Source organism: Nuphar pumila, chromosome 15 (genome assembly GCF_984573655.1).
Source record: "Nuphar pumila chromosome 15, dmNupPumi1.hap1.1, whole genome shotgun sequence".
In the NCBI taxonomy this organism is placed as follows: domain Eukaryota; kingdom Viridiplantae; phylum Streptophyta; class Magnoliopsida; order Nymphaeales; family Nymphaeaceae; genus Nuphar; species Nuphar pumila.
This window is the reverse complement of record NC_143263.1, coordinates 33,077,679-33,221,857: the sequence shown is the minus strand read 5'-3', so window position 1 is coordinate 33,221,857 and position 144,179 is coordinate 33,077,679. Positions and strand designations below refer to the sequence as shown.

At 36.0% G+C, this 144,179-nt stretch overlaps 2 protein-coding genes and 1 long non-coding RNA gene across 3 annotated transcripts in view; 1 reads left to right on the top strand and 2 right to left on the bottom strand.

The window, feature by feature from the left end:
* The window catches only part of LOC149815059 (uncharacterized), a 10,536-nt gene extending 6,871 nt beyond the window's left edge, over positions 1 to 3,665 (bottom strand). The window contains exons 1-2 of the long non-coding RNA XR_016427976.1: positions 3,551 to 3,665; positions 986 to 1,075 (exon numbers count right to left, since the gene is read on the bottom strand). This is a non-coding gene — a long non-coding RNA (uncharacterized LOC149815059). The remainder of the gene's footprint in view (positions 1 to 985; positions 1,076 to 3,550) is intronic.
* A 14,740-nt stretch (positions 3,666 to 18,405) lies between these two features.
* On the bottom strand, positions 18,406 to 43,754 carry LOC149815058 (thioredoxin H1-like). Its single transcript, XM_089990185.1, has 3 exons — positions 43,583 to 43,754; positions 18,959 to 19,081; positions 18,406 to 18,686 (listed from the first exon to the last, which is right to left on the bottom strand). The coding sequence occupies exons 1-3, from the start codon at positions 43,667 to 43,669 to the stop codon at positions 18,540 to 18,542; spliced, it is 357 nt and encodes a 118-aa protein (XP_089846311.1). The 5' UTR covers positions 43,670 to 43,754; the 3' UTR covers positions 18,406 to 18,539.
* A 34,651-nt stretch (positions 43,755 to 78,405) lies between these two features.
* On the top strand, positions 78,406 to 123,838 carry LOC149815057 (DEAD-box ATP-dependent RNA helicase 20-like). The gene is made up of 10 exons (XM_089988446.1): positions 78,406 to 78,684; positions 78,773 to 79,062; positions 103,696 to 103,875; positions 104,005 to 104,166; positions 104,249 to 104,403; positions 122,327 to 122,419; positions 122,499 to 122,584; positions 122,890 to 123,116; positions 123,197 to 123,430; positions 123,516 to 123,838. Exons 1-10 carry the CDS (start codon positions 78,629 to 78,631, stop codon positions 123,569 to 123,571), a joined length of 1,539 nt encoding a protein of 512 aa, XP_089844572.1. The 5' UTR covers positions 78,406 to 78,628; the 3' UTR covers positions 123,572 to 123,838.
* The last annotated feature ends 20,341 nt before the right edge of the window (positions 123,839 to 144,179 follow it).

Here is a 144,179-nt window from a genome sequence, read left to right as displayed (position 1 = left end):
GCGCTGTACCAAAAGAATCTGTATGTTACTAAAATTCCTAACCAAAAAGGTGAGATCAGTATCAATGTCTTTGATTTGATCTTGCTTTTTCAAAAACCTGTGGATCACCTTGAATAAGTCTCATCTTGACATTTTCATGATAATGTGCTGGCAGCAGGGGAAAGCTCAGGGTACTGTTACTATACCCGATTAACACATACATACAGATATAATGGGTAGGTGTGAAATGATAGGTGCTAAATGATACTTGTTAAATGAGTTTTTCAGGGCTTTTTCATTTTATTTTTAAATTTTGACAGGAGAGATGTGATCTACCTACTTGATTTTATAGGGATCAGCTATTGAAGTGTTCCATTCTTACACATGGGTTTTTATAAGGTTCAAAAAAATCAATGGTCCAAAATCTTTATCAATTTTGAGGCTCCAAATACCATTTTTTTTTATTGAACACACATGATGTAGGTGTGAATTCCTCGTAAATAGACTATGCCCAACACATTCATGGGGTCAGAACTGCAAAAAAAATACCAAAAGGGCAGAAAAAAACTCATTTTAGTACGTATCAATTTTACACCTACCCATCTCTCTCTCTCTCTCTCTCTCTCTCTCTCTATATATATATATATATATATATATAGAGAGAGAGAGAGAGAGATGGGGTAGTTGCCTACCCTTATCAGAGTAAACAAGAGCAGATACTCGTGCATCATCAAGAAGTCAGCTTTTGTGGCAGTTTTTAATACACCATAAGATTCTACTGTTGAGACAGTGAAAATCAACCACTCAGGATTCATGAAAATAAGGGTGGTTCAAAAATGACATAAACCATCATAATTGAGTCAACTTTAACACATGAAAATAATAAATAGGACAAGCTAAACATGATACAATGGCTAGGTTTTGCTTTGGGGGCTTAGATCTATCTGAATCAAGTGTATACCACTATTATATATATAGGGTTTGTATATTCTACAATCAATTGTACCTTCATAACCATTGATTTTTGGTTCGGCGAACAAACCTATATACAGGTCAGATTCTGGTGATCCAAAGGCCGATTCCCACTAAATAAAACCTGTAGAATGCATATACAGTGTTAGATGTGAGAAAAAAAATCAAACAAGGGGGTTCTGCCCCATTTGCCAGGTCATTTGCATATACAAATGACTAGAAAATTATATATATATATATATATATATATATATATATATTACTATATATATATAGTAATGCTCCGGTGCTCCGGGAGTACCTACTCCTGCATAATAGAAATCATAGTTCTAGGTTGTATCTTCTCAATCAAACTTTATAGATGTACTCAATGTAGTTTATTTGATGAGAATCATGCTTTGGATCATGTTTTTTTTACATAAAAATAAGATTTTTTAAGTCATGAAATTTTGATACATTGTGAACCGTTGATTTTTAAAGATCTTAAAAAACTACATGTATGCTATAATCCTATGATCCAAAACTTGTTTTTTACTAAATAATGTTTTTAAGCCCTAATAAAAAAAAGGTTCATTAAATTTGAAAATCTAAAGCTTTCATTAGGTGGGAGTAGGTGCTCAGGAGCACCCTGTATCATTCTTATATATAGGGAAATGAGAACCTACTAATACTAAACATAGATTTTTGGTGCTTATTTTTTCATAATTCTGATCACATAGATGTGTTTTGTGACACTTGGATCATGAATTTCGGATGAAAAAAATGATATTTGAAGTATCAAAAATTATGAAAATTGTAGGCCATTGCTTTTTTGAAACCCTATAAAAACCTATCCATGCATCAGAATCAAACTCTCCAAGAAGTGATTCATATAAAAACAAGCATAAAGATCACATCTTTATGGTCCAAAGCATCGAAAATCCAATAGCATGTTTTATTTAGTGTAGGACTCATTTTGTAAGTTTCTATTTCCCTATATATATATAGTTTATGTCCTAAACCAACCTAACACTTATAAAAAATATAGTTGCATGTGTTTTTTGCTTAATCCTAACCTTTAGATGCATTCATCGTTACTTATTCACCATGCATTGGATGAAACCTTTGATAAGAAACATTGATTTCTATTTCACCAAGGTTTCATGCAATATGAGCCATTGATTTTTTATCACACTAAAATACACATTTGAGCGCAAAAAATGCATAATTTAATACATATTTTCTACTAAATTCAAGTCTATGAGTTCAAAGTAATCATACACCTAAAATTTTGTCCTTTGAAGTTGTTAAAGATTATTTAGCAGATAAAATTGCTTAGGAGCTACTCATATATATATATATATATATATATATATATATATATATATATATATATAGAGAGAGAGAGAGAGAGAGAGTAATGATATGTTTAGATTTCCTTAGGCAATAAATATTTAAATAACATTTTTCTTTAAACTATGAAGTAGATTATACGCATGCGGAGTGAACATGAATCATTTAATACCTAACATGGCTAATAAGCATTGAATCAAGTGATTTTATAAATTAAGACCCTTCAAGAATAAAAAGATAACAATTTACAACTATGCAATGAAATGTAATATTTACTCTAAATAATATCAATAAAAAACATGTGGCCGGAGGATTCTTAGATGCTTACGGTATGCTGAAAATTAGACCCTAGAAGTTCGATGCATACTTAATAATGTATGATCACAATTAGATCCCAGGAGTTTGATGTAGTCTTTATATTCAAAATTAATGACATGTACAAAATATTTTGTACTTGATATATTGTGAAAGTCCAATTGCTCATTAGAATCATCATCAAAAACATTAACTGGAGTACGTTTGACTTGATTTATTAGAAAATTTCACATATATTTTCTGTCGCACACACACACACATATATGGTTTTGTATAGAACTAATCCCTTTGGGTTGATTAATGTTAGAATATTAATCCAACAAATACCCATAAAATTTTGGCATTGTATGCCTGCAACCTTCTGAATGAAGCTTACGACTAAAACGTTCTTCAAATTTTAGCTAAACTTGATGTAAAGAAGATGAAACTTCATCAGGATTTGAGTGCCAAGGGAGTGATTTGTCCCAAAAGGTTTATTATTTATCAAAAACCCGTTTAAGTGTTGGATATTTTCAGACATCCAAAAGAAATGAAATTGTGGAGCTCTAGTTGGAATTTCTTAACAATATCATTGCTTTACCAATAGCAAAAAAACCATTAAATTCACTATAACCACAACTCAAAAAAAATGGTGGAGGTATTGATGTTTGATTAAGCCACACACACACACACACACACATTTATATTCATATTTATGCCCACATAGAGAAAGTAGAAATCTTCATAGATACTTGAAAGGCTAAAAGTCTTTTGGATGGATCCCTCAGACACCCTATTGGAAATAACCTTTCTAAGTCATGTGGGAGATTGTTGCCCATAACATAAGGGAGAGGGTCCTCACTGAATTACTCCATAGGTGTTATGTGTTTGTTCCTTAGCAGGTGGACTTAAAACTAGATGGATCACAGCACATGTTGCACTATGCAGGTTTTGAGATGAAATTATCACTCACCAACCACCAGCCCCAGAGATGCATGTCCTTTACCTCTTGGATTGCTAGTTGATTGGTTGCAGGGCTGTAAAGGAAGATGAAAGCTGTTTGTGGCAGCCTTCAGATCTGATGGCCATGCCATATTGTGATATATAGTGGTCCAAGTTGGATGAAGTACTACTTCAGTGCTCCTTCCTCAAACATAAAGGATGGTTGCTCTTGCATCCCCACTTGACAAGGGTGGGACCTTTTAAGTTTTTTCCTTCATGCGTAATGATTGAAGCTTTTGATAAATAGGAGAGGATATGATTCCTACCTTGACTTGTTCAAAAGAAAAGAAGTTTGTGCATGCAATCGAGATATAATTAGTTTATGGCCTTTGGTTCATGGATCTCTTAATTTTGTGAAAGTTAAATGGTACTTTAATATTCAATGGCCCTCTGCCACTGCGACAAATATCAGCGATATTTTGAAAATATAGTAAACTAAATGGTATTCTAGGCTACCGTTTCAAACTCCAAAAATAGCCGATATTTTTAAGATATCATGATGTTTTATGTTAAAACGCAAATATTGTTATTTATTGTGATATTTACTTTTTTATCGGTTGTTTTCTTGTGAAAGTGGTGAATTTATTTTATATATTTTTGTTTTTTTATTCTTCTCAGAAGTATTTTTTAATTTTTTTTGCTGATATTTTTTCAATAAAAACACAAGAAATATAAAAAATTTCATATTCTCATGGAAATTTGGCTGCCGTTATTCACATGCTACGGAAGTAGGATTATCAATCATTTGGATTGGGAACAGGTTTGATCCAGTTGGATTCATTTTCTCAGATACACATATGGGATTTGTGTTATACCGGAGAAGTCGGGCCCGATAGGGTATGGATCCTGATCCTGTTTCTTGTACACTTGCACATTTGAATGGTTAGAATTATTAGATGTTCATGTAGCACGAATTTGCTCCAATTCGGCCATGTCTGGAACCATACAATCAGTCTATCATGTCCTTATGAACAAGGCTAAAGCTAGCACAATCAGGTCCATTTCATAAGCTGCCTGGATGGCCTGCATATACACAGCCCTATTGGGCGCATGCTACTTAGAGTCAGTATGGATTCATTGGATTGCACTTATATTTATTCCATAGGACAATTATCGCGTTAAGTTTTACCACATTAATTAAGATCCTAATATCCATTATATGAGTATGTCGCCCAAATAATCGACCATAAAATCACATCTAGATGTTGATTTTGATGAAGTTATGGAAACTTAATCGGAATCATCAATCAATAATGCAAATCTAAGCTTGGTACACAGTATTGTCAATGTCTGAATAGTTCTTTGATTCTCAACTTGAAATCATCATTGTAGTCATCATGGATCGTATCTTATACAACCTTCCTATCAAGGCTGAAAATTATGATTGTTAAATCAAAGATAGATCTTTGGTCTGTAATTACTTGGCTAATAATCTTAAATATTTTAAATATAAAAAAAAAAGCAAGCAAACGTCATGTTGTTTTAGGTGCTATCCTAGGGTCTTTTGTACACTTCAAATTTTGGTACTATGACACAGCTCTTTGCAAGATATAACTGGCATCTTGTGGACCTATGTTGCGTTTGTTTCTGTATTCTTAATCATAATTTTACTAGATATATAAACGCACATATTCTTAGGCAACATTCACTTTAACGTCAAAGTCAAGGATAAGTTGAAATTGTCTTTAAGCAAGGAGAAGATAAAAGTTAAAAATAGCAAAAACAAAAAAAAAGTAAGAAAGAAGGGGTTGCTTTGGATACTATGCCACAATCTTCTGCAAAATTTTGTCAATTATGGTGGCTATTTTTTACAGGTTTCTACCTTTAGTAAATGCACTACATAAAGAACTGATTATGGAATGGTCAGCGTGCTTGAATGGTAGCCTTTGTTTGCTTGTATTTTATTTGTTAGGTTTTGACTCTCACCATTTTCGTCACTAAGCCTTCTTCCTAAGGACAAACTATTGGTTTGATTCATCTAACTACTATAATTCAAAAGGTCACAATAACAGTGATCCAAGTTTCTCCAAATTCTTAGGTTGGTGATCATTAACTAGCATAGATGGTTAACACATAACAATCTGGATGGTAACCTGCATGGTTTACATTTTTTTTTTTTTTGCTAGGCCAAGCGAAAACCCGGTTCTCACCGTCCGCCACCAAGATAGGTGTCAACACAGCCGGCACTAGTGCAGGCCCCTGAAGGATCCACAATGCCTTCTAGCAGTACTCCCAGCTTCGGCTTTGCAGCAAAGGACACATGCATATCCAAAAGTATCGAACTTGCGATGTCCTTCAACTTGAACACTTTTAAGCCGGTCCACCTAGCCAGGGGTACGGCTCCCTTGGGGCTACTTTAAACAATTACTAACATCAACATATCCATCACCTCTCATATCATTGCTTCATACTTTTAGGCTGATGATGATGATGGCAGTGGTTGTGGTGCAATGGACGGCAAAGTGTGATAATTGTGAGATATTAATGCATACATAGGGGACCAATGTGAGGGGGAGGGCCCCACGGAGTTGGTTTAATTAGGGCAGTTGATCAAACTTGAAAGCCACAATATCCTAATTTCATTATGGGGATCAGAGGAGGCATAAAAGCTTTACGTGTTTGCAATATATTTATGATGTGTTTGTTAGAGGCAACATACAAAAATACACCTTTTCCTTGTCTTAGATTTCGGATGAGAAGGCCATGTAAGCAGCAGTCCATGCTGACTAGGCATTATCCGTGACGTGTGTTTCATGTCATCTTCACAAATTGTGTTAGGAAGATGGGAGGGTTTTTACAAGGTTAGAAAATTGGTGGTTTAAATTTTTTATAAATATTCAAGCTTAAAAGTTTACATTTTTTATTAAAAAAACTTGATCCATGTGTTGTGTTCTAGTAAATCAACCAATGTTGTCAGTATTTTTTTAATAAATATAAAAGTGCTTAAAATCATTTTTATATTATTTTAATGGCTTTAACACATGCCATTGACACATAATATTTTTTAATTATTTTTAGGCATTCACTTGAGTATCGGTATCAGCCCGATTCACCTGAATCGTTGGCCAAACGATACAGAGGGCCGACACCCATACTGACAACATTGAAATCAACTATGCTCAAACACATCATGCAGGGTCACACTGAAAACCACAGTTTGCTCACGGTAACCACCTGCACTCTACGATCTGATCATTTATATTTATTGCTCAAAAATCTCATAAAATAATGAGATGAGAGGAGTGGTTGTTAGGCATAGCGGTTAGAGTCCTTTTTTCTCATGTACATGCGTCGAGGATTATTGTCCTGGTTCCTTGGATGACCCTATCCTGGTGTGCTGGATTTTGTCTGTTATGTGCAAAGGATCAATAGAATGTCCTTTACTTTGGTTTTCTTTTTTTCTAAAGACATGGGGTTGGCAAGAAAAATTAAAGCAAAAACTTCAACTCCCAAATTTTTAATGTGTTGAGGTATCTCACTCTCAATTTTTAATGTGTGAAAGTCTCTCTCTCTCTCTCTCTCTCTCTCTCTCTCTCTCTCTCTCTCTCTATCTCTCTCAACGTCCAATCTTTAACGTGTGAATCTCTCTCTCAACCTCAACCTCAACCTCAACCTCAACCTCCAACGTTTAACGTGTGAGTCTCTCTCAACCCCCAATCTTTAACGTGTGAATCTCTCAACCCCCAATCTTTAACGTGTGAATCTCTCTCTCTCTCTCTCTCTCTCTCTCTCTCTCTCTCTCTCTCTCTCTCTCTCTCTCTCTCTCTCTCCATGTGGCTCCTTGGATACGGACGTGCACCTGTACATGGAGCTGTGTTACAAACATTCACTGATAAATCATACGAACGATAAAAAGGCTGAAATGATATGAAAACATGATATTTATAAAAAATATCGGATATTTTTTGACAACATTGCGTTTTTTATCATGATATTAATGAGACAGAGGCACTTTTTGTAGTTTTTTGTTTTATTCATGTCTTATATAAATTATACATATACTGATATTCTCTCGAGAAAAACTAGTTTTTTTGGTAATATCTCAGGACCTTTCCTCACTGATACTGTTCCTAAAATGAGACTTGTGACTTCGGATTGGAAAATATGATAAACGACTGAAATCCGAGTCTATCCAAGATAGGATAGGACTGGTAAACGAACTGAGCAGCTCGTGGTTCAGCTCTCCTGAAACTCGTTCATGATCGTTACTGAGCCATGAGCAGCTTGTATGGTGTAACCGCATTGAGCACAAACAACAGGTGTTCATTTCGGCTCAGCTCATCTAGGCTCGTTTAGATGGGCTTATGTAAGATTTATACATCATACATGTCGACAATGTTGTCAGTATCGGCCTGAATCCGATACATATCGGCAGAAAATCAATACGATACTAACTTGAATCGTCATTTATTAATAAATGTAAAAAATGCTTAAAATTATTTTGTAATATTATTTTTTATAGTTTTAACATGTGTCATGTTCTGATTGACATGAAATATTTTTTAATTATTTTTTTATCCGGATTCAGAACAATTCACTTGAGAATCGGGGGTAGGCCGAGTCACCTGAATTGTTGGCCAAACGATTCAGGGCCGGCTAGGATTGAATGTATGATGAAACCCATCCTAATTTCAAATGATGGGATCCCTGTTCCACGAGATGTGTATCCTTTACCACAAGAGTCTATATCTTTATTACTTCCTAACGAACAATTGAGGAAAGCATAGTGCTTAATTTCTATATGTTTAGAAAATGATAAAGGTGTTTGTGGGTGATTTTAACGGTCATTTTTTAAATTCTTGGCATTTTCAACACTCATGCACATCTCCTTTTAAGTAGTAAAAATTAAGGGGATCCTAACTCCTTAGGAATGTAAAATGTGTTATTATAGTCATGATTTTGAGGAATTAAAAAGAATAGGATTTTCTTTCCACTAGTTTATTACATAAATTCACTGTACATTTACAATAATAACTTTTTTGGGTTGAAAGGTGTTTTGTTTGCTTCTTTGATTTGAACCTTCCATTGAGAAGGTGGTTCTGGCTAGTTGTGCAGAGATTACGGATTAGATGGCCACGTAAGCATTCAATTTTTCCTTTTTTGACGACTAGGCATCTACAAAAAAAAGTGTCGTGTTCCATACAAATAGTGAGGGGAATTTTGTTTTTTCCGACGTTATAAAAAGAAAACACATGGTCCTACCCCTTTTTTTATTAGGTCTCACTATGACCTGAAAATCCTTCTTTCAAGTGTTTTTTTGCTCAATCAATGCCATTAACATTGTTTACTCGATAGATATCATCATGTATTTGATTAAGAGTTTTTATGCTGTAAAAAAATCAATGGTTGATATTATACTAAAATTTAATAATAAAATATTTACATTTTTACATCAAATCAACTTGAAAGAAAGTTTATTTCTTAGTAAATAAGCAAATAATATAAACATCAGTTCAAATAAAAAATACTTGAAAGTATAATTTATAGAGAGACCTAACCTGACCTAACAAAAAATGGGGGCAGTATATATATATATATATATATATATATATATATATACAGTAACTTATACACACTTGATTTACATAGTTCAAATCTCCAAATGCAAAATCTAACCATTGGATCATATTTAACATGTTATATTTACTATTTTCATGCATAAAAGTTGGCAGAAATATGATGTTTTATACCATTTTTAGACAGCCCTTATTTTTATGAATTGTGAGCTGTTGATTTTCACTGTCTTAAAAATAGAATCTTATAATGTATTAAACATGATAAAACCTTCTAATATAGTAAATAAACCATAATAAACAAATCTGTATGATTAAATTTACCATTTAGTGATTAGATTTATTTTTGAAAGGCATTTAGTGACTAGATTTATATGCAAAGAAGATAGTATCATCACGCACGGATCAGCAGTGAAAAAAAATCAAGTTAAAACAGGTATTAGCGATGATTGTGATCGCCCTTAATGCCCTTTTTCACCCAGGTCATTAGCGACGATCGTGACCGCCGCTAATGACCCCAAATCCACGAACAAGCGTCATTCAAAGTAGAGTCCATCCAACGTTATATACATACTCATGTATGGAGATATTCTAACCTATACTCTTACTAAGAAGGCGTCTAGAAATAATCCTGATATTCTATACTCTTAGGGATTGAATGAGATAGCCAGAGGGAAGAGGGATATATCAAACTATCAAATCCTGTTGTGGGGTGCATATGCCCCCATTAGAAACATCTAGACCCAACAAACAGAAGTGCAAATTGTTCTCTCCTAAACTTTGAGATTGCCAATAGTTGATTTCCCTTCCCTTAGAAAAAGAATGAGGGTTAAGAGGCCAACAACTGGGAATGGTACTTGTGCTCTTTTGGCTCATTAGTTGTTTGAATGCATAACTTTTACCACGTTTGGCATTCCATACCTGGTCTATGTCAAGTGATAATATGCGGTCCATGTTCAAAGTGATAGAAGGGTATTTTGCAAATAAAAAATGATTGTACTTTATGACAAAAATGATGTGATTTCTGAAAAACCTTATAAATTTCAAAAATCTGTTTGGTGTCCAAAACTATTCAACATTAAAATAATCATTTTAACCTTTGCATAATGATTTTTTTTCGTATATGCAAATTTTCTCTCAAATATGTACCTAAGTATTGCATCCAAGATTTGTGACATACTGCCACTGATTTTTTACAAAAAATATAAAGAATTTTGAAAAAAAAATAGTCAAAAATATTTTTCCAACGATACCTGATTCGCTGGAAAACAATGAAGAGGCATTGAGATATAACCTTGACAATGTTCCCAAAACAAGAAATAAACATGCACAACTATGCCAATCTCGATTATTCTATGTTATTTTTTGGCCACTTGTGCCAAAAATATAGAAAAATAATAAAAATGATAGAGACAGATCGGGCACTTTCCAATGCCACCAGGATCACTTTGATTTGATAAGCGGTTTGGAAGAAACGTCTTGGTTGTTCCAGTCTGTAGAACATGTTTCTATTCCAATTTTGAAATTAAAAAATGGAAACCCTAGAGTGATTTTCAATTCTAACTCAAAACATGAAAGTTACAGACTCATGTCTAAGCTTTCTAATGATTGTAAAAATGTAAGTTTTTGATTTGAGATAAGAGAGATACAAATATGTAGAAAATATGCAAATATGCAATTTTTTCCCCTAAATATATGTGTATTTCCTCCTATATATATGTATATATATATATATATATATATGAATTTCCTTCTAAATATGTAAATGTTCTCATTAATATATGAATTTTTACTTAAATATGTGAATTTCTTCTTAAACATAAATTTTTTTCCTAAATATATGCAAATTTCATCCTAAATATGCAAATTTATACATAAATATGTGATTTTTCTTTCAAATATTTAAGAGAAAATCACATATTTGGGAGAAAAATCTCATATTTATAAGAAAATTTTAATGTTTAAGAGGAAATTCACATATATTTAGAAGAAAATTTATATGTTTGGGAGAAAAATCATATATTTAAGAGAAAATTCATATATTTAGAAATAAAATTTCATATTTCGGGAGAAAATGCATATATAGAAGAAACTTTCCATGTTTAAGAGGAAATTTACATATTTTTTGTAGAACATTTTTTGTTCTCGGATATCTCTGATCTGACATAGAAAACCTATATTTTTATAGTCCTTGGAAAGTTGAAACATAGGCCTGTAACATTCCTATTTTGAGTCAGAATCGAAAATCATTCTAGGGTTTCTGTTTTTTAGTTCTAAATTTGTAATAGAAGCATGCTCTGCAAACTGAAACAACCGAACAGTATATCTTTTAAAGAACTTTTCTCTTCAATAGATTATCAGATCAAGATGGTCTGTGGCATTAAAAAGATAACGCCCCAATCTAACCATATTTTTTATTATTTTTTAAGATTTTCGATGTAAGTAACTAAAAAATAGCATAGAATCATCGGGATTAGAATAATCTGGATTGGAGCAATCACTTTCCTATTTTAGGAACGTTGTTAGGACTATATCTCGGTGCCCATTCATCAATTTATAACAAATCAGGTGTTATTAGAAAGGTATTTTTTCAGTTTCTTTGATCTTTTTTGTATTTTTTCGTAATCCTTCATTTTGTGGATCAAAAATCATTGACAAAATCTGTCAGAGTTGTTGGATGCAATACTTGGGCACATATTTGGGAGAAATTTTACTATGTATCATTTTTGCCGTAAAGTACAATCATTTTTCATTTCGCGAATAGGTTCCATTATGAAAGGATTCTTTTGCAAATTTTGGCTGTCCAGAATCCAAACCGATCCAACTCTCCAATATGCTAAATCTGAACTGTTTGTATCCCTAAATAAGATAGGCTCACCAACGTGGGCATGCCAAAATCCACAACAGTTTAATGCTGCCAATTGTAGATTGCTTTCACTAGCCTTCACACAAAATAATTACCACATGCACATTAGCTCTGATAAGTTGAAAAGAAAATACTTTAAAAATACCCCATTGTAAAATGGTTTTCATGTTGTAATATGTTGGTTATAATTAAGCTTTTGCATTATATATTCGTGGAGTTCGATTGTTTTCCATTTAACATTATTCTCTTACTTATTTTGTGAAGGAAAAGATGTATTTTCATTCTTCATTAATGTTGGTGGACTAATTTGGTTTTGCTTTCTCTTGTGTATATTTTTCCAAAAGAGTTTTGATATTGGATATCACCTTTTTTAAAATAATTTTGCTACGCCTAAAGTCAAGGTGTTCCAACTCCCATCTTCAAAAACCAACGTGAATTCATTCCGATCCCCTCCATTTTTTCTTGTTTTTTGGCTACAAAGGAACCCCACTTAGCACCGCCGCCCCCCCCCAATCACGAAACCACACATTGGCAAACCTTCAGTTGGTAAAACCCTTGAAGTCACCCCTGCCTACAGGGGTAAGCCTAGATTTCAACCTTGGCGGCAAAGAACCCCACTTATGTGTTTCAGACTCATGATGCCCTGTCCACCTCGTGGCGTTCACAAGTCGCCCATACCAGATGACTGGAACCCTTCTGGTCACCCCTCCCAATATTTCTTCTTCTTTTTTTGACAGAGAAAGCTGGGGTTAGGCAGACCCCTACCATTTATACAACCATTCGAACTTGCAACGTCCCAACACAAGGTGACGTGCACTAGCTGCTCCTGCCAGACAAGCTGAGCCCCCATTGGCCACCCCTTCCAATATTTCCTTAACCAACCACTTTGCCTTTATCTCATCACATATCAGACAATTTCTTTATGGATCAGATCATGGTGATGGTGGTGTTCTTGACAAATAAATGGTCAGCATGAGGGCCTTCATGCTCTGGCCTATGGCAATTTTGTGATGCTTGAGAGAAACAGGAGCCTAATCTCATTCTTTAATGCAATAATTGACCAATGGAGGAACAAGGATTCAGGAAAACTTCCAAGGCCGCATAAGGTCTAGCTTTTTCCTTGTCAAGCAATATGGGGCCCTTCTTATCCCTGTTGTGGATGAGGAGGCCATGCAAGCAACACCTGTTTCTGACTATGTATATCCAAGTCACACTTCAATTTGCTCCAAGCAAATTGTAGAGAACTGTTTTTTTTTCAAGCATGTAAGCATTATCAACAACATCTTGGAACAGACCATGTATGAAAAGTTATTGCATGTGGGATCAAGAAGCTGTTTTTTGCATCCTTCTGCATTAGGGAGACCACTCATTCTTTGAATGCCCTTATCCTTTTCTTTTCTTTTTTCTATTTTTTTTTTTATGATGAGAAACACACCTAGGATCGAGAGACATTTGGCCTCACTGTGATAAACTTCAAGAGTGAAACTGGATCCACAATCACACTCTTGGTAAAGTCACAAGCATGCCCTCTCTCAATTCGACCTCAAGACGTCCAGGGCCTCTAGACCCTTGAACCCTCTCCGCTAGCCGGAAAGACCTCAACCATGAGGGCTTGGACGCCCTTACATATACAAAGTGTGGGACTAAACTATCATGCCCACGCTTCCTGATCATGAAGTCAGAATCACAGGTCATGCAAGTTTATGGAGAGAACCCTCTTTTTGTCTAGTTCAAGTAATAACAGTTTCAACTATGCTTCTGGAGGAGAGTACGGTACAATCATTAGTACTTTTAGTGTTTTTTATTTTTTTGAAAGGTTAGTTTTAGTGTTTTTTGGACCATTGATTTATGAAACTTTTTAATCTGTACATATGCAACAGACACGGATGACCTAAATCATGTTTTTGACTAAACAAACCATTTAGATCATATTTGTATGGCTTGATACCCAAAAGAATAAGAAAAAAAAAAGGTGATTGATACTAGAGAGAACTGCAAAGTCTGGCCACACACACACACATATAGATAGATAGATAGAGATAAATGTTAACCAGCAAAACATGTTTGCTGGTTTTAACTAGGCATTTCTGATGTCTTTTTTGCATATCTAACCCTGCAGATGCAGTCAGCGTGGTCCATTTGCTAGGAATCTACTGTTGGATCATGTATTTTTTATCAAGAAATATGATTTTTTATGCTTAAATATTTACAAAAATTCAGAGCCATTGATTTTCAAGCCTTAAAAGATCATTTTTATACATTGTAATCAGATGATCCAAGAGTATGTTTCTATAAAACCAAGCATCTAGATCACATCCGTATCGTGAAATTTTAGAAAAAAAACACTGAAAATCTCAATTCATACATGTTTTGCTGGTAAACATATTCCAGTTACCAATATTGTTCAGGTCAACATGAAATTTAAAATAAGACTATATTTTTCAGATTTTTTTCATGGATCAAACACTACAGATGTGATATCCGTGATTTGTTTAGAAAGAACAAGCTTTCGATCATGTAATTTTAATGTGTAAGCAAGTTTTTGAAGAGCTTCAAAATCAGCAGTCCAATGTACTAAAATTTTATAAAGACATCTACGGTGAAATTCTTAGAAAATAGACCATATTCAACACATCCATATTGTATACAGCTCCCGTCCACCAGTTGGACAGGATAGATACATCAACATGACTAAATCAACTCAAGGATAGCATACTCTTACTGTATAATATCAATTTGTCATGGCTTCTTTTCAGTAAGAAACATGCTTTTGATCACTCATGTTCTAATGTAAAAAGTGGTTTTTTTCCAAGTTTGTATGCATTCTTGACTATGTCACAAAGACACGGGTAAAAGGACCCGAGACACGTCATTCTTGTGCAATTTTCTATTAAAAATACTATACAAAGAGACACGACACAAGGGCAAGTTGAAGAATCCCTGTGACAGATTATTAACAATTGAGTTTTAAATACCCTTAGGAACCAATTACTCTTCTGAAAGCCAAGTGTCTTAGAGAAGAAACAATAATGTGGTTTTTTGGATATATGTTTCTATTTTTTTATTAGAGAAATTTTCAAAAACTCACTAAAGTTTGGCCTTAACAAAAAACGCACCTAAGTTTTGATTTTTTTTAAAAAGAACCTTAAATTTTTGCAACGTTAATGAAAAAACAAACTTTCATCCATATAACCTAGGTTATCACTAACCCAAGATGAGTTAAGAGAGTTAATTTACTAGTTAACACTTCAAAGAATCCTTCCCTCTTTTTCAAATGTTTTTTTGAAAATATGATGGTGAGGGTAAAATGGTAATTCCATATCACATTTAACAGCAAACTTACCTTTTTATTAATGCCCAAATTTTATGTGCCTTTTTGAAAATTACCCTTTTATTAAACAAGATAATTGTTGTTTGGATGAACGGTTTAGCAATTCTATTTTTGAAATAAATAGATATACATATATAAATCTTAATTAGTTAATTTTTATCAACAACAAGGCAAGGCAAGGCATTTATTTATTTATTCAGTTTTGATTTTTTAAAAACGCACTATCATCATAAATTCAACTAAACCTGTTTCAACCACTAGCATGGGTTGCCACAAAACCACTTAGATTCACCACCAATATTACGATCCATTGGTATAACTGGATTCAACTCATGGATCTAATGGACTGTACATGGGTTCATTTAGCTTTTGATCCAAAAAACATTTTAGTCCAAACACGAATTTAAAAATGATCCACCAAAATTCTGCATAAGCTAAAATTGGGGTCAGTTGAACCGGAATAACATAAAACTTGAACCACCTGCTGTCAGCTTGAATCCTTATGGTTATGGCCAGTATCACGTTAATGGTGTCAATGTTTTGACCCATTAAACTTATTTGATCCAACTGGCTCCTGCTTAGATTCCATCCATGCGTATTCAAACACATTTATATAAAAAGTGTTCCAAATAGCTCGTCACTCGCTCACCTGATCAATATCCTAAGACTTTCATTTGATTGCTTCATGAAAAAATAAACAAATCATAGTGATAGTGATACTCTGGTCACATGGTAGTGGTGACTTGTGAATGCCACCAAGTTGACAGGACCTCACAAGTTCGAAACCCACAAAACCCACGGGTAGCCTCCCTTGCCGCAAGATCGAAGCTGTGTGCACTCCCCGGTGGGTAAGGAGGACCTCAATGTTTTACCAACAGGAGACCAACCCATCGGTGATGTGGGGATTTTCCCTTGGATTATTTTTAAAAACTGTCGTCAAGGAGAGCAAATATTTTGTACTAATGAAGATACAATCTACATCTAGTAAGGCAACTCCAAATTCAAGTCAAATTTCAACTCTGAAGATAAAGATGCTATACCCAATTATGCCATTTTTGTGAATACCAGTATCGGAAACATATTTGATCCATTGATATACCCAATGATTATGTTTTCTTCATTTTCTTTCTACTAATAAAATTCTCTTTTATCCACAAGAAAATCAGCATAATATGGTAGTATTTGTATAATTTGATATACTTTACTGTCCATAATGATTGTGTCAAGAAACATGTCATTCACACAAAAATTAGCACTTTACTAATAGAACAATCATAGGTAAGGTTTAGCATTGTATTTTTTCAATTAACAGCAGAATGAGACTCTGTAGCTATAGTTACTCTTATCTATAGAATATCTTAACCAACTCTATGTAACACAAAAAATATTTCTTCTGAAGGGTCAAGCTACCACATCAACTATACTAGAGGTGATTATTAGTTAAAACCTTAAATACAACCATAAGAACATTGAACTATAATTGTTGTTGGCTAAGATCCTATTATGACTGTGACCTCTCAACTGAAACTTACACTTGATTTGTGCTTATGATTAGAAAATTTAATTATAGGGGTCAATATATTGTTCAACACAAACATCTATGCACATTCACACACGTGCATATCCAGCCACTGATTAGATATAACTCATCATGCTATAGAATAAACAAATCTGTAGTCCCTAATGTGATAAATACGTACACCACTATTTGTCTATGTGCTTCATTGAGTTAAATCATTGTCAATTACAGTTTAAACTACACAAGTGTCTGCAACATAACAACACCTTGAGACATGTATAATACATCATAGCAGCTATGTAATTCATTAAAAGTTGAATCATTGTCCATTATAGTTTAAACTACACAAGTGTCTGCAATATATCAATGTTAAAATGTATTGGTATATATATAATATATATTTGATCATTTTTTATTGTAATAGGGTTTGCCCATGTAGCGCCATTTTTGTGTTTTTACCCATATGTAATAGGTACTGCCCATTAAGGGCAGATTTGCCTTTGTTTATATTTTTTTCTTTTTATTTTATTCTTTGTATTTTCATTCTTGTATGAGGACATATTGGTCAAAGACCAATATAGTCGTTGGGACCTCCCCATCGTTGGGAGCATCCCAATGACTCTTTTGAGCCTCATGTTGTCGATATAAAGGGGTTTAAGTCCCCTCTTGTATTATGCTTCTCTTAAGCATACACTAGTGAATAAAACCTTATATTTTTTATGTGTTGCACTCTCGTGGTTGCCCTTAGTGGCTATTGTGTGCACTTTTTGTACTTTTGTATTTGTCATTGATTGGCTTTTGTATTGTCCCTTGGTGGACTTGTGATTGTGCACATTGTTCTTTATCCTTGTATGCCCTTAGTGACTTCATTATTGTATTTCCTCTTGTTTCATTTCAATCAACACCTTGAGAGAAACCCTTACCATCATGTATGTATCAGCAGAATATGGTTGTTGATCACATGCTGAGCAGTCCAATTTATGCTAATTATAAAATTTAAAAAGAGGATGACTTTTATGGTACCTGTCAAGCACATGAGGCCTTTGATTGGTGAAGGAAGAGAAACCCTGTCCTCATATAGGGAGAGCTCTTCCTTCTTTCCACACATACAAGATATACAGGACAGATCAGGACGATTAAAATGACACTCGTGCTATTGTCTTAAAGTAAATACAATTGATGCAACTAAAATAGACATCCCAAAAATTCACCAACATGAGTTGTACACTGAAATTCAGAGAGCTGATTTTGGATTTCATGCAACCTCCCCCATCACGAAAATGAAGCAAAATACATGGAAGGAAAAAAGTCAAAAAAAAAATCATTGCAGATAAACAAATCAAATGGAACTCAAGGAAGAAAATTTACATAGACAATATCTGGTGATGCTTCTCAACTCCATGCTCTGAACCCAGCCATACATCTCACCAAGTTAGAACCTTTACTGTGCCTCAGGAAACTTATCTCCATAAGAACTGAAGGCATCACTTTTTTTTCTTCTTGAAGCTAGAGAACTGAAGGTATCTCTCTCGCAAGCAAATTTCCTCATAAAAAGTTAACACAATGGGAGTATGGTCTAAAGTAACGAGTGATAACATCCACCACAAAATATCCACATTTTTATTATTATGAAATTAAATCATCCATGACATGGTTTAACAGCCACGAGAGCACAATTTGAAAAGCAAATCAGTTGAAGCAAGTCAAATAAAGAACGTAGCAGTATCTCTCCTAGGCAGAAACAGGAAGTGCCAAATGTTCAGTGATTTTCTTGTTAATGTCATCCTTCCTTGCTCCCACAACCCTCTCTATTTCCTTCCCTTCCTTAAGAAACAAGAATGTTGGCATTGCTTCAATCCTCCATTCCTCAGCAACTTCCTAAAATTTGTATTTTTTGTTACTCAGATAAGATTCATATATTATCACATATTCAACCATAAACTTCAAATGAACCAACCCTCTAAATATGTAGAGAGAACTAAAAAACAAGCCAATCATATTCAAGATATCAACAATTAAGCTAGAACCACAAACTGTTGTCCAAATTAGGCCTTATAGCTTTTTCAAATGGTCAGGCCCATGAACAACTACCAGTTATATGTAGCTCCAGCATTAGGGGGAATAAAAACACAGCAGCTAGGGAATAATACCTTTAATTCATCAACATCGACCTTCAAAAAAATGGCATCCACAAACTTCCTAGCCCACTCGGCGAAAACAGGGGCCATGAATCGGCATGGTCCGCACCAAGATGCAGTAAAATCAACCACCACCTTAGAAATTACAAGGATGCAATAATTAATAAAATATTTTATTCTTTACATAATTAACCATTATCTCTAAAACATCAAAGCATGCAAGGGAAAAAGAAACAGAATGGGCCAACCAAGTTGATAACAAAATTCCAGTAAAGGACAAGAAACAATTTCCTAATTATCACCCAAAGAAATGTGGCAAAAAGAAATCTTCTCAACAATTGAAAAAATTCAGTACACACACACACACACACACACACACACATATATATATATAAATATATATATATATATTAGGAAAATCAGTATCTCCTAAATATCCTTAGCACTTCAAAACAACATGTTAAAGGTCGTTCACTTAATCTAAACTCTAGGTGCATTTATCATTGTTTATTTACTAAAAAACATGACTTGAATTGAACATTTAACCAATTTTAGTTTTCCATCATCAGGTTTTTGCATGATATAGAACTGTTGATTATTTATTGCAATAAACATGAAACATGCCTCATCTAAAGTATCAAATATGTTTCACACTAAGCAAATTATATAGAAATAGAGTACATCTATAAATTCAGATTAAGCAAACACCTATACATATGCTTTTTTAAGTCATATAGGAAGGTTTAGGAGATAAGACTGTTTATGACCTACACAGTACTGTTTGTATATATATTTACATATATAGGAATCTCCTAAATGTCCTAAACACTTCAAGAAAACAAGGTTACAAGTTTTTTTGTTTAATCTAATCTTATAGACTTATACGTGTTTCACATTGTTTATTTGGTAAAATTTTCTTTTTTGGTCATGAAGTTTTAGTGTGAGATGAGCCACTGATTTCTTATTGCTTTAAGAACACATCTAAACATGAATAGTGCATCATCCAAAACAACTTTTATAGTAAGCAATTATAAAGAATAGGAGATAATACTGCCTTTGACTCTCTCTCCCTCTCTCTCTCTCTGTTAGAGTTTCTACTTTTGATAAATAATAAGGATTCAAAAGGTATGATTTAGAGGATCCCCTTTTTTGGAGTTTTTCTTCCATTTATCATCTTTCCTTCTTTCTTTTTTATACTTTTTGTTGTTTCTCTCCTCTAGAAATTTGATAGTTTGTAGGAATGTTTAATTTGAGTTTAAATGATATTGATGTGGTAGACGACGAAAGTTTGGTGTTACAATTATAGAATGTCAATTTCTTCTTTTCTTTGTTGCATGTAGGGGTGCACAACTAGCACAGCCAGCTCGGGCTTGACTCGTTTAAGCTCGGCTCAAACTCATCTGAGTAGATAAATGAGCCGAGCTTGAGCAAGGGCTCAAGCTCAATACACATAGACCAGCTGAGCTTGATCAAGCAATCAAGCATGATTGAGCTCGATTAGCCCAATTAACTCAGTTCGTGCAGTTATAAAAGGCACCTAGCATTGGTATGTGGATGAATTATGTTGACACAATAAACACACAAGGTCTTGCTTAGACGGGTAAGATGCCAACCCTTTATAGAAGAGGTGGATAGTTCGATACCATCCTCACTATACATTAAAATATTTTTTAAAATAAAAATGTCCAGCTGGAGCTGGAGCTGAGCCAAGCCAAGCTCGAATTTGATTTAAGCCGAGTTTGGACAAAAGCTGCTCAAGCTCAGCTCAAGCTCAAGCTCAAGCTGAGTGCTTGAACAGCTCTTTTTTTTAATGAGCCGAGCCAAGCCAGCCTAATCTCAGCTCGAACTCGCTAATGTGCAGCCCTAATTGCATGCAGTTTGTGATATTTAGATAATTTTATATATTTGAGTTTAACTTTGAATGACTTCTTTTTTGGTAGATAGGTATTAGGATTTAGGAACCTTCACTCTAAGGATGGCGAGTATATAATCCTTGCTTCTATTTAAGGATTAATTTTTATCATGGTTTTTCACCTGCATTTCCTGTGGGTTGAGAGTTCAAATTCATATGCTGTATAACTAATTTGTTGATCATTGGATCAGTTCATGAAATCAAATTTTGACTGCTTTCCTTGTTTTCAATTAGTCAATTTGAGATAATCCAAGGGAACCCCCCCCCCAAAAAAAAAAAAAAAAACCCAGTGGGTTTCTTATGAAGCAGGAGTTTTTTTAACTTTATTTGTTTGGAACCAATTCACTTTATGATTTTTAATATGAATATTCTGAAATTTGCATTTAGAAGAAAGAGAAGATGAACACATCCATAAAGATGGACGTTGAGATGCCCAAACTGAATTCCCATCTGGGAAATAGGACCGGTATTGCTACAACCTGAGTATCATGTACAGCAGATTTCATTAACAATGGAGTCAACAAGAAACAGAAGGAATCCATGCAACAATGTGCAGGTGCAGTATTGTCTCAATGCTAAATCAGTAAATGCTTTCATATCTCATAGATAACATCTTAAGACTAGTTACAATATGGGCTGGCCACAAACAAGCTTGTGGCATGAAATCCAAAATATGGAGGGGTTGACATATGTTGGAAGAGATACAATGTTCATTTTAAGGTGCTCTCTCTAGGTATTCTTTCCATCCCATGTCATTTATCTTCTACACTCACAATTGAATTAAGTTACTCTTGCGATCATAAACTACTTAAAATTTTCTGATGGTGATGACCTCAATGGATCAAAATTTACAGTGCATTTTGTTTAAGGAATCAATTGCTTATTCCTTGCAAGCGGTGGATTTTGTTTTGGATTACATTAAATATGAAATCCTTGTTACCTAAAAAAAGAGGAAAAGGCAATTTAAGGTATTAATTAGTACTGACTATCATATATTTTTGTTCTATGCAGTGTGAAGATAAGTTTTTCATTCTATGGTATCTACTTTCAATTTCATGAAATCTTGTTCTTGACCATGCAGTGGTTGTTTATTTTAGAACCTATATTAACTAGGAATACCTAAGCTTGGCTTGTCAAGTTACTATGTTACATGGAAAGTTCACATAGCATGCATATTCTGTGTTGATACAACAAGACACTTGGACACTGCAAAACACTTCAAGGACACAGTCAAACCAGTTTTACACACAATCAAATATTGTGTCATTAACTTTATCCATTTCCTTTTATGGTCTTACTTATTTTGTGTCCGCTTGAGTTCTTTTTCTTTAAAATTTGTCATCAATTACACTATATTACAATTTCAACTTAGTTTCATCATTTGATGTTCCTAATTATAGTGATTTAGATTTTTTTTTCACACACGCATGCATGTATACATTTGTGTCTGTATGGTTGTTCCCATGTCCTAAGTGGTCAAAAGCGTTAGTCAGTGCCTAGGCGCCATCCCCCTAAAAGGCCTAGGCAGGACTAGTCAGCGTAGTTGGGACCAAAAAAGAAAAATATTTTAAAAATTAGAATAAGTTCCTAAAAGTAATAGAAAATACATATTCACCACAGTTTATGAAGCTAAACAAACAAAACTTTAAAGAAAAGAATAATTTATAAACCAATCTAAACAATTAAAATGTAATTATATTTCTAGCATTCAACTCCATCTAAACAAATATTTGTTTAGATCATCACTTAGGGTGCACAAAAGAACAAAATTATTTAAAATAAAATATAAAAATACTAAAAACAATTATTTCAAAATACAAAATCAAAACATGATTACAAATTTACAATATTTTAAGAATAATCAAAACAAATGTAAAATACCAACCTCAATGCCCCCACCCCCACTCTCAATCAAGGTACTTGCCTAGGCACCTAGGTGCTCCTAGGTGGTAGACTTGAGCCAAGGTAATATAGGCGGCCTAGGCAGGATCTTAACTACATAGACCAGATCTTAATTTTTTTGAAAATTATTGCATCATACCAAGTGTATTTGTATTGTTTCCCATTTCCGCATCTATATCCATGCGATATAGGTTACTATAAGATCATGCTTTCAAGAGAATTTCAGGAGTTGGGCATTGAATTGATGTCAAACATGGAACATTAGCATGATCTCTCTTTTGGGCATTAGATACCATCATTGCTACAAGCGTGGTGACTTTAGAAAAATGTCTGATATGTATGGATTTTTTGTCAAAATGAGTTGAACAAGTTTTGGTGGTGCATTTGGAGACGCTAACAAGAAATCAAAGAAAAAACAATTTTATAATCAGGCCTTACTGGGGATGTTGACCATTAAGATAGAAGCCACCATGCTCCCTGCCAGTCTGCACACAGGCATATTTTACTATCATATGAAAGTGAACAGCAACATCTCACTCGCTATGTTTATGTTTGCCTTTCTGGAACCTTAGTTATTGTTTCTGCCTGTGTTCTTGAAGGGTGATTCCCATCCATTTCATCCATATTCTGCACATTGCTGTCTACTTTTTAATGTAAGGAGCTCTGCTGTTTGCTAAATTAACAGGAAAAAGAAAAAGACTACCTAGATTACATACATATCGATGATCCAAGTAGATCTTTAGAGGAAAAATGGTGATCCAAGTAGATCTTTAGAGGGAATATGGAGGATGGCTAATGCTGGATCTCACCATAGTTTCCAGCTATTAGATGTCTGAACTGAAAATTGGCCAAACTAGGAAAACACCTGGCTTGGCTTGAAAGTTTGAAACAGTAATTCACAAAGTAGACTGATTGAAACATACTCTGCCTAATGGACCAAGCAGGATTCTTTTTATCTGTCTGTTCCCATGTATAACCTGACTTTGAGCGTACACATTGAGGTACTTCATGTCTGATGACCTTATTCAGTGTGATTTTCTCTCAGGAGTATGGGAGTTGTTTGTAATCATCTGTTACTTTGACACTGACAAGGTCTTGAAAAACTAGACACTTGGACACAGCTATATATATATATATATATATATATATATATATATATATATATATATATATATATATATATATATATATATATATATATATTGTACCATGATACCAAACTGTGGTACACTCTTGTTCACATAGATCTAGCCATCAAATGGTAATTCTAGCCGTACAGATGTGTTTAACATGATTTATTTACTATATTAGAAGGTTTTATCATGTGTAATACACTATAAGATTCCATTTTTGAGACAGTGAACATCATCTGCTCACAATTCATGAAAATAAGGATGGTTTAAAAATAAATAAATAATATAAAACATCACGTTTGAGTCAACTTTAACACGTGAAAATATTAAATAGAATATACTAAACATGATCCAGCTATTAGATTTTTCTTTTGGAGCTTAGATCTATGTAAATCAAGTGTGTACCAGTATATATATATATATAAAGAGAGAGAGAGAGTAGAGGGTAGCTGCCTACTCCGTTTCGTGCCTACCACAAGCGAACGGGTTTTCCAGGTTGTTTTTCGCAAATCTGACCTCACAGCTTTAATATTGGCTATTTCAAGGTAGTCGATAATATCGGGAATATCTCGCAATATGCTGAAAATATCGTCAAAAGTCGAAATATCGTGACAATATCATAATATTTTTGGGGAAAAAACTCTTTTTTATATTTTAAGTTTGCATTTCCTATTTTTTCTTTTATATTTTTAAAACCTTTTAAAACTTGTTCCTTTATATTTTTTGGAAGAAAAATCATGCAAAACTTATTAGCTTCTTATCTTTTTGGTTATTATTTGTATTTTTTCAATTTTTTAAACTTCCAAGATTTTTCTGATAAATACAAACTTTGGAAAATCTCTTCGAGAAAAACCCTCAACGAGAAATTACCTTGAACGATATAGGTGACTATGATATATGATATAAATATAATGAATCTAGATTGGATCAAAATTCATATCCAATAAAAATTATTTTCTATTTTTTATAAAATAAAAATAAACGAACTTTAAACCCGTCTTTTCCCCAATAAAGAGGGAGGGAGAGGGTGCTTCTCTTCTCCCCTCCCTCTCATTTTTTCAAAAATGAAGGGGCTCGCCTCCTCATCCTCATTAATGAAATGGATTCCCTCATTAATGACGGGTGTGCTTCTCATTAATGAAAAAGAAATGGGAATTTCTCTAGGCAACCTTTCTTCCCTCTCAATTTTAAAAGTTGAGAGAAGGAATCGCCCCTCATTAATTAGAGGGTTGCTCCTCATTAATGAGGGATGTACCTCATTAACAAAAAAGGAAAAAAAGGAGGGGTGGGGGAGTTTACAAATCTCTCTCTCTCTCTCTCTCTCTCTCTCTCTCTCTCTCTCTCTCTCTCTCTCTCTCTCTCTCTCTCTCTCTCTCTCTCTCACATTAATGAGAGGCTACTTCTCATTAATGAGGGGTATACCTCATTCATAAACAAAGGAAAATGGAGGGGGTGGGTTTTACCAAGCCCTCTCTCCCCTCATTAATGAGAGGGCTACGGCACTCTGACACAGCTGGGTGTGGGTCAAAAAGTGTTCGATGCAGTCAACCCAGCACTCAATGATTTTGGACTTGATCAACTTTGACCAAGTCTAAAATTGTCTAAATTTAAAAAACAAACTTAAAAACCTAAAGAAACTCATAATTGTGTATGCAGAATATAAATCTACTACAGTCGTTTGTACATGCCACACTTGTACAAAATTCTTCGTCAGCTCTTACAAATTATATATGCAAAATGGGTCAGAACACATTTTTTGGTACTTTGCAATTTTGACCCCATAAATGTGTTCGACATGGTCAATCTGCTAGGAACTAACACCTGGATGATGCTTTCTCGATGGAAAAGATGAACTTTTAAGCCTCAAAATTTTACAAAAAATTTTGGTCATTGATTTTTCAATCCTATAAAAACCTACCCACATGTAGATGTTAAGATATACATATATATGTATGTATATAATATATAATATATATAACGGATGTATATATATTATATATTATTGTAAAAGGTAAATACCTAATAGGGGTATTTTTGTCTTTTCACAGTCTTGTAATAGGTTGTGCCCATTAGGGGCACAACAGTCCTTTTTATTTTTATTGTATGAACTAGGAATTTAGTTTGACATGAAGGGCATTAAGGGAATCCTCCCATAGAGTCGTTGGGACCTCCCCAACGGCTCTACTTTTAGCTGTTGGGGAGTGTCCCAAGGGCTCTATGCTCCCTTGTGTATAAATAGGGGCATTCCCCCTCTTGTAATTCTAATACTTTTTCAAGCATTTTGTTATACAAAAAGCATATATTTTAAGAGTGTTCTTGGCACTTGTGTGGGTGCTTCTGTGTTGACCCATAAGAGGTCTTAGTGTTATTTCATATTGTGTTCTTGTAAGCCCATAAGAGGCATTCTCTTGCATTCTATTTCTCATTTCATTATATGGTATCAGAGCCATCGGTTAAGCAACTTGTTTGTGTGGACGTAAGAGTGTGGATCGTGTGATCGTGAGCTCGTGGCATTTAAAGAGTATTTCACTTCCATTCTACCTCCTCTCTTTCTATGCTTTTTTTCTCTCGCTATTCCTTATTTGTAAAAATGGAGGATGATAGAAAAGTTATCTTCATTCACGTGAGACTCAAGGATACAAACTATATGATGTGGGCATCCATAGTAAAACACAAAATATGGGAAAAAGGTCTATGGGGTTTGGTTGATGGCACCGAAAGATAACCAAAGCTCATGCTTACCAAGATCGAAAATGGCAAGAAAGTAGCGCTCCAAAGAGAAGAGATGTCTAAAGTCGTTGCTGAATACGAAAAAAAATGAAAAGAATAAAGGATGGGTCATTCCAAGATCATTGGATGGCCGATGGCTCATCAATAATGTTGACATCAAGAAGTGTTCGAGTTTGGAAAAATTTAATTTTGCTACTGATGCATGTAAATATCTCAAAGATATGTATTGTATAAAATACATAGCTCATGTATGTAATGTAAAAAATAAAATTAGAACCATGACCCAAGAAGAAATGAGCATTAGGGAATATTATAATGTTCTTTCTCTTCTTTTGGATGAATTGGCTTTTTTAGAGCATAAGTGGCATTACCCTCAAGACGTAAAACTCCGTGAAAATCAAATTAAAATGGAGCATTTCTACCAATTTGTTAATGGACTTAGTCCCGAATTTGAAGGGACCAAATCAGCCCTTATTCGTAGAGGAGGTGTAGGAGAATAAATTGAAGAAACTTCTTCTACTAAAGACGAAAAATTGATGCCTGTTATGTTAAGGACCGAAAACCGCACAAGAGCTTACAAGTCCCCTTACTTTCAGAGAAGCTCCAATGATTATGGGAGAAGCTCAAATGATCATGGAAGAAATGACTATAAATACAAGTGGTAAATTAATGTCACTTTTGCAATGAGTCAGGTCACATCAAACCTTTTTGCCCAAAAAAAAAAAAGAGAAGATAGAAGAGATGAAAAAAAGTGGCTTTTGTGGGACTATCTTTTGAAATGAATGGTGTAAATGAAAGCTCCAAAAGCGTTGGCTCAATGTCTCTAGCACAACTCATAGAGGCACTACAACCAATGTTCAAAAATCAAGTTTTTTCCCTCTCCGATGCGATCGTATCCACATATATTGATTCCCGGTAAGACTTCTTGGATTATTGATTCTAGAGTTTTTTTTCATATGACTACAAATGAGGCTATACTATCTAAATGTCATATTAACCCAAATGATTCTTATGTTTCAACCGCCGATGAAACTTCTTTCAAAATCAAAAGTTTTGGAACTTTGTAAAAACATCAAACTTTTTATGTACTAAATGTTGTAATAGTGTCAAAATCGAATTTAAATCTCCTATCTGTTTCTCAAATTGCAGACCATGGGTACAAGATTTTTTTCTTATCAAATAGTTGTTTAATACAGGATCTCCAGTTCGTAAAGCCGATTATGCGAGGCCATATAAGGGGAGATCTCTATGTTATGGACAATCTTGAATAATCAAAACATATTTTTGGTAATTTTATGAAAAAATGATATAGAAAATTGACACAAAAGACTAGGACATCCTAGTACGTCAAAATTACATTTGTTTTCATTTCTTACAAAGTATAAAGAAAAGGATTTAATTTGTGAAATATTGTATTCTTGGTAAAATGAAATCGTTGCCATTTGGACCTAGTCATTTTATATCTAAAATATCATTTGAGTTAGTGCATTCGGATATATGGGGACCGACTCAAGTTGTGTCCAAAAGAGGAGTATCGTACTATGTTATTTTTGTGGATGATTATAGTAGACATACTTGGATATATTTCCTTAAGTACAAATCTGAAGTATTTGATTGTTTTCAAAAAATCTATCACTATGCAAAAACTCAATTTAAAGCCAACATTAAAAATTTTTAAATTAGACTCTAGAGGAGAATTTTTAACAAATGACTTCAAAAATTATCTTGATTTACATAAAATTATTCATCAAAAATCTTGTTTTACTCCTCAACAAAATGGACTAGCTGAAAGAAAACATAGACATATTATTAAGACTACTAAGACTCTTCTTATATCCAAAAAATGTCCCTAAAAATTTTTGGGTTGAAGTCACCCTTACTGCGATTTATTTGATAAATAGAATACCTTCAAATACTATTGAATTTTTTTCCATATTAAAAAATTATTTAAAACTCCTGCAGATTATAAAAGGTTAAGAGTTTTTTATTGTAAATGCTTTGTCCTTACCAACAAGAATGACAAACTGTCCGCTAAAGTTATTGCTTGTATTTTCTTAGGATATGTCAAAAATTAAAAAGGGTATAAATGCTATAAAATTAGAAAAAACAAACTATATGTTTCAATAAATGCCACATTCCTTGAAAATGAAAATGGATTTGATAAAGATAAATCCAAAGAGCATTGTGAATATTTTTTTTTTATCTTGCTAATGAGCATGATAAAGTTTTTTTATTATAATAGTAACATTCATGATGTGCATAAGAGTGACAATGAGGACTCTCATGATGCATATGAGAATGGGAATGAAGGTCATGATGACATAGACCAACCACATAACGAAGTTTAAACTTATACTCGACATACCGAAGATCATTTTTCATGTGCCCTAAAAAGATATTCTCAAAATCAAGACAGATTACAACAACAACGCCTTCATCCCAAACAATTGGGGTCGGCGATATGAACCAAAAATAAAATCATTTTGGGTCCTCCACATGAATCCTTTTCCTCCAATCATTTCTATCCAATGTCATGTCCTCGGTGAGGTTCAAAGCATTCATAGCCTTTTTTATCATCTCCATCCAAGTCTTCTTAGGCCTACCCCGACCTCTTTTAGCTAATAGATTTTCCCATTTCTCCATCCTTCTAACCGGAGCATCATTAGGTGTAACGCCCAAAAAATCCAGGACTTGTAACTTTTAGAATAGTTTAAAAAGCTTTGAAATCATACAATTATCAGAGTCTAAATAGTACTTCAGCGGAAAATGATATTTTTAAAACAGGTCAATGGACCTTGAGCGCATTACAGCGTAAACTTTCCTTTACCGAATTCCGCACAACTATTAAAATCAAATGGTTTTAAAATGCAATTTCAATGATTGAGAATTTGTTTGTTGAAACCAAGAAGAAGTTTACTGAAACAGTTTTAGTAACTCAAGGTTTAATAAAAAGAGAAATTTTGAAATACACTTTATACTAAATTTACCAACATGTCCTCAGGAGCGAAACGTCAGGGAAAAAGCTCTATCTTGATCTCATCACGCCATCGTTCATCGCAGACTGTATTACCTATCCATTTTCTACCCATAAAATGGGTCAGTTTCACTAAAAACTGGTAGGTGCACATACAGAACGATATATAACATAGTTAAGCAAAAAAATTTAATGTCAAGTAGACAGGCAATTATATAGCAATTTAATTTCAACAGATTCATAGAGTAACTATCATGAGCAAAATGCTAAAACTATTACAAGCATTTCACTGGCACAAGTAGGCTAATTATTATAAGCAAAGCACTGCATAAGCAAGCAAAATACGATGCTACATCAACCACACACACAATTTCATAAGTATTGAAACTCGTTGCATGCTATAGCTTTCATACGTGCATAACTCAACAAATTGTTTGATCGGATTTAAATTATGTTTCGATATTAACTGGCCAAGTGGGTACGCACAAGGCACGACTCTAGAAACAGCCTAGACTAATCCAGGGGTTTATTATGCTATGTATTTTATGATAACCCGGATAGCTGATTGAGTCCGCACCTAAGGGAACGGTCAGCGACCAAGAGAGAAAAGCAGCATAGACAATGGATGCATCCCGAACATGGAGAGCTACCACCTAGGATAATTATGGTAGTCCCCTTCCCCTAACTCCGATGACTGGGGAAGCCGAGTCTTTTGCTCGTAACTGCCTTTAATGGCTTGTCCATCGAAGTTTTTGTACCTTCCCATCCTCTCTCCTGACAGGAGTCAGCGGTTCGAATGAGTACATCAGGGGTAGTTAACTGAAGACCCATTCTATATACTCTGGTCTTTCGACCCAACTTGAGTATCTTGCCGGTGAAGGCGGAAATCATCACTTATTTAGGTGATCTCAGCATTTTGTTATTTGCACTCATCAAGGTTGCCACAACCTACTCATCCAATCATCGCAACGTAAGAAGACGTACTTGTCAAAAAGTACGGACGTACTTGTCAAAAGTACGACTATGATAAAAGGGATATGGTTTCACCAAAGAAACCCCAACAGATATTATCCGCATAAGAAGTAACACAACACAATTTGACAAAATAAGTCTTGAATTCATTTCCACAATATTTTGTATATTTCATGATAAAAGGTCGTCTCGGATCTCTCGTCCGATCAACAAAGTACTTAACATGTCGTGCATGTCTAAAAGTACGCAACACTGAAAAAGGGAGGTGCGTAGGCTTCTCAAAAGGAACACCCAACACACAACTTCATAACGATCCAAAGAATATAGGAGTGCTCATTTGGCACGATTCATCCTTAAAAGCCACAATGCCACGTTAAGTCATTCACACAAGGCACAACACTATCAATCTTGCATCTAAAATTTATCTTAGTATCGACATGCGACACTAGATTGATAAATGAAGAATGGGTCCTTTAACAGAACCCCACTCATTCATAGGCTCATGCCCCTGATCGGGGTTATTCGAATTGGGTCGCAACTCGAATCGGGGTTATAAAATATTTCTCCCAAGTGTGTGGACCTGGGAGGGCCCAAATGTGACTTAGCAATCCGACAGGACTTAAAACTTAACTTTGCAAAAGTTGTGCATTTTGAAGAGCACTGGGTTTGCAGAAGGAAATCATCTTTAAAAGAACTATAGCACACAAGCGCAACTTCTAGTGTTTTGAAAACAACTGAAATCAGGTTAGGCACAAGACTACATTTATGTAAGTACATATTTACCATAAGTGTGAGCATATACAGATTATAACATGACAACAAGCAACTCTCGACTTGCAATGTCGCACATCGAGCGAAAAGCGCATAACACACGAGGTACCAAAATCATACCTTGACCACTTAGATAGGCAAACACATAAGGTCATAAGTAATACACGAGACACGAAGTCGTACCTCACTCAAAAGAAACGTGCAGGCAAAAATGGATGCAAGCAAACAAGGGCATATATATTTCAAGAAATACGAAACCACACCTCAACTCATAAGCAACTATGCAAAATAATGATCGAAGAATGAAATTGTACATCGACCCATAGGAACGTACAAGCAAGTATATATGCAAGCAATTAAGGGCATAAGTATTGCAAAAAGTACGAAACCACCTTCAACCACATAAGCAAATACGCAAATTAATACTCAAAGAGTAAAATCATACCTCGACTCATAAATGTGCAGACAAAAAAATATGCAATGCAGAAGCAATATAAATCTAAGCATATCTAGCATGAGCATCTTAATTATTTCAACTTAAATAGGTTCATTTATTGCCCTTTGTGCGACTTTACCCTACCTCGGAATATTGTGTAGTTGCGTACGCCTATGCGTGAGGATAATACGAGGGTCGGGCCGCGAAGCAAGAACGAGGCCTGTTGCGTAAGCTGCAAAGGTACGTTATTAGTATGCATTTAAATAAATAGGGAAAACGGCAACAAAGGACTGGGGTCTCGGCTTCTCTGCAAAAAAGGCAGGGATCAACGGAACCCTGCTGACCTGAAATGGAATGGGGTAGGGTCCAATGACCTATGCTGCCAAAGGAAACAGGTGCAGGGGCCATTGGCCCCTACCAGAAAGAGAAATGGCAGGGGCCAAAGGCCCCCTGCGGCTTCCAAAAGAGGAGGCAAGGGCCATCGACCCCTACTGGTCTTTAAAAAAAAAAGGGGGGCGGGGGGGGGGGGGGGGCAGGGGCCAAAGGCCCCTGTCGGGCTTGAGAAAAAGAAATGGCAGGGGCCATCGGCCCCTGCTGGGTTTTAAAAGAAGAGGGGCAGGGGCCGATGGCCCCTGCCGGAAGGTAAGCAGAGAGAGAGAGAGAGACGCAGGGGCCTTTGGCCCCTGCCTGCGGCTGTCGAGAGGGGAGAAGGGTATGAGCAGGGAGAGAGATCGGCTTACCTGAGGGTCGTCGGGAAGGCAGCGGTAACAATGATGAACGAGAGGGGATGGTAGTCACCGGTGGCCTGCCAGAGAAGGAACCAGCACGTGATGGGGGGTTGCCGGAAATCGCCACGAGAGAGAGACGAGGGTTGCAAGGTTGGCACGCCGGCGAAAGGGCTCGGGTTGGCTGCGGCGAGCTCTGACAGGAACCCGCCACCTGGAAGAGAATCGACGGCGATGGTGGCAGCGGCGGCGGCGGCGATTGGATCAGAGGCGAGGAGGTGTCGACGGTGTTGTCCTGCGCAGGGCACGGGGAGGGCTCGAGAGGGAGGTGCGGTCGAGGTTGCAGGCGAGGTTGTCGCCCGTAGGGAACGAGAAGAGGGGGCGGTGCATCAATCCTCCTCCCGCAACGCTCTTAAAGAGCTCGGGGAGGGGCGAGATCCAGGGAAACCCTCAAGGGGGTTCCTTATCTTGCCGAAAGGGTGGAGCGGCACGAGTGGGGGGGGGGGGGTGTTTTTTAAAAAAAACCTCCCCTGCGTCGGGTTTTAAAACCCTAACGAGGGCGGGCCTGGGTCGGGTCCCGACCCGACCCGGGTCCGGTAAATTTTTTTTTTTTACGTGGATTTTACATTAGGCCTTCGCCGAATATGCCCAAACCATCGTAAATGATTCTCACTCATCTTATTTTCAATGGATGCAACGCCTACCTTCTTACGTATTTCCTCGTTCTGAATCTTATCTTTTAGTGTATTTCCACACATCCATCGAAGCATGCGCATCTCAGTTACACTCATTTTTTGTAAATGATGTCTCTTGGCAGCCCAACATTCCGTACCATACAGTAAAGCGGGTCTAATTGTCGTCCTATAAAACTTTTCCTTCAACTACAATGGCATTCTACGATCGCACAACACTCCAGTTGCATTTTTCTATTCCATCCACCCAACCTTAATCCTATGATTTACATCACCATCAATTTCTCCATCCTTTTGAATGATAGATCCCAAATATTTGAACAGTCATCCACCGCTATTTGTTGCTCACCAAGCTTCACTACACTCTCATCACTACTTCGTTGTTTACTAAACCGGCATTCCATATATTTTGTCTTACTCTTACTCAACGTAAAACCTCTTGCTTCCAAAGTCTGTCTCCATAATTCTAACTTAGCATTAACCCCAGCTCTAGACTCATCAATCAAAACAATATCATCAGCAAACAACATACACCACGGCACATTTTCTTGAATTGATCTCGTAAGTTCATCTATCACTATAGCAAAAAAGAAAGGGCTTAATTGTCGTCCTACAAAATCAAGACAGATTCATCTAGTATTAAAAAATCCATGAGGATTTTCAAAGCTCCTAGTAGATTTGTGTCTTATAACTCCTTTGAACCCAAGTATAGAGCGTATGTGATGGCCATCCACTCATATGTTGAATCATCCTATTATAATGATGCTAAAAATCACTAAGAATGGATTAAAGCCATGAATGATGAACTAGAAGCTTTAGAAAAGGCAAAAACTTGAAAAATTCAAACATTATCAAAAGGAAAAAAAACCATAGGGTATAGATGGGTTTATAAAATTAAAATCAAAAGTGATAAGACATTGGAGAGATATAAAGCTAGAATTGTCACCAAAGGATATAATCAAGAGTACGAAATAGACTATGATGAAACATTTGTTTTAGTTGCTTGAATGACCACTTTTTGAACTCTTGTTTCTATAGCCTCGATTAGAAAATGATACATCCTTCAAATGGATGTTAAAAATATTTTTTTGAATGGTAATCTTAATGAGGAAGTTTAAATGGAACCTCCTTCAGGATTAGGGCTGGCACATAAAAAGGTACTTTGTTTACGGAAGGCTTTGTATGGTCTAAAACAAGCCCCTAAGGCTTGGTATGATCAATTTAGTAGTGTGATGACGCAACTTGGCTTTATATCTTGTTATACTAACACAATAATGTTTGTTAAGTCTTCGAATAAAGGTACGGTAGTATTACTTCTCTATATAGATGACATGATTATCACAGAAAGTGATAAACATAAAGTTAGTCATATCAAAGATGTACTCAAAGCTAACTTTGATATAACAGATCTTGGTTTTTTACAATATTTTCTTGGAATTAAAGTGACTTACCCACCTCGTGGTTATTATTTGTCACAGACTAAGTATGCAACAGAGATCATAGAACGATCAGGGCTTTCTGATGAAAAACGAGTTGATACTCCAGAGGTCATCAATGCCAAAATAAAGAAGGATGACAGAAAGTCTCTAAAAGATTCAACCCCATATAGACAAATGATTGAAATTCTAACTTATCTCTCTATTACTCACCCTAATATTGCTGATGCCATTCACTCTGCTAGTCAATTCCATCATGCTCTTACTATAGTACATATAAATATGGCATTATAAGTGTTGTAATGCCATATTTAGCACGATCTTGTATCCTATATATATCTATATATAGTGATGGAACCTTCAAAATGAAACATGCAAAATGGTTTTTTCAAAGTTTTTTTTTTCTTTTCTAAAATTTGGCGATATAGATGTGTCTACTATAATGAAATGAAAAACAGAATGCAAGAGAATGCCTCTTATGGGCTTACAAGAACACAATATAAAATAACACCAAGACCACTTATGGGTAACACAAAAGCACATACACATAGGTCACACAAGGGCCAATAACACTCTTAAAATATAGGATTTTTGTATAACAAAATGCTTGAGAAATCATTAGAATTACAAGAGGGAGAGTACCCTTATTTATACACAAGGGAGCATTGAGCCCTTGGGACACTCCTCAACGGCTAGAAATAGAGCCGTTGGGGAGGTCCCAACGACTTTATGGGAGGATTCCCTTAATGCCCTTCATGTCAAACTAAATTCTTAGTTCGTACAATAAAAATAAAAAGGATTATTGTGCCCACCCTTAATGTGCACAACCTATTACAAGACTGTGAAAAGATGAAAATACCCCTATTGGGTATTTACCTATTACAATAATATATAATATATGATTGGAGGAGAAGGATTCATGTGGAAGACCCAGAATGATTTTCTTTTTTGGTTCATATCGCCGACCCCAATTGTTTTGGGATGAAGGCGTAGTAGTTGTTGTTGTTGTATATATATTATATATTATATACATACATATATGTGTATCTTAATACCCACCTCAAACTCATGGTGCCACAATTGAGAGTTTGCCAAAGAGGAATTGAAATTTTGGTGATGGAAGTGCTTTGGTGAAGAAGTTCACCAATTGATGCTCGGATGGTACATATGACAATTTAATGTTCTTCTTTAAGAATTCTTCTTTAACATAATGACAATCCATTTTGATGTGATTGGTCCACTCATGAAATATGTGATTGCCGATGATGTAAACTGCACTTTTGTTGTTACAACATAATCTTGAGGGTTTTGCTACATGAACTCCCAAGTCTTTTAATAATTGTTTCAACTATACCAACTCAAAATTAGTGTTTTGTCATAGTTCGGTACTCTGTTTCTGTAGATGACAAGGACACCTTTTGTTGTTTCTTGCATTTCCACAAAATCAAAGAATCCCCTACAAAAACATTTCTAATGAGAAGATGACAAAAACAAACCATAACTAATAGTATTCTTTATATATGGTGCTAAATGAAACAATTTATTGAATTTCCTGTGTTTTTTCAAAATTTTGACCATACAGATGTAATCTATATGCTTGATTTTATAACAATCATTTCTTGGAGGATTTGATTTCAATGCATGGATAGGTTTTTATAAGGTTTCAAAAATCAATGGCTTACAATTTTCATAAATTTTTGAGGCTCCAAATACCATTTTTTCATCCAAAATGCATGATCCAATTGTCGATTTCTAGTAAATTAATCATGCTGAACACATCTGTGTGGTTAAAATTTTGAAAAAACATCGAAAATCCGCTAAAATGTTTCATTTAGCACTGTGCCATATTTAACACGGATCTTGTATCCTCTCTCTCTCTCTCTCTCTCTCTCTCTCTCTATATATATATATATATATATATATATATATTGTGAAAATCTCTACAAAAAGAGATTGTGTGTAACACCACAATACAAGAAATACAAAGAGTGCACAAAGGCACAAAGGAGAACACTCACAAGTGCACGAAGGCACGGATACACATGCACAACAGCATGAAACAAAATGAACTTTAATTCATAAGTTCCCAAGAGGGGCTTTACAATATTGCATATGCACTCACAAAAAAGAATATGTTTACAAGGGCCACTAAGGCCTATTTATAATGCAAAAAGAAGCCACAGGTGCAGCTCAATATGACTGTTGGAGCTGCACCCAACGGTCACATTTGTGACTGTTGGGGCAGCTCCAACTACGGAGTTGTCCCTTTCACAACCGTCAAAAAGAAAAAAAAAGTATAAAAAGCAAAAGTAAATAAAAAAAGAAAAAGTAAAAATGTTAGCTCATTAGGGTGGCTGACACCTATTGAGTAAAAGGACTGAAATACCCCTGATGGGTATTTCAGTTTACAGTTAAAAAAGACATAATATTTTAACACTCTCCCTCAAACTTAGGGTGTCATGACCGAAAGTTTGCCAAGAAGGAAGTTAAATCTTGGAGAACACAGCGTCTTAGTGAAGAAGTCTGCCAGTTGATATTCTGATGTAACATAAGGAAGGTCAATGGTTTTTCTTAAATATTCTTCACGAACATAGTGGCAGTTCATCTCGATATCCTTCGTGCGCTCATGAAATGTGTGATTTTTGGCAATGTAGATTGCACTTTTATTATCACAACATAATTTTGTGGACCCTTGAACTTGAATATTCATATCTTCCAACAAGTTGTGAATCCAAACAATCTCCATGGTAGTAGATGTCATGACTCTATACTCAGTTTCGGTGGATGAAAGCGATACTTTTTGCTGCTTCTTGCATCTCCAAGAGATTAATGATTCACCTAAAAAAATACAGAAACCAGTGGTGGAGTGACGGTTATTTGTGTCACCTCCCCAATCAGAGTCAGTATAAGCAATTAAACTTAATTCAGACGTAGAAGATAGAAATACTCCCTTGTTTACTGTACCCTTTATGTATCTGATGATGCGAAGGATGGCGCTCATATGGACTGTAGTAGGTGCATGTTGAAATTGACTAGCAACATGTATTGTATGAGAAATATCAGGCCTGGTAATGCTGAGATACGTTAGGGATCCAACCAGTTGCCGGTAAGGTGTGGGATCTTTTAAGAGAATCCCATCATCAATCTTCATCTTCGAACCTACTATTTCAGGAGTTTCGCAGACCTTGTCATCTGTGATTCCTGATCTATCAAGAATCTCACAAGCAAGTTTAGTTTGAGACAAAAAATAGCCTCTCTGAGAATAGGCAACCTCAATTCCCAAAAAATATGTCAGAAATCCTAAGTCTGACATTTCAAATTTAGAAGTCAAAATAGATTTAATGCTCTTGATTTCTTTGATATCATCACTTGTTATTAACATATCATCAACATATAACAATAATATAACAATCCCTGCATCAGATTTCTTAACAAACAATGCAGTGTCAGTATAGCATGAAGTGAAACCATTCTCAGTCATTACATTGTTAAACCTATCGTGTCAAGCCTTAGGTGCTTGTTTCAGTCCATAAAGAGCTTTACGAAGACGAAGAACTTTATTTTTAGGGATTTCCATACCAGGTGGAGCATCCATGTAAACTTCTTCATTAAGATCTCCATTTAAAAAGGCATTTTTGACATTCATTTGGTAAATATTCCATTTTTGAATTGAAGCAATGGTGATAAGACATCTGACAATAACCATACGAGCTACTGGAGCAAATGTCTCTTCATAGTCAATCCTATATTCTTGACTGTACCCTTTAGCTACAAGACGAGCCTTATACCTTTCAAGAGAACCATCACTCTTAGTCTTGACCTTGAACACCCATCGACATCCTATAGTTTTCTTGTCATTGGGAAGAGATTGAAATTCCCAAGTGTTAGCTTTCTTAAGAGCTTTGAGTTCACTCGCCATGGCTTCTCTCCATTCAGTACATTGTTTGGCTTCTCCAAAAATTTTTGGTTCAAAATAAGAGTGAATGCCACTCAAACAAGCTCGATATTTAGGAGAGAAAGAATCAAAAGATACGAATCTAGAGGGAGTCCTTCTAGTTCTTTCAGTTCTCCTAGGATGAGAATCATGAGTGGAAATAGTCTCACTAGGTTCACTATATAGTTCAATAGCACTCCTAAATGTGCTTCTATCTATATGTGAATAAGTGATGGATTCTCTAGATACATTTTCTTCTTGAGGGGTAGAAGGGCTAGAGTTATTGTTGATCACAACCATTTCATTTTCACTATTATATGTTGATTCATCATCACTAGAGATATCATCATCCTTAGATAAAAGGTCAAAAAGAAAGGAGTAATCGGCATTTTCTAAATGAGATTCATTTTTTTCAAAACCACTATCATTTTCCAAAAAAGTTACATTCCTTGAAACATATAATTTATCATTCTTAGAGTCATAACATCGAAATCCTTTTTGAGTTTCCGAATAGCCAAGAAAAGCACAAGGAATGGCTTTTGGTGAGAGTTTATCATTTTTATCGGTAAGAACAAAGCACTTACAACCAAAAACTCTCAACCTATTATAATCAGGTTCTTTTTCATATAGAATCTCAAAGGGAGAAATTTTATCTAAATTTTTGGATGGAAGTCGGTTGATAAGATAGACGGAAGCAAGAGCCGCTTCGGCCCAAAAATTTTTAGGAATATTTTGGGAAATGAGAAGGGTTTTAGTGGTTTCAATGATATGCCTATGCTTTCTTTCAGCCAAACCATTTTGTTGTGGGGTCTTAGGACACGATCTTTGATGGACAATGCCACAATCCTCAAGATATTTCTTAAACTCATTAGAGAGATATTCACCTCCGGAATCGGTCCTAAATATCTTTAAATTACTATTAAATTGATTTTTAATCATCATATGATATGTTTTAAAACATGAAAAAACTTCATGCTTATGTTTGAGAAAATGTATTCAACAATATCGTGAGAAATCATCTACAAAAATCGCATAGTAAGCAAAACCACCTTTGGATATGACAGGTGTCGGCCCCAAACATCCGAGTGAATAATTTTAAAAGGTTTAGTATTAAACATAGTTCTTGGTTCAAAAGGTATAATTCTCATTTTTCCAAGAATACAATCATTACAAGATAAAATATTTTTACAAAGATCTTTAACAAAATGTAGATAGGATAACTTGGTAATGTTGGGATGACCAAGTCTCTTGTGCCAAACATTTATGTCTTTATGTTGGGCCACATTACAAAAGGTGTTTTTAGGAATTTGAAGAAAGTCCACAAAGTACAAGTCTCCTTTCCTAGAGCCTTCCCCAATCAATCTCCCGGACTGGTGATCCTGTATTAAACATTTATTAGATGAGAATTGAATGTTACACCCAAGGTCCGTAAGTTGAGAAACGGAAAGCAAGTTTAAATTTAATTTTGGTATAAGTCTAATTTTTGGAATAAAGAAGTTTTGGGTTTTAAAATTTCCAATTCCCTTAATTTCTAGAGAAGTACCATCCGCGGTCGAAACAAAAGAAGGTGACACATTTTTAGAATACTCGGAAAGAGATGAAATGTTTGGGGTCATATGAAAGGATGCACCCGAATCTAAGAGCCAAGAAGTTTTACCTGGAGGAGAAGAGGTGGATACGGCGGCACCGGAAATAGCTCCCTTTAGAAGAGGTTGAAGAGCCTCCACAATTTGATTGAGAGATAGAGCTTATTTTGAAGATTCCTCTTTGGATGGTTGAGATGTAGTTGTCATTGCTAGAAGTTTCTTCCATTTTGGGCAAACCGGTTTGATATGACCCGGTTCTTTGCAAAAGTGACACGAGATTTTGCTATAATCTCTTCTTCCTCCTTGATTTTGATTCTTAAAATGAGGAGATCTATATGTTCTTAAATTGTTACCGGGTCTAGAAACGGCATTAACACCATCACATTCTTCTTGATTTGTGGACATTGCAAGCACACTAGGATTTTGCTTGCTAATGCCCATACGGGTTTCCTCTCCACTTAATTTAGTTAAGACATCTTCAAGAAAAGGAGAGGTAAAAGAGGATAGGAGAGAAGATCTTATTTGCTCAAACTCGGGCCTTAGCCCATTCAAAAAATTGAAGAATCGGTCTTCTTCTAATTGCTTATGACAAAGCTCTATGGCTTCTCCACTCCACTTGGGTTCAAGCATGGCAAACTCATCCCAAATTGAAGAGAGTTCCGCAAAATACTCTCTTATAGACATATCACCTTGAACAAGAGTTAACTCTCTCTTTTGAAGATAATACTTATGGGACAAGTCCCTAGAAGTATACATCTTCTCAAGATACTCCCACGCTTGAGAAGCCTTTTTAAACTTTATAATGTTGGCATTAATCCTTGTCTCAACGGAAGAGAAAATCCAAGACAAGATCTTAAAATTCTTCATTTCCCATTGCTCATGTTTCCTACTATATTCCTCAAGAGCATTAGTTCTTTCATCTCCCTCAAGGATTTTGATTTCTCCTTCTTTAACCAAAGTAATTTTAGGCTCGGGTTCCGGAATCGAGCCTTGAATGTAACCCCAAAGCCCTTTCCCTTTGATGTGAGCTTCCATATTTCCGGCCCACACATGATAATTTGAGCCATTTAGCTTGAAACCAAGAGAAAAATGGGAGTCTTTTTCACCCATTAGAGAGGAAAGAAGAAAGAAAAGAATACGTACCACAATAAGATTTTAAATCTTTCTTGTTGTAGTAATCTTCTAAAATATTGAATGAAGAAGAGCCTCCACTCCAATCACCAAAAAGTTGAAGGCACGTTTTTCGAGGCACTTGATATTGAGAAGAATCACACCAATTTCTTTCTCCAAACAACCTTGCTCTGATACCATGTGAAAATCTCTACAAAAAGAGATTGTGTGTAACACCACAATACAAGAAATACAAAGAGTGCACAAAGGCACAAAGGAGAACACTCACAAGTGCACGAAGGCACGAATACACATGCACAACAGCATGAAACAAAATGAACTTCAATTCATAAGTTCCCAAGAGGGGCTTTACAATATTGCATATGCACTCACAAAAAAGAATATGTTTACAAGGGCCACTAAGGCCTATTTATAATGCAAAAAGAAGCCACAGGTGCAGCTCAATATGACTGTTGGAGCTGCACCCAACGGTCACATTTGTGACTGTTGGGGCAGCTCCAACAGCTATATGGAGTTGTCCCTTTCACAATAGTCAAAAAGAAAAAAAAAAGTATAAAAAGCAAAAGTAAATAAAAAAAGAAAAAGTAAAAAAGTTAGCTCATTAGGGTGGCTGACACCTATTGAGTAAAAGGACTGAAATACCCCTGATGGGTATTTCAGTTTACAGTTAAAAAAGACATAATATTTTAACATATATGTGTGTGTGTGTGTGTGTGTGTGTGTGGGGGGGGGGGGGGGGGGGGGAATATTTGCTACCCCTCTGGGTAAGAAACCCCCTAGTTGGAATTTATAGCAGGAGGTTGTTTTGATCAAATCTGACCCTATGGATGTGTTCAGCATGATCTAAGTAGTAGGAATCGACCGTTGGGTTGTATTTTTTCAACATAAAAATGACTTTTTTAGGGTTGAAAATTTTGTATATTGTAGGCTGTTGGTTTTTCAGTCCCTGAAAAATCTGATATACAGGTCAAAAAAAACATGATCCAAGGGCCAACTTCGACTAAGCCAAACATGTAGGCCAGACGCACAAAAAAATAGAAAAATAAAAATATTTCAGTCTTAGAGAACTTTATATTCTACAATTGAAAAAAGACATTGAGAAGGCTTTCATTAACTTCATAGAAGTTCAAACAAGTTATAAATCTGTTCAGGTATGAACTAGTTTGGGTTATTATTGTCCAACGTGTGAAACATGCCTGAACAAAGTTGGTCTGGGTGGGGTCAATTTAAACATGTAACTGGAACAACTACTTGGGTTTGATATAAAAGTGAGTAGTGTGTTCCTCAGTTCTTCAACGGATCAAATTGATGGACCCTATCATGCATCATGGACCTTTGGTTATGTGACTTTTTTAGCATTCATTAAATTTCATATCTTCCCATGGATTGTATGGGTTTTGTACTAGTCTATACATACATACATGGCATATATATAGATATGGTTCACCCACCCAACCTTGCAATAAAAATTTGTATGCATGTGTTTTTTGGCAATGTCAAAAACCTATGAACCAACTCTTGGGTCAAAAAAAAAATTATGTATAGATAGGATTTTACACGGATCTAAAAATCAACTCTTCTGAAATTTTTTAAAGTTTCTATGTTATAAACTCCTACCTACACACCAACAAAATTTGAACCAACAGCCTGTTTGTAGGTTTTCTTACATGGAGATCACATCGACGTGGTCAGATTTGTTGAAAATCGTCTCTAAATACAAATTTTGAAGGTGAGGACAAGCTCTCTCTCTCTCTTATACATATATATAGAGAGAGAGGATAAGTTGATTGGATTATCACCGTCCTGATTACAATACATATTTCCATTAATGTTTGCTACAATGGATTGAATTTACAATTGACTTAGCAAACAGAGTTTCTTTTTTCTGGCATCTAACACCATAGATGTGATCTAAATATTTTTATTAGTGGGAACCGGCTTTTGGATAGCCTGAATCCGACCTGTAAACAGTTTTTTTCGATAATCCAAAAATCAGATCCCGACTCATAAAAACGTGTTTTTTTCCAAAAAACATGATCCAAAGGTCAATTCCTACTAAATCGAGCATGCTGAATACAACTTTGAGGTTAGTTTGAGTCAAAACAACTAGCATCATGAGAGTCCAACTCGATCGCAGGTACATGTAATAGCCGACAAGAAATCATGTGCATCATTCTTGTGGATTAAACAACAAACTGCACCATCCAAAACGAAGCACACCGCAAGAAAAACAAAAAAGAAACCGCAGGGCCCAAAAAAGAGGGGCAAAGAGGGAAAAGGGAACGATGGAGAAGGGACAAACCAGCTTCTTAGATTCAATGGCGGATTCGAACTGATTCTTCCACTCCTCGATGGTGTGGCACGCGATCACTCCTTCGGAAGACGCCATCTAGCTAGAAAGCGCTAACCTCTCTCTCTCTCTCTCTCTCTCTCTCTCTCTCTCTCTCTCTCTCTCTCTCAAATAAGGAATCCTTGAAAAGGATGGAAGCAACCCGTTTCCTTCACGCAATGAGTTTTAAAAATAAGCCAGTGGGCAACTAGTTTTCAAAATAAGCGGCTTGACTTTGCAACCTCTCTAGAATTTTCATAAGTCCACTGTTGCAAAATTCTTCAAAATATATCGGAATATATAAATATTATATATATTAATGAGTTTTATAATCAGAGAGTTATATATATATATATATTAATGAGTTTATAATTGATGTTTTATATAAATAATAATAAGCTATATAATATTGGCCATCGCATAATCCCCAAAGCTTTTTTTCTTTAAGATTGTTTTTCATGCTCAACGCTCACATCATGTAATTTGTATCATTGAGCATGAAGAATGTAATTTGTATCATTGAGCATGAAGATGAGATCAATTTTGGTTTTCATCAAGTGAGCAAGATAAAAAAGAAGTAAAAAAAAAGAGGATGTTGTTACAAGCACAACCTTTGTCGGCAATCTTTCTCATCCAAGAACACTATGGCTCTGATACCATTTAAGAAAACATGTGAAAGCACCAAAACACTAGCTACTTAAAGAATTTATAAGATTACAATCATAAAGTGCACATAAAGTCTTTTATGGGATAATACAAAGATCAATAAGACAAATAAAATATGTACAAAAAGTAAAAAAATGTAAGCCTTTTATTAAGTGCTTGATGTAAGCATGGAATAACCCCCGTATTTATATACAAAAAGGAAAGGAGAGGACCACTCAAAGCTCCCAATGAAGTCGTTTGGAGCTCTCAACAGTTATATGAGAGCCCCCAACGACTCTATGATCATTTTGACCACAAAACCCTTAAGAGTCTTCTAAATTATTATTTAAAAAAAAAGAAATAAAAATTATTTGTTTTAATAAAATAATTTTATTACATAGGTGAAATAACAAAAATACCCTTATAGAGCATATACCTGTATAACTAAAAATAAACACACACACACACACATATATATATATGTGTGTGTGTGTGTGTGAGTATATACATTCTTAACAATTGGACCATTAGAAAATTGAATTACCACAAATACAATTAGTTAAAAAAATATACCACTAAATGCACAAGCCAACAGGTTTTTATAATTTATTGAAAAGTTATAATTATAATTTTATAGAATACAAATGCTAGGGCCAAAGACCAGAAAAGCTAGAGCTCAACACACACGCATATATACATTCTTAACAATCGGGCCATTAGAAAATTGAATTACCACAAATACAATTAGTTAAAAAAATATATCACTAAATACACAAGCCAAAAGGTTTTTATAATTTATTGAAAAGTTATAATTACAATTTTATAGAATACAATGCTAGGGCCAAAGACCACACAAGCTAGATCTCAACACACACACATATATATATATAAAGTCATCTCGGTATTAAACTTTAACTCAATGATTTTCTCCATTTATTGCAATATCCAATAGCCTCATGTAACAAGTCATCTTCATTTTCTGAATCACTAAGGACCTCTAGCACTTTTTCTCTAATAAATGTTGTATGTGCTCGCACCTTTCTTTTATCATCATCTATGAGGCTTACAGGAAGCTCAACATGAATATCAGTTGAAATAAGATGAGTACATAATCTTATGATGGAGTTGTTATGCCCCACTATATAGTATTTACATATATACAATCCACTATGCATTGCAAAACCACAAAATTCACACTTTACTATTCTTTCTTCTCGAACTCGTCCTCAAGTCCACCAATTTGTAATATTTTCACAGCCATCCCTTATCGACAATCCCCTTTTGAGCTGTAAAAATTGCTTCAAACCTCCATTTTTAAAAAAAATGACCAAAAGACTCCTTGATCTTTTCAAAAAAACCCACCTATTAAAAATTTTCTTTGCAAAAAACTTTCAAAATTTTATCAAAATGCATGGAAACTTTCATTTTTCCATGAAATTTAGAGTCTCTAAATCATGCAATCCCTTTTATTCATGGTTCTAAAACATGAATAAAAACAAAAAAAAAACATTAAAAATAAAAAAAAAATTAGAGAAAAATCATAAAAAACTTATTCGGGCTTCTGGCGAGCCATATCCCTTGCTCGATGAACCAGCAGAGTCTTTGTACCCAATTGCGAGCCAAAAATCTGGCAGAGCATCCTCTCTCTAACTAGATATCCTATGTGGGAGAGAGTGCCTCTTTGCTTCGTCTGTTTTGAGTGGGCTTTTCTTGTCTTTTAGCGATCATGTTCTTTGTTTGGTTGTTCTTTTAGATAGAACACTAGCGACAACCTAGCATAGATCGAGTTTTATCTGAATCGGATCTAGATCCACTAGATCATATCCAATGTTACCCACTAGCGCCAGCCCAGGGTGGATAGGGTCTAATTTTGATCTAGTTTTACCCAACTCAAATCTAGATCCATTGGATAGAATCCAGTGTTACCCACTTGTGCCAATCTATTGGATCTCAATAGGGTCTGAATCCAATCTAACCAAAGTGACCAAATGCTACACAGGATTGACCTAGTGAGGCCCACTAGCGCTTACCCGGGTTGGTGCCAGTGCCTCCCACTAGCACTAATTATATTGGTTCTGAATCTCACCTGGATCTAGTCTGATCTGACATGACCTGATTTAAGGGGGTTGATGCTAGTGGGAAGCACTAGGGTTGACCTGGGCCAGTGACTCCCATTGGCGCTAATGCCTTTGGGTCTAGAACTGAATTGGATATGACACGATCCAAATTTGACCCATTTATTTAGGCTTAGAGCCAATGTTATCCACTAGCACCAACCCAGGTTGGCAACAGTGAGGCCCAACGGTGCCAATCCTGGGCGGGATTGCTTGGTTGGCAGCCTATAGTTACCTTCCTTGAGCCTCATTTTCAGACATCTCAAGCTCTTTGAAAGCTTTCTACTTGAGTGTGTGTGTGCTTGGGTAGTGAATTGAGAGCCTCCACCTTCTTCATTTTTGGTAAATTTCCTAACTTTCTCTCTTTATGCTAGGTAGTTTTCCTATGTCTTAGTCTATACTCCTCAGTTGGTTGTTCATCAAGCTTGGAAAATGGGATAGAGTGATTGACACTTCTCTTACCTTACTTTTTCTGCTCCTCGCTTAGGATTTTCTCATGCTCTTCATGGGAAAATTCTAAATTACTACTCTAGGCTTAGTAATTAGTCTTCCTAGCTTTATAGAGTAGTTTTCCACTGACGACGGAGGTGGTAAAGGAAGTGGGAGTCGGTAATGGCGTCAAAGGGGCAGGCATCGAACGGTGACCCACTGCTTGCTGGTCGGCAGTAGACTTTGTCCAAGTCCTGACGAGGCTGGCGGTGGTCATCACCGGCATGCAGGAGCGTCGGGAGCCAGAACGTTGCCGATGTCCATCCCTTTCCCCTCCTTTTATTTTTTTCAGTTTTCTATTTGTTTTTTGCTGCAGTCATTGGCTAACGATCATGACCGATGGTGACTGGTTGTTGCCGATGACAGCCATGGTCGGCTGTTGATGGCGATTGCTGGCAGCGGAGGATGGTGGGAGGGGGCAAGCATAACAAAAAAAAATGGTTGATCGGGAGGTGGGGGTCAGGTTTCACTATAGCATTATAGCTATAGTGAATATCGGACCCGGACCCTGTACAGGGGTTTCGGGTGGACTAGGTTTGAGCCCAACCCAGTGGGATATGGTCTAGGACCTAAACCCTCTATAGGGTTTTGGGTGGGCCGGATCTGTGTCTGGTCTTGGACTCAGACCCAGTCGTCAACTCGGACCTGTTTCGAGGTCCTGGGTGGACCGAGTCTAACCATAACCCATTCGGACCCGGTCCTAAACCCAGACCCATTTCGAGAGTTTCGGGTGGATTATGTCAATCCTTGACCCAGTCAGACCTGCTCTTGGACCATATCCCATTTTTTGAGGTTTCGGGTGGACCGAGTATGTGCCCGACCTGGTAGGACCCGGTCTTGGACCTAAAGGTTACGATAGGATCGGGTCTGTTTTGAAATCAACCAAACTTTGTTTAGGACCCGGATCCAGTCCCAGTATTTAGGTTTCGGGTCTGTCCTCCACCTGATAAGACCTTAACCCATTACAAGGTTTTGGGTCTGTGTTTGACATGTCGAGGCCCCATTAAGGACTTATACCTGGGACCTGGTACACCATTGGAGTGTGTCTTGAATTCAAAGTATGTGTGTTGTGTCTTGCTTTGCAATATGAATATACTTATGGTAAAAGATCTCGATCAACTCACTATTGCAATCACTAAATTGATCTGAGTTATGTTGATTAAGAGTTCTTTGAACCATGTTGAGATTGAAATTCAGTATTGTAATTGTGTGTGGCTTTATGAAGCAATGATTCTACCCAAAGGCAGGTCATTGTGTTACAAATTCATACAGAGTATAATAGTAGGTGTGTACACTTGCCCATGAAGCATGTTCGTACCTAAAGGTACAATGTTGAATTGTCTTTGATTGCATGATCTACTAGTTTCACCAATTAAGTGTTAATTGCTTAAGAATTGAGGAGACAAAGCATCTTTCAGTATTATTGTTTTTACAAAGTGGAATGATAATGACCTTATTATGTCAGCCTTAGAAATTGTGAATAATAAAGGGTCTCATGTTTACCCTTTTTATATGGATCTTGTATGAACATTTATTTGGTTTTTTCTTTCGTTCTTACAATACCAGGTTCTATGATTATTAACGGTTCTAGCAATATCCCTATTTTAGACTGATCAAATTTTTTTGATTAAAAAGAAATTATGTTGTTCACTTTGAGATACATGGACCGAGATTTAGCTTTAAGAACTGACGAACCTCCTGCTCTTACATAACAAAGCATAGTCGATCAAAAAGTTGTCTATGAGAAGTAAGAGAACTCAAATAGGCTTAGCCCATTGCTTTTGTAATCATGAGTGGCTAAGAATATTCGAGGTGCAATCTCTTACTGCAGAACAGCGAAGAAATTTTTGAGTCATTAAGGCTCAATTTATCAGTTTTAATAAGGCTAGGCCAGTATGTAAACACCTTAAATTTTCCTCATTCATTCTCAGACACCCCTACTCTCGCAGATGCCAACCCCTGTAAGTTAGTACAGGAGTCTAACCCTAAGTCTGTTCCAGTGTATGTATCATTTCACCCCCATTTTGTCAAAAAAATACTATTTTACCCCGAGGTCACCTTAGATTCCTATCAGTTAGACCCGACCCAAGTCATTTTTTAGTTCATAACAGATAGAATGTCTGTCATTTCTAGCTCATCTGAGCTCATAATGAGCAAATCATATTTATTCATGACCATTTCAACTAAAATCAATTCATTTCCTGAGAAATGAGCTCATTTCTAGCTCGAATTGTAGCCAATTATCTTTGAGTCAGTTAATCTTGTCCCCCTGAGTCTAACTTGAACTCACCATAAGTTCAAGTGACTCGATTCCAGTTCAAATCCATTTTTCAGTGTCAGAGTCTATTTTGGCCCATTTCAGCTCATTTCAGCTGAAATTGAGTTAGATCCAGTCAGTTGAGCTAGTGTTTGAGCTCCAAAATTAGTTCATCTCAGTATTACTGACCTTTATTCTAGCTCAAACATAGTGCAGTCTTGTTACCCATTTTACCCCAGTGTGCAATGTTTGATGTGAATGATTTGAATGTATTGTAATGATTTGAATGTATTGCAATATTTGAATGTTATTTTCGATTTAATTATGTATCCATGAAGATATAGAGTTATGTAACTGATTGTTATCATCGCAAAATTTTTAACTTTTGTGAGTCAAACTGACATTTGAAAAAGATTTTTTGAAAATAACTCGCCTCCGTTTTTAAAATGCGGGAAAATTCCGTAGAATGGGACTCGCCTGTCGGTACGAGGTTCAACCGTTCCTGCCACCTTTAACAGGGGTAATTGAACCAAGGATCAATCTTATGCTCTACTCTATTCAACTTGTCTAAATCATATTCTAATTTTTAAATGCACATAGAATCAGGCATGTGCTATGAATTTTCAGAAAATGCACATTTGAAAACATGATGTTTGCTTTGAATGATTGAAATATTTAGAAAATGTAAATCTTGGAAAATCGTGAATGGGGATTTGAAATGTACTTCTGAGAAAAATAAAATCGATTTTGAGAAATCCTTGACATTTGGTGAAAATCGATTCCGAGAGACTTGGTTTCTCTGAATTCAAACTTTGAAATTGAAATTCTAACTTAGAAAATTTGAATTTGGAACTTGGGAAATACTTGAAATATTCTTTGAAATTCAATGCTTTTGGGAAAATCGATTTTGCTATAAGACTTAGGAGATTTTGAGAAAATCAACTTCTTTGAATTGAAATTTGAATTGGAATTGGCAAATGCATGAAATGAATGAATATGGATTTGAGGATTTGAGAAATACTTTTTATATTTTTGAGAAATGCAGTGCATTTTTGAAGTTAGCCTAAGAGTGTAGGCTGAATGTGGCTAATGTGAAGATTATAAATCTGAGTATCATTCGTATTCTGACTATGACCATAAATACAAATTCCACCAAGTTTATAAACTTCATAGAAGCTAGTGCATGTGCCATTCGTGTAGACCATGGTGAATTTATAAAAATATGCATGAATCATCATCCATCACACATTAAAATTATAAAAATAAACTATATGCAATGCAACCTAAGCTAAGCAGGAAATATAAATTCTTATTCCAAAGTTTAATTACAAATTACATCACTATTGAAATTTAAATACATGAAAAATAAAGTCTTCAATGTACCTGCAAAACTAGAAAACTTGTTAATGAATATATGTTGGCTTTTCTAGATTTATCCAATAATATATAGAAATTACTTGATTTTGCTAGATATAAGCCTTTTTGCCATGATTCCCTTAAATCAAAATGATAAAATATAAAGAAATAATAAAGGTAAAATATGAAATTTCGAAATTGGGGTCAAAATGACCAAAATACCCCTAATAACAAGACTATGGCCTTTAAATTAGGGTTTTTAAAAAGATATTTGGTAAATGCAAGTTTTGAAATAAAAAAAATAAATCAAACTAAATATGCTATGACATGATTAAAAATATGAAAATTAGGGTTAGGGATTTCAAAATTTAGGTCAAATGACCAAATTGCCCCCGATAGCAAGACTATGGCCTTGAAATCAGGGTTTTCTGAAATAGATTTTGGTAAAAACTTAGGTTTTATGCACTAAATGAAATCAAATGAGCATCAAATTAAACCTAAAGCATCCTAATATGATTATGAACATGATTAAACCCTAAAAATATATGCTTATGCACGAAAATCCAATAATATCACAAAAACTGTGATTTTAGCAGTGTTTTTGGATCTTTCAGGAACCCGGTTTTGCAATTTGCTTAATTCAGCCATCAAATGGATTCCAAAATCCATAAAAATTGGTATCTGCACTTGTTATAACCCTAATGTCGAATTGGAATTATAAAAATAATTTTTTTGACATTGAATTAATCCGAAAATTGCATTAAACCCTAAAAATATGCTATTTTTGACCTAATTCACCAACCAGTCTCAGTCCAAGACCTGAACCAGGGGTCAAATCTCCATGGAAATTTATAAAATTTTACAGATATTAACTAAGAATAAAAAAAAAGATTTCCCAATTTACAGATCGTAAAAATCATCTTCGGTTAGGGAGAAACCCTTCCGGCAATCTGAGCTAAAATATATCACTCTTAACAGGGATTAAAACGGCTATTCCAGATTGAAAATACAAACATAAATAGCAAACCTAAACACAAATCTCTGAAATTTTAGTTGTAAATAGTAGACATAAAAATAACAATACTCACTTTTTACAGATCTAAAATCGGATCTGTGGTTTGGGATTTATGACTAACACAAGTCTGATTAGGGTTTTGGTAAACCCTAACGAGTTTTAAATTTAAAAATAGATTCTCTAAAAGGGGAAAAATATAAACAGTGATAAAAAAATCCGAAAATTTCACAGAAGACAGATCTACTCAATGTGAATCCATAGCACTTTACAGATCTAAAATTGGATATAAGATGAGAGAAATATCATAACAGCAAGTTACCGTCCTCATTTTAGCCACGATTTTAAAGCTTTAAAAACCCGATTTGATGTCTGATTTTTTTGACAGGGTTCCTCAGATCCAAAACCTCTGATTTTTCTACAGTAACTCAATAACTCATGCATGCACCACATATAAAAAAATCAGAAATAAACAATGAGAACTTAAATCCAAAATAATATTATCTTTACTGTTCTAAACCTAAAACACACAGAAATTTAAGAAACTTGACAAACCATGCATTAACTAATGTAAATAAATAAAATAAACCATAAAACAGTAAATAAAACTTATTTCTATGCTATAAAACGTAAAAAAAACATAAATAAACCATGAAAATAAAATAAAAACAGGGAATCAATGGCTGGAATTTGATATCACCTTTAAAACATAGATTTAACCCATTAAAAGGGGTAAATCATATATTTTATTGGTTAATAATGTAAAGAATCATATTAAAATCAATTCTAATGGATTAAAATCTCTGTAAATCATCCAAAACAGGGTTAGATCACCTTCTTGGATCGTTCTTGCTGATTCTTGATGGTTCTTGAGGTTGAATCCATGGTTTAATCCATGAAGGGGATGACACCAATGGCTAAAATTGATTTAAAACATGAAAAAGTATTAAATAAAACTAAAAAATATTAAAAATATTACCTTGGTGCTTGCAGCTGCAATGGAGTAAGGTGGAGGTGCTGGAGAGGAGAGAGAGGCCACGAAAATTTGAGAGAAAAGAGCCTCCCTTTTGGCCCCCCTTAGGTCCCTTTTTATAGTTTTTCAAAAAGTCACTTAATTAGGGTTAATTAAGAGGTTTTTCATTTTTTTAGGACTCTTTCTAATAAATCCACTAAAGGCAACGATTTTTTGTGGTTTTCTAACCCTAAATGAACTCTAATTAAACCTTAATTAACACCTAATTAAACCCTAAAAAGTCCAAATGTGGTACCACCTAGTATGGACCCACATTTGGTTTTTAAAACCTGAATTTAAAACCTTTAAAAACCAATGGTTTAAAACTTAAATAAAATGGATTTTTAAAATTGATTTCGACTCCTCTAAACCTCTAACCTAACTAGGACAATGACTAACCCTAGTCTAGCCCTGACTTACTCGAATATGGCGCCACCCCGAGTGGGCCCTACTTGAGTTTTTTTTTTTTTAAATGATTTTAAAACTTGAAATTGAGAAAGTTTTCAAAAGATTTTCAAAAGTAAACTTTGAAATTAAAATTTTTGAAATGGCATAGGGTCCTAACTGGGTCAGGACTCCTCTGGATATGGTACCAACTGAGTGGGCCCACATCGAGTTTTGCAAATTTTGAAATAAACACTAAAAATACCTTTGAAAAGGGGTTAAAATTAATAATTAAAATTCAAGATCTTTGAAAATAGGGTCTCAAGCGAACTGGAACTCCGGGTTAGAGTCCTGAACTCTTAGGACTCTGAGATTTTAGATTTTAAAAGCCAAATGAAAGAATTTTCAAAAGATTTTATCAAAAAATGATGAAATAAGTCAGAAAACACAGTCAGGGTTAGACTCCTAACTCGACCGAACTCTAAAATAGAGTCCTGAACTAACTGGACTCTGTAAAATGACCTAAATTTTGAAAGCAAACGGAAAAAATTGAAAATGGAAGAAAAACTGACTTCAAAACAGACTCCTGACCGGATCAGGACTCTCAGACAGAGTCCTGATCGGACTGAAACTTTCAAAATTTTGAGAAATTTGATGAATAGAGGAATTCAGAAGCGACACCACCTCAATGGGTCTCATCTGTGAATTGAAATCGATTAAAATTTGAATTTGAAATGAATCCAGATTGTTTCCTTGAGAAAATATTTCGAAATATAAAGTCCTGGGGTCGGAAAATGACAGAGTGTTGAATAAAAACCCAGGTTTTGAAATTGATTTTGAAATAAAAGCTTTAAAATCCAAATCTGGATTGAATGTTTTGAAATAGGAGTGTTGGATCTCGAAAATGAGATGTAATGACATGCAATGTTATGCAATGCGATAAAATGATATGCAAAAATGTATGCAGTGATATGCAATTACATATGAAATGGACAAACACTGGATGAGGGTGAAAATTTGGGGTGTTTACACTGATCCAAATAAAATTTTTATTTGTTAGAATATGGTTCATGGAGGTCACAGCGGTCGAGCACCCAGTGGTAGCCAGTCTCAACCTTCATCTTCAAGGGATGCTTCGATAGGTATATCATTTAACTAATTGTATACTTGATTAGTTTAAATATGCATTGTATGAATTTTTAACTGATTTTTCTATAGATGATGTTTCGCCTACACATGACCCACCTACAGCAGCTATTCATACACGTCACGAGACAACGTCGGATGCAGGGTCTTCTCAGTGTAACACATGATGACTCATTCAAATAGTGTATATCGATAATCGACTGTAAGTATTTCATTTTCACTTATCCAATACTTATAAATAGTGTATATCGATAGTTAATGTGTACCAATTCATGTGCAGTGCGAGGTTCGAGTCACAATAAGTAATACGAGAAATTAGGCAGTCACTAGTTCAGCATCTTTCAGGACCGATCGCTCAATGAAAAGAGTACCTGAAGGAGGTGTTGGACAGATTGTGGTCTTCATTCATAGTATACAATTGTTTATCATAGCTAATGTGTTTAATATTTAATTTTTTGTTAGTCATGTCTACTAACTTTCTACAATTATTTGTAGGCTTTGAATCGCTTCGCGACTGCGATGGAGGAGCAGGACACGAGACAGGTATAGCAGAAGGTGGTTGTTAGTCAATTTGCAGACATGCTACACAATATAAATAGTGCAGCAATAAAAGCATCTAGTGGGATAGATGATTCGCTGCAGGGGAAAGGCCATGGCCCTCCTACTATCAGGTCAGATTTTTGGGATGTAATGTGCGACAAGTGGGCGGGGCATGAATTTCGAAACCGCTCAGCAAAGGCTGCACAAAACTGAGCGAAGATGTCTGATGTCCATATATACACATGTAGATCTAGGACTTTTGGGAGCTACTTGAAGAAAATGGTAACTCATCAATATATATTGTCAATTTTATAAGTATTGTTGCATACTTTTTAAATAATTTTTTCATCATTTAACCTCGTAGGAAGCAGAAAAAAGCGGCATTGTGCTTTACAAGGATGTGTTTGTTGAAACACATAAACGTAAGAGCATAAAAGAGTTTGTATCAGAGAAGGTGAGAGCGACAACGGTGTGTATTTATTGTATTAATAAACATTGTAATATACAAGTTACCATAAACATTGTAATTCTTAATTATTAATCCATATTGTAATCATTACTTTGTACGAGTCATACGAGCAGTAGATGTTAGAGTGATATGGAGATGACTCCACTCAACATATGCCTTTTGATCCTACAGCATGGGTGACTGCAACCGGTGAACCAAAAAAGGGTCGTGTGTTCAGGTTTGGGAGTAATATGAACATCACAACAGTCGTTGCCTCCTCCAGCCAGGGCTCTCAGAGTTCTCCCGCCAGCATCAACTCCAAGCATCTGATTGACCTGGCCAATTCTTGGGATGGTATCCGCCAGCTTGTTAAGGACACAATGCGTGACTATTTACATGAAGCAATTTTCGATGTTGTCCATAATGAGTTATGCAACTTTTTCAGGATAGGAGAACTTCGTCTGCAGGTGTCTGTCAAGTATGAAAGTTTCATGTCGTTAGATTTTAAGCTAGTATATGCATGATTTCATCACATATGAACATGATTTCATCACTATGAAAGTTTTTGACTGCCTTATAACACATATATGCATAATTGAATCACTATGAAAGTTTTTTGACAACATTAGAATACATATAAGCATGATTCCATCACTATGAAAGTTTTTGACAACCTTAGAACACATATATGCATGCTTAAATCACTATGAGAGTTTTTTGACAACCTTAGAACACATATATGCTCGATTGAAGCACTATGAGATGTTTTTGACAACATTAGAACACATATAAGCATGATTTCATCACTATGAAAGTTTTTGACAAACTTAGAACACATATATGCATGTTTGAATCACTATGAGAGTTTTTTGACAACCTTAGAACACATATATGCTTGATTGAAGTACTATGAGAGTTTTTTTACAATATTAGAACATGTATAAGCATGATTGAAGCACTATGAAAGATTTTGACAATCTTAGAACACATATATGCACGCTTGGATCACTATGAGAGTTTTTTGACAACCTTAGAACACATATATGCTTGATTGGAGTACTATAAGAGTTTTTTGACAACAATAGAACACATATAAGCATGATTTCATCACTATAAAAGTTTTTGACTATCTTATAATACATATATGCATGATTGAATCATTATGAAAGTTTTTTGACAACATTATAACACAAATAAGCATGATTCCATCACTATGAAAGTTTTTTTACTGCCTTATAACACATATATGCATAATTGAATCACTATGAAAGTTTTTTGACAACCTTTGAACACATATATGCATGATTGAATCACTATAAGAGTTTTTTGACAACATTAGAACACTTATAAGCATGATTTCATCACTATGTAAGTTTTTGACAACCTTAGAACATAAATATGCATGCTTGAAGCACTATGAGAGTTTTTTGACAACATTAGAACACATATAAGCATGATTTCATCACTATGAAAGTTTTTGACAACCTTAGAACACAAATATGCATGTTTGAAGTATTATGAGAGGTTTTTGACAACATTAGAACACATATAAGCATGATTTCATCACTATGGAAGTTTTTGACAACCTTAGAACACATATGCATGATTCAATCACTATAAAAGTTTTTTGACAACAATAGAACACATATAAGCATGATTTCATTACTATGAAAGTTTTTTGACTGCCTTATAACACATATATGCATGATTGAATCACTATGAAAGTTTTTTGACAACCTTAAAACACATATATATGCATGATTGAATCACTATGAAAGTTTTTTTACAACCTTAGAACACATATATAAGCATGATTTCATCACTATGACATTGTTTCACTGCCTTAGAACACATATATGCATGCTTGAATCACTATGAAAGTTTTTTGACAACGTTAGAACATATATATGCATAATTGAATCACTGTGAGAGTTTTTTGACAATATTAGAACACATATAAGCATGATTGTGATACATAGGACATTTATTTGAAAGCCTTATAACACATATATGCATGCTTGAATCACTATGATATTTTTTTTACAACCTTAGAACACATATTTGTATGATTGAATCACTATGAAATTTTTTCTGTCAGGCTTAGAACACATATCTGAATTTTTTTAATGTCCTTCACTTTATTGCTAGCTAGTCTATGTGTAATTCATTCATGTTACTTTGATTGCCTTAGATTAGGTGCACTGCATATAATTTATTTCATTATATTTTGTTTATCAATGCTAACATTTCTTTTCTCTTGTAGGATGATAGAGATAATCAACATAGAGGAGCTGATGGCAGCATGGATGAAGAGGCAGATCGAGACAATAAAGAAGATGATGCTTAGAATCTTGGTGATGATTAGATTCATGTGTTGAATTTGTTACACCTTGTTGTTTCAAAAGAAACTGTTTGTAAATGTTCACTTGTAAATAATTAGAACTTGGCGAGGATTATAGTGGATTGCTAAATTTTTTCACCTTGTATCTTATGTTAAATTTGTTTCAGCTGCTTTGTATATGTATTTTTTATGTGTACTTGGTTTTTTATACACAGGATATATAAATTATATAACGAGAAAATTTTTCTTGATATTTATATTTTAAATAATATTTTTTATTATTTTTATTTTTTGTGACAGATTAGCGATGAATATTATCCATCGCTAGTTAGTATCGGCCTTCAATTTAGCGACAGATTAGGGACGCATATTTATCCGTCGCAAAACTGAATCGGCTAGTGTTTTGCGACGAATTGTATCCGTCGTAATTATGTTGCTACAATAATGACAAAATTAGTGACAGATGTGTATCTGCCGCAAAACCAAATCTCTGCGGATTAACAACGGCCTTGCGATGAATCATGGCATTCGCTAATTCGTCACAAATTAGCGATAAAAGTAGCGGCAAATATTTTTCCTCGTTAATTAGCGACTAGGAAATTGCGATGAAAGTTATCCGTCGCTAAATTGTTCAGCGATGGATTATGACCATCGCTAATCCACAGATTTCTTGTAGTGACGTATGCATGCATAGAACTCATGGTTTATTTATGCATGCTTCCAGATTTAATTTACGAAACTACAATATTCCTTATGACAATGAATGACGTGTAGGATAATATTCTTTTGTATGATATGTTGTAAATGTCACGTGATATGAAATTATGAATGCGTACGATAAATGTTTAAGTTTAATAGTGAACTATGGTTCAAGGAACCTTATTGGTTAAATGTGTGATTTTATGATTTTAATGATGTATAAAGTAATGTATGATGTGATGCTTATAGATTGTATACATGTTTGTGTCTGTGTTACTGGATATCGACTCTGAAAGTGGTCAATTGTATTGATGCATGTAAGACAATAGTTTTTAATTGATATGTTACTTGTTGATGAACTGTTCTCAAGGGATTCTCTGTGAGGGTATTGTGATCGTTGCAAAAAAATTCCTTTTTCCTTTTTTAGGGGAAAGAGAAAAACTCTTGCAAGGTCCACTTGACCTTTTGAAAGATATTTTGAAAATTTACTCGCCTCCATTTTAAAAAAAAATGCAGAAAAACGGAGAGACGAGGCTCGCTCCTCTCACCTTTACCAGGCATAATTGAACCAATGATCGAATTCATGCCTTTGTATTGCCTAAATTTATCTAAAAAATTATTCTAACTCCTAAATGCACATTCAATCAGGCTTGTGTTATGAATTTGAACTTAAAAATATGTATGTTTTTGGAAATGCTTCAAAGATTTAGATTTTTTTAAGTGATTTTGAAATGGATTTGAAAATATCCTTTAAGAGATGACTTTGAAATTCATAAATCGATTTTACATTTGAAAAATTAGAATTTAAAATGAATTTGAATTGAAATCTTGAATTTGAAGATTTGGAATTGAATCCAAAGTTAGGCTTCGAGGTTTGAAATCTGAATTTATTTAAAATAGAAAAGCGAATTTGGAGTTTGATTTCTGAATTGGGAATTAAATTCAGAAATCAAACTTGGAATCTTGAAATTGACTTCTGAAATGTAAATCATAGTCTGAAATTGAATTTGTTTTCGAAATGGAATTCGAAGTTGAGTTTTGAATTGAAAATGACAAAATGGAATTAAAATTTTTGAAATTCAATTCAAAGTTAAATATTGAAATTTGAAATCTGAGTTGATTGAAATTGAAAAATCAAATTTGGAATTGGTTTTTGAATTTGGAATTCAATTCAGAAATCAGACTTGAAATTTTGAATTTGTATTTGGAATTTAAAATTAAAATTTGAAAATCGGAATTAGATTTGAAATTGGAAATTGAACTTTGATTTGAAATTGAAGAATTTGAAGTCTGAAAATGTAATTGGATTTGAAATTTAAACTAAAGAAATTGAAATTGAAGTTTTGGAAATGAAATTGGAATTTAGAATTGGAAATTCAAAAATGAGATTCGAAGTTTAATTTGAAATAAAACTTGAGAATTGAAAATGAATTTTAGAATTGAGAATTGAAATTTTAGAATTATATTTGAAATGAAAATAGAATTTGAAATTTGGAATTTTGAAAGAAATAAAGAATTGAATTTAATACTTAAAATTAAAATAAAAAACAAAGTTGGAATTTGAAATTCAAAAAAATAGAAATTTAGAAATAAAAATCAAAAATTAGAAATTGAAAATAAATATTTGAAATAATATTTAAATTGAAAATGAAATTAAAAAATAAATCTGAATTTATGAATAGAAAATGAAAAATGACTTTGAATTTAGAAATAAAAATTGTTTTTTTTTAATCATTTCAAAAATGGCTTAGAAATTTGAAAATATCCTGAATAATAAAAAAATGATGCAATTCTATCTTAAATGATGAATATGTTATTTTTTTTAAAATTCATTTGAATTTTAAAGAATACTTTATAGAATTAAAGCAAGATTAATTTTCATATATTCATGACTAGGGCCATAAATATACTTTAATTTAATCTTTATTTAAAATTCTAATAAAGAAAAGGATTTTGTGCCTTTATAGAATTAAAAAAAATTAAATTTTAACATACTCATGACTAGGGCCACAAATACATTTTGAATTAATTTTTATTTCAATTCAAATAAAGGAAAAAAAGGAATTATGAAAGAAATGATGATTTTCAAAAATGATCTAAAGTGTAGATCAAATTTTTATTTAATAAAGAATAATAACTTTAAGTATTACTCGTATTTCAACTAGGGCCAAAAATACAAACTTTACTTAGCGTTATTTACCCTTTATTAGGTGGTGCATGTGTCATTCATGTTTTCCATAGTGTATTTAAGAAATAACAGAAAAATAAAATACAACACATTAATATTGAATTAATCTATATGCTCATTCATTCTAAACTAAGCATAAAATGAAATTCTCATTAATGTAATTATTATAATCCTTGAATGAATTACATTATTTGAAAATAAAAGAAAAGGAAAATCCTTGGGCTGGAGAGCTTCTTTCTTCTCCAATGATGGTGTCAACCTCAAGGAGAAAGGGAGGAGAGAGAGAGAGAGGAAAAAACAAGAGAAGAGAAAGAGAGAATTCTTTAATTCTCTCAATTTCTCAAACTTCAACTTATGGAAAAGAGACACCCCAAAGGGGTCTATTTATAGTTCAGATTGGGGGTAGCTTAATAAAAAATGAGTGATGTGAGACTAAAATATCTTTAAAAAGGTGGTGCCAAGCCCATGTAGGCATTTTATTTTTTTTCAAATGGGTGAAATTGTCATTTCATAAAATCTTTGACACATGGCACTTTCTTGCACATGGGTGCCCATGTGGGTCTTTTCAAAAGTTCTCAAATGAGTAGAGAAGGCATTTTATTGAAAATTTGATACATGGCATCACTTGGCAAGTGATGCCATGTGTGATTTTTAAAAGTAAAAGGGTTTTTAAAGGCACCTTGAAAAACGATTTTGATTTAAAATGCCAAGTGGCGTCCCTATTTTGAAAATGCATTTTTATATTTGGTTTTTAAATTTAAGATAAAAAGGAAATGAAATATGAACAATGAAAAGAGGATTTTAGAAATAATTGAATTTCAAAAAAAATCCTCTTTGATTTATAAAATCTAAATTGGGCAAAAATTGGATCTAGATTGAATTTTGAAAGTTTTTACAAAAATACTATTTTTAGATTTTGAAATTCAAAGATTATTTTGAAATTGGGGATAAAAACTGGATTTTGATTTTGAATTTGAAATCTCGAAATTGATTTTTAAATAAAAATTGGATTTTGATACTGGATTTGGATCCATTTTGATATTTCAAAATCCAAACTGATTTTTGAACTTGATCCAGCGTATATTTTCAAAAGATTTTTGCAAAATGATGGATTTTGATTTTAAAATTCAAGAATTGATTTTGAAATTGGAATAAAAATTAAATTTTGAAAAGGATCTGGATACGAGGTTTTAAAATAGATTGGATCAGGATCTTGATTTGAAGGAAATTGGTTCAAAATGAGAATCGAACCCTAAATATGGATTTTTGAAGAATTGAAAATGGAAAAAGCCTCAGATTCATAATAAAATTGGGATTTTGGATTTGGATCCAGTTAAGATAATGAAATTGGATATTGATTTGAATCAGAAACCAAGAAGTGAGATTAAATCTCAGATGTTAAATTAATATGAGTTTATAAATTGATTTGATTAAACTTCTAAACGGATCAGAAGGTGGATCCAGAATGAAATGAATCTGAGATGGTTTAATTGGATCCTGAATATCTGAGGAGATATTCCAAGTTTAAAGAATGAATTGGACTTTGGATATAGATTTATAAAAGAATCAGATGAAAATCCAGGTCCCGAAAGAAATTAGACACCATATCGAGCATTAGATCCAATATCTGAATTGAAATGGATCGGATCTTGGATATTGATAATATATTAAATGAAAGAATTGATTTGAGTCCGAATTTGGGGTCTATCCTAGTTCAAAAATTATTGGAAACAGTGTTCTGGGCAATTTTGATTTTTTGGGTCTTCGCCCTGCAGGGACAGAAACACAGTATTGGACTGGTATGAACTAATTTGAACTGGATATGATTGGAATGAACTGAATCAAAAGCCAGTTATACTCAGGTGAACTAAACTCATAGCTGAGACACTAGCTCAACCAGTTGGAATCAGCTCAATTCGAACTGAAGTGAGATCAAATGAGCTAAAATGAAGGTCTGAGTGTGTAAGAGTGATTTTAAATTGAATCTGGACCATTCAAATTCTAGATGCACTCATATTAGACTCTTGAGTATAGGATCTACTGGGTTTGGCTGACTCGGGGACAGTTTGGCTAAAATTTAAGCTAAAATGAGCTTATTTTATGAGAAATAAGCTAATTTTAGCTGAAATGGGCTGACACTGCTCATTGTGAGCTCAGTGGAGCTAGAAATGACTGACATTCTAGCTTTTCTAAACTTAAGCTAAGCTTGACTAAGTCTGACTGACTAAAGGATTAAGGGTGACTCAAGGGTAAAATGATAATTTTATTAACAAAGTGAGGGTAGAGTGATCTTTAAACTGGGATAATCCTAGGGGTGAGACTCGATACTGCCCTGCAGGGGATTGTTATTTATGAAATGAAGATGTAGGGGATGGTTTTGAAAATTTTGGGGTGTTTACAGGTGTGCATAATCAGATCAGGTAATCCGGCTAAAACGGTAAGTCTCTGTGAGGAAGTGCATTGTTCAAGAGCAGGTGGCCCACGAAGATGGTATATTTCTGTGAGGAAGTGCATTTTCCAATACCAGACAGGCCATTTGTCTAAGACGGTAACTCTTTGTGAGGTTATACATTTCTCAAACTAGTCGATCCGACTTGGTTCTTATGAATATTTATATGATTAAATGAAATATTATGATGATCTTCTAAGTTGGTGGAGATCGTTAATTATGAATCTATAGATTTGACTTTTCTGTTGTAGCATGATTATATGCTGAATTCATATATGAGAATCAGATCTTTATTGATTTTAGATCTTGATATGAAGTTATGATTGTGATGCTCATGTTAGCATATAGGTGAATGACATACCACGCCTATAAATGATTAGGTTGACTTATCAGATGATTGACACACCATGACTACATAGTTTTATTGCAAATGATTACATTATGATTGTCTGAGTGAATATATCACACCTATGTATCATGATTGATGTGTATCATAAATATCTAACTGATTTACTTATAAAGTATGTATGTGTGTTTCACACTGGGATGGTCAAATATGATTTGACCTATTGTTTATAAGAATTATGAATGCATATAAAAATAATGCAATGATCTAAATGTCTTATATATATATGCCTCTAAGACATTTAGATTATATATATATATATATATGTGTGTGTGTGTGTGTGTGTGTGTGTGTGTGTGTGATGACTTGTATGTCTTGAATGCATATAGATTATGGTTTCAAAAGTGAATGATCATCGTTCTGGCGCGAGTGTCACTCCTCCGAATTGAATTCTCTCGGAGCAGTCATTTTCTCTCACGGTGTGTGGGCTTCATCCTTGGGGGTTACGACTCAGGGGGCTTCTCTGGCATAATAAAATATATAGCATAATAAACACCGAGTTAGTCCACCTATTTTCGGGTGGGTCTACATCATACCCAGATAGACCAGGTAATCAAGTTGAAACATAAAATACTTACTCACATTACTTTATTGCACCTTGCATTACTTTATGTTACTGCAAATTATTCTTGTTTCCTGAAAGTTGATAAATTCATGTTCATTGATATATATATATATATATATATATATATATATATATATATATATATATATATATATATATATATATATATATATATATTGTTCTCATCTAGAGTTGATGTTAGCATGCTTAAGATTATTATTTCATACTTGCTTATGAATTTTGAAATCATGAATAGCTTGTAGAAATTTTATATCTGCCTTGTTGTTTGTTGATGCAAATTCTAAGATATTTATATCATGTAAGCTTTAGGTGTTGTATATTACATTAGTTGTGTGAGTTTTACTGAGACTTTCCAAAGTCTTATTCTTTCAAAATAAAATAATTTTTAGGAGACATGTGATGCTAGATGATGCTAGAGCGAGTGTAAGAGGTTGGCAGAGGTTGTGCATATTGATATTTTCGATGATCCCAAAGGCTTCTTGTTTCATTTAAATTTTAATACTTTCTGAATTTCTAAAGGACTATTTAACTAGACATTTAATTATTAGTTTAATTCTGAATTTCAATTACTTTATGCATAGTCAATTTCTATTCTGATATATAAAGGTAGTAATTCCTGTAATGTAATATGTCTAGAGATTTAACCAAGAAACCAGTTTATAAAATTGATTTCAAAAATCAATATTTTTCTGTTGTGTTTACTCACCTAATAATAACATAAGGATTTTGTCATTTGGATGCCTTAACTTCAAACCTTGTTCTACGGAGCTATTAAATGACGATGCATGCGCAAGCTGACTTTCTAGAGTATGATTCGATTAAGCCGATGCCAATTATGAAAAACTCAGATTAATGATTTATGTTATGTAATGATTCAATTATATTCTTTAATGGATGGTTTTGTACTGGATCTGGTGCTAGAAGGCTAAGACAAGCTCACACTTACACTCAGGCAAGTCATCTAGTACTTGGTATGGTTGGAACGAGTTTGTTGATGAGATTGTTGTGTTATTACATCTTTGAAAAAGAAAAGAATAGATTCAACCTAATATATATATATATATATATATATATATATATATATATATATATATATATATATATAATAGTATTTTTGGTTTGAAATCTGTCAGGGCATTACACCATGCGAGTGGGATGAATATTTACATCATATTTGCATTATTTCATAGCTAGAAGAAATGAGATTTTATGAATGGATAGTTGAATATCTCAAGCTTCAAACGGACTTTGTGAACCATCAACATCATGGTTCATGCCATCACCCTCACCATCCAAAGTTGGGCTCCATATCACACTAACTTCAATTTAAACTCGTTGAACACTAAATCAAAGAATAATAAGCATCTAATTAACCCAATTTCAAACTAATATACATTATATCATTATCATTATCATCATTCATACAAAAAAGTTTAGGTTTTCTACATATGCTATACAAATCATCTTTTAATATGCATATTTTTTCTTCCTAGACTTCTATATAATGCCCTATATTATATTAAGTACCAACTACTTTTGTAATATCGTGTACTTTTTCTTCATTATAGATTTTGAGATTTTTGAAAAAAATGACTAAGTACTTTGAAAGTCGATAGAAATCCTCAATTTTAGGTGGAGTGAGCTGAGTCTGGGCTTGGCCCAAGACCCATTGACAAGACCTAAACGAGTCAATTAAGATTTGGTAAAACTTTTATTTTTGACCTTTATAATCGAGCAAAATTTAGGTTAAATTCAAGCTAAATTTGGAGCCAAAATTCATGTAATATATTATTAGATGTGTCTCAAAATTATAAAAACATGGATATTTGTTTTTCTGAATTCAGCCTACGGTTGGCCCGAAAATCGTATTTTTTAAAAAAGGACTTGCCTCGATATGACCAATTCTGGAATTAATCGAATCTGATCCAATCCATTCGATCCAAGTTGATATGGATCTAAACCCAGTACAAGACCCATATTAATTAGGATTTGGTCCAGTTTGAGATCCATATGAACATTGGATTTGGATCTAGATCTAAAATTCAAGTCCAACTAATTTAAAGTTTTAAATTCAATATAAAAGTTAATTGAGTGAAATTTCATGTTAAAAATACTCTCAGAGGGGGAAGACACCCTCTAGAACTTTTTAAAAATTTATTATGTAATAATTAATTAATTAAATATTAAAAATTAATTAATTCCAAAATTTATTTTGTATATGGCAGAGTTCTATATTTATAGAACTCTGCTTATTATGTACGGATTCTAGAGGGGAGAATCACCCTCTAGAAGCGCCCACATGTAGTAAAAAGTAAAAGTAATAAAACAACAAATTTGATAGAACTCTATCTCCAAGACAAATGAGAAACCCTAGAGGGTCGTCACCCTCTATAGGTGTAATGACCCCAACTCATTCCCATTGAAAAGTAATTTTTTTTCAAAACAATTATGAAAACAAACTCAAAGACCTGAGCCTTACATACACAACACATTCCAAAGCCACAAGGGATCTTACACTAACCATCAACCCAACCAAATATCTTTATTTATTAATAATTAAAGTCTGAGAACAATAAGCAAATAAATATCAAATAAGCAAAAATAGAGTCACTCTGCCCCAAAGAAAAATGTCACAATAGTCACGCAGTCTTCGTAACTCCCTATAGCAACTAGTCTTATCATTGGGCTTCATAGGCTATGAAAAACATAAAGTATACGATATCAGAATCATAGATCTAGTGCACAAATTTCTCTAATAATTCAAATAAGCAAGAAGAACATAAATCAAATATATGTAATATTTTGAGATAAATACAACTACAACAAATTGTAGTATTCAAATCACTATTCATGCATTAACGTACATTTATCATGGCATTACAACATATCACAATTAAGAGAACAGGTAAAGATGCATGATCTAATGCAGAACAAGAATATGCATAATATCAATGTGCATGCATAAGTAACTTATTATCTTTTATCAGATTTTTCTTTTGAATGCATGTCCTTATTAAATGCACACAATTTTAGTTACACTTTTTATTAAAATCGGCGGATACTCAAAACAGGCAAAATAATTTTTGAAGTTTAAGTTAGGTTCTCAATTGTAGCTTAACATACATTTGTATTTTATTATTGGGTTACACACTTGCCCCTCGATTGATATCATGAATCAGCATCATCCATAGAAACATTAGAATTTAGCATATAATGTTGGGACTCTAAGAAAATCAACATCCATTAATGCTACTTTTTTGGTATACTAATAACAACAGTTGTGTCTACACACCACCCCAGGCAAAGTAGCAGAATCTCCCTAAAATTATGGTCAGTAGGTGAATTGGGTTCAGAGGCACAATCGCACACAAAGTTTTAGTATTTTCACTATTCCTTAAAACCACCATCGAAGATTTTCATACTGTAGAAGGGATAGCTATGAAGAAACATTAATTACACTATTGTATTTATTTTATATTTTTATTAAAATAAGGTTCTTTCCATAATATTCATTTTGTAAATCAATATGCAAAATATAACACGAGACCTCATCTCATTACAATATTTAACATCATAATTAGTTTAGAAAACTAATATATTTTTATAGATTTTACAATGCATTCAACAACTCATAGCAACATCTGCTCGTTGCCCACGTAGCCAAGAGTGGTTCACATTTGACCACTGATGCATCTTATGCAAAAACCATAATAAACATGTGATTATATAATTATCCAAATATGTCCATAAATGCATATTCATTTACACATAATAAGAATGTACATGTATAGCAAATTCACATGCAGATGCACACATGCTTGCAAAATACATCTTTAGTTTCATGATTTATCTCCTACACAATATGCAAACATGCATATGATCATGCTAGTGCAACAATGTAAATTTTAAGATTCATGTTTTCATTACATGCATATGTATGTAAACAACATATTAAACTTCATAAGCATGTGAGATCAACAATTGTTTCTACCACTTCGGGCAACCTCAGGGTACAACACATACCCAATGAGTCCAAGCTATGCTGCCCACACACGAGACATCATTGCTTGTCACATAAAAATATTTCAATGCTCATATGCAAACATGCATAACAGTTCAGTCATAAGAATGCATAATTTGGACATGGACAGACACACAAATTTGAATATTACACATGTACAAGTCTAAACATTTAACATGTATAAAATCTAAACTTTTAACACATGTAAATCTGCATGAGGATTTGATATATGTAAATTTGAATATCAACATGAGCATTAACTCTAAAAATACATATGAACATGTAATTCTGGACATACACATGAACATGTAAATCTAAACATACATTTGAATCTAAACTTACATGTAAATCCGAACATACATAAGCATGTAAGTTTGGGTATTAACGTACATATATATTTTTTTTGAAAACTGCCTAGATTTATTTCTGTTTAAATCTGCATAAAATTGCACCAGTTTTTTTTAAATCTACTCAGTTCTATATACTGTTACGAATCAGCTCAACCGAACTCCATGTCGGCTTGGGGCTTTAACAACATGTATACTACCCAGCCGACCTGCAGTAAATTGGGCCTTTATCAAGAAATCATTGCCTAGTTTTTGTATAGTTTTATATATATATATATATATATATATATTATTCAGACTGGATGATGCAATCAACATGGCTTTGACAGTTCATGCAACTGCTCAACCGACAGTCGGCTAGGCTCACTGCTTTGGAATCAACCCAATCGATGCAGTCGACTGGGCTTAATCATAAGCCCATAAAAAAAACTTGGTTGTGTATCGGCCTAGCTGACACAGTCGGCTAGGGTTGTGCAACACATAACCCTGCCTAGCCGACTGCATCGGTTGGGGCTTAGCCACATTGAGTCAGCATCGCCAATAGGGCTTAGCCACATCGAATCAACATCTCCGTATATGTGTATATATATATATATGCATCGATCAAATATAAAAGTATGCTCATGCCATAAATCAGTTCTAAATCTGAAACACATAAACAACCATGTATATACCGATTTTTCATAACCTAAGCATAGAAAACCAAAATCAGATTTTATTAATTCCTTAAAAAACATCACCTAAATCTGATTTAGGTTCTTTTTCTCCATCCGAATCAAAAGAAAAACATATACCTTATTTGGAAACAAAGAAGGACCGAAAAAAACGTCGAATGTCTAGAGAAGAAGGTGGATCTCCTCCTTCCTCTTCTTCTTTTCTCTTACTCTCCCACAGTTTCTCCTCTCTCTCTCTCTTTCTTTTCCTCTCTTTCTTTTTTTTCCTTTTTTTTAATTTTTTATAATGAGGGTCTCTAGAGGGTGATGCACCCCCCCCCCCTCTAGGGTTTCCTCAAATGTGGGCTGGAGATAGAGCTTCCCATATGGGAGTCTATCTCCAACTCCTTTCCATATCCCATTAGATTTTTGTTTGACTTTTTCAAACTCTTTCATTTTTTTTATTTACTTTCTTTCTTTTGTTTTCACGGCAACTATGGACTCTTCTAAAGGGTGGCACCCCCTCTAGAAACCCTAGCTGTTCTCATCCAATAAATGTTAGAATTAATTAATTTTACTATTAAAATAATTAATAATTAATTATTTAATAATTATCTAAAAAAATTAGAGGGTACCTTATCCCTCAGGGAGTCTTTTTTAACATTAAATATCTTCAAATTAACCTTTTATTCTAATTTTACCACTTTAATTTCATTAGATTTGGATTTTAGATATTGATACGAATCCAATAACCAAAATCTATATGGATCATAAGCTGGATCAAATCCTAATTAATATGGGTCTTGACCTAAGTCCAAATCCATATGAACTTGGATCATATGGATCAGATCAGATCTGATCCGATACAATCCTGACCTTGTCCCATCGAAGTGAGCCTTTTTTGAAAATTTATGATTTTCGGGCCAACCGTAACCCAAATTCAGACAGATCAAATACCGTTGAACTCATAATTTTGAGGTGCATTTAATGATATATAATTTGATTTTTTCCTCCAAATTTTGCTTGATTTTAAAGGTTAAAAATAAAAGTTTTTATCACTTTTTAATTGGCTCGTTTAGGTCTTGCCGAGGAGACCTGGGCCAAGCCCACACTTAAATATTATAACCTAATATCGCATGTTTTATCGATGTTTCTACGACACTTAGCCAAACTTTTAGAAATTTCTAAGTCTAGCATAGTATAAAAACTCATGATATTACAACATGAGCCCATTCATTAATTAAGACTACAAAAAATAGAAGAGGAAAAAAATAGAGAAAGAGAGAGAAAAAAAACCGCGGGAGAGGAGTCAGAAAAGAAAAAGGGGAAGGAAAGAAGGAAGAAGGAGGAGAAAAGATTTCTTTCCGTTTTGAGCAACTGATGAATTTTTTCACTCTATTTCTGTCTCCAATCGAAGGTACGAGTTTCTCTCTTGATTCGAATGGAAGAAAATTGTCTAAATCAAATTTATATGAAATTTTAGGGATAAAAGGGGAAAAACTGAATTAGAATACATATATATATATATATATAACATTGATTATGTATATATACATATATATGGATCATATATATATATATATATATATATATATATATATATATATATATATATATATATATATATATAATCAGCATTATCTATATATATGATGTTAAATCAGTCATTTGTTTTCTTTTTGGCGTGTACTCAATTTTTTGATTTTGTACTTGTAGCTAAATCTGTACCGCGAATTAATTTTTTGCGTATTTCTTAGTTTTGGGTATTTTAAGAGCTCAAAAAGAAAATCTGATCTACCACTATACATGCAGACAAATCTTTCTCACTGTGCATGTGTACAGATCTGCAGACTTTGAAAGGTGTGCAAATCTAGTCAAGATCTAGAGTTTTTTTTTTTTGCATGCAAATTTGACTTAAACCTGCCATTGATATGTCCAACAGGCTATGTGTGTGTGTGTGTGTGTGCATGCAGTCTTGGTATAGATCTGCAGCATATAGATACATATGCAAATCTTGTATATATCTGGCAGCATGTACTTTTGAATTATGCCTGCATATGTTTTTCTGAACCATCAACATCATATATCAATGTTTTTTTCCTTGCTCGCATACATTACTTCTATTATTGCCCATATTGATTATTATTCGGTAGTGTACTGACTGTGCTTGTATTCATAATACATTCCAGCTCAGTTATGGTTCATTTATTGATAAAATTTTTATTCCATTATGTCCATTTGATCGATTCCTTTCTGCTATGTGCACTGTATTGATTTACCACAACTCATGTATAAGAAACAGATATTTTATTCTATTTAAATAACATCCAAGTTTTCCTTGAATTAGAATAAAATGTTGATTTCAGGTGGTTGAACTATATCGGGTGCTAACCAGACCCAATAAAATGTTGATTTTGGGTGGTTGGTCAGTCCTAGATACAAACTGTATCGAGTGCTAACCAGATCTGATAAAATGCTGATTTTAGATGGTTGGTCAGATGCAGATACAAACTATATCGAGTGCTGACCAGACCCGATAAAATATTGATTTTAGGTAGTTGGTCAGACCCAAATACGAGTTGTATCGGGTGCTGACTAGACCCAAAAAAGTAATGATTTTGAGTGGTTGGTGAGACCCGAATACATGTTGTATTGGGTGTGAACCAAACCCGAATATATGTTGATCGAACTACTTACACGATAATGTTGATTTTAATAACTATGTTTGTATAGCGATATGCGTACATGTTATTTTCCTACATAAATATGCATCAACAAAGTATTTCTAGCATGTTACTTTTCTGTATACATAGATACATTAAACATATAATTGATTCGGTTTTTGGTGGGCTATTATAGGGCAGACTAATGCTGCATATTTATATGCAGCATTGTCCACTGTACACTTTTGTTGGCTGCATATTTCTGCATGAGACACATGTTGCCAATAGCATGCTAATGTTGTTTTATGCATAGTGGCAACCTATCTATGACTTGGTAGTTATGTTATGTATCTCAAGCATGCCCGAATTGACAGAAGTATTTTTTGGTTATGCATACTCATGCAAATGAATATTATGTTGGCATAGATGTGCATATCATGAATTTTGATCTATTCATACTGCCTGACCCTCCATCGTTCGCAAACCATCCTTCGTAGTTGAAAAAAATATCTACCTAATCTTTGATATACTTCATGATAAATATGCTACAGTCGTGCAGTTTCATCTTCTCTGCCTGTAGAAACATATCGATGGTGATGGGATCCCATACATTTTGCAACTTCGTCAGCTCTGCCTTGAAGCTTTCAGCACTAGTAAGCTGGATTTCATGTGCACCTTGATTGCATTCGATGCACATCATTATTTGGATGTAGGGGTGATGCTCATGATGATGTTTATTTTCTTTTATGATGATGGTTATGTATTGTATCTAAGCCAAACCATTGGTCATGATGTATTGTAACTAAATACTCATATTTTTTATAAATAAATATGGTTATAAATCATGTTGATTTGTATTTATAAAGTTACCACGACAATAATATGTCTTTGTTTATCTTTCTGAGTTAAATCAATTTGTATTTTTGAAGTTACCTCAATTTGTATCGTTGAAGTTACCTCGATTTATACTTTACTAAGTCTAAATATCGTGTCGATTTGTTTATTGTTTTTTTTTGCCTTTTATGAATTTGTCATTGTATAAATCGTGATAGGATATATCGTCCACATAGACAAAGCTCGTAAAAGCAAATCATGATAGGACAAATCATTTATGCTTTATGTCTATGACTGTACAAATCATAATAAAACACTTTATCTATAAAAAATAAATCACAATCTGTTATAGAAAGAATTATATAATTATATAATATTATGTTACAACAAATAATTATAATTGATTGCAATCCAATCGGTATCAAGCAAATCATGATAGCACGTAGCCTTTATACGTAAAATCATTTCAGCCTTTTATCAATCATTGTGTAAATCATGATAGGAAGACAAAGCTCGTAAAAGCAAATTATAATGTTCACAGTACACAATGCTAAATGCTTCTTCAATTTTTATTTATGAAGGCCAAACATTACAACAATTTATTCAGTGGCACTTATGTGTTACACTTATTAAAAAAAGAATTATACAATTATAGAATGTCATGTTACAAAAAAATAATTATAGAATTACAACAAAGAATTATTGAGATACAAAAATCGCATAATGTTTATTCAATGGCACTTAACGACTCAGATGGACTATGACATACAAATCATCTATTTCTTTTCCTTGGTGGACTCTCTTTTCTTGGTGGCCTCTTGGTTCTCTGTATCTTATTAAAACCACTGGTAATCATCTCTACCAGTGTATCATATTATGACCGCATTTGTCTCTCTAAATTATGTACTTACTTTCGTAACTCCTTATTCTTCCTCTCCAACATCTTTAACCTTGTGGCAGGGACTACCATCTTCTTTGTGAGCTGTGTTGGCTCCTTATCGTGTACTGCAATTGAGGGAATCGTAGTTGTAGTCAGAGGGACACGATAGATGTTATTTCTATGTTGGGAGATGACATGATGAGGGACAAGAGGGACCTTACTTCCATGTTGCTTCTTCTCAATCTCCAGATTTTGATGCATGGGTTCTTAATATTTTTTGAAATAGTTGGGGTCATATTATCGTTCTTTATAGTCATATGCTATGATACGAAAACCTCATTTGTTCCAGCTATCCAATTATTTCTTGATGCGTTCATGCCAATTCACGTTCCTGGCTCTACCACTATTCATCTTCCTTCTCACTACCACATGTTGCTTTGAGGTCAACTGTCCCAAACCAGCTTGTAGGAGAACTCGACTATCATGTTGCAACTCGGCTTCAGATTTGCTAAACAGCCAAATATCGCAATCAGACAGTCTCGCAGCCTCAACAACAACCTCTTTGTCCTTGTCCTCCCCATTTTCATACGGTCTCCACACAACTTGTACATTGGAGATTATAGTTTAGGTATAGACATAATTATTCATGCTAATAAATATTAAATATTAAAATAATTTATAATAACTTATAATGATTTACACTAATGAGTGCTTTGTATTAAAATGATTTATACTAATGAATGCTAAATATTATAACAATTTACAATAACGAATGCTAAATGCTAAAGCAATAACGCTTTGTTCTAACGAAGACAAAATCCTGCAATGATCATTACTTAAGAATGCTAAACATTATAACGATTTACACTAATGAAAGTTAAATGCTAAAGCGATAATGATTTGTACTAAGGAATACAAAATCCTGCAACGAGCATTACTTAAGAATATTAAACATTAGAATGATTTATACTAATGGATGCTAAATGCTAATACGATAACGATTTGTACTAACGAAAACAAAATCTTGCAGTGATAATTACTTAAGAATGCTAAACATTTTAAAGACTTATACTAATGAATGATAAATGCTGAAACGATTGCAAACGATTTTAAACCATTTGCCTCATTTAATTGCAGTCCAGCTAAAATGAACTTAGCATTATCCTCATTGACATTTATTGTAGCCCACCGACCGATCTTGGGAAAATTACAAATCGCATGGCCACATTGAGGAGGCAAGGCGACAATATGCTCCCACGTCTAGGCCTATAAAAACAATATATTAGTAAGACTATAATCTTCAAGGATCTTAGTCTACAACTACTAAATATGTAATAAGCAATTAACTGGAAAAATGACCAAAACCCTCTGACGGTTTTTGTACCCTTACTCACATGGTAAAGTTGATTGTACAAGTGTGTGAGCATAACAGCACCCCATGCATAGTTGTCGACTTCATCTAAGTCTTCTAAGAACTGCAGTCACATGTAACTTAACTTCAAACCAGACAAATATGAAAATAAAATAAGTCCAAAAAAATAAAGAAGGAAGCCACACAACTCTTGGTCAGCTATTTCAGATGCACATATAACAGACTGACCTTCTTATTTATTACGAAAAGTAGAAACTTTAATCGATATAGAATTGCTTCTACCAGAAATACATTGACCCCAATCCTCTATCGACATTTCTAGAAGGGTCGTGCACTTGTCCCTTGCGTTATAGTTTGAATCTTGTGCTAGGACAATACTTCCATGGCACTTAAGACCCGTAATTTGTATCACATCTTTTAGGGCCATGGTGATCTCAAAACCATTAAACTGAAATGTGTTTATCTTATGATTTCGCTTATTGACCAGGTGAGTCATGGTGTTCCAGCATGTTTCAAAATAATGTTGGTCCAGAAGGCCATCAAAGTGTATATTTTAAAATCGGTTCTTCTGATATTCACTCAGTTGTCCATACCACGACAAAACTACAAGCCACTAACACCGCCCTTTGAGCTTTTTACCTGTTGCTTTACTTCTCTTTTGACCATCCTATAACACAAAATAACATATTATTTGTACTAAATCATAATTAGTCTCATTTGTATTATACACGTTGTTGTACACAGTAATCGTTATATATAATAATCATTATATACTCGCTATCAATATATTCGTATACACAATAATCGATATCAAAGTAATTGCTATACGTACTAATCACTATTATGGTAATCGCTATACATAGGTCACAATAATTACTATATATAGTAATCGCTATCATAGTAATCACTATCACAATAATCACTATATATAATAATCACTATCACAGTAATCACTATACATAATAATACCTATCATAGTAAATCGTTACGTAATCACTATACGTACTAATCGTTATTACGGTAGTCGCTATACATGGGTCAAAGTAATCACTATACATAGTAATTGCTATCATAGTAATCACTATACATAGTAATCACTATTATAATAATCGATAAACATAGTAATCACTATCACAATAATCACTATACATAATAATACCTATCACAATAAATCATGACAAACAAGAGTGATTTAAGTACCTTGGTCACATTTTTCTTTTCTTCATCCTCTCCCTCCCTCCTCTGCCTTTCTTGTTGCTCTATCATTTGCTCCTCCTCCTCTGCCGTTCTTGTTTCTCATTTATTCTCTCATCCTCTACCTTTCTTGTTGCTCCTTCGCTCTGCCGCCTCCCTTATCTGCTTTTCTACTTCTTCACAATAATCGCTATACATAATAATATCTATCACAGTAAATCATGATAGACATAAGTGATTTACGTACCTTGGTCATACTTTTATTCTCTTCATCCCCTCCCTCCCTCCTCTGCCTTTCTTGTTGCTCAATCATTCGCTCATCCTCCTCCCTCCTTTGTCATTCTTGTTCCCCATTTATTCTCTCATTCTCTAACTTTCTTTTTCTCCTTCGCTCCGCCGCCTCCCTCGTCTGCTTTTTTACTTCTTTCTTCCTTCGCTTTGCCGCCTCCCTCATAATTTTTTTACTTCTTTCTTCCTTTGCTCCTTCACCTCCCTCTTCTCTTTTTCTACTTCTTCGTTTCTTCCCCTTTCCTTCTTTTCCTCCTTCTGCTTTTTTTCCTTTCTTTTCTTTCTCTTCCTCCTCCTATTTCTTCCTTTCCCTTTTCTTATCTTCCTCGTCCTCCTTCTCCTTTATTTGCCTTACCTTGTCTTCCTCGTCCTCCTCCTTTCTTTGCCTTTCATGCTCTTTCTTGTCCTCATTTTCCTTCCTTTGTTTCCTTTGCCTTTTCTTCTCTTCCTCATCCTCATTCTCCTTCTTTTGCCTTTCTTTCTCTTCCTCGTCCTCTTTCTCCTTCATTTGCCTTTCCTTTTTTTTATCGTCTTTCTTCTCATTTCTTTGCTTCATTTGCCATTCCTTCTCTTCCTCATCCTCATTCTTTTGCCTTTCCTTCTCCTCCTTATCCAGATTCTTCTTCTTTGGCCTTTTCTCTTCCTTCGTCATCATTTGCCTTTCCTTCTCTTCCTCCTCCTTCCTAAATTGCCTTTATTTCTCTTCCTCTTTCTCCTTATTCTTCCTTTGCTTTTCTCTCTCCTCCTCCTTCTTCTTCGTTTGCCTTCTCTTCTTTTGCTTTCCATTCTCATCCTCCTTCATCCTTTGCTTTTTCTTCTCTTCGTCATCCTTCTTCTTCATCCTTATTCTGTTGTGTTTCATCTTCACTATTTGATGGATCAGGCTTCACATTATTCAATTCCAACGCTTTGTCCCTATCTTTATCATTCTCAATCTTCATTATATTTTGATATGTTTCATAACGCTTATATGTATCAGACTGGCGGATCACTTATCCAATAGTCATTCCCTCGAATGACAGGGGCTTTATTGTCTTACAAATTTTAGTCATTGCTAATCTGCACAACACATAAATTTAACTGCATCATTATATGTTACAATCGCCTCCCCAAGTATATATTATTACAAATTATCACATTCGTTATACAATCACCAACATTACAAATCATCGCAATATTTGGCTTTATAAGTAAACATTATTGTGAGATTTAGCAAACTTAAGTACAAATGAAGGTAACGTCATAAATACACATCACTACTGCATCAAACGTATAAATCATTGCTGCTTCAAACATACAAATCACTATTAATTTAAATATATAAATCATTCATGCTTCAAACGTGCAAATTGTTGTAGAAATTGCACCCTTCATAAATACATATTGTTGTAACGTTTGGACTTCATAAGTAAACATCATTGTACAATATAACAAACTTAAGTATAAATCGTGGTAACTTCATAAATCATAAATACACATTGCTACTACTTCAAATGTATAAATCGTTACTGCATCGAACATACAAATCGCTATTGGATTAAATATACAAATCATTGCTGGATTCAAACGTACAAATTGTTGTAGAAATTTAGCCTTCATAAGTACATATCGTTGTAATGTTTGGCCTTCATAAGAACAAATCGTGCTAACTATTTTTCGATGCCCAAAAGGTAGATAGGTAAAAAACGATTTATTTCAGTATGAAAATAAGTGTTATTTAGCATGAATAGTACAACCAGTTGTAAGATTTGGCATTCAATTTTACAAATCGATTTGTTTACATAACGAAACCTTACACAAAATTCACCGAAACGACAAGAGTTTTGGTAATCCGACAGTGTAGGAGAAGCACCCAAAAGGTAGATGTAGCTGATGGTGACAACGGTGCTCCCACTACGTAGACGACGACAAATGGTGCTCCGATGGTGGTAGACGATGGCAAAGGTTGCTCCACCAACAGTAAACAACGACAAAGGGTGCTTCAACGACAACAAATGATGGCAAAAGGTGCATCGTCAAAGGGAGTTTTTGTTATAGTAGATGGTGTGTCGTTTATTGATTAGGGCAAAAACGAAACGTTTGGACTTTGAAGATTTAAGATCATCCTCCATTTCCTGTACGGAGGACATTTAATTTGTTCTTTTCTTGAACTATCGTTTCATGATGGGAATGACAGGAAAGGGTACTTAAGTCTTTACAACCACACCAACCTTAAGTGATGTCGATACACACGGAGATACGAGCCCCACGTGCTCATATATGATCTCGTTTATCCTGTCTATATTTTGACCTGGGTTTGGTTATACAATAATTAAGTAGATCAATTTCAGATCTGGATTCAGTATCAGTACATTAAAATTGGACCCGATCTGGTCTAGGTCCGACCGGTTGACAGAGTTTTGCTAGCAAAGTCTCGCACTGTGGTGTTTTTGGGTCTTGGTTGGAATGCATTGAGAGAGAGAGAGAGAGAGAGAGAGAGAGAGAGAGAGGGGCTCTGCTGCTCGCCAAAAGGTCTAAGAGCTCAAAAGCCGGGAGAGAGTTAAGGGAAGAATCTCTCTTTGAGGTCCACTGCACCGAACAAACGCTCTCCCTCGACACCCTTTGATCAGAAGCCCAACCCTTTCCATCACCCACCTTCATTCCCCCCCTCTTCTGATCGAACCCACCACCTTCTCTTCATTCGTTCCAAGAGAAGATGAGTCGCTACGATGGCCGAACGAGCGACCATGGGTCATACCGCGATAGAAGAAGGTAAATCATCCTTTTTTTCTTCCCTTGTTCCCCACCAAACGAGCATTTTATTGACTCTCTCTCTCCCTCCCTTTCTCTCTTTCTGTAGTGATAGTTTTGGCAGCGCCCCAACCAGTTATAGCAGCGTAGGTGGTGGCGGCGGCGGAGGCTACGATGGGAGCGACGGCCGGACGAGGAGAGAATTCGCGAGCACGGCATTGTCGAAGCAGGATTTGGATGGGCTGACTCCTTTCGAGAAGAATTTCTATATTGAGCCCCCGGCTGTTTCTTCCATGACCGAGGGAGAGGTCGAGGAGTACCGCCGCCGCCGACAGATTACGGTCGAAGGTCGTGATGTTCCCAAGCCCGTGAAGAACTTCTGCGATGTTGGGTTCCCTGGTAATTGCTTGTTGAATTGTTTTCGATCGTGGTGTTTCATTTGGCAGTGGGTGGATTATGAGTCCTCCTGAATTGGGGTTTGTTATTCTTTTCGGTTGGTGGTGTTTCTTCTCAAGAGTTGGAAGATTATGGCTTCCTTTCAATTGTGTTTTTGACAGTTTTTGAATGATTTATTATTGTGATGGTCTGTTAGGATTCAGTTTTCTCTATTTCAAGCGTGTTTGTGCCATTCATTCTTCGATCTTTGATTTTGCATAATACGAAAATGTAAAAAACCATTTCTCTGAAGTGAAAACTTATGGTGATGAGAAAGTGTAATTCATTATATCAACTATTTCTTTGGGTGTAGTTTTCGTTAAACGTATTGAACGTAGTTGCCTGTGTGAGGTATCCAGTTTAAAATCTTGAGGGGACTTGATTTTTGATGAATGTTACATTTGAAGGTTGTAGGGTTTTTGTGGTTTTGTTATTTGGAGTGATGGAGTTGCTACCGTTGCTGATGGTTCATGTGTATCCATTCTCTATGGATTCAGGCTTCAGCAAGCCAAAACAGAGGGGTATGCATGGTTTCACATATTTAATTATCACGTATCTTTCTTATGAGGATCCGTTCTCTTCCTATTCAATAAGTCACAACAGGGGGATGTTCCAGGTTTCACAGGGCTAATTAGTTGCGTACCTCTCTTACTAGGATTACTTTAGTTTGCCTCGGTATTTATGTATATTTTGACAGCTTAATGTGATGTAGTATTGTTGTTGGAACTTAGAACCTTGTCCTGTTAGGGGGTGTTATGATACAGAGTCATGGACTTTATCCATGGTTATGACTAGAAGGAGCTTGGGTACTACCCATATGTGATTCAATCTTTGTTGGGTTGAATAGTTCTAGGTTCCCTCTCTCTTGCTTTGGACTTTTGGCTATTCAAATGGGTTTTGTTCCAAATGGACTAAATATGTGCTTCTAAAAATTAGTTGATGAGCACACCATTATCTGAATGAATCAAGGAAATTCATTGGTGTGTTGAAAGAAACTTTTGCTTCAAGTGGAAAGCCCAAATTGAAGCCATATAAGTAGCATTGAACTTCTCACCTGGTGGAGAATCTTGCAGCCAAGTGATATTATGTGGCTAAATAAATCTTAGTAGTTAGTGGATGAATAGTGTCATTTGCTTCAAGAGGCAAGCCGAAGGTGAAGTAACAGAAGTAGCTATTGGGATGAGATGTGATTTCGGTCTGGGTCCATACTCGATCCGTGTTTGTATTTTATTTTTTCCTGTTATATACCTCTATGTGTAAAGGTTCTGTTTGTATATTAACAAGGGTATTATCGTCATGTAAAATGTTCAGTTTCTAATATATAATGAAGAGGAATCGGGCACAGCACATCTTTGGGAATTGTGCCAGATTGCATCCCCATCGTACCTTTCTGTGTTGTTCTCTATTCCTGCATCATATCTCTGGTAATATTGCAGATTTCTCATGGTATCAGAGCATGAGATCTAGGGATTCGGTGATTGCGACGTCTACATGACCATCAAGATCAATTATCTCTGTTTCTTTTCTTAAGACATTCTTCTCTTCTTCCCTTCTTTTCTTTCTCTCTTGACTTCTCTTAAGTTTCCTTCTTTGCCTCCAACTCTTGATTCAGATCAATTATCCTGTTAATATCGTGATTTCCCAAACAATTTTTTTCTTCTTCTATCTTTAACTCGTGTCTTTTGAAACCTCATCCCTCTATCATTCTTCTTGTCCATATTCAGTTTGGATTTGCTGCATATGGTCTTGGGTGTTATTTTTATCATTATTTTTTCTGTTTGAGATATCGTGTTCAACAAGTTTCCCATCATACGAGTTTAGTTTTCTATTTGAGATATCGTGTTCAACAAGTTTTCAATCACACGAGTTTAGTATTTGGGTTTTCATGGGCATAACACTTGGTGCATTGGATTTCAGACTTATTTGACAACAATGTTGAATTTATTGTTACTTCCCTGAATTGTTAGTGATCTGCAAAAAAACAGCAGATCATTTAATTGCTGTTGTAGTCAATATTCCTGACATTTATTGAGTGATTTTCTTTTGCACGTTACTTATCTGCTGGTCTTTCCGGATTGAGATTCAGCCATTACATATTGTGCTTGTGACCTTCACATTTATTTTAGTGTGATTCCTCCCTTCCTCTTTGTTACTTTCAATGGATTCAAACTCCTTGCAGTCTGTACTTTCTTCGAATTTTCTGAATCAGCTTGTTTCTGAGAAACTCAACAATTCCAACTTCCTTACTTAGAAAAGGCAGATTATTCATTTTATTAGAATTCAGGATCTTGCTGGTCATTTGTATGGTTCTGTTACCATCCCGCCATAATTTATTTTTCAAAAGAAAAGGACGACAAAGGGGCTGTCCTATCATCAAAACCAATCCATATTCCTGAATTTGTTCGTTGGATGAAACGAGATCAGGCGTTAGTAGCATACATTACCTCTACACTTCCTCAAGAAGTATTGATTGGAATACTTGATGATTGTACAACATTGGATTTATGGACCAAGCTGGTCCAAACTTATTCACAGATTTCATTGGCAAAGATGATGTATTTGAAGAAGGATTCATTCATGTTGCTTATGGATTATTTCAATAAAATCAAGAGCATCACAGATTAGCTAGCACTGGTGGAATTTGAGGTTTCAGACAAGGATAGAGTAAGGATAGAGTTCAACAAGCGTTATCTGGATTGGGTCCTGAGTTTCACGTGGTTTCCACTATGTTACAATATCTTCCTTAGCTTCCTACATTTGACAATTTGAGGTCCAAGCTGCTTCATTATGAGATGTCAATGAAAGGAACACCATGAGATTCTGACAAAGGGAATTCAGATTCTCATGAAGTATTGGTTACCGATACCTCATGTTGTAGTAGATGAGGGTATCAAGGTGGTTGTAGTTGTGATCGTTGCTGTGGAGGAGGCTACAAGGTGGGAGAGGACTGTTGCCTACTCCGAACATGCCTGTTTTTGCAAATAATAATTTCAACAAAATTCTCACATGTTTTATATGTAAGAAGCTTGGGCATGTGAAAGCGAATTGCTGTTCAAGGACGATCCTACATATAATTCAGAAACACATTATAAAGGGCTAGCCAATAATTAGGGTCAGAATAAGGGACAAAGCAGTAGATCCCAAAACGGGCCGGACAAGGAGTTATTGTTGGTGGCTTTGGCAGCATTTAGTTTTAAGCAGGACAATCAAAGTGTTTGGTGTATTGATTTAGGTGCAACCACCCATGTCATTGGTGACATAGGTAAGTTTTCTAAATTAGTTCCTTACTCTGGTAAAATTTATATAGTCACTAAAGATGGTAATCACCATTCTATTACTCACACTAGGAATGTTTCCATCCCCATACCTATTTTCAAATCCATTGCCTTCTCTAATGTCCTTTGTGCTCCTAACATTAAAGGGAATATTGTTTCTGTATCTAAACTTGTGGATGGTACAAATTCTTACATCGAATTTACTCCCTCTTCTATGTATTTCAAGGACATCTGAACGAGGATGATGTTCGCTCAAGGGAAGCGATATGAAATATGTATGTCTTCAAGTAAGATTCTTTAGTTGCCCGCGCCCGTTTGAATTTGGGTTTGAAGCTCGAGTTTGCTTCTTCTGCTTCTCCTACATGTCTTTAGTCTGTCCAAGTTTAATAAGTCTGAGATATGGCATAGTCATTTGGGTCATTGTAGTCATGTTTTCATTTGAAAGATTGGTTATAGTGGTCTTTTAGATAAGTCCAGTTTGAGTCAAGAGTTTGATATTCATATTTTTCTAAGTTGTCAGTTGTGCAAGAGTCATGTACTTCCTTTTAATTCTTACTATAAATGAGCTTGAAACTTTTTGAAATTATTCATTCTGATGTGTGGAGACCTACCCTTGTTTTGTCTCTTTCTGGTAGTCATTACTATGTAACCTTTATTGATGAGTATTCTCGTTTCACATGGATTTTATTTATGAAACAAAAGTCCAAAGTATTTGATCTATTTCGTAAGTTCCATACCTTCATACAAAATCAATTCTCTTTAATATACTTAATTTCTAGTGTGTTGGTGGGGGTGAATATTCATTAAAGGAGTTTATTGTCTACCTCCAGAGCAATGAAATTAATTGTAGTATTTCTTGCTCATGAACTGTAACGCCCCAGAAGTTCGACTTGAGATAAGAAGATTTGAATGAAATTGCCTTTGAAAGTCAGAGCTTGCAGCAAAGATTTTTAAAGATACCAAAGGTTTTAGATAAAAGCACAAGTCGATTCTTTTGAGCACGTTCGCAAAAAGAGCCAGTACAAACCCATTTCCTAACTAAGCCAAGCAGTGAGCAAAAGATAAAAAAGAGTTTATCCATAAAAAGATTTAGTCTGTACATAACAGAGGGAGTCATCCACCCTTAACAACTAAAGTACAAAACCCAAAGTAAAGTAGCCAGAACGCCGACGAGAGAGGTGAGGCTTTGATCATGTAGCATTGCACCGCCGCCTGTAAGGGGAGCCTACCTATCACCTACACCCATAAAAATTGGGTCAGTCCTGAAAACTGATAGGTGCACAAAAAGAATAAGAAGAACAACAACTAATTTAAAGCATGCTCATATCTAAGCAAATAGAAACTAATGCAACAGGCAGTAAGCAATTGAATAGCAAAGACCATAGCAAAGCTAACCAGAGTATCATCGTGAGCACATGCAGGCTAGTATTACAGTGATAACAAATCTAACTGTAAGCAGTAACAAGACTAATCATGCATACCTTCTAACTATCGCAAGTAGCAAGCTAGTAGCAAGGTAAAACAAACAGTCAAAACTAAGAACGAAGAACTGCTGTGAGTATGCCATATTGTGTTTTGATTATTAACTGACCATTGTGGGTACACACAATGTATAAAACGTAGAAACAACCAAGATCCATTCGGGGGTCCATTATGCTATGTATTTTATTATACTCCGAAGGACTGACTGAGTTCGTTCCTAAGGGAACAACCAGTGGCAAAGAGAGTAAGTCCCCAAAGGCAAAACAGGGCCCAAGGATGCATCCAACTTCTGCAGAAGTGCCGGGCCACTACCACCTAGGATAGTTATGGTAGCCCCATTTTCCCTACCTCTGATGACTGGGGAAGCTGGACCTTTGCCCGTAATAGTCATTAATGGCCTGACCATCGAAGTTTGTGTACCATCCAACTTCTCTCTTGATGAACCATCCCCAACAAGTACGATGAGGGGTTTTTCTTCATCATCGCTAGGGATGGCAGTGGACCGGGGGAAAGCGGGGCCCTGCCCTGACTCGCCCCGTTTGGATCGGGGATGAAGGGTATGAAATGGGGATGATGGCGGGGACGAAGGTTAAAATCCATCCCCGTTCGGGGGTGGAGGCGGGGATGGACGTGCACTTTTCCCCGCCCCGCCACAATCCCTGCCTCATCCCCGCCCCGACCATTTTTCCCCGCAATATCCCTGCCCCGACTTATCCCCGTTTGAACCGGGGATGGAGGACATGAAACGTGGATGAAGGCGGGGGTGGAGGATAAAATCCATCCCCGCCAGGGAAGTGGGGCGGGGGTGGAGGATAAAATCATCACCTTGCTCTACATGCCTTGATCTATTCGACCCACTCGAGCATCTTGGTTGTGAAGGCGTATGATTACCATTTAGTGAGATGTCCACAATTATGCTTTATCGTATACCATGAGGTTTATCCACCTCGTGCTACTCATCGTAGCATCACATATCATCGCCAAGAGATGCGGCTAGGCTGATAGCCACGGGCCGCAAGGAGGCACTCAAAGCAAGTTCAAAACTGTCAGCAATCTCTAGAGAAACTTGAGAAATAGAAACAATAGCATAATGGCAATTTACATGGCGCAGGCCAGAAGTAAAGCAGTAAGAACGTAAACAAGCAGGTCAAGAACCAGAACAAGGCCAAGGCACGTAAAGCGCGGGGCAACATAAAGTAAGGTGCTTTCAGTAAACAGCCAAGGCGCATGGCGACAGAAAGTAAAGTGCTGAAAAGTAAACAACCAAGGCACATAAAGCGCGGGCCAACAGAAAGTAAAGTGCTGAAAAGTAAACAGCCAAGGCGCATAAAGCGCGAGGCGACAGAAAGTAAAGTGCTGAAAAGTGAACAGCCAAGGCACATAAAGTGCGGGGCGATAAAAAGTAAAGTGCTGAAAAGTAAACAGCCAAGGCGCATAAAGCGCGGGGCGACATAAAGTAAAGTGCTGAAAAGTAAATAGGACAAGGATCGCGAAACCGCGTCCTTGAGTTAAAAAAACAAAAAGTAAAGCCTAGGCATATAAAGCGCAGCGACAACAAAAAGTAAACTGCTGAAAAGATAAAGATGACAAGGATCGCGAAACCATGTCCTTGAGTTAAAGAACATACATATATAACTTATATGTATACGTATATAATCGTCCTCTTGTTCGATTATCTTTTCTTTAGTTTTAGTTTTGTTCATTTAAAGTCCTTTCACACAACTTTCCCCTACCTTGGGGGGTTGCGGGTTCCCAAACGCATGCGGGCGTAAGTACCAACGGTCTCGGGCCACGGGACACGAGTGCGCTTCGTCGTGCAACCTGCAGAACGAAAAAGGTTAGCGTACAATAAGAGGGACAGGGAAACAGAGTCCTTGTCGAAAAACAAAACCGGTGGCAGGGGGCTCCGTCCCCCTATCGGCAAACAAAACGAAAGGCAGGGGAACAGAGCCCCCTGTCGACAAGGCAAATGGCAGGGGGCTCCGCCTCCCCTGCCGGCAACAACAACGGACAGGGGGATCAGGCCCCCCCCCCCCTGTCAGACGAGAAAGATGGCAAGGGCTCCGCCCCACCTGCCGACAAATACAGAAGGGACAGGGGGACGTAGCCCCCTGTCAAACAAGAGAGGTGGCAGGGGGCTCCGCCCCACCTGCCGGCAAACACAGAAGGGGCAGGGGGACGGAGCCCCTTGTCAAACAAGAGAGGTGGTAGGGGGCTCCGCCCCCTTGCCGACAAACACAGAAGGGACAAGGGGACGTAGCCCATTGTCAAACAAGAGAGATGGCAGGGGGCTCCGCCTCCCTGCCGGCAAACACAGACGGGACCAACAAACACAGTAGGGACAGGGAGACAGAGCCTCCTGTCAAACAAGAGATGTGACACTCAAAACAAGCTCAAAATTGTCAACAATCTCTAGAGAAACCTAAGAAATAGAAACAATAGAATAATGACAATTTACGTGGCGCAGGCCAGAAGTAAAGCAGTAAGAACGCAAACAAGCGGTTCAAGAACCAGAACAAGGCCAAGGCGCGTAAATCACGGGGCAACAGAAAGTAAGGTGGTGAAAAGTAAACAACAAAGGCACATAAAGCGCATGGCGACAGAAAGTAAAGTGCTGAAAAGTAAACAGCCAAGCCACATAAAGCGCGGGGCAACAGAAAATAAAGTGCTGAAAAGTAAACAGCCAAGGCGCATAAAGCGCGAGACGACAGAAAGTAAAATGTTGAAAAGTGAACAGCCAAGGCACATAAAGTGCGGGACGATAAAAAGTAAAGTGCTGAAAAGTAAACAGCCAAGGCGCATAAAGCGCGGGGCGACAGAAAGTAAAGTGCTGAAAAGTAAATAGGACAAGGATCGCGAAACCACGTCGTTGAGTTAAAAAGACAAAAAGTAAAGCCTAGGCACATAAAGCGCAGCGACAATAAAAAGTAAACTGCTGAAAAGATAAAGATGACAAGGATCGCGAAACCACGTCCTTGAGTTAAAGAACGTACATATATAACTTATATGTATACGTATATAATCGTCCTCTTATTCGATTATCTTTTCTTTAGTTTTAGTTTTGTTTATTTAAAGTCCTTTCACACAACTTCCCCCTACCTTGGGGGGTTGCGGGTTCCCAAACGCTTGCGGGCGTAAGTACGAACGGTCTCGGGCCACGGGACACGAGTGCGCTTCGTCGTGCAACCTGCAGAACGAAAAAGGTTAGCGTACAATAATAGGGACAGTGAAACAGAGTCCTTGTCGAAAAACAAAACCGGTGGCAGGGGGCTCCGTCCCCCTGTCGGCAAACAAAACGAAAGTTTGGGGAACAGAGCCCCCTGTCGACAAGGCAAGTGGCAGGGGGCTTCGCCTCCCCTGCCGGCAACAACAACGGACAGGGGGATCAGGCCCCCCCGCTGTCAGACGAGAAAGATGGCAAGGGCTCCGCCCCACCTGCTGACAAATACAGAAGGGACAGGGGGACGTAGCCCCCTGTCAAACAAGAGAGGTGGCAGGGGGCTCCGCCCCACCTGCCGGCAAACACAGAAGGGACAGGGGGACGGAGCCCCTTGTCAAACAAGAGAGGTGGTAGGGGGCTCCGCCCCCCTGCCGACAAACACAAAAGGGACAAGGGGACGTAGCCCATTGTCAAACAAGAGAGGTGGCAGGGGGCTCCGCCTCCCTGCCGGCAAACACAGACGGGACCAGCAAACACAGTAGGGACAGAGAGACGGAGCCTCCTGTCAAACAAGAGATGTGACACTCAAAACAAGCTCAAAACTGTCAACAATCTCTAGAGAAACCTAAGAAATAGAAACAATAGAATAATGACAATTTATGTGGCGCAGGCCAGAAGTAAAGCAGTAAGAACGCAAACAAGCGGTTCAAGAACCAGAACAAGGCCAAGGCGCGTAAATCACGGGGCAACAGAAAGTAAGGTGGTGAAAAGTAAACAGCCAAGGCGCATAAAGCGCATGGCGACAGAAAGTAAAGTGCTGAAAAGTAAACAGCCAAGGCACATAAAGCGCGGGGCAACAGAAAGTAAAGTGCTGAAAAGTAAACAGCCAAGGCGCATAAAGCGCGAGACGACAGAAAGTAAAATGCTGAAAAGTGAACAGCCAAGGCACATAAAGTGCGGGGCGATAAAAAGTAAAGTGCTGAAAAGTAAACAGCCAAGGCGCATAAAGCGCGGGGCGACAGAAAGTAAAGTGCTGAAAAGTAAATAGGACAAGGATCGCGAAACCGCGTTCTTGAGTTAAAAAGACAAAAAGTAAAGCGTAGGCACATAAAGCGCACCAACAACAGAAAGTAAAGTGCTGAAAAGATAAAGAGGACAAGGATTGCGAAACTGCGTCCTTAAGTTAAAGAACGTACATATATAACTTATATGTATACGTATATAATCGTCCTCTTGTTCGATTATCTTTTGTTTAGTTTAGTTTTGTTCATTCAAAGTCCTTTCACGCAACTTTCCCCTACCTTGGGGGGTTGCGGGTTCCGAAACGCCTGCGGGCGTAAGTACGAACGGTCTCGGGCCACGAGACACAAGTGCGCTCCGTCGTGCAACCTGCAAAACGAAAAAGGTTAGCGTGCAATAAGAGGGGCAGGGAAACAAAGTCCCTGTAAAAACACAAAACAGGTGGCAGGGGGCTCCGTCCCCCTGTCTGCAAACAAAACGAAAGACGGGGAATAGAGTCCCCTGTCGCCAAGGCAAATGGTAGGGGACTCCGCCCTTCCTGCCAAGAGAGGTGGTAGGGGGCTCCGCCCCCCTGCCGGCAAACACTGAAGGGACAGGGGGACGGAGCCCCCTGTCAAACAAGAGAGGTGGCAGGGGGCTCCGCCCCCCTGCTGGCAAACACAGAAGGGACAGGGGGACGGAGCCCCCTGTCAAACAAGAGAGATGGCAGGGGGCTCCGCCCCCCCTGCCGGCAAACACAGAAGGGACAGGGGGACGGAGCCCTCTCTCAAACAAGAGAGGTGGCAGGGGGCTCCGCCCCCCTGCCGGCAAACACAGAAGGGACAGGGAGATGGAGCCCCCTGTCAAACAAGAGAGGTGGCAGGGGGCTCCGCTCCCCCTATCGGCAAACACAAAAGGGACAAGGGGACGAAGCCCCCTCTCAAACAAGTGAGGTGGCAGGGGGCTTTGCCCCCTGCTGACAAACACAGAGGAAACAGGGTGGCGAAGCCCCCCCCTTTGTCGACACTCGAATTGGTAGGGGGCTCCGCCCCCTGCCGTCAAGCAAAATAAAAAAAAAGAAACAGGGGGCGAAGCCCCCCTGTCGACACAACGAGATGAGGGAGAAACGGGGGTGTCGTCATACCTGGGGGCTATCGGTGATGACTCCGGTGTCGCCGACAGACGTAGAGAGCCAGAGGAGGGGTGGCGTCGGTCGAGGACGCCAGAACGGAAGGTGGATACAGTGGGTCGTCGGCACTCACGCAACAAGGGAGGAAAGTGGCCGACAGCGTCGCTCGCCGGCAACTGCGGCCACGGGAAACGAGAGGAGGGAGAAGGCAGTGGTGAAACACAGAGAGGAGAGAGAACGGGCGAGGGCATCAACCCCTCGCCTGAGGCGCCCGTGCCTTTTTAAAAGGCACGGGCTTCTCGAAGGATCGAGAAGCCCGATCCGGGCGGGGCTTGGATCTGGGTCCTGCTCGGGCTCAGATTCGGGCCCAACTCGGGCTCAGATTAGGGGCGAGTTCGGGCTCGGATTTAGGCCAGCTGGGGGCTCGGATCAGGGGCCGCAGATCGACCGAGGCACGTGTCAGCTACGGCTCGGATCCGGGGCCGCAGATCGACTGAGGTACGTGTCCGACACGTCCTAGCACGTGTCCGACACGTGTCAGCATATTACATTTTTTTAAAAATGGACCTTATATCCTTCCTTCCTTAAAAGAATTCCGTCCGCGATTTTTTTATTGCAATCAAATCTAGGAATACAATTCAGGGTATTTCTCCCTGATATCAGCTTCAGGTTCCCAAGTACATTCGTCAATGCAATGGTGTCACCATTGCAATGGTGTTGCAATGGGGGCTTAAAATAGCTTGCTTATGGTTTAGTTGTTGATGGTGTTGAGCAAAGTCTATATACCCATGATGCCTATGTTACCACAACATGGCTATGCCACACCATAGGTGTATTAAGTGTCGTGAAATGGGCTGGACCAGTTTGGGTCTGATCCAGACCCAAACTGGGATTTGCGTGATTGACGTGCTTATTGGGACACATTTGTAATATTATGTATGTTGTAGGACTGGTATGTCCATAATCAAATTAATTTGTAACCTAATATATAAATATGAAGAATCAGGTCACGTATTGATGATGAAAAAAACGTGAACCTGTGCAGCCTAAAAACGACTTAGCGTCTTCTTCTTCTACCTTTTTCTCCTATTGCAGATTAGGTCTGGTGAAAACTCAAGTTCTAACATGGTATCAAAGCAAGGTTGGATCTAGGGCTCAATATTGCTTCCAAAAGGTATGACCATAGAGAATATCTGATTTCGGTAAGGAAAATATCTTTCCCTCACTGTTTCTTGATCTTTCTTCTCCTTCGAAATCTGTGCTATCGTATTTTCTCCCAAAAATACGATTTCTTCTTCTCGTCTCCATCCTTTTTTTGAAAGTACTTTCGTGTTTTCATCTGAAACACGTCTTTTCTTAAAAGTCTGTTCACGGGTTTCTAAGATCTATTCTATTTTTATCTTGAAACACTTTCTTGAAACACGTGATCCACCTTCTATAATCACTGCTATATTCCAAGCAAAACTCGTGTTTTTTCATCCTAGAATATGTTTTCTTATTCTCTCATTTGAAAACTGATCCTTGATTAATTTGAAAACAGGATTTATCGCGATCTTGGTATAACGATTTTTTTTAAAGCCTATTAATGCTAATCGAACACGGCATGTTCAGGTGGCTTGATTCATGAATATTGAATTGATAATTTGAATATTCACGTGATCTGATATCTGTTAAAAAAAAAGGACAACCGATCCGAATTCTGTTATAATCAGTTCACTTTTGGACTGAATTTAAACAGTCACATCATTTTAAAGTTTGATTAGCCATTCGATTGCTCCTTTCTTAGAGTATTTTCCACTTTATATTCACGTATCTCATAATCATGGATTCTTCTTCAACCCAGTCCGGTTTGTCATCAAACTTCCTTAGCCAACTTGTCTCTAAGAAATTAAATAATTCCAATTTCCTGACTTGTAAGAGACAAATAGTTCATTTTATCAGGAGCCAAGATCTCTTTGGTCATCTGGATGGATCAATTTCAGCCCCACTAGAGTTCATCGCAAAGGAGAAAACAAACGCATAAGGGGCTGCATCTACTAAGCTTGTTTGAAACTCAGATTATGTCTCTTGGATGAGAAAAGATCAAGCATTAATTACCTACATCACATTTACCTTGTCTCAGGAACTACTAATTGCTATTCCCGCCGACTGCACAACGATGAAATTGTGGAACAAGTTGACACATACATACTCTCAGATATCTGAAGCCAGAGTTTTGTTCCTCAAGCGTGAATTCCAACTTCTCAAGGAAGGCAGCCTATCTATCATGAATTATTTGAATAAGGTGAAGACTATTACAGATCAACTTGCCATTATTGGATGTGAAGTGCCAGACAAGGATAAAGTACAACCGACATCGAATGGTTTGGGCCCAGATTATCATGTATTGGTGACATCATTGTTGTGCTTGCCCATGCTTCTCACATTTGAGGACCTCCGGGCAAAACTTCTACAATACGAAATGTCGTTGAAAGGCATTACTGAAGATTTTGGTGCTCAATCTAATTCCCAAGATGTTTTAGCTACTGGGTTCTCCTTCGGTCGTGGTCGTGGAGGAAATAGCTTCAGAGGAGGAAGAGGTTGTGGTAGATTTGCAGGTCCAGGTTTGCTTCCCACACCCAATATGCCGTTTAACTCCAATGCGAAGAACCAAAATCAAAGAGCTGTCCTGACATGTTACCTATGCAATAAAAAGGGACATAGGCAAATTGGTGGTTTAATCCTCAAAATAAAGGAAAGTTGCAAAACACTGAGAGCAAGAAGGAAGATAAATTTACCAAAACTGATGGGGAGGTGAAACAACTTTTGCTTGCAGCATTGTCTGGGTTGCACTTGAAGCAGAATGATCAAGAATTATGCTATGTTGATTCAAGAGCAATGACTCATGTTACGAGGGATGTTGGTAAGCTCTCGAGCTCGGTTCCTTACTTTGGTAAAAATAGTATTGTTACTGGAGATAGATCTCACCATCATATTTCTCACATTGGTGATGCAATCATTTCTTTGTCAAATCATCTCTCAATTTGTCAAATGTCATTCATGCTCTTAACATAAAAAATAACATTATTTATGTGTCCAAACTTGTTGATGATACACATTCTTATGTTGAATTCACTTCCTCTTATGTGTATGTCAAGGATCTTCAAACAAGGGAGACATTCGCTAAAGGGGAGCGAAAAGGAAATATGTACATCTTCAAGGAAGATCTATTTGCGCATACACGTTCCGTCTTGAAGCCCTTATTGAAGTCTAAGTCTTTTCAGTCTGAGTTATCTGTGTCAGGTCTTGAGTCTGTTTTTAGCCTTTCTAAATATAATAAGCCAAGTCTTTGGCATGATCGTCTTGGTCACTGCAATTATTCTTTTCTTGAGAAACTTGTATGAAGTAAATTAATTCCTAAATCAAGTTTAACTCTTGAGGAAAATAATAAAAAGTGCTCCAGTTGTCAAATGCGTAAGAGTCATGTTCTTCCTTTTAATACTACAAATAAAAGAGCTTCAAGACCTTTTGAAATTGTTTATTCAGATGTTTGGGGTCCTGCACCCGTCTGTTCTTCCTCTGGCAGCAGATATCATCTCATCTTTATTGACAGTTATTCTCGTTATACTTGGATATTCTTTACGAAGCATAAGTCTGAAACTTTTCACATATTTCACAACTTTCATGCCTTTGTTCAAAACCATTTTTCTACCAATATTCTGCATTTTCACTGTGATGGAGGTGGTGAGTATACATCAAATGATTTTATTGATTTTCTCCAAAGTAATGGAATAAAGCGTAGAGTGTCTTGTCCACATATGCCACAACAAAATGGGATTGCTGAGAGAAAACATAGGTATATTGTTGAAACAGCCATGAGCATGATGCATGATAGCAATCTTCCCATTAGCCCGTGGACAAAAGCATTCCATTCAGCAGTCTATATCATAAATCGTTTGCCCATGACAGTTTTACAAAATAATTCACCATATTTTTCTCTTTTCGGCATTCAACCTGATTACGATGCTCTGCGTGTGTTTGAATGCACTTGCTATGTTCATATTGATGATTCTCTCAGGAATAAATTCCATCCAAAGGCTTCCAAGTGTAGATTCGTGGGATATGTCGATGATTACAAAGGGTATCAGTGTTATGATCCTATGACTAAACATGTTAAAATTTTCAGGAATGTTGTGTTTGATGAAAATAATTTTGGAGATGTAGCATTTAATACCCGTCAAAGAATTCTCAGAGAAGAAGTTTATCATCCATGTATGAATACAAAATTATTTGCAAGTGTTTATGGTGATTGCTCACCTCAGTGTACTCAGGAAACACAGTCGGCCGACCAAGACGACATTGACTCAGGCCAAGTATGCTTACCTCAATCTGGTGATCAGGTCGGTGGAGCTTCATATGTTGAAGAAGGGGCAGACCCACAACCTCATCCTAATGATAAATTTAAAGGGTATGTGTATGTGTGAAGAGAAAAAGGTGCTCCCCCTGTTCCTCACATTGAACTTGATACTTATGTGCCTGTTGAAAACCTGAGGAGTTCAAATAAAATCAGACACCCTATTGACAGGTGGGTCAGCTACAATAATTTTTCTATGGATCTTCAACTCTTTTTATCTCAGGTTGATAAGCATGATGAACCCGTGGGGTTTCATCAAGCCGTGAAATCAAACAAGTGGATTAAGGCCACGAATGAAGAAGTGAAAGCACTTCATGAATGTCAGACGTGAAAAATTGTTTCCAGACCTCCTAACAAAAATGTTGATTCCAAGTGGGTTTATAAAATTAAGTACAGACCCGATGGCACCATAGAACGATACAAAGCAAGACTTGTTGCAAAGGGGTTTACATATGAATATGGCCAGGATTATGATGAGATTTTTAGTTCCGTGGTCAAAATGGGGATAATAAGAACTATCTTGTCTTTAACTGTCAAACATGATTGAACATTGAGTCAGTTAGATGTCAAAAATGCATTTTTTCATGGAGACTTGAAGGAAGAAGTTTACATGGAACAACCTCCGGGAAATGCTGAGGGAGACCCAAGCACACATGTATGCAGACTAAAAAGAGCCATATATGGTTTGAAGCAAGCCTCACGCTCGTGGTTTGAAAGTTTCTCCTTAGAAATACAGAAACATGGGTTCTGTTGATCTTTTTTGGACCACTCATTGTTTATATTTAAGGGTAAATACCTCACCACCCTGTTGTTGATATATGTTGATGATATTATTGTTACAGGGAACTCGATGAGCCACATTGAAGAAATCAAAAGACTCTTAAGTTAAAGGTTTAAGATGAAAGACTTAGGAGATTTGCGTTATTTCCTTAGAGTCGAGGTAGACAGGAAGGATGGTTGCCTGACATTGACACAACATAAATACACACTAGATTTGTTGAAGAAATTTGGTATGCAGGATTGCAAGCCTTTGTCTACACCAAGTGTCTTACATCAAAATCTTAGTTCACAGGATGAAGATTTGTACCCAGATCCTACAAGATATTGAAGTGTAGTCGGTATGCTTCAATATCTTACCTTTATTTGCCCTGACATTTTTTATTCTGTCAATCAAGTGTTACAGTTCATGCATGAGCCGCAAACAGGACATATGGATGTAGTCAAGAGAGTGTTGAGGTATTTAAAAGGTACCATTTGGAGATGAGTTGGTATATAAGAAAAGTTGGAAAAGAGGAGGCATGCATGATGTCACGGTCTACAGTGATGCGGACTGGGCAGGAGATCCTGATGAAAGGAGGTCGGTTTCTGGGTATTGCATCTTTCTTGAGGAAAACTTAGTATCCTGGATGAGTAGAAAATAAAAGGCGATAGCTAGATCAAGTACTGAGGCTGAATACCGATCAATGGTTGCTGCAACTGCTGAAGCTACTTGGACGAGGCATTTATTGAATGAATTGGAGGAACGGATCTCGAAATCTATCTTATTGTGTGATAATCAAAGTGCCATCAAAATATTCTTTAATCCTATTTTCCATAGTAAGACACAATATATTGAGATAGATCAACACTTCATTCGACAGAAGGTTGAAGACAAAGAGATTGAGCCTCATTTCATCCCTACAGAAGTCCAGGTGGCAGATTTATTTACAAAGGGTTTGACGAAAAACAGATTCTGGTTCTTGAAGAACAAGTTTTTCATGGTACAAGACCATGCACAACTTGAGGGAGGGTATTAAGTGTCGTGAAATGGGCTGGACCAGTTTGGGTCTGATTCAGACCCAAACTGGGATTTGCGTGATTGGCGTGCTTATTGGGACACACTTGTAATATTATGTTTGTTGTAGGACAGTTATGTCCATAATCAAATTACTTTGCAACCTAATATATAAATATGAAGAATCAGGTCACGTATTGATGATGAAAAAAAATGTGAACCTGTGCAGCCCAAAAATGACTCAACGTCTTCTTCTTCTACCTTATTCTTCTCCCTTTTTCTCCTATTGCAGATTAGGTCTGGTGAAAACTCAAGTTCTAATAAGGTGCTCCAATTCTTTGCGTTGTTGCACATTATGACATAATAGTGATATACAATTGGAATTTTCTGTTTTTCATATAAATGTAATGTCATTGTAAGAAGTATAAGATATAAAAGATTCAACATTGTACTCTCGAAATTGTGAATATGAGCTACATCTCAGATTCATTACATATTTATTCAGAAATATGTTATTTACTATGTCACACAGACTCTTCTAACAGGGCACCACACCCGCACCCAGGCGGGTGTGACACTTGGACACAACTTCCTTTGTGTTAGGTGAAGTCAACCACACTGAGGTCCATTTCTATCCAAAAGTAGATTTAGTTAACCCTAATCAAGTCCATTTTTATCTATATTATATATATATATATATATATATATAAATACATAAATGCACACAAATACATGTAGTGTTAACTTAAAGCTGTTATATATATATACTCCCCACACCCAAGTTTTTTTAAAGTGCCGCATTGCCGCATTGCCGCATCCACATCCACATCCACATCCACATCCACATCCACATCCACACCAGTACCTGTACCCGCACCCGCACCCGCACCTGCACCTACACCTGCACCTGCACCTGCACCTATGTGACATAGGTTATTTACTACATGTGCATTCACTGATTTATGTTATAAGTGATGTACAATATGATTCTTTACTTTTTGAGTGGAATTTAAGGTGATGTGCAAAGTAGATGTATAAATTAATGGTTATCATTTAATATTGTCATGGTGAATATTTTAAGGTATGCTAAGTTGAACTACAAAAGGTATAAGGCCTGTTGATAACAATACATCAATAACTATGCATTAGTGGCAGTTGTCGACTTCATCTCACAAGTGATTTCCTTTCAAAAAGATAAAAATTTCACAGGTAAATTCTTGGTCAATAATATTATTGAAGCAACAAGAAAAGGTGAGTCCAGCAAGAGTATCAAATAAATGTTTAGTCTTACCTCTTAGAATAATAATGTAATAAGTGAAGGAGATGTTAAATATATATATATATATGTATGTATGTATGTGTGTATTTATGTATTTTTGTTTATTGTTCTATTCATGTCCTCTAGGGGCATTTTTGTCTTATCATAAAATGTAATAGGTCCTGCCCATTAGGGGCAGTTTTGTATCTTTATTTTTATTTTTGTTTTTTCCATTCTAGCCATTGGGCTAGTTCAATGGCTAGTTGACTAGCCCTTTTGCTTCTTATTTGCTGTATATAAATGAGATCTCTCCCATAATGAAGGTATGCTTCTCTTAAGCATTTACCAAGTGAATAAAATATCATTTTTTGTGTCTTTATGAGATTTGTGAAGTATGCCCTTGGGGCCTTGTATTTGCCCGTTGGAGGCTTGTGTATTGCCTTTGTGGCTGTGTTTGTGCTCTACATTGTGTGCTCTTATGAGCATTGTGATTGTTCTTATATTTGGGCTTTTATTTCATGGTCTCAGGGCCCTTGGAATCTAGACCCTTGGACCTTGTTGATCATGGTGCTTGTGTGATCAGGTGATCGTGGTTGTTACCATTCTTCTACATTCCCTCTCTTCTTGCTCTTCTTCTTTGTCATGGTCGATAAAGAGACTAAAATTGAGTTTATTCAAATTAAATGGCTGAAACCAGTGTTATCAACCTTACCTGTAACTGAGAGGTTTCTTGGTCCAATCCAGTTAGGTGACTATAAGGATGAGGTTTATTGTGATGTCTTCCCCATGGATGTAGCTCATATGACCTTGGGAACCACAAGAAGAAGAAGTTCTTCGGGAGGCAAAACAATGGAGGGACGATGAGAATTATGTCACTTTTGCAATCAGTTGGGACATATCGGGTTTCGATTGTCCTAAGCTCAAAGGGAAAGTGGCCTCTCTTGGAGAGAAATCAACCAAAGCAACTGATGATTCAAAGAAAGAAGGTGATCTCAAAGATTTATCCATTGCTCAATTGGCGGAAGCTCTCCAACAATTTTTGAAGACTAACACCTCTAATCCATCCACATTCGGTACCTCGGTCTCATTCTCAACTCCTCTCGATATGTTCATAGATACTTGACTCAGGGGCTTGTTTTCACGACACTTAATGCATCTGTACTATTCACGCAATGCACCAACTCATGCATCTTTTGTTTCCACTGCTGATGGAACCTCTTTGGAAATCAAAGGAATTGGAAATTTGGAAAAAGTATTGAAATTTTTTAAATAATTTTTTGTTCCAAAAATTAGAATTATCCCAAAATTGAACTTAAATTTATTTTCCGTTTCATAAAATTTTGATCGTGATTGTAAAATCTCCTTCTAACCTACGGGTTGTGTGCAAGATCTCCGGTCCGGGAAACTGATTGAGTAAGGCCATAGGAAAGGAGATTACTACATGAATTTTTTGTCTCTCATAAATATTTTTGTAATTTTAAAACAAAGATATTGCTACTTGGCACAAAAGATTTGGTCATCCAAGTACTTCTAAATTGTATATTTTTTCTTTTTTAGAAAAAAATTGTAATGAAAGGGAATTCATTTATAATGATTGCATTCTTGAAAAATTCACTCTTCCTTTTCCAAATAGTAGCTTTGTCTCTAGAAGGCCTTTTGAGTTGATGCACTCGGATGTGTGTGGACTTGCGCCTGTCATGTCGAAAGAAGGATATTCTTATAGTTATTATGTTATCTTTATTGATGATTATGCTAGATATGCATGGATCTACTTCTTTATGTTCAAATCGAATGTTTTCACTTATTTTAAAGATTCGCTCAGATTTGGGTGGGGAATATATGTCAAAGGAATTTCAAAATTATTTGAACTCCACAACAAAATGGTCTTGCGATAAGGAAACATAGACATATAATTGAGACAACTAAAACCTTACTCATTTCAAAGGATATTCCTAAAATTTTTTGGGTCGAAGCCGTGCTTATCGCAATTTATTTAATTAATAGAATGACTCCATCTTTCCCAAAAAATACTTAACCTTTTGAATTTTTTTTCAAAATATCTCCGGATTTTAAATGATTAAGAGTTTTTAGATGCAAGTGTTTTGTACTCTTTTAAGGAAATGACAGACTTTCATCAAAAGCCATTGAATGTGTGTTTATTTGTTATGGAGAAAATAAAAATGGTATAGGTGTTATGATTTAAAAAATGATAAATTGTATATCTCTAGAAATGTAACTTTTTTGGAAGAACAAAATGAATTTGATAAAAGTAAACCTAAGGAGGAAGTAGACTACTCGTTTCTATTTGATCTATTACCTAAGAATGAAATTGAAGCATTTAGTTCAAATGATTGTGATAATGTTGAATGTCTTGGTGATGATATTTCTATTGATATGATTGGGGAAAACCCACTTAAAGATTCTAACATTGAAACCTCTAATGAGCTTCTTGTTTACACTCGGCGTGAAGGTGGGGGTCAACCATGCACACTTGAAAAATACTCACAAGCGTGGTTGGATTTCTTGCCGAGTTTACTCGGGACTCGATCGTTATGAACTGAAACTGATCTGGTTCATGAGTCGAACTCATGTGACTCGACCGTGTCAGGAGTGACTCGGCTGAGTTACGTTTTGCATTGATTTTTTATTTTTTGCATTTAACCCTGGCCCCTCTCTTTCGCAGTTTCCCTCTCTCACGATCGACTCTCTGTCTTTGCATCTCACGGCCTCTCTGCGGCTTTGCCACCATTTTTCTGGTAGTCCATCTCCTTCTGGCCTTTGCGTCGACGATTGGGTTTTCAGTAGTAGACTCGAAGTGTGAAGGAGGTTTTCAGACCTCTTTCCCTCTCTCAAATCTCGACTCTCACTGGCCTCTCTTCTGCGGTCCATCCCCTTCCGGCATCGGCGATTGAAGGAGGTAGCCTAGTATCTCTCTCTCTCTCTCGCCCGCCATTAACGACAAGAACGGAACCAGATTAGGTCCCTCTTTTTTTCATGCCTTCTCATTCATTTCCCATTTTTCATCGCTACCCATTTGCTATTTTATTTTCCTCTCGTCAAATTTCTCCCTTTTCCTGGGCACCCATTTGTTTTTTTAACTTCTTGTGGATTTTCCCTTTTTGCTTGATGCCCATTTGGTTTTGGTTCTTGATTCTATTCTCGTTCATTTCCCCCCCTTTATTTTTTTGGGTTGTCAATGGATAAGACTAAGTTATGTGGTCCAAAGCCATCGCCTTTGGCTTATGCGAAGAACGAGCACGTCTACGGGAGGCCATTGCAACTCCATTTTGATAAGAAAACATGAGATTTGTACATACAAGATCCGTATTTTGGGTTGATGAAGGTTGGACTGGAAGGTGGCTTGGCGACGTCAATGGTGAGGAGTGCTGCTAAGGTTCGATCTGGATATAGATGATGGGAATATTTACTTCGCAGATAGCGACACTCTCTATCTGAGAAGGTACTACTGTTTTTGGCTTTTTTCTCCCAACTTTTTTTTTCAATATTCTGCTTTTCATAGAGAACTTCATTGGTTTCTTTTTTGGAAATGGTTGCTTTGTATTTTGGTTTGAAACTAGATTCTTGATACATGGGGCTAATTCGACATTAGTTTGGATGATTGGTCATACACTGAAACTGTGATGTTTTTTATCACATTGTAGGATGTGGGTTGTTTTCTGGTCTAACATGGGTTGATTTTGAAAAACACTCCATGTTCCTATAGACTCCCAAGTTGCTTCTTGCTCTTTGATTCTCTCATTTCGTTGTTGGAAATACAAAGACAAGAGGGCCATTGACATGCAAATTCTTGAGGGGTTTTGTTTTCCTGGAAGGCTGAATGGGGGCAGACGAACGTGTGTGATGCGGAGAAGAGGAAAGACCTTATGTTATTTGATTTTTGTGGTATAAAATCATAATATATGAGTTTGTTATATTTTTTTAATAATTAAAAAAAAACCTTGACTCATCTGAGTCACCAAGTTGCAAACGGGCGATCCGATACTGAGTTTCGAGAAAACCAACCATGCTCACAAGATCAATCATTAGAAGAACTTATTCTCATAGAAAGACCTATTCCTAGAAAATCCCAATGGATCTCTAGAACTCGAAATAAGTTCGTTTTGTATGAATCTTTTTCTCCAAGTAGAGCTTGTTTAATGGCTATTCATGCTTATTATGAACTTTTTAATTATACTGAAGCTAAGGACCACCCTCATTGGATAGATGCAATGCAATTGGAATTAGATGCCCTTCATAGAGCCAACACTTGATAAATTGTTTCATTTCCCTTAAGAAAAAAGGCCATAGGTTGTAGATGAGTATTTAAGATCAAAACCAAAAGTGATGGTTCATCAGAAAGATATATAAAGCTAGATTAGTTGCCAAGGGATATTCACAGGAATATAGGATTGACTATAAAGAGACCTTTGCCCTTGTTGCAAGGATGACTAGTGTTAGGACCCAAATAGCCTTAACATCCATCAAACAATGGCCTATCTATCAATTTTAAACGTCAAAAATGCCTTTATTAATGGTGATCTTTGTGAAAAAGTTTATATGGATCCTCCTCCTGGGTTTGACATTGAAAATGATAAGGTTCTTAAACTTAATAAAGCTCTTTATGTCCTTAAGCAGGTCCCTAAGGCCTGATATGATCATTTTATTATGGTTATTATTGACAGTGAATTTGCTTCATGTTATAGTGACACTGCTTTTTTTGTTAGGAATGCAAGAATCAATATAATTATTTTATTATATGTTGATGATATGATTATCACTGAAAGTGATAAAAAGAGTATTGATGATGTTAAAAGTATTCTTAAAAGAAATTTTGATAAGTTTGACCTTGGTTTTCTAAGGTATTTCTTAGGTATTGAGGTTGCGTATTCTCCAAGAGGATATCTACTCCCAAATGAAATTGACATATGAAATAATTTCTACAAGTTTGATGAATGAAAATGTAGTGGATACTCTTGAGGTACTCAATGCAAAAATGAGAGCCATTGATGACACTCCATTAGAAGATGTTACTACCCATCATCAACTAATTGGGTCTTTTAGATACTTGTGTATCACTTGACCTGACATAGCATATTCAATTCATAATGTAAGCCATTTTTATCATGCGCCCACTTCAGTTTACATGAAAATTGTTATGAGAATTATCATATATTTGAAGGGCACTATAACTAAAGGGCTTTTCTTTTCCTCTTCTTCATCTCTTAATTTGATCACTTATTCTGGTTCAAATTGGGGAGACAACCTTAATGTTCGTATCTTCGCTATAGGTTATTGTATTTTTCTAGGCGATTCACTCATATCTTGGAGGTGTAAGAAACAACAAAAGGTGTCAATCTCCTCCACCGAAGCCAAGTATCGGGCAATGACAATTACTACCATTGAGATTGTTTGGCTAAAAAGTCTACTGAAAGATATGGGTGTCACCATCTCCACTCTATCGAAGATGTGTTGTGATAACAAGAATGCTATCTACATTGCTAGCAAACACATCTTCCATGAGCGGACAAAACACAAAGATGAATTGCCACTATGTTCGGGAGGAGTTTCTTAGGGGCACTATTGAATTTCTTTATGTGACATCCAAATACCAAATAACAGACTTCTTTACCAATGCTTTATCGGTGCCTTGTGTTTCTTTCTTAGCAAACTTTCGGCGAAATAACCCCCCCTCAAACTGACGGAGAAATAATCGAAAGTTTGCTAAGGAGAAAAGAAAAGCGAGGCGCCAACCTTGGTGAAGAAGTCTACAATTTGATATTCGAATGCCACATAAAGAAGTTTTCACGCAATTCCTACTCGCATGCCAACATATGATATATATATATATATATATATATATATATATATATATATTTGTTTGTTTGTTGATTGTTCTTTTCATGTAATAGGTCATGCCCTCTAGGGGCTTTTTTTGTCTTTTCACAGAATGTAATATGTCCTGCCCATTAGGGGCAGTTTTATATTTATATATTTTTTTTGTTTTTCCCATTCTAGCCGTTGGGATTAGCCCAACTAGTTGTTGACTAGCCCTTTTGCTTCTCATTTGCTGTACATAAATGGGATCTCTCCCATAATGAAGGTATGCTTCTCTTAAGCATTTACCAAGCAAATAAAATATCATTTTTGATATTTTGAGTGCTCTCTTGTGTGTCTTGTGAGCTTTGTGAAGTATGCCCTTGGGGCCTTGTATTTGCCGGTTAGAGGCTTGTGTATTATTGCCTTTGTGGCTGTGTTTGTTCTCTACATTGTGTGCTCTTATGAGCATGGTGATTGTTCTTGTATTTGAGCTTTCATTTCAGGAAATGCATTGTCATAATCCTGTAATAAAAAATTATCTCTCACCTTTACCTCATGAAGCATGTAAAAGAGCAATATGATTTTGGGAAATGGCAAGCCTCATCTGGACTATCACTTGTCTGTGTGGGTTTCTCCTAAGTTTATTTCCTTATGCAGAACTAAATTTCCTTACTTTGGACGGTGGTTATTCCTATATTTGTTCAAACCCCAAAAAGCAAATTATTTGCTCAACGTAAAGATAAATTGATTTTACATTCCCATAGGCAATTTTTTGTCTGTGTGCGCGCACGTATGTTCCAAGTTTGTGGAGCATCGTATTATCTGTTCACTCAAGCAGGCAGATATTGTGTTACACCCTAGTAAACATTACTTTTTTTTTTTCGCTTCTCTGGAATTTTGGATTTTATTAGCCATCCATTCTACGTAATGCCAATATGATAATGTGCCTTGGGCAGGATTGTTAATGCATATACTGGAATAGTCTTTTGTTCGCATCCCGTATGATGGATTTTATCGTTTTAGGTGATGACTATCAATTTAAAGAGTTTCAAAAGCTATATATCTCAAAATCAGATGTCAAACATCATGGTTTTAAAAAATATACTGAACTTCATGACATGCAAATCTTGATGCTTCCAGTTGGTTGTGGAAAAGTCATAATGTTAGCAGAAAACTTGAATCAATTATTTATATAGGGAATTTTCTTTCAGTTTTAAAAAGTATTTATATGATTAGTTCTGTCTATTATTAAAAGTTAGCTATGTTCTCTCTTGATAACTTAAGATTTATCCATATTGATCTTAAGTCAGATTACGTCATGCAAGAAATTTCCAAAGCTGGCTTTGTTGAACCAACACCTATTCAAGCTCAGGGCTGGCCAATGGCTTTAAAAGGGCGTGATCTTATAGGTATTGCTGAGACAGGTTCTGGAAAAACACTTGCCTATCTCTTACCTGCCATTGTCCATGTCAATGCTCAACCTTTTTTAGGTATGTATTTTTAACTTCTTGATGCTAATTATTGGCAAAGATTATATAATTCTTTGTCCTGTGTATGGGCATCACATGAGCATACATTGGAAAAATGCCTACTTAGCTGAACATTTTTTGCTGCCTCAGCTCCTGGTGATGGTCCAATTGTTCTAGTTCTAGCCCCTACACGTGAACTTGCTGTGCAAATACAGCAAGAGGTTTCTAAGTTTGGAGCTTCGTCAAAAATAAAGAATACCTGTATATATGGTGGGGTACCAAAGGGTCCTCAAGTTCGTGATCTGCAGAAGGGTATGGCATATTTGTAGTTGAATTGTTGTAGTCTATGTGAGGCTTGAAGAATTCCTGATCTTGCTGCATGTATTTTAAACAGGCGTTGAAATTGTTATAGCCACACCAGGACGGTTGATCGATATGCTAGAATCACACGTTACAAATTTGAGGAGGGTCACATACCTTGTCTTGGATGAGGCAGATAGAATGCTAGATATGGGGTTTGATCCTCAGATTAGGAAAATTGTTTCTCAGGTACATGTATCTACTGTATTTACAAGTTAATCCTTATCTTTGTTCACCTGACTGATTGTTTTTGGATTATAGTCACCCTGTTAATAATTTATTTTAATCTTGTTCTATCATATGGATATCTCTTTCTGTATTGGCATTTGATGTTGGATGCATGTGCCATGATCATATTGCCAACATTTTGCAAATTCAGAGATACTCACTGGTTGACAACTTCATTTGGGATTGGGAGATACTGAAATTTGATAGCTGTTCCAGATGTGCTGATGGTTGCGTTTTTTTTTTAATATTTACACGAAGAAACTGCCCCCAGGATTAGAGACCTAGTCGAGCTGGCTCTACCTGCCACAATTACGATCGCTGTCATGGCAGCATACAAATATTTGTCTTCTTTACTGTAACCTCAACATGTGCCAAATTGTGTTTGATACATGACTTTGTTGACTAAATACAAAACTAGTTTAACCAAATCAAGGGTGATGGACTTTTTCCTTTTTTTTTTCTTTGCAAATGATTTATTTGTTTTTTTCCTCTGCACTTTCATAATTAACCATACATTTTTACTTAGCAGTTATTGTGTGATGTTCTAATCTCTAGGTTCTCCATATAATGACACCATGACTTTCGGCTCTCTTTTTTTCTTATGGTTACTCTTAATATTCTTTTTATTGTAATAAAACATAGTCATTCTATTCTCTGTACCATACTTGAACATTTTTCCTTTGTTTTGCTTTTGATTTCTTTTATTTTCATGCCTTTCCCTTTTCCAGAATCCTATTTTATCTTCGCTAATGCCCATTCATCTCTTTTCCACAATCTCACCAACCAATATTTCCTTTGTAACGACCCCAACTCATACCTCTTAAAAATACAGATTTTTTTTTAAACCATTGCGAAAATATTCTCAGAGACTCAGGGCCTTTACAGTTCCACTCCCAATTGGATAAACAAACATACCACAGGGAAATCTTACATTTATCACCTCAAACCAAAACAACTCATCATTTATTTATTTGAAAAAAAAGATTGTTTAAACAATAATTGCAAGAAACATATCAGAGTTATTTAAATGACATAAAAGTAAATAAGGAAAAACTGAACCACACTGTCTCTCTGTGAACTGTCTAGCAAAAGTGTGACACTCGTAGCTCTCTCAGAAGCCCATCGCTTCACTGATCTTCTGCGGCTGCGAAAACCACAAAAGTAAAGGTGTCAGAAATTCGAAGAATTCTGCGTACAAGTCCCTCTAATGAAATAAATGAGCATAAAGAATACTGATAAGATTTTATGCAATAACTTAGAGGAATACAATTATGACAAATGCATAATTAAATTAAGCATTCATGTAATAAGAAATATTTATTAAGCATGAAGGAACATTTAATAAATAACAGAATCACAAATTTAGCAATACAATCATTTAATATGCTTTAGGGAACAATATTATGCATTCACCAACACTTAATAATTAAGAGAATAGGTAAACATGCATGATCTAATGCATAGCAGGAGTATGCATGATTTATGTGCAATGCATGAACACTTTATTATCTTTCCTTAAAGTTTTCATTTCCATATGCATGTCCTATTAAATGCACATAATTTAAGTTCATCTTTTTAATTACCGTTGCCCGCAGATACAACAAACATGTAAGATTTTTCGATGTCAAGTAGGGTTTCCAGGATAACTTAACACACAAGTTGTATTTTATTACTGGGTTCCAAACTTAGCCCTCGAGCGAATCACTTTCGGAATATTAGACCTCCACATCTAATGTCGGGACACCAGAGACCCTCCACGTCCACAAGTACCACTTTCTTGCGATACCAAAATAACAGCTGTGTCTACACACCACACCAAGGTCAAGTGACAGACTTGTCCTAAAACTGTGGCTATGAGAAATAACCTCAATATCGGGTTCAGAGATAATAAATAAAGCACACGAAGTTTTTGTATCCTCTTGGTTCCCCAAAATTGAATCTCTAAGATTCTCATTCTTCTTATGAGAGATCTCAGACCGTATATTACACAGTTCTTATTCATTATCTTTTTATTAAAAGCCAATTATTGAGTTTTGCAATTCAACATGCAAAAACAACCGCAAAAGCTTGCATCTACCCCTACGAGAACCATCACGGGACTCCCACCTGTGGAAAAGCATAGAACAATGCAATACAATGCAATAAATGTGATTTTTGCGATGCATTTAAAAAGTAAATAAATAAGGAGCGTTCAATGCTCGAGGCTCTCCAAGCCTGCGATGATTCACTTGGATCATCGATGCACCATATGCAAAAATCATAACAATATGCAATATATGCAAAAATGCAATTCATTCATACCAATTTAACAATGTGTATGAGTTACCACAGTCATATGCATGTGTTCACCATCCATGTGCAAGTGCTTTTATGTAATCACTTAATATGCATTCATTCATGATTCATAAATATATGTGAACATTTATACATGATTGTACATGCTAAACACACATCGATTTCATGTATGCACATGCACTGGAACAACTTTCACAATAGCATAATGTTTAGGCATGTCACATTAGTTTAAGCATGTGAAATCTTTCACTTTTAGCATGTAATACATCCACAGTAAATCTGGGAATCATCATGCTTATTACTTTCAAATTCCAGATTCAACAAACAGAAGGTGTTAAATATACACATTTTTTTAAGTAGGCCTATCGCCTTGCCGACCCCGTCGGCTAGAGGTTCGGGCCCTACTATGCCATGTACATGCTTTCATTTATTAAGTAAGCATGCGACATACTCCCACATAAGCACATATTGTAACATTCCACCTTTGAAGTTGTGTACACATGTGACAACCAATTTGCATTCAAAAGAAAAGCAAGTAGGGTGAGCCAAGTAGGCATGTGAAAAGTTCCAATGTCAGCCTGTACAAAGATAAACCCCAACAAAATCTGGAAACTAGATCATATAACTGAACACACTTTTATTATATGTGCACTTGATCTTGGAACTACTTGCAATAACATATTGCTACAACACATCATATTCAGTCCAAGCATATGAAACCAGGTTCCATCCTTACCATGTAATCAGAATTAAAATACCTAAGTTTAAAAAAAAACTCTTTTAAACCCCTCTTTTATATATATATATATGTATATATTTGCTTTGTAAGGCACCCGCCTGCCCCACCGAGCCTACTCGGCTGGGCCCAAAAAGGGTCAACAGGCTTGGTAGGGAGGCCTGTCAGCACCCGTATGGTGTTATCCCGGTCTAGTCAGAGAAAAATAAAAAAAGATTAAACAAGAATATTATTTTTATAGCCCCCTGCCCAGCCGAGCCCACTCAGCTAGGCCCAGCAGACTTGGCAGGCCTGGCAAGCCGAGCCTATGAGCCTGCTGGCCAGGTCTGGCCAGCTTGGCCAGCCGGGCCAAGCTCGGCTGGTCTGCTGTCCAGACCGTTGGCCCAATCAAATTTTTTTTTTCAAAAGGACCACATGCCCAGCCAAGCAGCTAGGCCTGGCATAGTCTGTCAGCACTTACCAAGGGCTGACAGACCTGCCCCCCTTGCCCAACCAACTGGCTGGGCCCTGACCTGCTAGGTTTTACCCAACCGAACCCCACCCGGCTAGGCTGCCATCCAGGCCAACACAACGGAAATATAAACCCTATGTTTCCTACGTGCGAAAACACTCTTGTAGCTTCCAAGAATGCATACATGTGCTTGCCACTTCCAACTGCATGTGTAAAATCCACTTTTTCATGTCTCACGTATGTAAGAATTTACACAGGTTCCCTAGATTTTCATACAAGAACAACTTCATATCACCCGTATGCATCTAAAACACTTATTTAAAGGCTAAAAATACATGCATATGCAGCAACAACTTGTATGGATGCATACATATGGAATATTTTATCACATGTTTTTTAGGAATCTAACAGTCCCATCTTAAGGGAATCGATATCCATTGAAAATCGTCTCTAAAGGAACACTCGTACAGTAAATAAAAATTCTGGTTTAGCTTGTTCAGAAATTTATTTGTTGGAAAGAGGAATAAAGCCAAAAAAAAGAAACGAATCTATGAGAGAGGATTCATAATCCCTCTTTCATATATTTTAGAGTGATCATATAGATCTACTCTTTTACCATGGTTTGAGATCATGGTATAGCATGTGAATCAAATCGGTATTCGATTTCTCACTTATAACAAAAGAGAAGAATAAAATAAATGGTGAAAAATATCGGATGGGCTGGAGAAGAATGCTTCTCTTTTTTCTTCCCCCTTCCTCTCATTTCCTCTTTCTCTCTCTCTCTCCTTTCCTCTTTCTTTCTCTTCTTTTTTACTTTTTTTTTTCTCTTTAAATAATCAGTGGGAGAGGGGGTGATGCCTAGGGATGGCAGTGGACCGGGGGAAAGCGGGGCCCCGCCCCGCCTCGCCCCGTTTGGACCGGGGATGAAGGGTATGAAACGGGGATGGAGGCGGGGGTGGAGGATGAAATCCATCCCCGCCGCGGAGGCGGGGCGGGGGTGGACGTGCACTTTTCCCCGCCCCGTCCCCGCCTCATCCCCGCCCCGACCACTTTTCCCCGCAATATCCCCGCCCCGCCCCGCCTCATCCCCATTTGGACCGGGGATGAAGGGTATGAAACGGGGATGGAGGCGGGGGTGGAGGATAAAATCCATCCCCGCTGCGGAGGGGGGCGGGGGTGGAGGATAAAATTTTGAGGCAGGGCGGGGGTGGAAACCGTGTCCCCCGCTCCGCCCCGCCCCACTGCCATCCCTAGTGATGCCCCCTTCTCTAGCCATCTCTAAGAGAGTTTCCAAAAAGATGGAAACTCTCTCTCTCCCTCCCTCTAGTTTCTTAATTTTTTTGAAACTCTAAATAAAAGTTGACTTTTCTGTTCTTAAAGCTTAAAACCCTTTTAAAACTCTCTCTTAACCTCTCTTAGGTAAGAATAAGGACTCTTTTAGAGAGTCCCACTCATCCCAAAAATTAAAATTTGGAATTGATATCATTTAATTATTTAATTATTAATTATTAATTAAAAATATCTAAAAACTTCCAAAAATAACCAAATTAAACCTAAAGGCTTCTTAGCCTTAATAAACCCCAAATTAAGGCTTTATATTGAATTTAAAGCTAGAAAACATTGAGCTTGGATTTGGATTCAGATCCAAGATCCAAACCCATACCCAAAACAAAAATTGGAGCAAGACCTGGATCAAATCCAGATTTGAGTAGGACCTAAACAGAACCAAAATCCATAAAAATTTGGATCTTAGGCCTTGGATCCAATCCGATCCAACTTTGGATCCATTTTGACAAACTGCTCAATTTTCAGAAAAACGCGATTCTCGGGCCAACCGGGACTCGAATTCAGGAAAGTAAAATATCGTTGCACTCAGAATTTTGAGACGCATCCAACGATACATTACACAAATATAAAATTTTGAATTTCGCCCGAAAATAACCCAAATTTCGCTTGAATTTAAAGGTAAAAAATAAAACTTTTTCTCATGTTTAGATTGGCTCGTTTAGACCTAGTTGATGAGACTTGGGTCAAACCCAGACTCAAAAACATCAATCTAAAACCAAGGTTCAAACGATTTTTCTCCCATACTTAGCCAAATTTTTGAAAATCTCAAATTTAACGTGTAAAAATATGTGACATTACATCCCTACTCCCTTAAAAGAATTTCGTCTTCGAAATTAGAACATACCGAATAAGTGTAGGTATACATCTAAAACATGAAAAATTAGAAAAGTTATACTCCGATCGATCCTACCCTTTTATTATTGATCTCGAATACAATAAATACAATTATATAATTACATCAAGATATTTTATACACACTAAAAGAAAATTAACCCTGAATGCAAGCAAGCATAAAATTTACATACTTAAGTAAAAATATTAAACCACCTTACCAATGAAGAAGACTGCTTTAGAGCACGAGGCACGACTTGCTGACACTTCAGGACAGAGCCCACTTACCAAAATTTAAAAACTTAATGCTAAAAAGATGATAAAAGTGTAAGATTTTGTGGTGGCTCTGATACCAAACCTATAACGACTTCAACTATACCGCTTAAAAATGCAGATTTTTTTTAAACTATTACGGAAATATTCTCAGAGACCGGGGCCTTTACAGTTCCACTTCTAATTGGATAACCAAACACACCACAAGAAAATCTTACATTTATCACCTCAAACCAAAACAACTCATCATTTATTTATTTGAAAAAAAGAGTGTTTAAACAATAATTGCAATAAATATATCTGAGTTATTTAAATGACATAAAAGTAAATAAAGAAAAACTGAGTCACGCTGTCTCTCTGTGAACTGTCTAGCAAAAGTGTAACACTCGTAGCTCTCCCAGAAGCCAGTCGCTTCACTGATCTCCTGCGGCTGTAAAAACCACAAAAGTAAGGGTGTCGGAAATTCGAGAAATTCTACGTTTAAGTCCCTCTAATGAAATAAATGAGCATAAAGAATACTGATAAGATTTTATGCAATAACTTAGAGGAATACAATTATGACAAATGCATAATTAAATTAAGCATTCATGTAATAAGAAATAATTATTAAGCATGAAGGAACATTTAATAAATAACAGAATCACAAATTTAGCAATACAATCATTTAATATGCTTTAGGGAACAATATTATGCATTCACCAACACTTAATAATTAAGAGAATTGGTAAACATGCATGATCTAATGCATAGCAGGAGTATGCATGATTTATGTGCAATGCATGAACACTTTATTATCTTTCCTTAAAGTTTTCATTTCCATATGCATGTCCTATTAAATGCACATAATTTAAGTTCATCTTTTTAATTACCGTTGCCCGCAGATACAACAAACATGTAAGATTTTTCGATGTCAAGTAGGGTTTCCAGGATAACTTAACACACAAGTTGTATTTTATTACTGGGTTCCAAACTTAGCCCTCGAACGAATCGCTTTCGGAATATTAGACCTCCACATCTAATGTCGGGACACCAGGGACCCTCCACGTCCACAAGTGCCACTTTCTTGCGATACAAAAATAACAGCTGTGTCTACACACCACCTCAGGTCAAATGACAGACTCTCCCTAAAACCGTGACTAGGAGAAAAAACCTCAATATCGAGTTCAGGGGTAATAAGTAAAACACACAGAGTTTTTGTATCCTCGTGGTTCTCCAAAACCGAATCTCTAAGATTCTCATTCTTCCGATAAGAAATCTCAGACCGTATATTACACTATTCTTATTCATTATCTTTTTATTAAAAGTCAATTATTAAGTTTTGCAATTCAACATGCAAAAGCAAAGGCAAAAACTCGCATCTACCCCTGCGAGAACCATCTCGGGACTCCTGCCCGTGAAAAAACATAAAACAGTGTAATACAATGCAATAAATGTAATTTTTGCGATGCATTTAAAAAGTAAATAAATAAGGAGCGTCCAGTGCTCGAGGCTCTCAAGTCTGCGATGATTCACTTGGATCATCGATGCACCATATGCAAAAATCATAACAATATGCAATATATGCAATGATACCAACATGTTTTCAAATGCACATTCATTCATACAAATTTAACAATGTTCATGAGTTACTACAGTCATATGCATGTGTTCACCATCCATGTGCAAGTGCTTTCATGTAATCACTTAACAGACATGCATTCATTCATGATTCATAAGTACATGTGAACATTTATACAAGATTGTACATACTAAACGCACATCAATTTCATGTATGCACGTGCACTGGAACAACTTTCACAATAGCATAATGTTTAGGCATGTCACATAAGTTCAAACATGTGAAATCTTCCACTTTTAGCATCCACATAGTAAATCTGGGAATCATCATGCTTATTACTTTCAAATTCCAGATTCAACAAACATAAGGTGTTAAATATACACATTTTTTTTGAAGTAGGCCTATCGCCTTGCCGACCCCGTTGGCTAGAGGTTCGGGCCCCACTATGCCATGTACATGCTTTCATTTATTAAGTAAGCATGAGACACACTCCCACACAAGCACATATTGTAACATTCCACCTTTGAAGTTGTGTATACATGTGACAGCCAATTTGCATTCAAAACAAAAGCAAGCAGGGTGAGAAGTAGGCATGTGAAAAGTTCCAATGTCAGCATGCGTAAAGATAAACCCCAACAAAATCTGAAAACTAGATCACATAACTGAACACACTTTTATTATATGTGCACTTGCTCTTGGAACTGCTTGCAATAACATATTGCTACAACACATCATATTCAGTCACAGCATATGAAATCAGGTTCCATCCTAAGCATGTAATCAGAATTAAAAAAGCATGTAATCAGAATTAAAATGCCTACACTTAAAGCAAACTGAAAGTTGACATACCTATAACTTTAGAATTCCAGGTTTAAGCCAACACTGAGTAAAAAAAAAACTGTTTTAAACCCCTCTTGTATTATATATATTGCTTTGGAAGGCACCCAAAAAGGGTCAACAAGCCTGGTAGGGAGGCCTGTCAGCACCCGTATAGTGTTATCCCTGCGTGTCCAAGTCTGGTCAGAGAAAAATAAAAAAGATTAAAGAATATTATTTTTATAGCCATCGGACTTGGCAGGCCTGGCAAGCCGAGCCTGTCAGCCTGCTGGCCAGGTCTGGCCAGCTGGGCCGAGCTCGGCTGGTCTGCTGTCCAGACCGTTGGCCCAATCAATTTTTTTTTTCAAAAGGACCACATGCCCAGCCAATCAGCTAGGCCTGGCATAGTCTCTCAGCACTTACCAAGGGCTGACAGACCTGCCCCCCTTGCCCAGCCAACTGGCTGGGCCTGACCTGCTAGGTTTTACCCAACCGAACCCCACCCGGCTAGGCTGCCATCCAGGCCAACACAACGGTAATATAAACCCTATGTTTCCTACGTGCGAAAACACTCTTGTAGCTTCCAAGAATTCATACATGTGCTTGCCACTTCCAACTGCATGTGTAAAATCCACTTTTTCATGTCTCACGTATGTAAGAATTTACACAGGTTCCCTAGATTTTCATACAAGAACAACTTCATATCACCCGTATGCATCTAAAACACTTATTTAAAGGCTAAAAATACATGCATATGCAGCAACAATTTGTATGGATGCATACATATGGAATATTTTATCACATGATTTTCAGGAATCTAACAGTCCATCACATGGACCATCTTAAGGGAATCGATATCCATTGAAATTCGTCTCTAAAGGAACACTCGTACAGTAAATAAAAATTCTGGTTTAGCTTGTTCAGAAATTTATTTGTTGGAAAGAGGAATAAAGCCAAAAAAAAGAAACGAATCTATGAGAGAGGATTCATAATCCCTCTTTCATATATTTTAGAGTGATCATATAGATTTACTCTTTTACCATGGTTTTAGATCATGCTATAGCATGAGAATCGAATCGGTATTCGTTTTCTCACTTATAACAAAAGAGAAGACCCGTACCTTTGCATGGATTGAGGAAAAGAACAGAATAAATGGTGAAAAATATTGGAGAAGGCTTCTCCTTCTTCCTCCTTCCGCTCCTTTCCTCTTTCTCTCTCTCTCCTTTCCTCTTTCTTTCTCTTTTTTTTTTTCTCTTTAAATAATGAGTGGGAGAGGGGGTGACACCCCCCTTTCTCCAGCCCTCTCTAAGAGAGTTTCCAAAAAGATGGAAACTCTATCTCTCTATGTCTAGTTTCCTATTTTTTTTGAAACTCTAAAAAAAAGTTTACTTTTCTTTTCTTAAAGCTTCCAAGCCTTCTAAAACTCTCTCTTAACCTATCTTAGGTAAGAATAGAGACTCTTTTAGAGAGTCCCACTCAGCCCAAAAATAAAAATTCGGAATTGATATTATTTAATTATTAATTAATTAAAAATATCTAAAAACCTCCAAAAATAACCAAATTAACCCTAATGGCTTCTTAACTTTAATAAACCCCAATATAAGGCTTTATATTGAATTTAAAGCTGGAAAAACGTTGGTCTTAGATCCGGATCCGAATCCAAAATCCAAACCTATATCCAAAACAAAAATTGGAGCAAGACTTGGATCAAATCCAGATTTGAGTAGGACCTAAATAGAACCCAAATCCATAAAAATTCGGATCCTAGGCCTTGGATCCAATCCGATCCAACTCCGGGTCCATTTCGATAAACTACTCAATTTTCAGAAAAATGCGATTTTTGGGTTAATCAGGACTCGAATTCAGGAAAGTAAAACATCGTTGTGCTCAGAATTTCGAGATACATCCAACGATATATTACACATATATAAAAATTTGAATTTTGCCCAAAAATAACCTGAAACAGATGTATATTGAAGCATTCAAAGGGTATACAGTCCCGGTACACCCCACATGATACCACATGGTTATTAGAGAAAATGATTAACCAATGAGTATTGACAATAATATAACATTGCAGACTCCAACTCCCCTTTCACTGCTTAACCTTAAACATACAAATAGGATGAAGAAAAAAAAGAAAAAAGAGATAGAAAGCCACAACCTCATTAAACTCCCTTACCGTTAATATTTAAATCATTGAACAATCAAAAGTTATATATGTAGATGAACCATCAGAAGGAGAAGGTGAACAAAAAAATATACGTGTACAAGAAAAAATAAGGAGGAAATCAGACCGTCTGCCTTGTAGGTAGTGCCAACAATGATGCGAAGGGCAGAGGCTGGAAAGGGAGCTCAGACGGGAACGACTTCGGGATGGGGAGGGGAAGACCTAAAAGGGGAAAGGGGGGAATGAAAGTGAAAGTGAAACCCTATTAGTTTCACTTTCGAAAATCAACATAGGGTTGTAACATGGGGCGGGTCAGGCAAAGTGGGTTGGGTCCGGTCCTAATACCTGGTCCAGCTCGAGCCGAGCCTTATTGAGCCTGTCGAGCCCTATTGAGCCTGCTGAGCCCTATTAAGCTCGGAAGGTCATTCAGGCTCGACTCGATTACTCGTCCGAGCTTTAGCCTATTGTTCAGGCTTGGCTCATTTAAGGAACGGTCGAGCCTAAGCCGATTCTTAACCGAGCCGAGCCCAAGCCGGCTCGGTTCATTGTGCATCCCTATATACGAGTGTTGTAATGAGGATTATTAAATATATTAGAAATATTGTTACTTATGGTTTATTTTTGTCATCTTCTTCCTTATTAGAAGTTATTGCATACTCAAACCAGGGAGAGAGTCAGAAATCTAAATTAGGGTGGACACAAACGCACAATAAAAAGGATCCGCCGCCTCATCAAGCGAGTTGAGGCATAACCCAGAGAGAGAGATCATTTATGACAATTGATTAAACAAAAAAGACATTAATATTCTAACCAGAATCAAGCATTCATTGTTCATGGATTTATGCTTAATGCTAATTAAAAAAGAAAAACACATAAAAACCTTAAAACATAACTAAACATTTATGTCAATATAAAAAAACCAAATAAAAAACCTAATTCTTACAAACATAATAAATTATGCATTTATGCATATTTTGATTAAAATCAAGCATTCATTATTCTTGAATTCATGCCTAATAATAATTAGAAAAAATACAAAAAAAACCTAAAACCATTGCTCAACATTTATGTCATTAAAAAAAATCAAATCCCTAAATCCTAACAAACATCACTCATGGATATACTAAGTAAAAAAAAATAAAACCCCTAAAATTCTAACTAAAATCAACTGTGAATACATGGAACCATACGTTGATTGAGAAAAAAACACAAAAAATACCGATTTAAATATTCATGTCATTTGAAAAATCAAAATGAAAAACTTAAATCCTAACAAAAATAAAAAATTTAGGGGTTTGATAAGTGATAGCTAAATTCAAACATTCATGAATAAAATCATGCTTAATGATAATTAAAAATAAAAAGAACACAAAAAATCCTAAAACCCTAATTAAACATTCATGTTATTTGCAAAAATCCAATTCAATACCCTAAATCCTAAAAAAACCATACATTTATGCTAATTAAAAATCCCTTGATATTCTAATGAAAATCAAGCATTCATTACATGCCTAATGTCAATTAAAAAAACAAAAAAACCCTAAAAACTTAATTTACCATTCATGTTGTTTAAAAAATAAACTAAATCAATAACCTAAATCCTAAAAAAAATCATGCATTGTGCTAATTAAAAAAACAAATATAACCCGTAAAACCAAAACCCTATCAAACACTTATTTATGAATTGAAGAAAAATGAAAAGAAAAAAAAGAGGAAAAGAAGCGGAAGGACCAGTGACTAGGGGTGCATGTAAAAGAGGAAGGAGGGCACAAGAGGTCCATTGCAGCACGTCGGTGGCGCTGAACAACGGTTGGGCCACATGAGAATCATAGAAAGAGTGACTCCTGTGGGCCTATGGGGTTGCAGAGAGGGCCAAAGAGAGAGTGGATGCCCTTGTGGGGCTGCATTGTGGGGTCAAAAGGTCTAAGGGAGCGTGCATGAGAGAGAGAGAGAGAGAGAGAGAGAGAGAGAGAGAGAGAGAGAGAGAGAGAGAGAGAGAGAGAGAGAGGTCGTGCCCCTTTGGGTTGGGGTTGTCGGGCACGAGTGCCCACCTTGACCCAAGTCAGGGTGTGCACTGCCCACGTATCTTGCGGATCAGGGTGATCACTGCCCACCCTGACCCATGTCCCTTGGAAAGTTTTTGTGGGTCGCGGTGGTCACGTGCCCACCCTCCCCAAAATGTGTCTCTGCCCTTGACTTGGATTGGGGTGGAGATGTGAATGATCGATACTCAACTACAAGTTTTTGTGTTTTTGTAGGCGACTCATTGATTTCGTAGAAATGCAAAAAACAACAAAAGGTGTCCCTATCTTCTACAAAAGCAATGTATCAAGCAATGACGACTAGTACTTCTGAGCTAGTGTGGTTGATACCAATGTTGTAAGTATCATATCTATGGGGTGTTCCGATACAATACGATACACACTTATATCTCGATACAGGTGTGTATCTTACAATAGCGTATCTTAAGATACTCTATAAATGTAGTTTACATGCATTTGTTTCATTTTTTTTTTCGAAAACATATAAGGCCCCTTGGGGTTAGTTCATTATTCATCTCTAAAGAGCTTAAGAGTGATTTAGAGATCTTTTTTTCCAAAAAAAAAGATGATGATATTGATGATACTCAATGATTGATGTTGTCTAATTCATTTTTGTTTGAAATTTTAAAAAAATTAGTTATGTAAAAATTTTAAGCATTAAAAAACATCATTTTTTTTGTTTATGTAAACACACATTATGAATCTTGTGACTTATTAGCTTAGATTCATTATTTAATATGCGTTTTATTTCATAGTTTGCATTTTTTTGTGAGATATGCATGCCATTTATAGCATATTATCTTGTTTATTTAATGTTCGATGTCTTATGCATGCCATTCATAGCACATAATTGTTTTGATATGTAATATTATAGTTATATCTTATGCAATTCATCATTGTTTAATGATGTCTTATGCAACTCATAGAGACATAAATGCTTCATATATGGTTTTATGGTTGTATTTTGTACAATTCATCATTGTTTCATGTGTTTTAATTTTTTTAGAATTTTTGTTATTTTTCTGATTTTTCTTGATTTTTGAAAATTTGATAAGCTATTTAATGGCAGTCATGATCAGGATCTTGGAGACTTGTCCATTCCTTTTCATGAGATGAATCGTGACTTCATGCGCAAGATTCAAAAGAAAGAAATTGCAGAGGCTTTGAAGAAAATGAAATTAAGAAGGGCAGTTGGCCCAGATGGTATACCTATCGAGGCTTGGAAATGCTTGGGAGAGAAAGGTTTAGAATGATTGACAAATCTTTTTAACAAGATTTGACGGACAAATAAGATGCCTAATGAGTGGAGGAAGAGTACTTTGGTGCCTCTATATAAGAATAAGGGTGATGTACAAGATTGTACAAACTATCGTGGTATAAAACTCATGAGTCATACTATGAAACTTTGGGAGAGGGTGATTGAGTCTAGGTTGAGGAAGGTTGTCATGATATCGGAGAATCAATTTGGTTTTATGCCTGAAAGATTAACTATGGAAGCTATACATCTTCTTAGACAACTTATTGAGAGAAATAGAGAGAGGAACAAAGATTTGCATATGATTTTTATTGATTTGGATAAGGCATACCATAGAGTACCTAGGAACGTTCTCTGGTGGACAATGATGAAGAAAGGTGTTTCTCTCAAGTACATTAGTATAATTAAGGATATGTATGAAGGAGTAGTAACCAATGTCCGCACTTGTGGAGGGGTGACAACCAATTTTTCTATAACGGTTGGGTTACATCAAGTATCTGCTTTAAGCCCTTTCCTATTTGCCATAGTGATGGATGAGCTTACGCGATCAATTCAAGAAAATGTGCCGTGGTGTATGTTGTTTGCTGATGATATTGTTTTGATTGATGAGTCTAGAGCTGGGGTTAATGCTAAGTTAGAATTATGGAGACAGACATTGGAAGCAAGAGGTTTTAAGTTGAGTAAGAGTAAGACAAAATATATGAAATGTCGGTTTAGTAAGCAACGAAGTAGTGATGGGAGTGTAGTGAAGCTTGGTGAGCAAGAAATACCGGTGGATGATTGTTTCAAATATTTGGGATCTATCATTCAAAAGTATGGAGAAATTGATAGAGAGGTAAATCATAGGATAAAGGTTGGGTGGATGAAATGGAAAAGTGCAACTGGAGTGTTGTGCGATCGTAGAATGCCATTGCGGTTGAAGGGAAAGTTTTATAGGACGACTATTAGGTCCGTTTTACTATATGGTAGAGAATGTTGAGCTGCCAAGAGACATCATATTCAAAAAATGAGTGTAGCTGAGATGCGTATGCTTAGATGGATGTGTGAAAATACAATAAAAGATAAGATTCGGAACGAGGAGATACGTAAGAAGGTAGGCGTTGCACCCATTGAAAATAATATGAGAGAGAATCGTTTACGGTGGTTTGGACATATTCGGCGAAGGCCTAATGATGCTCCAGTTAGAAGGATGGAGAAATGGGAAAATATATTAGTTAAAAGAGGTCGGGGTAGGCCTAGGAAGACTTGGATGGAGATGATAGGAAAGGATATGAAGGCTTTGAACCTCACTGAGGACATGACATTGGATAAAAATGATTGGAGGAGAAGGATTCATGTGGAAGACCCAGAATGATTTTCTTTGTTGGTTCATATCGCCGACCCCAATTGTTTTGGGATGAATGCGTAGTTTTTGTTGTTGTTGTTGTTCTTGATTTTTGAAAATTTCTTATTAAAAAAAGTATGTTTTTTTATGATATGCTACACTATGTATCTTTTTTTGGGCCCAATTGATATGGGTAATGATACAATACTTACAACCTTGGTTGAGACAATTGCTATAAGATTTGGGAGTTCACATAGCATAACCCTGCAAATTATGTTGTGACAACAAAACACAGTCTACATCATGGACAATCACACATTCCATGAACAAACCAAATACATAGAAATGGATTACCATTACGTTAGAAAAGAATCCTTGAAGAAGACTATTATATTGCCGTATGTGCCATCTGAGTATCAACTGTCAGACTTTTTCACCAAAGTGCTTCCGGATATGAGATTTCACTTCTTTCTTGGCAAACTCTCGATTTTGGCACCGTGAGTTTGAGGGGAGTGTTAAAATATGCATATAATATATATGTATATAGTATATATGTATAACATATATATATACTTCTATATATACATTATATATATTTCTATGATTGTAATAGGTTATACCCTCTAGGGGTATTTTGGTCTTTTGACCCTTGTAATAGGATCTGCCCATTAGGGGGAAAAGTGGTTTTTTGTATTTATTTTTCTTTAATTTTTATGTTTAGGTCCTTTGTTATATTGTCAAGGGCATTATTGTCCATTGACAATAGAAATGAACTTTCCACTCCCTCTTTTGTGTATATATGGGACTTTAAGTCCCTTGTAAGTTATGCATTTTGTGGGCATTCTATACATAATAAAACCATTATTTTTATGTGTGTTCTCTTGGCCCTTAATAGCTATTTTGTTTAAACCCATATTTGGGTTGTGATTTGTGGGAACATCTTCGTTTCATTACAAGTTTGGGTACATATCTATAGATTTCCCAAAATTTTCTCAGTTCTGAAGGTTTATAAAAGAGATTTGTAGTATGTAAATGGTAACTCACAACTCCTTTTTCTACAAATTGGAACTAAACATTTGATGCAATGAAAATGACAAATTCTCACAATCATACGCATAGGAAAATAAAATAAAAAGAAATTTGAGAATGACATAAGTAATGAGATATGAAGAATAGTTCCTAGTGGTCTAATGATGTATTGTGATTTTTTTTTTGAAATTTCTGTCACTGTTGTAGTTTTTTTGTATGGAATGTTTTCCTGAGGCTTGCTGCTGACTTTGCATGACCAAACTCCCTCTATTGCTTGCACCTTTTAAGATCTTGATGCAAGACGAATGGATTAAAAAAAAATCCACGTCAAATCTATGAAAAGTCAAATTCTGGCTGGAATACAAAATTTTCAGCTGTTCCCTTATTGGTATAGTATTATTTGAATCAAATAATTTAATGCATGATATGTCGATATTTGTATTGAGATTTAATAGCTGATTTTTTTTAGCTATATGGGTGCAGTGGCTGGAACTTTATGGTTATGTTCTATGTCACACGGACTCTTCTAACAGGGCACCACACCCGCGTCGCACCCGCACCCAGGCGGGTGAAACACTTGGACACAGCTTCCTTTGTGTTAGGTGAAGTCCACCACACTGAGGTCCATTTCTATCAAAAAGTAGATTCAGTTAACCTTAATCAAGTCCATTTTTATCTGTATTATATATATAAATACATAAAATGCACACACATACACGTAGTGTTTACTTAAAACTGTTAACAATTATATATATACCCTCCCCGCACCCAAGTTTTTTTAAAGTGCCGCATCGCCGCATCCGCACCCGTACCTGCACCCGCATCTATGTGACATAGGTTATGTTACTCCTCAAATTTGTGAACATCATTGATCTGCTTAATTTGTATGCTCTTATAAACTAATTATTTCAATGCTGTAACATGTTGACCTATTTATGAGCTCATTATTGATCCTGATTTCATTGTTCATGGTAGTTCTAACTTTAAAATTCGTTTAAAATCAATATTTGAGATTAAGAATTTATCTCATTCATGAATATCATATATTATGAGGCCATTAGAGCCATGCCTGCTACGCAGGAACTTATAATATTTTCTTGTTAGAAACCATATCTGTCTGCATTTTTGGTAGAACCTGGTTGGAACTTTCCATACCAGTGCATCTACTTTAAGTGTACCTGACAACTACGACTTGGTGTCAGGAAATTTGCTCAATATGTTTTTAGTTTTTTTCTCTTTTTTATGTGTGTAGTCATCTGATTCTCCTGATCTGTTGTAAATTTACATGGTAGTAGTTGCTTTCTACATCAATAGACCGTTAAGAGGCACAATAAATTTGTTAGGTGTTATTTTATGTGTGCTGTATATTTACGTCTGTGGTCTGCTCTTTTTTATATGAAGGTGTCAATGTGACATATTCCTAATGATATCTTCATACGCTAAACACTGCTTTTGAATTGTGCTAACCCTTCCTGTTAGATTAGTAACTTATTTCAGTTTGTGATGCACAATGTCAACTTGTTACTATCAGGTAATCTAAAGATATTCCAAGATTTTCGCTGGATCAACTTCAAATGCCTATGAATAGTTGATGATGAACTAAGTGGTTATTAAAAATATTAATGAATGATTTTTATAAGAAATTTGGTTGACTAAACCTGATATCTAGGAAGTTTGTTTTGATATTAAGGGCATCATTTTATTATTTTCAATCCCATTCATCTTTTTCTCGGCCACCTTATTGCATCTGTTCACAGATTCGGCCAGATCGCCAAACTCTTTATTGGAGTGCAACTTGGCCAAAGGAAGTTGAACAACTTGCCAAGCAGTTCCTCTACAATCCTTACAAGGTTAGTTTACTCGCCTGCCTTGCCACACGTCTCTTTCATCTTGTTACTCCCAGTTATAATTGACGCTAATCTTTTGCAGGTTGTTATTGGCTCTATTGACTTGAAAGCGAACCATGCAATACGCCAACATGTAGACATTGTTTCAGAGGGCCAGAAATATAACAAGTATGTTGTTTCACAGATTGGATGTGTGTCACTGTGTCCATAGACAAAGGTATATTTGGAGCGACCTTTTTTCCTATGTGTAGCTTCATCAAGGAAATGTCAGGGTTTGAGAATCCCAGTCTAGCAAACTTAGGGGGAGTTGGGGGTAATCCCACCTCTAATTACCAAAAAAAAGCAGGGTACAGCACTTCTGGTGTTGAGGCATACCTGCATGAGGATGTTATCTAGTTGCTCCACCCGGCATGTTCGGGATGGGGTGGGTGTTTGGGTAATAAGGAATCTTGTTAAGAATTCTTGTGTGCCAGGTTGGTGAAGCTACTTGAGGATATCATGGATGGAAGCAGGATTCTGATATTCATGGACACCAAGAAAGGATGTGACCAGATAACGAGGCAACTTCGAATGGATGGCTGGCCTGCTCTCTCAATTCATGGGGATAAGAGTCAAGCTGAAAGAGATTGGGTTCTATCGGAATTTAAAGCTGGCAAAAGTCCAATCATGACTGCAACTGATGTCGCTGCTCGTGGTTTAGGTAAATCTTGGTTACAAGTTCAGACGCATTGATTATTTTCTTGGTTAAATTATGGTTCATCTCCCAAAATGTGTTTGCAGATGTGAAGGATGTCAAATTTGTGATCAACTATGATTTTCCTGGATCATTAGAAGATTATGTGCACCGAATTGGCCGGACAGGTAGAGCAGGTGCCAAGGGAACTGCTTATACTTTTTTCACAGCAGCAAATGCAAGATTTGCTAAGGAGCTCATTACCATACTTGAAGAAGCTGGGCAGAAAGTGAGTCCAGAACTTGCTGCAATGGGGCGTGGTGCTCCTCCATCTGTTCCTGGTATGAAATTCTCCTTTGCTGTTTAGATTTCTTCATCACTCATTTTTATTGTTAAATGATCGGCATTGGTGCTTCCATCAAACAGGCCATGGAAACTTTCGTGATCGTGGCAGGGGTTTTGGTGGTCGCGCGTGGAACTAGTAGATTGACAGCAAGTTGTATCTTTCTATCTTTGAAAAGCCAATCCTGGTAACTAAAAGGGTTTGTAATTTTAGCTTGGGTAGATGCAGAATGTGGTCTAGTCAAACCAGGATTTTTTTGGGGGTTTGGTATGGTTGGTTCATGTATCAGTTATATTTCAATTAAATATGAGGTCCAATGAAAGGACAATCTCCAGCATTGTAAGATAAAAGGGTTGGACCAAAAATTCTGTGAAAGGGAAGAAAATGATTTCTCAAATTCATTCAACTTTTGCAGCTTCTGTTGACATGTTGCCAATTAAGTACTTCAAGTTTTCTTTTTTTTATAGGCAACTTCAAGTTTTTTTTTATAGGCAACTTCAAGTTTTTTTTAAGCATCTATGTCCATCTTTGAATGCAGTTCTTTAATGAGAAAAGTGATTGCACACACAAAAACACCATGCATATTTTGGCTTACTGTTAACCCCTGCTAAATGACACACACACACACACATGCCTGCCTGCACACACATGCATGTGCCCATGCATGCATCCTTGCCTGCATGCAGGTGCAGGCATACACAAACGTGCATGGGTCTGGATCTAAGTTTGATCCAGTTACATGGTTGAATCTCTTGCATAAATGTTAGAACCAGCCTTTCTAATACTAATGCAAACAATTGTTATTTCAAGGTATGGGTAGGTGATGGATTCACATTAAGATGCAGAAAAGAGGCAAAATAAACTGTAGGGTTTCATGAACGGGAAAATGACCATACTGTATGGCAAAAATGACATGTTTTCGAAAATGCCTCATAATTTATCGAATGGACAATATCACATATTCTTAATTTTTTTTAGCATTTTTACCCTTTGCAGGTGCAAATTTTTATTTTTTTGCATGTTACGATACTAAAATATTATGCTGACTGAACTCTTCTACAAAATTGCATGTGAGATTGTGAAATTCTAAAAAATATTGTGAAATCCTTAACAATTTGTAAAACTCGACATGCGGAAGTTTGTACTTTGTGAAATTCTGAATGATTATAGTACTGGTTTTGCAAAATTGCTTTCTCTTAAGCAATTCTTTAGAAATAGTATAAAAGCAAAGCTAAGGTTTCATAGAAACTAGGGTTTTTGTGGTATTCAACAATGAGAAATTATGATCATTTTTTCAGGGCCAAGCATCAACAGTTAGAAGATCGGTAGAACTTTATTAAAGAAAAATCATTGATGATTAGTTTTTTTGGTAAGAGCATCTTATGGTATGAGTGAGATTGAAAATGAAATATGCAACCCATTCTCATAATAGAGAACAAAGAATGATGATGATGATGTATCTCCTCCTCAACACAAAGTTTCAGTCAGTGTTTGATCACATGGTATGGGTGGGGACATGTATTCTTGAGCCCTTGTTAGCTCGGGTTGCTTTAACTACGAGAATATGATACATAGATGTATGTTATGCTATAGTTGTGAACTCATGGCTATTGGATTACGCCATTAAATATCAACGAGACTTTGTTGGTTTGTCTTTCCCTGGATTGAGATGAGTTGTACTCGCCTTTATATGATTTGAGTTGAAAGTCTATATCGAGATTATCCTGGAGTTTGTCTTTTTTATTTGAAATTGTTGGATCTGAGGTTGACACAAGTGTGTGAAAGTTGACTCCCATTGCGTAGCCTATGAGTCAACCCCTTTGTTAGAAGAGTTGACTTCTCTATGTTTCAGTTTATGGTTTAGACCTGAAGGCCGACTCTTGAGAGTGAAGGTGGCTAGCCAATGATTGCCCCTTCAAAAGACCACCTCCCTTAAACACCAATTAGGAGGGTCCACTAGGCTTGGATTGGTGCCTCCTTAATTTGAATTCTTGGATCTAGATATGAATCAAAATAAAACTGCTTAGATACTTAATACACCCTCTAGTACCACAAAAAGATCATAGCGGATACTAGATCTATCTGAATTCTTAGAATCCATTTCCTATAAATAAAAATAAATAAAAAATACAAAAAAAATTTATGTGGTTCTGAAAATTGGAACCAAATAACAAAAGCAATTTTCTGAGATATACGTAACAAAAATCCCAGAAATTTGATGTGAGTAAAATTATCAAAATATCCCGGGGTCCCGAATTGGCCTAAATAAATCAAAATTGGATTGGGCATGTTTGGGTATGTATCCTAGAATGGATTTTTAGTTTTGGATCCTTGTCCCGCTCCTCGTATACGTGGCATGGAACCTGATGTTCCTGCATCATTCTTTCTCAAGTGGAAAGGCTTCATCCTTGGAGCCTGATTCTTCTCAATTGAATTTTCATAATATCAACAAAAAAATTCTCCAATAAATATGTTGCATGTTATAATTCAAAAAAGAAATGAAATAACAATGCATTGTATGTTCGAAACATAGAATTTTCATGTTAGAAGATTACATGATTCCTCATTAATACTTCAAGTTTAAAATTCACTTGTTCTAGAACTTTTAACACATTTGAAAATTGCAACAAGTTGTGTTTATGCAAAAATTCATCTAAACCAGAATACTTAACAATTTTTTCTTCAAACAAAGCAATCACAATTTCAACAAAAAAATGAACAACAACAAAAAAAGTTATGTAGAATTTTACCCAAATGAAAGATTTCTTTCTAATATCACAACATGACGATGCATTTCCTTTCTCAGAACTAGGAATCAAACACATTCTAAAATTCAATAATGTAAACCAGCTCTATGCATTTTTTTTGGTTTCAGATGCAATGTTCCATTCATTCATCAAATCCCTACACGACCAATTTTTTTTGGAGCTTTTACCCTCAAAATGTCTAATGTGTTCAACTCACATTTAGAAGACAAAGGTGTAACTTCACTCATAAAAGATTTGACATGACAAATTACACTCTCAAAAGATTCAACATGACACACTTCTTGTTGATCTTCACTATCCTTGAATTCATCAAAAATAGGTTCACCTAAGACTTCACTCAAAGGTTCTTCATGAGACCCTAAATAAAAAATCAAAGAAGTTTGGCTAACCTTTATTACTCTCACATCTTCATCAAAGATGGGTTCACCCTCAAATTTAGGTAGAGATTCTTCATGAACCTCATCTATAAATGGGGCAAAAAACTGTCACTCATACGACATGGTTGATAACATGGATTGTACCAAATTAAGAAACTCGGGTTCTAATATAGGATCAAAACTAGACTCTTCTTTCAACTCATGCCTAATTGTGAAACTTGATAAGTCATGTGGGGATTCGTGCAATCTCGAGAAATAGGTCATACTACCTCATCCCATACGACACTCTAAAGACCTCATGTGCTCTAGTCTATGCTTTCCATCTTGTCTAAACTCTTGAGTCATATGAGTCAAGTCATCAACTTGATGCCGTAAATCATGCATACGACTCCTAGCCTCATAAGCATCAACATAGTCACCTTGACTATGATGCCCTTGTTGCCAAGCCATGACAAACAAAAAAAGCAAAGGACCTCACTAAGGTGGGTGAAACCTAGCTTAGGCTCTGCAACCAACTACGGAGGTCAGTTTGTGAATACACTACTAGTGTATGATGTGAAAGTGCCTAATTTTCAAAACAAAATATATCTTTGAAAACAGTTTTGAGATTTAGATGGTAAGAAAATAAAATCAGATTTGTGATTTTTTTTGAGGAATAACTATATCAAGTTTCAAACTTGAGGATTTATTTATATACATATAAATTCGCTCGTTTGAAACTTGATATAGTCATTCCTCAAAAAAAAAAATCACAAACCTAATTTTATTTTCTTACCAACTAAGTCTGAAAACCGTTTTCAAAGATATACCTAGTTTTGTAAATTAGGCACTTCCACATCATACACTAGTAGTGTGTTCGTGAATCGACCCCCATAGTCAGTTGCACCTAATCCTCTAATGAGGAAGGCATTGTCCCATAAAGTGTGGTATGATAACCATTCAACATAGGGGGACTTAGCATTTTCTAACAAGAATCAATGTTGAATTATCTTGTTGGTGGTATGCTTCCAACATGGGGCGTTAGAGAGAGTTGTAGGTATTTTTGAAGATAACATTCACATAAGATCCATCTGTTGCTCAAACGCTAACAAAGTTGGGTTCTTACGTAATTGAACTTTCCAACCAAACTGTGGACTCCAAAATGAGTCAGCCTGCCCTTTCTTGTTCGTAACCACCCAATGAAGAGTTAGGAACAAGTCCCGCAAGTACCCATTTGCATTCCAATTATCCTTCCAAAAGAGGGTGGATGACCCATTTCCTAAGGAAACATACATAGCTTCAATGAGATCGGGTAGGCTTTTAATCCATCATTTCTAAATGTCGGAATCCCAATCCATTATGAAGGCCAGCCATTGAGGTTATATTTGTGCTTAACAACCACCGGCCATGGTTTGTCAAGCAAGGTGAGCAACCATAACCATTTGATTAACAAAGCCCTATTCCAACACACCACCTCCCGGATTCCAAGGCCTCCTTCATCCTTGGTACATGTAATGATATCCCAAGAGATCAAGTGTGGCTTCTCCTTTTGTGATTTGCTGGACCAAATAAATATTTGAAAGGCTTTATTAATACATTTTCTTGTCTTGAAAGGGATTTAAAATATTTGCACGAAGTGTAAAAGGAAACTTGTGAGAACATGCTTCACAAGTGTCACCCTCCCCGCAATTGCAATGTTGAATCCAACCCATGCGTTTATTCTTGCTACAACATTGTTCTCAACTTCCTTTTAATAGCGTTCTCGAGTTACCTCAAGGTGAAGAGGGAGCCCCGAATACTTGAGAGGTGGTTCTCCAATATGATAATCAAACAAGGTAGTTGCAAAATTTGGAAGGCTCGACTTGTGTCCATTAAGTTGAAAGCCCGAGAGTTCAAAAAATAACCATAGCAAAACCTACAAATTTGCTATGTTTTGATCATTTGCCCAACCAAAAATAAGAATGTCATTGGTGAAAAGGATATGCGAGAAATCTAGGTAGCCTAAAAGATCCACACCAAAGAAAAGAACACCTGCAATCGCTGAGTCAATCATGTGGTTGAGTGCCTCCATGGAAATTATGAAGAGCAAGGAAGATAGAGGGTCGCCTTGGAGCATATTTCTATGCAAGTTAAAGAACATACCTTGGCTTTTGTTATAGTTGATCGCAGTCGATGTGATTTAAAGAAGGGATCAAATCCAACCGCACTTGTCACCAAAATTCATGTTCTCCAAACAAGCAAATAAGAAGTCCCACCAAATTGTGTTGAAAGCTTTGGTGAGATCTAGTTTTGAGTATAAATGCGTTAGAATAGGAAGACTGAATGGTATGCATTGCTTTATGCGTTAAGACAAAGTATTTATGTCGAAATGAACGCATAATGATTTTTGGAGATGATCCCACCCACCACCAATTGCAACCTTAAAGTGAGAGCTTTGGAGATGATCTTGTAGATGGTTCCACTAAGTGCTATAGGCTTGAAATTTTCAAGTGAGTTCCTAAATTCATCCTTAGGTATAAGTACCATAATAGACCTTATAATGGCTCTAGGCAGGGAAGCATTCATGTGAAATTCCCGAAAATGCAAATACAAGTCTTCATTGCATTCTTTCCAAATTTCTCTAAACAACTCAATAAAAAACCCGTCAACACCAGGAGCCTTGCCAAAGGGCATAGACCATACAATGTTCTTTATTTCATCGAGATCAAATTGTTTATAGATAAGGCTTACTTAAGGCACATTCAACTCCTGAAATTACAAACTTGATAGGATGGGTGTTGGCCTATAATCACACTTGTATCTTTCCTCAAATTGGTGTGATATAGATTGCAACAAATTAGTCCCGTGAGTGATGACACAATTGCATGATAAGGAGGATATGTGATTAAATCTTCTACGAGAGGAAGCAAAAGCATTAAAGTAACACATATTTGAATCACCTTCCTTGAGCCATTGAACTCTTGATTGTTGCCTCCAGCGTACTTCTTGCCTAATGCACCACTCCTCGATCTTAGATGCAAGTTGAGCATTCTCTTATCTTAGTTGTGCTTCCACTTCAACATCATTTAGTAGGGTCATCGATTTATTGAGAGATGAAAGATGTCTTTCCTTAAGCTTATGAAATTTTGCTTTCCTGTCATTTTGGACCAAAGAATTAGGTTCCTATGCACAAAGTTGATCTTTTAAAGGATTTGTAGTATATCCAAATTGTCATCTTGATGTGTGTGTCACCAAGTTGTGATCAAATTGTGAAACATGGGTACACGAAGCCACCAAAGCTCAAAGTGGAAGTGAACTTTTCTATGTTGCTCACCAATGTCCTATGAAAGAGTGATTGACATATGATACGATATTGTAAAAGTTTCAATTGATGCATTGTAATACCTGCAAATTTTTTAGTAATTATTAAATAATAAAGACAAATTTTATGTCGCAATTATGGATTTAATTTTATTTGAAATAAAATTGAGTGTGAATGTTAATTCAAAATTTGAATCCCAAGTGAATTTGTATTTCAATTAAGATTTAATATGAATTTAATTCAAAGTGAATTCAAATTTCATTTGGAATTGAATTTAATTTAACGTGAATTTGAATTTGACATTTAATTTAATTTGGATTTAATTAAAGGTGAATTTGGATTGGATATAGGATCTAAAATTGTATTTTTAATAAAAAAATAATTGAATTTAAATTATAATAATTAATTAAATTAAACAAGTAGGAAACCCAAGAGGTGGGACGCCCCTCCCTATGTGGGCCTATCCTACTTGGCTAATATCCTATATGGGAAAGTTCTACCTTCTTGAATCAAATTACATAGAATTCTACATTTAAACCCAAAGTCAATAGTTTCCTAATTAGGAATTAGACTATGTAATTAGGAGTCTTAGTTTTTTTAAGAAAGTTGGTCTCCATGTAGAGACACCCCCTAGGTGAGCCTTCCTACATGGAAGGGAGTCCATATGGTATGGAATCCCATATGTAAACAAATTCCTAAGGGGGTGGGATGTCCTCACCTACCTTATCTTGATAAAAAATTAATTAAAAATTTAATAAAAATTAGATATAAAAAATGGTTGGAAGTCCTAATTGGTTTGAACTTTTCTAAGCCAATTAGAAATCAAACAAAGAGGTTGGGAGACTTACTGATGCAATGCTACGGTGGAATCGGTACACACCGATCCATGATCCAAGATCCAAACAGATCCAAACGCATGCGGAAGTTGAAATGATGCAGAGTCTAAACAGAACTCTAAAAAACTAATTTTCGGGATCTGTGCACTCTGTTTCGACAGAGGAGATCCAAATAAAAGTTGTGCGCGATTTGCACAGCTTTCCAACGAATTCAAAAATACTAGATTTAGAGCAGAAACGACCGCTCCACGGATTCGACACCGGGACTGCTAAACAAGTCTAATACAAATTATTGAAATTCAGGGGGTAGACTGTTTGAAGGGAATTTTAACCCTTCAAACTTTGGAGTTTGGACAAACTCACAACTGACGAAATGAAGGTCAGATTCAAACCTTTCTAGAACACTAAAGATCGCAATTTTTGGATTTTTTTATAATCTTATACGAATTTTTGAATTTTGGAATGGTTTGAGTTATTGTTTCAGAAAATAAAATTCAAAGATTCGACAGTAGCAGCAAAGATCAATATTTTTGAAGCAACTAAGCAACGGTTCAATCAATACCAAAAACATGAAAGTTGTAGGTCTAGATTATAACTTTTCACAGAATAAAAAAAATCAAAATTTCATTCAGGGAATCTCCAGATAATCAGAAAATATCGAACACTATTAAGTTGATTCTGAACCAAACTGGTGACAGTGGATGACTATCAGTCTGAGACTTTGACAGACAGATTCAGGGATTCACATGAACGAATCTCAGAAAACTTTCAACTACAAAGTTGTAGGAAATTGTTTTAGCTTTTCAGAAAATTAAAGGGCATGAAAATCCATTCAGTATTGAGTTCGATACCGATGTTTTATCAGGGACTTTTCTGTTATCTCATAACAGCGTTTTGGTCTTTTTGGTAGGAACCGAGTTCATTCACACACAATAATAATCCGAAAGAACTTAAGACCAAAGAAGACAAATTTTAACATAAAACTCCTCTAAGCATGTATTTGCAACTCTCTAATGATTCAATACAACTTAGCAACGATAAATCATGAACAATCGCAAGCAAATGCAAATCAAAGTAGCAAAGGACAAGAACGAAGAACAAATGCTGATATCCGGACTGAAATCGTTAATGGCCGCCGTTGGGAAGCAACCGACGCCACAAGAGTACCATGAATCAGTAGAGATAGAATCTCCGCCACCACTAACATGCTCAACACAACCACGACAAGATTGACTTCTCAAAAGCTCACTCTTCACACTCACAAGGTGAGATTCGGTTCTACCTTCACCAAAGGGGTTTTCCTTCAACCAGCCACACCAAAATTCATTTGTTTCCTTTCTCTAGCACCAGCCACACCACCAATTTTGAAAATGAAGAAGACCCCTCACCCTTTGGTCTACCTTCCTAGTTAAGGGCTTAGGTTGCTTGGGAAGAGCCACAATAAAGAGACCTTAGGCCTTCCCAAGCCTTGCACAAAAAATGAGTGTGCAAGCCTTATTTTTTCAAAAGCTAATAACTCCACCAACAATCCAATTGACTTTGGACTGGTCAACATGAATTCAAATGAGATCCAAGATGGACCACACTAAAGTGACACCACCTAAGACCCCCCCTCATGAAGACGGATCAAGATCTGGATCCATATAGGTTGCGAATTGGATCCTGCACCAACACCAAGAGAGAAGAGAATCTGCAAAAAAATAAAAACTACCCTTGAACCCCATACACCCTCTAGTACCACAAAAAGATCCTAAATGGTACCAGAACTATCCGGATCTGTAGAATCCGGCTCGTAAAAGAAATAAAAAAATTACATAAAATAACTATTGCTAAAACAAAGTCCAAAATACGATTTCTCAACGGAATCGAGACAATAAAAGGAGCACAACGAACATCGGCTAACTTAGAGATCCACAAGGACCAGAGACGTCCTGTAAGCATGTGGATCGCCTTGGGTAGTGATGTTCGAAACGGGTCTGGATATTTAGATTTGGATCCAAATCCGCTCCTGTCTCTGGATGCTGTGCATCACTTACCTTATTGGGGAGGGAATCCAAAGAGGCCTATAAAAAGCCCTATTCTCGCCCCCTTTTTCTATCTTTTTTATTTTTCTCATGTCACTCTCCTTTCCTTTCTTCTTCTCTTATTTTTCTCTCTTCTTTTCCTTCATTAACGCCCCCCGTTAACAATCTGGAGCTGGTGTTGAAGGTCCTTTATTGCTGGAGTAGCTAAGCGAAAGATGTGATTATTAAAGAAAAAGAGCTTCTACGCTTTCAAAATTCATTTCGGTGTTCTTTTGCGTTTTTTTGGCATTTAAGGTAAGTACACTCTAACCATGAGTGCATGCATGATGCTAAAGAGCATATAAGTGTTATGGAAGGATTCTTAGATGCATTGAAATATGTATATCAACTATAATTCATGCATATACTGATATCATATTGAGAATGGAGGTTTTAGAACTTTAAAACTATTTTTACCAAAATCATTTTTGGCAATATTGTATGAATCAAAAGATGCTTTTCAAAAAGTGTTTTATGTGAGTCTTGATCCATGCTTTGTATTATATTATTCATGTACAACATGTATTAAATTTGATTCTTGATGATCTTATATTATATATACATGATTGATTTAAAAATCCAAGGCTGTAATCTATTTTTGTGAAAACTGATTCTTAGTTTATAAAAGTTTTTTTTTGTAAAATCAACTATATGAGATCTTTGATTTTTGAGTTGGATCTTGTGTTGATTTCTATTATGAATGTGAGTTTTGAGATTAATGTGTGTATGCTTATATATGGTGTGTTCTATTGAATTAAAATCAATAGGATGCATGCTTATGTTGCTTCTTTATGAAAATATGTAATAAATAATATGTTAATTGAAAATGCATGTTGTCCTATAATTTTCATTACGATCAGTCTGAAATAATTACTTGGTTATTTAAAATGGTAAATTCAAAAATTTTCAAATTTTAGATAAATATACTAGATATATAGAGGAAGTCCCAAAAAAATAGATTTGTTTGAGTTTAAATTGAAAAATATGACATCTCAAAGTCATAATAGAATTTCTCTCTTGATAGAAACTCTATAATGACTGCAATTTTTTTTTTATTTCTCCCAATTTTCTCCATGTTCATGGCTAAAATTTTATCAGTATTAGTTTACATATTGAAGAAGGCATAGTAAAAATTTGGTGCACAAACTCATTACGGTTTATGAATTAAAAATTATAAAATTTGGTTTTAGAAACCTAAAATTTCTAAAATGCAGTCTTTCAAGAATATGAACAAGCTGTAGCACGTGAATTTTAATTCTTAGATGAGATGAAGTTTAGACCTGATTTTTTTTTATATTTGTTCAGACATGCCCATCTATCTGCAGTAAAATTTATAGAATTTGATTCATTTTTTGAATTCATAGGCTGCTAGATCTTTGGTAAAGCCAAACCAGATAAGTCTGTTTAGTGGACAGAAAACCAGTTTTAGTAAATGATTCATTTTTTCTTGATCCAAAATGAGTTTAAGACAAGGTTTTCAGTTGTAATTAGCTCATACATTTGAGCATCTATTGTAAAAATTTCAGATTTTATTCCAATGTATTCTGACCGTGAAAGAATTTACACTGACTAATAAATTTTGTTCATGCAGTTCTGAATTGAAACTCATCTTCACATGTATGCCATGGTTCAGAAAGTGAACCGACTAGACATGAATGGGATCCAAAACTGAAATAGATGGACACACTACTTGTTAGGGCACAATTTGCGGTCCTAAGGATGATTCATATTGATGTATTCAATTATGAACATATGATTATGCTTATGCTGTAATTTTTTGTTACAAGGCTAAATGAACTACATATTGTGTTTACATGCTTGAATTAATTATGATATGCAATATGATGAAATGACTTGCATCATGATGATATGACATGCAATGTGATGATATGGTATGCATCATAATGATTTTTGTAAAATTTTTATATGCTATTAGATATGATATGGATGCTTGCACAAATGAAACTTTTGGTTTGTGATACTTCACTTTTATACCGCTGACCCTTAGTGTCTTTTCCGTATCATATTCAGCTACTCACATTTCAGAATTTCAAATATCACATATTTGAACTTGGCTGGTTGTTCAATAGTTATAGGAGTGGAGATGTCATTTGTTACTTTTAGTACTTCATTATCAACATTTGGATGCTTCTCACTTGCTTTATTTTTTAACATGTTCTCCACTATACTCATAATTTTCAAATGTCCATCTTTAAGATAATGATACGTTTCTTCATTTCTTCAGTTTCCGAAGCCTTTGTTGCAAGCTTAATTAAAGAAAAACTTAGAATATTTATCTTGGCAATCATTCATTTCTTATCGTCACCCTTTTTGTTCAAGAAAAACACGAGTATTCCACTTTTGACATTTTTCGTCCATTCTTTTAAAATATACTGTTTTGGAATACTTTTAATTTTCATGAGATCAAGTACTTTCAATGCATGACAACACAAGATACCACAAAATTCAAATTTCTTGCAACTACAAGCAGCAAAACAATTGGATGAATCAAAACTCATAAAATGTTCTTTAACGCTTTTTGGGGAGTTGACCTCATATTTGAAGGTTGTTCCTTCTGTGCACAAACAATCATATCATAATTCATAATTGATCTTGCCTCCTTCCCAATCAATTCAATAATATTTGGTGTATATACTTTGGCAACTTCCTCTAGTAAAACTAAATACATTTCTATTGGAGTTGTCTGATTTGCTTTAGTGTCTTCTAGTAGCTTTGCATACAACCATCTCAAAACACTCAATTGAAAAGGTGACTGGAACACCAGAAACAAAAACGTGTTCAAAAGCTTCTTCAATGAATTATTCATACTATCGCTTCTTTGTGTAGTCTCCACAAAAATGATCTAGTCCATAAGCTAGTGCCCACTTTTCCTTGTCCTAAATTTTTTTTGCCAACCATTCATTATCTACGAGATCATATTTTACTAATATTTTTTGCCACAGATAAAAAAAGTAATATCATCCTCACAGTCATACACACAATTGCTAAACTCTCTCTCTTGAGGCCATTTTTTGAATTGGATGCATGGCTTAAATGTTTTACAACATTTTGAAAAATATGTCACACGCACAGTCGTTGATGTGTTGTATCTGGCCATACATTCTTCAATGCCCTTGCTATTGCCTGGTCCTGATCTGTCAAGATTACCTTTGTTTCCTTTTATAACCTTTTCAACAGACGCAATGCTTTGATCATATAGTAACGCTGCACCAAATACCACAATTTGTTTGTGATGGTTTACACCAAGAATAGCTAAGCAGGTTATATGTCCCCCCCCTGCAGGTGTGTGTTCTCGGGTTTGAATGAGCGCCACGTATGTAAGCACGTGGGGCTCATTTCCCCATGTGTGTCAGTATCACTTAGCATTGGAGTCCGGTGCATTTGCAAAGACTTAAGTACCCTTTCCTGCCATTAGCGCCATAAAACGACGTTTTGAGTAAAGAACAAAAATGTTCTCTTGCCAGAAAGAGTTAAAATCATCATCATTTTCACCCTAAGGAGTAAACTCCTCTGCTTTAATAGGAACTCCTCGCAATATGTCGCCCTAAACGTTCTGGATCACCCTTTGACGATGCACCATCTGCTATAACAGGAGCTCCCTTTGACGATACAACCTTTAACGTCTGCTGCCGTGGGAGCACCCTTTGCCATCGTCTGCTGCCGTCGGAGCACCCCTTTATCGTTATATGTTGCTGTTGGAGCACTCCTTTTTGTCGTCTGCTGCCGTCAGAGCACCATTGCCACCATCGGCTACATCTACCTTATAGGTGTTTCTCCACCACTGTCGGATTAGCAAAACTTGTGTCATTTCAGTGAGTTTTGTGTAAGGTTTCGTTACATAAACAAATCGATTTGTAAATCTGAATGCTAAATCTTACAACTGATTATACTATTCATGCTAAATAGCACCTATTTTCATACTGAAATAAATCGATTTGTACTTATCCTCCTTCTGGGCATCGAAAAATAGTTAGCATGATTTGTTCTTATGAATGCCAAACATTACAACGATATGTACTTATGAAGGCTAAATTTCTATAATGATTTGTAAGTTTGAATTTAACAATGATTTATACATTTAATGTAGTAGCGATTTGTTTGATGCAACAATGATTTATACGTTTGAAGCAGTAGCGATTTACGATTTATGATTCATGATTTATACATTTAAAGCAACAACGATTTATACATTTAATATAGTAGCGATTTATGATTTACAACAATATGTACTTATGAAGGGTTCAATTTCTATAACGATTTATACGTTTGAAGCAGCGATTTGTACGTTCGATGCAGCAATGATTTATATGTTTGAAGCAATAGTCATGTGTATTTATGATTTATGAAGTTACCATGATTTATACTTAAGTTTGCTAAATCATACTATGATGTTTACTTATGAAGCCAAAATGTTACAATGATATGTACTTATGAAGGGTACGATTTGTACAACGATTTGCACGTTTGAAGCAACAACAATTTATACGTTTGATGCAGTAGCGATGTGTAATTATGAAGTTACCTCAATTTGTACTTAATTTTGCTAAATCGTACTATGATGTTTACTTATGAAGCCAAATATTGTGATGACTTGTAATGTTGGTGATTGTTTAACGAATGCGATAATTTATAATAATCTATACTTGGTGAAGTGGTTATAACATATAATGATGCAGTTAAATTTATGTGTTGTGCATGTTAGCAATGACTATAATTCGTAAGACAAGAAAGCCTTCGCCGTTGGAGGGGATGACTCTTGAAGAAATCATCCGCCAATCCGATATATATGAGGGTTATGTAAAGTACCAAAATATAATGAAGATTGATAATGAAAAAGATAAGAACAAATTGTTGGATATTTATTATGCGGAGCCTGATCCATCAGATATTGAAGATGAAAAGCAAACGAAGAAAGATGAGGAAGAACTAAAGATGATGAAGAAGAAGAAGGACGACGAAAAGAAGGAAAAGCAAAGGAAGAAGGAGAAGGAGAATGAAAACTATGCGCACTTATGAGGCAAAATGATTTCTTCCTGCCGACCATGCAAAATTAAATCTACATGCACATCATTCTTCATGTTATTTGTCATGATCGTCAGTTGCATCACACTATACTATGCATCGAGTTGTTATTTATTGTGCCAATAAAAGAAATGACTTATCGTATATGTGTGTTGACGATAGTGATTCACGTGACAACGATTTAATGACAACTACAATGTTGTGAAACGATTTTAATTTTAATCGCTAAATGAACAACGATTTGAATACGCAAATCACCACCGCAATCGTGCAATAATATAAATGTCGCACGCACATGTTTCAATATCATAATACAAATATCTTATAAATCGACACTAACAAACACATAATATGTTACAAATCGATATATATATCGCATAATATATTATAAATTGATATGAAAGTTCAGCACAATAGCTTACAAATCGATATTAACAAACAAAACAATATCTCGCAAATCAATAGTATGTTACTACAACCGCTATTTGCGTTATACTATTCCAATATTTTCTATATAAAGGCAAATCGTTGTGGCCGACATAGACGTCATTGCGTAAATCGCATAAATCGTCAACCGAAATCCAGGTCTCACAAGGCATATCAATTTTTGACAACGAGCGAGATGTGAAATTACGTTTCTTTTATATAAATGAATGACACATATTTTTGTAACAAAGACAAATCGTTGTGGCGATTTATGATTTATGATTTATGATTTATACATTTAAAGTAGTAACAATTTATACATTTAATGCAACAACGATTTACGATTTATAAAGTTACCAAGATTTATACTCAAGTTTGCTAAATCATACAACAATGTTTACTGTTGAAGCCCAAACGTTACAACGATATGTACTTATGAAGGGTGTAATTTCTACATTGATTTATACGTTTGAAGTAGCAATTCGTACGTTTAAAGCATGAATGATTTATATGTTTGATGCAATAGCGATTTATACTTGTTGACGATAGCGATTCACGTGATAGCTATTTAATTATAGGTACGATGCTTTGAAGCGATTTCCATATAAATTGCTAAATGAGCAGCGATTTGAACACGCAAATGGACACCTCACGTCGCTATAATGTAAATTCCTCACGCACAGGTTTCAATTACATACTATAAATATTTAACAAATTGACACTACAAAGCACTTAATGCTTTACAAATTGGTACATATATTGCATAATATATTACTATACCTAACATTATACCCTAAACCCTTAATATCTTACTAAACCCTAATGCTAAACCCTAAACCCATAATATATTACTAAACCCTAACCCTAAACCCTAAACCCTTAATATCTTACTAAACTCTAACGCTAAACCCTAAACCCTTAATATATTACTAAACCCTAAACCCTAACCCTAAACCCTAAACCCTAAACCCTAAACCCTAAACCCTAAACCCTAAACCCTAAACCCTAACCCTAACCCTAACCCTAAACCCTAAACTCTAAACCCTAAACCCTAAACCCTAAACCTAAACCCTAACCTAAACCCTAAACCCTAAACCCTAACCCTAACCCTAACCCTAACCCTAAACTCTAAACCCTAAATCCTAAACCCTAAACCCTAAACCCTAAACCCCAAACCCTAAAACCCTAACCCTATGCCCTAAACCCTAAAACCCTAAACCTCAACTGTAAACCCTAAACCCTAAACAGGAATTTCCATATCGATTTGTATGTTGATTCTGTATATCGATTTATAAGGTATCAACATGAATTTTCATATCAATTTGTATGATATTTGATCATCGATTTGCGTTATACTATGACAATATTTTCATAACAACGACAAATCGTTGTGGCCGACAAAGACGTCACTGCGTAAATCGCTTAAAGGTATATGTTATTTTATTATAAAATCTTTGGCATGTCCCATAAGCATTAAACTCCTCTGCTATAAAAGGAGATCCTTGCAATATTTTCCCCTAAACGTTTCACAAAAAGTCTTTGTCGTCGTCTGCTTTCGCCGAAGCACCCTTTGCCGTCTCGGTGAGTTTCATGTAACCATGTATTTTTATGATTTATGAAGTTACCATGATTTGTACTTAGGTTTGCTAAATCTTACAATGATGTTTTTGTGTTATGCAGGTTACCAATGACTTATATTCGTAAGAGAAGAAACACTTCATCGTTAGTGGGGATGACTCTTGACAAAATTGTCAAACAATATGCTTTGTATGAGCAATTAGAAGCGTACTATAGAATAATGACGTTTGAGAATGATAAAGAAAGAGAGCAAATGCTGGTAAAGTATAGAGCAGAGCCTAATTCATCAGATATTGAAGATGATAATCCAACGAAGAATGATGAAGAATAAGTAAAGATGAAAAAGAACAAGAAGCATGACAAAGAGAAGCAAAAACAAAGGAAGGAGGAGGATAATGAAAAAAAGCAAAGGAAATCAAGCCAAAATAAGTAGGAGGAGGAGGATAGGAAAAAGCAAAGAAAGAATAAGGAGGAGAAAGAGAAACAAAGGCAAAAGAAGGAGGAGGAGGAGGAGAAGGAGAATGAGAGGAAAAAGCAAAGGAAGAATAAGGAGAAGAAGAAAGAGAGGCAAAGGCAATTGAAGAAGAAGGAGGAGGAGGAAGAGAAGCAAAGACAGTTGAAAAAGAAAGAGGAGGAGGAAGAGAAGCAAAGACAATTAAAGAAGAAAGAAGATGAAAGGCAAAAAAAATAGATTCAGGATGAGGAAGAGAAGAAAAGGCAAATGAAGTAGAAGGAGGACGAGAAAGAGAAAGAAAGACAAAGGAAGGAGAAGGAGGACAAAAAAGGGAAAGAAAGACAAGGGAAGGAGGACGAGGAAGAGAAGAAAAGACATAGGAAGGAGCAGGAGGACGAGGAAGAGAAGGAAAGACAAAAGAAGGAGAACGAGGATGAGGAAGAGAACGAAAGAGAAAGAAAGAAGCAGGAGGAGGAAGAGAAGGAAAGAGAAAGGAAAAAACAAAGGAAGGACGCGAAAGAGCGAAGGAAGAAAGAAGTACAAAAGTAGAGGAAGGAAGAGAATGAAGAGGAGAAAAGTGTAACCAAGGTACATAAATCGCTACTGTCTGTCACAATGTACTGTTGTAGGTATTATTATGTATAGTGATTACCAAATGCTTGAATGGTTTAATATTTATTGGGACTATTTCATATTTCCATTAATTTCTCTTAAGGGTGATTGAATGACAATGTTTTCAAATATAATGTGCCCGAGAGGTTTAACCAAAAATCTAACATGTTAGCTTAATTTCAAATTAATATTTTTTCGTTGTGTTTGCTCACATAAATAATAATATAAGGATTTTGTCATTTGGACATTTTATTCTCAAACTTTGTTTTAAGGAGCTATTAAACATTGGTACATGCGCAGGCTGATGACTCCTTAGAACTTATTTCGGTTAAGGCAATGCCAATGATGAAATACTTAAATTAATAATTTCTTTTATGTAGTGGTCCAATCAAATTTATTAACAGTGATTCTGTATTTGATCTGATACTAGGAGGCTAAGACACTCACACTTGCATTCAAGTTGGTTGTCTAGTATATGGTACGGTTTAAACATGTTCGTTGGTGAGACCGTTGCATTATTACATATTAAAAGAGAGAGAAAATCAACAATGTGTTAACTTTAAAAAAAATCTGGTATTTTTGGGTTGAAATCTGTCGAGCTATTATAGTTGGTATCAGAGTCTGAGATCGAAAATCATTAGTTTACAGTCGTCCAACAATTCGGCATCTCGTTGTAAGTATGTTCTATTAAGACTATGTGTTTTCATGAAGAAATATTTAAATTTATAGATATTATGAGAATACTATAAAATAAATAATGTTTAAATTTAATATTTTGCACTGTAGCCGATTGTGGTTAATTAATTGCAGATGGCTTATATTGAGAACACTTTAAGTGAAAATGTTTTCAATGCGACCAACTCGAGTGATGAGTGGCAGACGTAGAGGGGTTTTGTCATGAACACCCTTTAGAATATTGGTCAGGCTATTCAGACATTGTCACAAAACCAGAACCATCCAGTTCCTTTTGTGCAGGTAATATATCAGAATCTGAACCCAGGGCTGGTGATATATAAGAAGTTTCTTAAGTTGAAACCACTTACTTTTGCAGAGAAAGCTAATCCTGAAGCAGTAGAGAATTGGTTCAAGGGGATCGAGCGAGTTTTTCGAGTTTCACCTGTCCTCCGACATACAGACAAATTTTGGTACCTATCGCTTGAAGGGTGATACCAGAAATTGGTGGGACACTACTCCCATTGTGCATTTTGCAGGAATGACCAACATTCTATGGGAGACTTTTTGAGGAGCATTCTTAAAGACCTACTTTCCTGAACATGCAAGGATTAGGAAACAATAGGAGTTTTTGGAGCTTAAGCAGGAGAGTATGAGTTTGATGGACTATGCTACCAAATTGAGGAGTTTGGAGAGGTATTGACCCACACTATTTACTGATGATGAGGCTAGGGCAACTAAGTTTGTCAGAGGTTTGAAAGACGAGCTTAGGTATCAGGTCATAACTAGCATGCTCGCGACCTTCGCTGATGCGATTAAGGCTGCCACAACTTTGTCAGTGGAGTGGGAGAAAGGGAAGAAGGAATCATCCAAGCAGCAACTTGCAAAGACCGAGGATCATCGTCGACAGTGTCCTGCAAGTGGAAAGAAGTTCATTGCTCCTGCCAAGAGGCAAAAGCAGCAGGCAGGGAGAGGTCAATAGTAGCCACCACAACAAAGATTCAGGCAGAGGTGTCAGAAGTGCAGCATGATGCACAATGGACCGATGTATCCTAGTGAGACCACCGCCTACTACTATGTCAGGAGAGGCCACTTTGCTCGAGACTGCTAGAGGAAGCACGGTGGTGAGGGACGACAACATCTTGGGAGGGTTCAACCCCAGCGACAACCGCAACACCAGCACCAGCACCAGGTTCACCAGCAGAGCCAGGTGCCAGAACATGTATGTGTTGCTACGATAGGTCAAATGCAGTCAAATAATTTTGTCTAAGATACGATTCTTGTGGCAGGACAAGCCGCTTTAGTTCTTTTCGACAATGGGTCTACTCATTCTTTTGTTTCAGTAGATTATGCTAATTAGTTGGGATTGCCGATATAACCACTTATCTTTGCTCTTTATGTTCGTACCTCAATTGAGAATAATTCTTTGTATATTTCTCATATTCGGGATGTAAGTATACAGTTACAGGGGCAGGTCTTACCTGCCAACCTAGTCCTACTCGATATAAAAGATTATGATGTCATATTGTGAATAAATTGGTTGTTTGAGCATTATGCCAATATAGTGTCGAGAAGGGAATGTTGTGATTTGTACACCAGATGTCCCAGAGCTTGAGTTCAAGATATCCAAACCTACTTTGTGTAGTCGTATCATCTATATAATGAAGGCTCAAAGATGTTTGGATAGAAGACACACTCCCTTTTTGGTTAGTGTCGTTGGGACAGAGCTGGATGTTCCTTTGATAGAAGAACTTGAGATAGTCAAGAAGTTTCCAGTCATTTTTTCTGAAGAGCTACTGGGACTTTCGCCAGTCAAAAAGGTGGAGTTCGGTATCACCATTCAAAGATGCATCGTCGATTTCCAAAGCACCCTATTGTATGGTGCCAACTAAGCTCGAAGAATTTATGAAGCAATTGCAGGAGTTGGTGGATCATGGATTTGTGAGGCCGAGTGTTTCGCCTTGGGGAGCATCAGTTCTATTCGTTAAGAAGAAAGATGGTTCGATGAGGTTGTATATAGACTACCACTTGCTCAACCAAGCTATCATTAAAAATAAGTATCAGTTGCTCAGAATCGAGGATTTGTTCGACCAGTTACGCAGAGCGAAGATATTTTTGAAGATCGATCTCCGTTCTGGCTACCATCAGCAATGAGTGAAGGATGATAATATTTAGAAGATTGTTTTTCAGATGAGATATAGACACTACGAGTTTGTGGTGATGTTATTCAAGCGTACAAATGCTCCAACTGCATTCATGGATCTGATGAATCAAGTGTTTCGCCCCTACCTTGATTCCTTCTTTATTGTCTTTATAGATGATATTTTGGTATACTCTGAAAGTAGGAAACAACATCGGGATTACTTGAGGATTATACTCAGTATACTCAGGGAACACAAGTTGTATGCCAAGTTATCTAAGTATGAGTTTTGGCTTGAAGAGGTTATGTTCTTGGGTCATGTGATCTTGAAGGATAGAGTTGTCGTAGACCTTGCTAAGGTAATTGAGTCTTTCTAACTATTGTTTTGACGTAACATATTCGTAAATTTAATTTTTGCTAAACAGTTTTGGATGACATTAAAGATGAATGCAGTCTTAGATTGGGAGCAGCCGAAGAACGTCTGTGACATCTAGAGTT

Bases quoted from the DNA above. Each gene is read 5' to 3' on its own strand.
- LOC149815058 (XM_089990185.1), bottom strand. From the start codon at position 43,669: ATGGCGTCTTCCGAAGGAGTGATCGCGTGCCACACCATCGAGGAGTGG. The intron at 19,082-43,582 runs GTTTGTCCCTTC...GTAATTTCTAAG, and splicing joins CCATTGAATCTAAGAAGCTG to GTGGTGGTTGATTTTACTGC. The intron at 18,687-18,958 runs GTATTATTCCCT...TACAAATTTTAG, and splicing joins TCGATGTTGATGAATTAAAG to GAAGTTGCTGAGGAATGGAG.
- LOC149815057 (XM_089988446.1), top strand. From the start codon at position 78,629: ATGAGTCGCTACGATGGCCGAACGAGCGACCATGGGTCATACCGCGAT. The intron at 79,063-103,695 runs GTAATTGCTTGT...ATCTTAAGTCAG, and splicing joins CTGCGATGTTGGGTTCCCTG to ATTACGTCATGCAAGAAATT. The intron at 104,167-104,248 runs GTATGGCATATT...TATTTTAAACAG, and splicing joins AGTTCGTGATCTGCAGAAGG to GCGTTGAAATTGTTATAGCC.